At 42.9% G+C, this 122,589-nt stretch overlaps 5 protein-coding genes across 21 annotated transcripts; 3 read left to right on the forward strand and 2 right to left on the reverse strand.

The window, feature by feature from the left end:
- Window positions 1-4,063: 4,063 nt before the first annotated feature.
- On the reverse strand, window positions 4,064-16,208 carry cchcr1 (coiled-coil alpha-helical rod protein 1). 5 transcript variants are annotated; one of them, XM_024431554.2, is made up of 20 exons: window positions 16,015-16,208; window positions 15,235-15,526; window positions 14,960-15,127; window positions 14,634-14,751; window positions 12,937-13,206; window positions 12,648-12,811; window positions 12,442-12,556; window positions 12,092-12,202; window positions 11,795-11,938; window positions 11,531-11,641; window positions 10,982-11,088; window positions 10,613-10,725; window positions 10,399-10,471; window positions 10,094-10,218; window positions 9,042-9,230; window positions 8,707-8,808; window positions 8,394-8,545; window positions 7,735-7,879; window positions 4,742-4,883; window positions 4,064-4,327 (listed from the first exon to the last, which is right to left on the reverse strand). In XM_024431554.2, exons 1-19 carry the CDS (start codon window positions 16,079-16,081, stop codon window positions 4,744-4,746), a joined length of 2,706 nt encoding a protein of 901 aa, XP_024287322.1. In that variant the 5' UTR covers window positions 16,082-16,208; the 3' UTR covers window positions 4,064-4,327; window positions 4,742-4,743. The 5 variants fall into 5 exon arrangements, with proteins under 5 accessions (XP_024287322.1, XP_024287321.1, XP_024287323.1 ...); XM_024431553.2 differs by having other exon boundaries at window positions 4,731-4,883; XM_024431555.2 differs by having other exon boundaries at window positions 4,064-4,883; window positions 12,937-13,131.
- Window positions 16,209-18,519: 2,311 nt separating this feature from the next.
- Window positions 18,520-51,107, forward strand: LOC112257747 (neuroligin-3). 3 transcript variants are annotated; one of them, XM_024431557.2, is made up of 7 exons: window positions 18,520-18,736; window positions 21,433-22,114; window positions 23,700-23,750; window positions 25,044-25,193; window positions 25,981-26,166; window positions 46,323-47,112; window positions 48,702-51,107. In XM_024431557.2, exons 2-7 carry the CDS (start codon window positions 21,631-21,633, stop codon window positions 49,570-49,572), a joined length of 2,532 nt encoding a protein of 843 aa, XP_024287325.1. In that variant the 5' UTR covers window positions 18,520-18,736; window positions 21,433-21,630; the 3' UTR covers window positions 49,573-51,107. The 3 variants fall into 3 exon arrangements, with proteins under 3 accessions (XP_024287325.1, XP_024287326.1, XP_024287327.1); XM_024431558.2 differs by lacking the exon at window positions 23,700-23,750; XM_024431559.2 differs by lacking the exons at window positions 21,433-22,114; window positions 23,700-23,750 and having other exon boundaries at window positions 18,521-18,736.
- Window positions 51,108-52,583: 1,476 nt separating this feature from the next.
- plp1b (proteolipid protein 1b) lies at window positions 52,584-58,895 on the forward strand. 2 transcript variants are annotated; one of them, XM_024431561.2, is made up of 7 exons: window positions 52,584-52,712; window positions 55,183-55,369; window positions 55,670-55,826; window positions 56,206-56,383; window positions 56,505-56,578; window positions 56,786-56,851; window positions 57,604-58,895. In XM_024431561.2, the coding sequence occupies exons 1-7, from the start codon at window positions 52,709-52,711 to the stop codon at window positions 57,676-57,678; spliced, it is 741 nt and encodes a 246-aa protein (XP_024287329.1). In that variant the 5' UTR covers window positions 52,584-52,708; the 3' UTR covers window positions 57,679-58,895. The 2 variants fall into 2 exon arrangements, with proteins under 2 accessions (XP_024287329.1, XP_024287328.1); XM_024431560.2 differs by lacking the exon at window positions 52,584-52,712 and adding an exon at window positions 54,345-54,772.
- Window positions 58,896-60,525: 1,630 nt separating this feature from the next.
- Window positions 60,526-63,163, reverse strand: LOC112257749 (calphotin-like). The gene is made up of 3 exons (XM_024431562.2): window positions 63,156-63,163; window positions 60,859-62,556; window positions 60,526-60,592 (listed from the first exon to the last, which is right to left on the reverse strand). The coding sequence occupies exons 1-3, from the start codon at window positions 63,161-63,163 to the stop codon at window positions 60,526-60,528; spliced, it is 1,773 nt and encodes a 590-aa protein (XP_024287330.2).
- Window positions 63,164-109,292: 46,129 nt separating this feature from the next.
- Window positions 109,293-121,481, forward strand: LOC112257750 (rho-related GTP-binding protein RhoG-like). 10 transcript variants are annotated; one of them, XR_006084078.1, is made up of 7 exons: window positions 109,293-109,898; window positions 110,011-110,096; window positions 110,283-110,620; window positions 113,224-113,294; window positions 115,150-115,265; window positions 115,540-117,668; window positions 118,392-118,409. XR_006084078.1 is itself a non-coding variant. In XM_024431564.2 (6 exons), the coding sequence occupies exons 3-6, from the start codon at window positions 110,594-110,596 to the stop codon at window positions 116,313-116,315; spliced, it is 990 nt and encodes a 329-aa protein (XP_024287332.2). In that variant the 5' UTR covers window positions 109,293-109,898; window positions 110,011-110,168; window positions 110,283-110,593; the 3' UTR covers window positions 116,316-117,735. The 10 variants fall into 10 exon arrangements, 8 of the variants coding, with proteins under 8 accessions (XP_024287332.2, XP_024287333.2, XP_024287334.2 ...); XR_002954639.2 differs by lacking the exon at window positions 118,392-118,409 and having other exon boundaries at window positions 115,540-117,382; window positions 117,547-117,735; XM_024431564.2 differs by lacking the exon at window positions 118,392-118,409 and having other exon boundaries at window positions 110,011-110,168; window positions 115,540-117,735.
- Window positions 121,482-122,589: the final 1,108 nt, after the last annotated feature.

The following is a 122,589-nucleotide window of genomic DNA, read 5'->3' on the forward strand; positions in this document are numbered from 1 at the left end:
AACACCCTGGAATGAGTAGGTGTGTCCAAACTGTTGACTGGTACTGTGCATGCGTGACTATCTAAATAACTATTTGTGAAAGAGAGGCATAGCTGAACAACTGATCATGGTCAGTGAAACCAGAAATAACAAAATCATGATAAAAACATTTTTAAAGCATCAATTATAATGTAGTATTAAACTGTAGTGTAGCAGGATTCTTCTGCCAGATTAGAGTCTAATGATATATTCAGTGAACTGATTCAACCCCCTTGGGGACTGCAGGTTCCTAGTTGACCTTCAGGACCTTTAGGTTGGACGCCCTTGATGTTCTCTCAATCTGGGGTCCACATAGACTGACATGATAAGAATCATTTGGCTGAGGTCAACGTGACTTGACTGACAAGTCTGACAACACAAAGGCCATGAGAACCAACCTCAATACTGCTTCTCTACCTACAGTGCTGTGTACAATACTGCAGACCGGGGTCATTACTGCTTCTCTAACTACAGTGCTGTGTACAATACTGCAGACCTGGGTCATTACTGCTTCTCTAACTACAGTGCTGTGTAGAATACTGCAGACCTGGGTCATTACTGCTTCTCTAACTACAGTGCTGTGTACAATACTGCAGACCTGGGTCATTACTGCTTCTCTAACTACAGTGCTGTGTACAATACTGCAGACCTGGGTCATTACTGCTTCTCTAACTACAGTGCTGTGTACAATACTGCAGACCTGGGTCATTACTGCTTCTCTAACTACAGTGCTGTGTACAATACTGCAGACCTGGGTCATTACTGCTTCTCTAACTACAGTGCTGTGTACAATACTGCAGACCTGGGTCATTACTGCTTCTCTAACTACAGTGCTGTGTAGGATACTGCAGACCGGGGTCAATACTGCTTCTCTAACTACAGTGCTGTGTAGGATACTGCAGACCGGGGTCAATACTGCTTCTCTACCTACAGTGCTGTGCGGGTTATACATGTTTATCCATTTCAACTAACCTTGAATTCTGTCCTTGTAGAATTCTAAACTTATTAATAATAACATCCTTCATTTCCATTATTAGTATTGTGGAGCCTTGCTTGAAAATAAAGTACAGAGCTGTACATTGTACTGTGTAAGTTTATTTCTTATCCATGCAAAAGTTAGAGTTCATTTTGAAGATAGGACAGTTCAGTACACTGCTGCCATTCCCTGAGGTAATGCCCCAGACTTACTGTATCTATAAATAGGGTTACTGGGCTGCATCCTCCCAGCCACACAGCTCCTTATGCATGCTGCTGTCCCCTTTAGCATGGCCTGCCACAGCACTGAGCCATCCACCATGTCCTGGTCCAGCATGGAGCGCTGGTGGTGGTGAGCACTGCACTGACTGACTGAATTACATCAGCCTTAGCTTCCGCCTCAGCTAGCTAAACCACCATGCCTGTTATGTCCTCAGGTCAGCCTGAACATCCTTGGCCAACACAGACCGAACAGTGTTTTCTAGAGTTATTATTAGAACTAGGGCCTGGAATTTTTCCTGGTCAGGTTATGTGGTAAATATAACACAAACTAACGAGCCTACTCCAAATATATAGATCAGTGTTGAAAGTCTGCAGATGCCTGAAGGCAAAACTTAATCAGAATGATGTTATATAAGTATATGATGAGTCATATGGTCCAAAGACAAGATAGTTTTTGGTTTAAGATGTTTGTTTACTCCATTATGTCATCTTCCTAACCACAAAACAGCACAGTGCCATAGTGGACACGGTTTCCCCTCGGATCGATCTGTACCTCCTCTCCAACACATCAACAGCTGCTCACAGGGAGGCTGCCAAGCGTCATTAAGTAAGGAAGATGACTGAGCCAAAGGAGGTCAGCACCTTCCTGCTCGTCGGAATTTCTTATTTAACATATCATTCATTCTGAATTTCTAATAAAAAGGGCTGGGAGCTTATTGAAAGCTTTTTATCACCTCGCTTATTTCATGACGTCTAGCTCTATTCAATCATTCGTAAGTTAGCTACTACTATGATACCTTGCTACCATACCACACCATTCTTTGCGAAGCTGCTAAAGCAACTGAAATATACTGCTAAGTTTCAGCTGGTAGGTTATGCATTATAAAATCCATTTACCAGTTTGGTTATGACGAGAGAGAAAATGTGGTGGCTTCTGTAGGTTTTTCATCAGAACCTTGTTATCACTGTGCTGACATGAAGATTGCACACTTTGCTATTTGTGGATAAGTGAAACATGGAGATTGAAGGGTTTTAAGTGCTGGTGGGCGAGTCTCCTCTCCTGCCTAAGTGCTGCATGTTATTGCTGTTTCACCAGGAGAAAGACTTCACTTTGCTCAGACAGGACATTGTATTAAGCCTAATAAAGTAATGGGAATTGTCACTTCCTGTGTGCAGTATTAACATGGTACAAGCTGTAGAAGCTGACATAAAAATAAATGAATTTTAGAAGTACTTGCTGACATCGGTGCAGAACGCAGCCAACTCCAACAGCCAATAGTAATAGGGGGTTTCTGTGTCTTGGTTTGTTAGTGTGAAATTGTGTCCGTGCTTCTATAGTGTAATAACAAATCAAGACATTATGCAACGAACCAATCTAAGCCCACTGAAAGATACACATGACGTCATCTGCCGTGTCAGTCATCTTTATGGGACAGCAATGCCCTCTGCTGTTTGAAAATGTTTCTGCAGGTGGTAATGTGCATGTGAAATAGAAGAGTTGAATCTAGAGTACTTGTGTTTATCAATTAAACTATACTATGGATCAGTAGATACAGTTTAGTGTTAGTATTTGCTTCCATCCAAAGATATTTATTGGCATCTCACTAAATTAGATGGATTGAGTAGTCCTCTAGAGATATAGGCCTTATCAGACGATCCCACATTGATCATGACAGAAATGTTCATCATTATAGTGCTAACATGTAGAGAAAGACAATATTCATGTCAATCTGTGAATGAACACGACATCACCAATACATGAATCAAAGTAATTAGTGTCAGTGAGCCGTAGTTAAACATACTCTGTGATCACATTAACCTGACAGAGAGGACATTGGAATGGGAAATGGCACCCCTAACTGCATAGGATAAACATCACGTCAGGGGTCCTCTCTGCACCAAACCAAACAATACAATGCCTTAGAGCTGCTGGGGTCTGATGAGGACACTGCTGGGGACAGATAAAGCAGACATCCATCAGACGGTCCTGCTGCTGCTTCACAGCCTTCTGGGAAACAAATCACCCTGCATCATGCACTCTCACTTGCACAGCCAGCACATTCACAATCTCAGTCTGCCTTTACACTAGCATCTAGCATGTCGCCCACATACAGCTAGTCAATACTGTACAGACAGCTTGGTTATCTTAGCACTTCCAACACCAGGGTTTGTATTGTGCCCCTGATGGATATGCCTGATTGAGTTTGTTGTTGGCATGGACAGCCTCAGTCCCAATTAGTGCTGCATAAATTGCATGAAACTGTAATGGTGTTCTGTAAAAGGAAAAGCAACAAGAGGCTGATGGCAAGGGACACAAACAGGAACCAGGGCTACAGTTAAATTCATTTATCATTATTATAGCTAATCATAATCATGAATGCTTATATATATATATATATATATATATATATACACACACACACACACACACACACACACACACACCTGTGTATTTTTCTCTGCTGCAGTCCAGATTGTTTTTCTGGAGCCAATTGATCACTCCTTTACCCAGCTAGTGCTTCATAATAGAAATATATATAATTAAAACATAAAAAGGGGACATACTTTTACAACACTAAATATAGTGACTAAATTGAACAACTCTTCCAGTTAGGCCTGACTTCGACTTATAGTCATAACCAGGCGATGACAGCTTCTGATAGACTGTGAATCACCAGGTCACTTTAAGTAAGAGCCATCTGAGCATCTCACAATCTGCTCCTGATTCTCTGGAATTAGTTTTCATATCCTGTCACGATCTCTCCATTCCTTAATGGAGGACAGGCGGTCCAAATGTTCATGAAATGCGTTCTAAGTTCCATCAAAACTGCACTTCTCAGACACAATGAAAGTTTTAAATATCAACATAATTTATTACATCACAAACAAATACACAACTTTGTCAAAGATGGTGATCCATGTCTTCATAAACACGACCATTAGCAAGACTATAGAAACATCAGCAGAGGTCAATCTTGTGTCTCCAGTGCTACAGTTCAGAGCACTCAGGGTCACAACAAGCCTGTTTTTTTAGTCTTCTCCAGCGGAAGGCAGCACGCTGTTTTGAACGAAGCTATCCATTCATTTGATTTTCCTGTCACGCTGTGAGGCCCTGGGAGAAAGCACATTGACTTATTGATTAGACTGGGCGCACAGGCCACACGTCCACCTACCTTATATTAACTCATCACAGTCAGTGAGCTTCTCCTCTGGCCGGAGCCTGTCAGCCAAAGGTCAATTAACATTAAGTAGATCCATGAAATCTTAAAACATCCCATGCATTTTTAAACTGGGAACATTGCTGTTGTGTCGACAGTTCCATTTTATAGACATTAAGAAAGCACTAAATCATCCACCAACATGGAGTCTGAGTTACATACGTAATGAAATGTCAATTAGTCATGAAGAGTGTATAAAAAAAAACGAAAATTTGAGACTTGAAAAGTTCAAATCTCAAAACAGAAATGGATCGCAATTTTTTTTAAATAGAAATGCAGAAAAAAAGTTCCTAGTACTTATTGCGGACCGTCACTTTAGTGAGTCGTCCCCTCTGGTTCTGGAATGCTGTACCCTGTCCCCATAGCCCTCCTCCTCTGCATCGTCTTCTGAGCTGTGGACCACTGCAGCACTCAGAGTCCGAAGGTCCCCAAGCACTGAGAGTAGCGAGTCTAACAGGGAACACACAGAACAGTTCACTGGTTACTACTGTGTGTTTGTAGACATGATAACTATAGTCAAATTACAATTTCATTCTATGTTTTATAAATTTGCTATAAACATGTTATAGATAATAGTATACATGGAGTATACTTAAGGACACCTGCTCTTTCCATGACAGACTGACCAGGTGAATCCAGGTTGAAACTATGATCCTTTATTAATGTCACTTGTTAAATCCACTTCAATCAGTGTAGATGAAGGGGAGGAGACGGGTAAAAGAAGGATTTTTAAGCCATGAGACAATTGAGACATGGATTGTACAGTACCAGTCAAACATTTGGACACACCTACACATTCCAGGGGGTTCTCTTTATTTTTACTATTTTCTACACTGTAGAATAACAGTGAAGACATCAAGACCATGAAATAGCACATATGGAATTATGTAGTAACCAAAAAAAAAAGTGTTAAACAAATCCAAATATATTTGATATGAGATTCTTCAAAGTAGCCACCCTTAGCCTTGATGACAGCTTTGCACACTATTGGCATTCTCTCAACCAGCTTCATGAGGTAGTCAGCTGGAATGCATTTCAATTAACAGGTGTGCCTTGTTAAAAGTTAATTTGTGGAATTTCTTTCCTTCTTAATGCGTTTGAGCCAATCAGTTGTGTTGTGACAAGTTAGGGGTGGTATACAGAAGACGGCCTTTACCAAATAGGGCTAAGTCCATATTATGGCAAGAACCGTTCAAATAAGCAATGAGAAACGACAGTCCATCATTACTTTAAGACATGAAGGTCAGTCAACAAGGAACATTTCAAGTGCAGTCGCAAAAACCATCAAGCGGTATGATGAAACTGGCTCTCATGAGGACCACCACAGGAAAAGAATACCCAGAGTTACCTCTGCTAGAGAGGATAAATTCATTAGAGTTACCAGCCTCAGAAAATGCAGCCCAAATAACTGCTTCAGAGTTCAAGTAACAGACATCTCAACATCAACTTTTCAAAGGAGACTGCGTGAATCAGGCCTTCATGGTCAATTTGCTGCAAAGAAACCACAACTAAAGGACAACAATAAGAAGAGGAGACTTGCTTGGGCCAAGAAACACAAGTAATGGACATTAGACCGGTAGAAATCTGTCCTTTGGACTAATGAGTCCAAATTGGAAATTTTGTTTCCAACCGCCGTGTCTTTGTGAGACGCAGAGTAGTTGAACGGATGATCTCTGCATATGTGGTTCCCACCATGAAGCATGGAGGAGGTGTGATGGTGCCCTGCTGGTGACACTGTCAGTGTTTTATTTAGAAATCAAGGCACACTTAACCAGCATGTCTACCACAGCATTCTGCAGCGATACGCCATCCCATATGGTTTGCGCTTAGTGGGACTATCATTTGTTTTTCAACAGGACAATGACACAAAACACACCTCCAGGCTGTGTAAGGGCTATTTGACCAAGGAGAGTGATGCAATGCTGCATCAGATGAGCTGGCCTCCACAATCACCCGATCTCAACCAAACTGAGATGGTTTGGGATGAGTTGGACCACAGAGTGAAGGAAAAGCACCATGCTTCAGGACTACCTGGCCTGATGACTCCTTGCTGTCCCCAGTCCACCTGGTCGTGCTGCTGCTCCAGTTCCAACTGTTCTGCCTGCGTCTATGGAACCCTGATCTGTTCACCAGACGTGCTACCTGTCCCAGATCTGCTGTTTTCAACTCTCTAGAGACAGCAGAAGAGGTAGAGATACTCTGAATGAGCGGCTATGAAAAGCCAACTGACATTTACTCCTGAGGTGCTGACCTGTTGCACCCTCGAGAACCACTGTGATTATTGTTATTTGACCCTACTGGTCATCTATGAACATCTTGGCCATGTTATGTTATAATCTCCACCTGGCACAGACAGAAGAGGACTGGCCACCCCTCATAGCCTGGTTCCTCTCTAGGTTTCTTCCTTGGTTCTGGCCATTCTAGGGAGTTTTTCCTAGCCACCGTGCTTCTACACCTGCATTGCTTGCTGTTTGGGGTTTTAGGCTGGGTTTCTGTACAGCACTTTGTGACATCAGCTGATGTAAGAAGGGCTTTATAAATACATTTGATTGATTGATTGAAAAGCAGCCAACAAGTGCTCAGCATATGTGGGAACTCCTTCAAGACTGTTGGAAAAGCATTCCTCATGAAGCTGGTTGAGAAAATGCCAAGAGTGCAAAGCTGTCATCAAGGCAAAAGGGGGCTACTTTGGAGAATCTAAAATATATTTTTATTTGTTTAACAAATTTTTGGTTACTACGATTCCATATGTGTTATTTCATAGTTTTGATGTCTTCACTAATATTCTACAACATAGAAAATAGTTTAAAAAAAAAGGAAAACCCTTGAATGAGTAGGTGTCCAAACTTGACTGGTACTGTATATGTGTGCCATTCAGATGGTGAATGGGCAAGACAAAATTTAAGAGCCTTTGAGTGGGGTATGGCAGTAGGTGCCAGGTGCACCAGTTTGTGTCAAGAACTGCAACATTGCTGTTTTTTTTAATGCTCAACAGCTTCCTGTGTGTATCAAGAATGGTCTACCACCCAAAGGCCATCCAGCCAACTTGACACAACTGTGTGAAGCATTGGAATCATGGGCCAGCATCCCTGTGGAACACTTTCGACACCTTGTAGAGTCCATGCCCTGGCGAATTGAGGCTGTTCTGAGGGCAAAAGGGGGTGCAACTCAATATTAGAAAGGTGTAGCTAATTTTTGGTATACTCAGTGTATAAAGTGTTATACATACACTTGTATTATATTACAAGAGGTCTTCATAGGACGAGACAATGTGACAACATGGTGTGTTGGTGGAAGTTACCTCTGGTCTGTGGCTGGTCTTTGGCTCTCAGAGTGTTGCTCTTCCTTGAGGGTCTCTGCTGCTGCTCCAAAGCCACAGAAGTCTGCAGGGCTGCGGTCCGGGCTGCCTTATACTCACTCATCAGACCCCTCTCACGTACAGTCGCCTGTGGGAGGCAAAATATACAAATACTGAAAATGGATCTATGTAAGAAAGTGTCTTGACAGTTGTCAGTTTCACAAAAAAGAAAAAAAAGTCTCTCAACATGGTAAACAATAAGTCTCGCAGAGGCCATCCTTCCAAAACTCGTCTTGTTGACTGTTGATGGAGGCGCTGGCATTCAACGCTCACATTTGATTGGCTCAGAGTAGAAATGACATTCCCCGCTAGGAGAGGCATTTTTTTGTTTGTCATTTTCATATTTTTCTACCATGTCGGACAAAGTTTAAGTATGTAGCGTTGTTTTTTGGAAGTCAGAAAAATGTTCAGGAACACAACCTCTGTTCAGAGCTTGAACCATGTCAAATACTCGTTTCCATCTAGACTAACCCCTTTTAAGCATCTTTCTGCCGACAAGTTCACCAGGCTTTCAGAATGTACAGTACGTGAACGAAACCTGAGGTTCGTGGCTAACTTACAATAAACCAAGGCATGGGGAAAAAAAAAAAGAATGAACTCACCAAAAGTAGATTTCTGTCCTTGTCCTTTTCTTGCAGTAGTTTCTGTAGATCCTGGATTTCTCTCTTGGTGTGTTCACTCTGAAGGCATTGTGCTTCCCTCTCCTGCTCCCTCTCTCTCTTAGCCTGTCTCTCAAACTGACGCAGGGCTACCACTATAACATACAGACAGGAGTCCTATCAGTCTTAGCCATATATATTTACACTACAGTACATTTCTGTAGACGCATATATGAATCCTCTCAACTCTACATGACCCTTTCACATTTTGTGTTGAGATGGACATGATGTGATGAATGAGTCAAGTGTCCGCTACCTGCTTTGGTGTGTTCTCTTCTGGCCGTGTTGAGTTGAGATTCCATCACTCTAAGCTGCTGAGCACAGTGATCCTCTGTCTCAGACACTCTCTCCTGCAGAGCTGAGGGGACAGTCAAACAGAGATGGTGTAAGGAGAAATTCAGGTACAGAACATTCTGTGACATGTCAACAATTCGGTCACATCGATTTCAAGAGAAATTGAAATTTGATGAATAGATTGAAAAATCCTTGCAGAACACAAGATATTTTAAATTCAGACAGTAAACTTAATTGACTGAATTACAATGGAATCCTGGCATTGTGCACTTAAGTCCACCCTGATCCCTCTCTAACCTCTGTCACTGTCCTCCTGTTGGCTGATCAGCTGTGCATGGAGCTGCTCTAGGTTGAGTTTGCTCTCCTCTAGCTGTGTGTGGGCCTCCTGCAGCCTCTGCTGGGCCTCCTCTCTGGCTGCCTGGGCCTCCTGGGCTTCCCCCCTGCTTCGCTCTGCAGCCTGCCTCAGCTGCCTCACCTCACTGTCAACTGGAGAGGAGGGGGAACACAGATGGTGTACTGCAGGGGTGTCAAACTCATTTGCCCAGGCCGCAGTCAGTCTTCAACGAGGTCCAAAGGGCCGCATGGAAAACTGGTTCTTTTTCCACGCCGTGAAAATGCCCAAATATAGTCTTCAATCCATAATTCTGGGAATCCCGGACTCTCCATCTTTCATTACGGTGATTATTAGCAAGCTGGACACAGCCAATGAACCGTATGAATTTAGGTTCATTATCATTACCACACTGTTCTCATTTGGTTTTGGTTATTTTAAAAAGTATATTGACTTTGTTCCCACCACGGGTCGGATTCAAACCACCTGAAGTCCGGCTTGGACCCCTAGCCAGCCGTATGTTTGACACCCCTGGTGTACTGTATTCTGAGTATTTCTACTACCACATAGTCAGGATATACAAGAGGAGGAAGGCGCTAAAAATGGTCAAAGAGTACAGCCACCCTAGTCATAGACTGTTCTCTCTGCTACCGCATGGCAAGCGGTACCAGAGCGCCACGTCTAGGTCCAAACAGCTTTTACCCCCCAAGCCTTACGACTACGGAACAGCTAATCAAATGGCTAACCAGACTATTTGTATTGTCGCCCCCCCACCCCTCTTTTATGCCGCTGCTACTGTTTATTATCTCTGCATAGTCACTTTAATAACTCTACCTACATGTACATATTACCTCAATTACCTCGACTAACCTGTGCCCCCGCACATTGACTGTGTACCGGTACCCCTTGTATATAGCCTTCGCCACTGTTATTTTACTGCTGCTCTTTAATTATATTGTATTTTTAACTTAATACATGTAAGTCTGAATCTCTCTGAACAGATGACTAAACAGCGTACACTGTTCACGGACATCAGCCAGAGCACTCTCAATGAGCTCGGGGGTTCTCTTGAGCTCCTGCCTGAGCTTGTCTCTCTCCTCACACGCCGAGGACAGCTCTGCCTGGAGCTCTGTGACAGCGGCACTGTGAATAGAGAAAGAGGACAGCACAACTAGTGAGGCAATGGGAGATGTAGTGGTAGAGAGACAAACTGAGGCAATGGTCTACAAGTCAAGGCCTTTTCCTGATTAATAACTGGCCATTGCCAGCTCGGATTCAGGGAGACCCAGGGCCAAGGTGGTCCAGTGTGGTCAGTTATCATACAGCTCAGAGACCGGGTTGGCTGCTTTAGTGGCCTGCTGCACTCTCCATAGGGCTTCCTTCCTCATCATTAGACCTGCGAGACAACAGTGAATATGTGGTCAAACTGAGCCAGAATAAAACAGTGCAAAGAATTATCCAGGGGCACATGCAATTTAAACTGACTGTAGATTTCCTGTAGTTAAGCGGGAAGAAATAATTTCAGATGTATACAGACCTTGAATTGTGTCCACTCTTCTTTTGGCAAAGGTCAGCCTCTGGCCAAAGCTGTTCAGACGTGTTTGGACAGTCTCCACCTCTGACATCTTAGCCTCAAATGCCTGACTGAATCTGTAGAAAGAAGAACTGGTACTATAACAAATGATTTGACATCAAATGAGGATTGTAGGATCGAGTAGCACACAAATTCACCCTGTGTCATTGGACATTTTGTAACAGATGGTATGAGTGATATGGACTGTGAAAGAGTCTGGAAAAGATTAGGTGCCCAGTGTACAAAATTACAGTTAGTACAACTTAAATATCTCAGGCGACGCTTGACTTGTATAGTGGTTGTCAAGGGGACCTGTCTATGTCAGCTCTTTACCGCTGGGTATCCTCTGTCATTGTCCTCAGTCCAGCCTCTGCCTCCTGACTCCAGCTCTTCAGCTCTGTGTTCTCCCTCTTAGTCGTAGTCATGTCCTGCTCCACGGCCTGACAGGACCAGACAAACATAAAAACCGACCCGCCACCAGACAACTACTAGGGTCTCCTTTCGGATGAGGTCATAGTGACCTTTTGATTACATATACAGTTAAATGTCAAACTTCTGAAAAAAGTTTAATGTCATCGCACACTGACTTCAGAGTTCAATGGTGTCTTTTGAGGATTGTTTGAGAGTATTTAATCTGGAAATGTTAATCTTGCTATAACATTTTTAAAGGAAGCATTTTTTGTATTCTCTTAATACTAATGGGAGGTGCGTAAGAGGTTTTTCATGAGAAGTGGCGCCCTCTGCTGTGCTAACACAGAGGTAATTGGCAACTCCCCCTGGCAACAGCAGATGCATCATGTCTCAACAAAATGGAGGAAAGACATCCTATGAAGAGATGCATTGAGACACTCCCACAGAGGCTGACCCCCTGCTCCTCCTCACCTCCCTAGCCACCCTCTCCAGCTCCAGCTCAGCTGTTCTGTCCTGCAGGCTGTGCTGGAACACATTGGACTGGTACTTCTCCTTCTTCACCTCCTGCTCCAGAGACGAGATCTGAAGCAACAGGACACACAATAGAGTAATGGATGTTTCTGCACGTTTCGATTATGTCCCTTATCACGATTTGCCTATTTATACACTGAACATTATTTCACAGTGGTTCGAGTTCGTCAAGTTTTTAAGTCATAAGCCTCCTAAATCACATACGGTTGAGTGAAGTTTATCCTTTTCTCCCCTCAGTACAATATCCTTTGAGTGAAGCTGGACCAACAACATGAAGACCTTCTCTCTCCAGCAACGCAGAACCCGAGTGCCTTTGGGCCCAGCTTTCAGGAGAGGGTCTGACAGAGTCTGTGGACGTGACAAAGCCTTTACTTAACCCACAAACCACACAGATATAGTCACCCACACATGGGGGAATGAATGTTAATCAAATATCTGAAAGAAATAAGAGGATTTTGCATCAGCTGTGGGGCTGTGAACACACAAGCATGGTTCAAACACCTTCTCTACCATCTTCTCCTCTTGTAGGGCCAATATGTGGTTCACAGAGTTGAGTCTGACCGTCAGAAGCTCTGTAGTCACCTGCAGAGCCTCCTTCTCCCTATTCAGTGTCTATAGAGGAAGTCAGATTAGAATATTGACTACTTATTACATGGTAATATGAAAATATGCTCATACCATACATTGAGATTAAATGAGCCAAGATTCACCTTGTTCTACAGGCAAGACTTTGCTGGAAGAACAATCCATTTCTCTGCTTGGTTAAGCACCAACTGTATTTTTCCTTGTGTGTTTCCTTAGAGCACACAAGTAACTTGATCTAAATCAATGTTATCAATGAATCTCCTCACCTGAATGGTTTCAGTTAGTTTCTCTTCCAACCCTCTCTCAGGGGTAAGTTGTCCAATGTAGTTTCTAAGACTCTGCAACGTTGCTGACTGGGTCTCAAAAGCATTGCCCATTTGGCTGAAAAATAAAAACCAAAAAATGAGATACTATCCATCCATTGAACAAAGCAGTATATTTAAGAAGCTTTGGGATCAAATATAACACCTACCTTAGTTGTTCTTTCAGTCCATCTCTCTCTGCAGACACTTCCAGTAGACAGCACTTCAGATGAGTCACCTCCTTTGACAGATGACATAACCTCTCCTGTACCTCAGAGCTCATCTGTCTGACTGTGGACAATTCAGTGTCATGGGTGGCAGTCAACTGCTGCAACTAGAGGGAACAAATAAAGAGAACCACAATAAAACTTACACATCTGTAAAAAAATGTATTATTTGCGCCATGTTTGTTAAATTGTTCAGAAAGAAATGTAAACAATCTGAAAAAAATACTCTTACTTGTGTTTCATGTCTCCTGTGGGATTCCTCCAGTTGCTTATTTAGTTTCTGCAACTCCTGCTTGGCCTCTTCCCCAGCCTGCAGCCTGGCTGTATCAGCCTCCCTGGTCAGCCTATGGGTTTCCTGTCTGCTCCTCTCCACCTCCCTCCTCAGCCTCTCAGCCTCCTCCCCAGACTTCCTCTCCAGCATCTCCAGCTGCATACCACAGAGAGCAGGCATTGTCCAATACAGGGTCAATGTAGTAAATAAAGAAGAGGTTTGAGTGGAAGCCTGGGAGCAGGAAATTGATTTAAACCAATAGCTGTTTTGAAGCAGTGATTCAAAATTACAGTCCTTGGGGGCTGCAAGCATACCTGACTTGGCTTCTATACCATTTCTTGGACCATCAATATACAATGTATTCAGAAATATTCAGACCCCGTCCCCACATTTTGTTACGTTACAGCCTTATTCTAAATTTGATTCAATTATTATTTTTCTTCAATCTACACACAATACCCCATAATGACAAAGCAAAAACTGTTTTTTAGACATTTTTGCAAATGTATTAAAAAATTACAATAATAATAGCTTATTTACATTCAGACTCTTTGCTATGAAAATCGAAATTGAGCTCAGGTGCATCCTGTTTCCATTGATCATCTTTGAGATGTTTCTACAATTTGATTGGAGTCCACCTGTGGTGAATTCAATTGATTGGACATTTTTGGAAAGGCACACACCTGTCTACACAAGGTCCCACAGTTGACAGTGCATTGTCAGAGCAAAAACCAATTCATGAGGTCGAAGGAATTGTCCATAGAGCTCCAAGACAGGATTGTGTCGAGGCACAGACCTGGGGCAGGGTACCAAAACATTTCTGCAGCATTGACGGTCCCCAAGAATACACTGGCCTCCATTATTCTTCAAATGGAAGAAGTTTGGAACCACCAAGACTCTTCCTAGTGCTGGCCGCCCAGCCAAACTGAGAAATCGGGGGAGAAGGGCCTTGGTCAGGGAGGTGACCAAGAACTCGATGGTCACTCTGACAGAGCTCCTATGTGGAGATGGGAGAACCTTCCAGAAGGACAACCATCTCTGCAGCACTCCACAAATCAGGCCTTTATGATAGAGCGTCTAGACAGAAGCCGCTCCTCAGTAAAAGGCATCACCGGAGAGAACATCACCGGAGAGACCTGAAAATAGCTGTGCAGCAACGCTCCCCATCCAACCTGACAGATCTTGAGAGAATCTGCAGAGAAGAATGGGAGAAACTCCCCAAATGCAGTTGTGCCAAGCTTGTAGCATCATACCCAAGAAGAATCTAGAGTGTAATCGCTGCCAAAGGTGCTTCAACAAAGTACTGAGTGAAGGGTCTGAATACTTATGTAAATGTGATATTTCTAAAGACCTGTTTTTGCTTTGTCATTATGGGGTATTGTGTGTAGATTCATGAGGAAAAAAATATTGAACTAATCTTAGAATAAGGCTGTAACATAACAAAACGTGGAAAAGGTCAAGGGGTCTGAATACTTTCCAAATGCACTGTATAGTTTTGCAATCATGCCATTGTTGCTGATGATGCTGCAATCATGGCACAGCTGCTGCAAGCTAGATGCAAATAACTGAACTTTCCCTTAGTTACCACCACACATAAAACAGAGGTGAGCTGGGATGACAACCTACACAAATGTAGAGTTATTGTGAATAACTGTTACCTGGGTGCTGAGTCTCTCTTTATCCTCTCTCTTTTGGACCAGCTCCACACTGACTTGGTTGAGCTCAGTCTTAGTCTTATATAACTCCTCCCGCATCACCTCCATTTCATGACTCTGCCTGCAATATAGGGTGTAAGGAGAGGGGAGGTAATATCACTGGTAACTTTAAAAAATTTTTTTTTTTTTAAATTAAGTAGGTCCACTTAGAATAGAAGCAGGATACACATTTCTCCATAAAATGTGAATTATTGAATGAGGAATGTAAGATCTAGATAACTAATATGCCATAATGACAACTCAGTGTCTATACACCCACACTATAATACCTGTTCAGATAAGTTTCTTTGTCCCTCATCTCCTCTCTCTGTCTCCCTCCAACTTCCTTCAGTGCTTCTACCTGGCCTTTCAGCCTCTCTGACTCTGCCCTGAAACGCTCTGTGTCCAGTCTCCATTCTGTCTCCCACCTGGAGGCCTGCTCACCTCTCGCTCCAGACCTGTGTGTGGGGGGTGGGAGGAGCAGGTTAGGTGTTATGTTAATAGACATGGGTGAGAAGTGAAAGAAGTGGATTTCATAAGCAAGGCATATAGAGCAGCACCTGACCTTGCTATGGAGTGGGCAGAATCCTCTGTTGACTCCGTTCCTCTGGAGCAGTCTCCCTGTAACATCAGAATCCTCTGGTTTTCTCTGTGTAGTTCTAGAATTTCCTGTTTGGCCTGAGCCATGGTGAGCCATGGGTTGGCAGGGCCAGAGTCCGATGGGGGTGTTGCGGCATGGGTGACCCATTTTATTGGTGTTGTCCCTCGTCCCGTAACAGTCCCTGGTACTATGATGGAGGCAGACTGGGTGCTTGCGGTGAAATGGGATGGGGGCATCAGGGTCCTCTGACTACCCTCTGAAAAACAATATGCAGTATTCCGTATGTGAGAATGTACTAGCAACAAGCATGTGACAGAACACCTGCGAGTAAAGGTAGTCGCACATGCTGTCCCAAATATAGAAATAGAATGAATAGAATGGACATCCCCATTCAAGTCAATGGTGGCATAATGGGTGGACTGGCGGCCATTGCGACTGAACCCATGGAGGAAGTCAAAACAGCAAGTGTACCCATCAATATAAATTAAATTGTATTTGTCAAATGTTCCATATGGTCCCAATGCCATCCAAGAGGACAGGTTCGGCGCATACGCGACTAGGTACGTTTGGTGCAACAGCTCACAAGACACAACTTACGCTGCTGTATAACTTAGAAAATTATATAACTTAAGTAATTGGTTAGCAATGCTACTTATGTTCTATGTAACGCTAGGCGCAGCTGGCGTTAGCTTCCGGGTAGCTAGCCAACTAACTAACTTAGCTAGCTATCTTTTTAGGACTTACTTGAGACACTTGATGCCACAAAATCGGACGGGGCATTCAGCTTCTCATCCTCATTGCATCTTTCCATCAGAGAATCGTAAAATGACCACGGTTCTAAAACAAGTTACAAAAGAGTACACTTTGTATTGTGCGCGGGATCATTTTGAACAACACTTTCATGGCGACGCGTCGCTGCAACGACTCTTCCTGTTTACGTAGTTACGTGTATGGAGTAGTTGCGTGGGCGTTGCATTCTCAATCGTTTTGGTAAACGGCAATAGATTTTAAAAAACATTGATGTATATCGATCAAATCAAGTCAAATTGTATTTGTCACATGCGCCGAATACAACAGGTGAAGACCTTACAGTGAAATGCTTACTTACAAGCCCTTAACAAACAATGCAGTTTTAAGAAAATACCCCAAAAAGTAAGAGATAAGAATAACAAATAATTAAATAACAGCATTAAAATAACAATAGCGGGGCACCAGTACAGAGTCAATGTGCGAGGGCACCGGTGTCGAGGTAATTGAGATAATATGTACATGTAGGTAAAGTTATTAAAGTGACTATGTATAGATAATAACAGAGAGTAGCAGCAGTGTAGAAGGGGGGCAATGCAAATAGTCAGGGTAGCACTAGATGTTCAGGAGTCTTATGGCTTGGGGGTAGAAGCTGTTTAGAAGCCTCTTGGACCTAGACTTGGCGCTGCGGTACCGCTTGCCGTGTGGTAGCAGAGAGAACAGTCTATGACTAGGGTGGGTGGAGTCTTTGACAATATTTTAGGGCCTGACACCGCCTGGTATAGAGGTCCTGTATGGCAGGAAGCTTGGCCCCGGTGATGTACTGGGAGAGGATAGAGCAGTGGGAGAGGATGGAACGAGATGGATTTTGGCCGACATTCTGCAAATGTTCTCATCGACGAAACATTTGATCTCAATACCGTTTTCTGATGAATGGCGTTATTGCATACGCGCAATTCACAAAGTAGGGGTTAGCTAACGGAAATATGCAGATGATGCTCGTGCTTGGCTCTGCCCACCTCCTTGCTTGTTCTGCCCACTATGACGAATTTGTTCCCATTGGAAACGACATGCTGTGGTCTATCTTGGTTTAGTTCTAAAAAAATATTTGGTTTAGTTTTCGTGATGTTGTCAACACATCTATAGAGAATGATATAGTGGCCTCTAGTGGCCAAACTGCCATTTTAGCATGGGCAGCGCCATTGAAGGCTTTCAACATTTTCATGTCGTCAACTAGGTGGGACTTACAACTTCATTGGCTGATCCAGCCTTTAGTGACCCTGTTGGAGTCATGTCCAACCGGATCATCAGGAGGGATCAGCCAATCGTGAAGAAGAAAATTGACCACTTCAAAATAGAGAGAGCCTCATTGGCGCTGCCCATGCTGTCACAGACGCTATAATGGCACAGATAGAAGATGAGTCCTCTATCTCTATGGAGTACCCCAACAACAAAATGATGAGGGCGTATACCGGTCAATAAAAACATGAATGACAAGTAAAAGAGCTGATTGGCCAGCTCAGACGGTGAGCCAATTAGAAGTCTCAGTCAAAAACAGGAAGGCATCCTCTATGAGGAAATAGCAATTATTTTTTAAACGGTTTGAGGTGGGGTTTTGGAAGCATTTTTTTCTCTAATTTGTGCTTAGGCCAGAAATATAAGTATAGGACGAGTCAACAACATTATTTGGGTACGCGTTAACAGATTATGAGCTTTTTAAAGTGAGATTTTCACTGGACAGTTACTTTAAAACATCGTTTCCCACTGAAGTTGCCCACGATGGCTGTGATTTTTAAACTTACCACAAGGGGGAGCTGTCCAACGCAGCATCAGCACCAGATACTGCATGTGTTTGGGTGGGTGATGCTGAGCGCCTCTTTATAATTGAAACTTCTTTTACAACTATAAACCATTCACATTTGAATGTTTTAGTAAAGACATCTAATCAAAGGGTAATTACTAGCACCATTTTCCCATTCAAACGTTGACATGGTTTTAGCAGAATTTGCTGAATCTTATCGAATGATTCCCATTGAATTGTCAGGAAGACAATGCAGATTATAGGCCTATCCTTGGTTATGCTTAGGCTATCACACACACAGCCTACATTTAGACCCTTATATTTGAATTTTAAATTAGATGAGACCTGAATCTGCATCACTCTGTCTTTCATTAGACCGTTTTTCCTAGCCACCGTGCTTTTACATCTGCATTGCTTGCTGTTTGGGGTTTTAGGCTGGGTTTCTGTATAGCATTTTGTGACACCTTCTGATGTAAAAGGCCTTTAGAAATACATTTGATTGATTACACAAGGGACCCGGGGAAAGGCTACCTGATGCGTTAGATTCCATATAGCCTAATTATTATAATGAAATATACATCATTTTGATTAGACCATGATACAGATACATTCCCTTTACTTCTTTACTGCCTGTCTGTCAGCTCACGCGTATCCCCATGGTTGCCTAGAAACGCGAAGACAGTGGGCGCTCCTGACCTTGCCGTCGTGAACGAGCTGCGCGCGCACAAACCGAAAGGGCTAATATATTAATGTTAATCAGGAAGACAAAATAGAACATGTGAATTGAAAGCAAAATATTTGCATGCGATTTAAAAAATAATAATAATGAAATGTGATCATCAATGCAGTGCCATGAAAACGAAATGATATGGAGAAGAGCAAACCGGGAATGAAGAGTAGGAGCCTCCGTTAGAGCAGGTGAGTCGAAAATTCCCTTTCCATGAGATGAAGGTTTGGCAAGATTTTACTACACACCACGATCCCACATAGCAGGATCATGGGTATTCTTTTCATAATATGATGTATTTTAATTGTAGCACATTTAAACATAATTGTATAATATGTTGATGATATTTAGATGTTTTGCATGTGATAATTAGGGTCAACATTTGCAACGTTTTATTCATCAACCGCATCCTTGGTGTGTATTTATTTGGGAATTTGGAGGAGCAGGGCTGTCTGTGGCTTGGTCTTTTGTGTGAACGTCTGGTTTTCAGTCTCTTTTTCACTCTGACATTTTAACGCATCGTTGCCTATTACTGGTGAATCAGTGCCACCAGCTCACCTTCAACGAGGTGTTCTGTGACATTATCATCCTTTTACCCTGTAACCGTGCATGTTTTAGTTTTACACTAAAACGAGTTGGACTAATTGAACGATTTGGAAGGATTAACACTGATTAAATTGCAAGGGCACTGGATTTGGCTATAGCACCTTGCGTGCCTTACATAGAGATGAGAAATAAACTGCTTTATTTGCGCTGCACTCCGGTTATCTTTTAGCCATAACCATTCTGCCAATGGTCACAGGCTGCTACCTTGGAGTCGGTATAATGCAATTGGGATTCATTAACACAAATTTATAGGCGAAATGTCAAAGCATGCCATGTGTGTCCAATTAGACTCCCCGTGTAGAGTAATTCACTACAAGTTGTCATTGGGGATGTGGTTGTAATTGTGCTTATGACTGGCATAGCCAATAGAGCCACTGATATCATTACATTATTGTGGGCCTGTAGCCGCCATAACGGACCTCAACAATGTTGTTTTTTCAAATGCATCTTTAAATGCATGAATTAATTTTTTGCCCAGCTTTGGCCCATAAATGCAACATTTGTAGACTATATTCATGATGTTAACACACCTGTTTTGAGTGTGGTATAACTTATGGTTAATTATCTGTATTTGACATATTGAGTATATTTGAAAGCATTAGGCTAATGGCCTACACTCAAAGTGACCATTGTTGTTCTCTATGTATTTTCTTAATCAACAGCCTTTTCACTGAAAATTACACACAGCTCAGGAAAATAGGACAGGTTGCGGCATTTAGTTGCAGACTTAGACACAGGGCCTGTCAGTATTTTGAAGTGGTGATTTTAATATAAGGATATTGAGAACTCTGGATCATTTATTTATTTTCGATGTAGGCTACACACACTGCATGGGCATCAGATAGCTCCCACAGCATTGCAAGTATAAGAGACCGTGGGTTGTAATCTATTCGTATTCATGTCTTGTCGGGAAGTCTCTTCCATCTCCCCTGCTAGTCTAAACGCAATCCTATGTGTTTAGGGAATATACCTCGGCAGCTTTGCCTGGCCTCCTGATTAACCTAAGCTGAGGCTTACTTTGTCAACCTTTAGCCTGTTTCTGTATCCATACATCAGCCAATAAATTGCAATCATTGCACAAGTTGAAAATAAACAAATAAAAACAGCGTTTATCTAGCTACATTTACTACTTTTTTCTGATATATTTTCACAACCCAGATTGTACACTTTTGAAGAGGTAGAGGACTCAGAGATATTTCTGTTTTTTCACAGAATCATTATCTGTTCATTCCAGAAAAGAGTAGGTTCACTTTCAGGTGCCTCTACCATGGTCTATCAATAAATGCTAAAGAAATTCATTTAGGGAAACAAACTTATGCTTGCATGTTCTTGGAGTCATCCATACCGACAAGCAAGTACCCAGCCAGGTGACCCAGGATGCTGGTTACACTGTTTCTATTGCCTGTAGCTCTGCAACACTGTTGTTTCACTGTTTTCATTAGGATTTAGTCTAGTGTTTAGCTGTTTTCATTAGGAATTAGTCTAGTGTTTAGCTGTTTTACTGGAGGGTTGTTGTTGCCATGCTGCTGTGGCTCTATACTATGCACATGCAGGCATCATGGGTAAGAACATGATTATATGGCACTGTACTTCCTTCCATCACAGCTTTTCATCCTTCCACTCAAAGGTTACGTCAGTGTTGTTTTTCTGATATTTCTGTCCCGTTCATTACTGTCTTTTAAATGAGAGAAAGTGAATGTGCAGTATATTACTAAATGCCTTACTTCCAGATGCATTGCAGTATACAACATTCTGCCTTCATCGATGCAGATGCTTTTTCAGATAGTTCAAATCTTCTCCCCATGGTAATGTCAGCTCACACTAGAACCATGAAAGGGTGTTTATAACAAACATGACGCTGGAAATTATATCGCCTGTTTGTAGAGTAATATTTGTCCCAGGTGAAATCATTAAAAAAAAGAAGACAATTGAGGCCAATGAGCATATCCTCTGCGATATATATTTACATATACAGTATTTACTTTCACATTCTGCTGGATTACAGACAATACTAGCACTCACTCACCAAAGTAGTGTGTTCAAATGGTCCCTTGAGTTCTACCAAGTGATTAGTTTGCTTTGAAATGATTGTGTGGGTTGTCTACAGGGAGCCTATCTTCTGTGAAAGCATACGGATGATGAGCAACTCCCGCTCTATATATTTAGAAGCCCCAGTTTTCAAGTAATCTGGCAACATAGTCCCGTCAGTATACTCAGGGGCATTGCAGTTAGCAACCCACCGATGTTTGCTCACCTAACCATTTGTCTCTCTTGTTTGCAGCTCGGTTTCAGAACAGCAATGAGAATTGGAGCTGGAGATGAGTGAATACCTGGGCTTTGTTAATTTGTTTTTAGTAACCATTGGCGCCCAGGGCAGGTTGAGCGATGCCTGGTTAAGTGGAATATAGTAGGTCATAGGGGTTGAGAGGACACTCGAGTGTACATTGGCGTGGTGCAAGGGCACTCACTTGCCCAGACCATGTGTTTGGCAGAGTTTACGCACCATGTGTTGCCTGCACACCTATCAAAGCAGCGAGGAACCGCAACCATCACCACCCGCCGTGGTCTTTTAATGTGGATGTTATGTTCCTACTGGCCATTTACAGTGGTGACCAGCCAGAACTTCAACCCGACTGTGAACACCCAGTTTGGGAAGCTGAGGGGCCTCCGGGTTGCGGTGCCAGGTGAGGTCCTTAAGCCCGTTGATCAGTACCTTGGGGTGCCGTACGCTGCCCCTCCCATCGGGGAGAAGCGCTTCATGCCCCCAGAGCAGCCCTCTTCCTGGTCAGGGATCAAGAATGCTACCCACTTCATGCCTGTGTGCCCTCAGAACATCCGCAACACAGTGCCTGAAATCATGATGCCCATATGGTTCACCTATAACCTGGACACAGTGGCCAACCTCATTCAGGACCAGAACGAGGACTGTTTGTATTTAAACATCTATATTCCAACAGAGGATGGTGAGTGGAATGGGTAAAATGGACCAAAGGGACAATCCATGTTGTTTACTGTATTGGCCTTGCTGTCACCTTGCAATCATCATGTTTACTGTATTGGCCTTGCTGTCACCTTGCAATCATCATGTTTACTGTATTGGCCTTGCTGTCACCTTGCAATCATCATGTTTACTGTATTGGCCTTGCTGTCACCTTGCAATCATCATGTTTTGCGTATGCAGCAGTTGTCCTTGTGCATCTCATTTGTGCCACCCCAAGTTGTTTTCTCATCCAAAGTCATGTCACCAACTCTTCTTCATCCTGTTACACTGTTGACTCCGTTCATTGTGTTCTCTACGGGAAAATCACACACTGATATAAAACCTATTATTGTGTCAGACAACTAATAATTTAAAGTCAGAATATAGCCTACAGCATGGCATAACCTAACTACTGGGAATGGCTCAATAGTTATGATAAATCAGACTCAGACATTTGTTAGGCCGGTGAAATGTTTGTTATTGTGCACTAGAGGCCTGTTGTTTACAATGAAACGCCTTAACCGTGTAAGAATCTGAGGTGCAATACATTTATATATTTCTATGCTATGGATCTGTAGATCAATATTTACTTGACAAATTCGGAGGTGTTTAGTCTCAAGTAAACACTATTGTGATTGATAAACACATTTCCTTTCCTTCATTTATTTTGTAGAGTATTAGGGCTCATACAATATACAGACAGAGTGCATGTGAAAATGGACTGTGTGCAGCATTGTGAAATCATTATGATTATTATTTAATTTGATGTATATCTTTAACCCCCTATCCCACTACCTCCCTTGTATAGTTCCTGAGGTGATGAAAAGTGAACCGGGTTGGGAATTGGGTGCCTGAATGCTTCTTCAATTTTTCAGAGCCCTCTGTTATTTCGTAGTCTTTCATTCATTTTTCAGTCAAAAGAGTATCCAAGGAATGTGCCAGAAAACCCAACAAGAAAGTATGTAGAGAAGAAGGTATGTAAGCTAACAAAGAAGTAAAAAGGAGCAAAGTGACTTCAGAGTTGGCTCAAAACCAAGATCACATCGTCATCGTATTTGAAAATCAAACACAGTAGAGACCGATAAATGTCGGTCAGAGATGTGTGCGTCCATCCATGCCTGAGAGTGTGTGTGTCTCTCTGCTGTGCGAAATTAAAAGCAATCCAGAGTAAGATCATTCCACACAATAACATCCACCCATGACATGTTTATTCGAAAAACACATTGATTTCTATACATTTTTTATTTGTTATTATTGGAAAGCCATTAATGAAAGAAATCAACATTCTGATGTCAAAAGTTACTGTTTGTACAATATGTAAATCTAATTTGTTCTGATTGAGTCATGGCAATGAAAAGGAGAGTACATCATATCTTACATCAAATTCTGCACAGCCTATGTTTACTGCAATCAAACATTCTTTTGTTTTTACAGTAACGCCATTTTTGACAGATTCGCCGAGACACAGATTGGGATATCACTATCTTCCTTCCTTGGTGGTCAATCATGCTATTTTTTGAATTCTCTTGTACTTTTTTGTTTTTTTCCCTCCTTGATGTGATTCCTAGGGTCCCACAGCAAGAGTCAAGGAGTGGATTTCTCTCATGGTGACAGTGAAGGTATTTTTGGTGCTCAAAGTTTAATGCATGACGTTTTTTCTTTTTTTAGACACTTTTTGACTTTTGATATTTTCATAGACTTTCGTCTTCGATCTTACCTTTGACAACTCAGAAGTGGTTAAACCTTAGTTTATCAGTGGGCATGCCAAGTCAATTATAAGTCACTTGATTCTCTCAGCGTCTTAGCTATTTCACTCTCAATTGTTTTGATTTGGACATCCATATCATATCTGCAGTATTTTTTGTGTCATGGATTTTTTGGGACACTGAATACTTATTTTGTCCCCCTTGAAAACAAATGCTGGTCAATTTGCCATTGATCCTAAATTTACTCAATTTGAACAATGACTCACATGGGTTATTTATTGTATCTTTGTGGCTATACCAATCAACAAAGATATTATTTTGTAGCACCATAAATAGAATGGGAAGTGAAGATTTTCCTGTGTCTTCTAGGGATCACAGACTGGGCTATCTATAACCAACTACATCTTATCTCAAAGTCTCCTCCACTACCTCTCTGTGGATCTCATGAGAGGACCGTATGAGTGACTCATGAGGATGAAGCTATTACTATTCACTACATGTCGTACTGTTCAAGAGATTGAGTGTGATGTAGGAAATGGGTGTGCTTATGTTATTTTATGGCAACTCATGCCTTTCTCACATTGACACTGAACTTACAGTTCAGGTCATATGCCTTATTCTTTTTGTCACCAAATTGTTTTTTACTTTGTCATTTTTTCATTGGGGCGGGGAGGGCAGTTATATTGTGGGGAGGGTTTATATGCCTTATTCTGACGAAAAAACTATATTTAGTAGTTGTTGTTTTAGATGCAGAGAAAAGCACAGAAACGACCACCTTGCCTGAAGACGCATGCTCTGTTGAACATAGTGAACACATAGTATAAACTAGATACACTTTAGAGATACTAGATGTGAAAACGGTATATTGCTAACAATAGAATATTAGAATATGGCTCAGGCTCTAGTATAAACACAGTTTTGTGTGAGAAAAACATTGAGATTGACATAATATAGATCCCTGTTAGGCCTGTATGAGTAGTGTCCTTGCTTTGCATTCTTGTCTCCATTGGTGCGTCACAACCAAGACCGTAATCACCGAAGCACATCTGCTAAAATCAATACCATTACCTTGAGCTTACCTTCAGCTTTAGTGGTGTAAATGTTGCTGAGTCTACCGTCTGGTAGGGGTTACAGTATTCTGATGTTGCATTACCTTGCCTGTAACTCTTTACAGTACAAATAGTAAATGGCTGATTCTCTCTGCAGACATTCGGAACACTGAGGCTAGGCCTGTGATGGTCTACATCCATGGAGGATCCTACATGGAGGGGACAGGAAATATGATCGATGGGAGTGTGCTGGCCAGCTATGGGAATGTCATCGTCATCACTCTCAACTACAGGGTCGGAGTACTAGGTGATGGGATTCTCTTACTATCTCTGAATGGTGTCTGTGGAATTTCTTTTCAGTCTAGAAGATACATTTTCTTCTTCTCATAACGTTGATCTCCACACAGAGATCCAATTCATATGTACACTTATGCCAGTTATTCAAACTTCTATTCATTTGTTACATTTCTATCATTTGCTATGGAAGTCATTTTCTCCTGGTGCGTAATGTATAATCCCAGGTTATGAAGGCAAAGTCTTTTTCAGTATGTTATTGTCTTGAGGAGGGAGTAAGATTAGAACTCCTCAGTCAGAGGACAACGGTTAGGACTATTAATCGCCTACTTGGTGTATACAAGCTACAATATTCCAAAACACTGTTAATCTTTTTTGAACTAACCTGCAGAGAAATTGACCGCTTTTGTCAAGCCTGGAAGACTGATTTAAATAGGAAGGGATGCAGGAATCTCAGCCAAGGTCTGGAGTCTTTCTTGTAGGAGCGACATCACAGCTGTAACACTTCATGTATCTCTGTGCGAGGGGCGGAAAGGGCCTGCCCCTCTCTCTGTGATTGATACTGCATAGTGGAGAATGCATAGTGGAGAATGCATAGTGGAGAATGCATAGTGGAGAAAAAGACTGGTTGTAACTCAAGGAACCATGCAGTGAGAGTATCCTTATGAAAAAGTGGAGGAGGAGGAGGAGAATGATGTACTGAGCTAGGTATTTAACCTGCTCTGGTATGGTAAATCACAGATAAAAGTGTGACAAGAAAGAAGTTAAATAACACTAATATCCTCTGCTGTACACTTCAGGGTTCCTCAGTACAGGTGACCAGGCAGCTAAAGGAAATTATGGACTCCTGGACCAGATCCAAGCCCTGCGTTGGATCAGCAAGAACATTGGCTATTTTGGAGGAGACCCTGGTCGCATCACTGTCTTTGGATCTGGGATCGGAGCATCCTGCGTCAGCCTGCTCACACTGTCCCATCACTCTGAGGGTAAGACTAAAACTCAACCTAGATAGACAGGGCAGGGGGGGTGGGATGGGATGGGTATAGTCACCAGTGAATCTCATGCCCAATGCCTTTATATTTATGATAAACACACACAGACCCAGTGATTCCTCAGCCTGCAGTTTTCACAGACACATACTAGGTACTACATTATCTGGTACTTCATCTCAATGTATAGCTTTATGTGGAGCATTAACATTAATTTGTTGTGCTCTGTAGTATTGCTTCAGGGAAGTGACTTTATTCACTGTGTTGAAACAGATCTACTGTTATCTGCTTTTATTTGTAATTTGATGTTTTTAATGCAAAATGCTAAATATTTATATTTCTGTATTATGCCATTATTTAGTTTTACATTTACATTATAAAGTGTGTTCGCACAATACCCCATAATGACAAAGTGAAAACAGGTTTTTAGATATGTTTGCAAAGTTATAAAAAATGTAAAATATAAATATCTTATTTACATAAGTATTCTGACCCTTTGCTATGAGACTCAAAACTGAGCTCAGGTGCATCCTGTTTCCATTGATCATCCTTGAGATGTTTCTACAACTTGATTGGAGTCCAGCTGTGGTAAATTCAATTGATTGGACATGATTTGGAAAGGCATACATCTGTCTATATAAGGTTCCACAGCTGACAGTGCATGTCAGAGTAAAAACCAAGCCATCAGGTTGACGGAATTGTCCGTAGAGCTCCGAGACAGGAGCACCTAAACAACTCTGAGACCATGAGAAATAAGATTCTCTGGTCTGATGAAACCAAGATTGAACTCTCAGTGGCAGGGACTGAGCTAAAGAGGATCTGCAAAAAAGAATGGGAGAAACTCATCAAATACAGGTGTGCCAAGCTTGTAGTGTCATATCCAAGAAAACTTGAGGCTGTAATCGCTGCCAAAGGTCCTTAAACAAAGTACTGAGTAAAGGGTCTGAATACTTATGTAAATGTGATATTTATTATGATTATATTTTATGAATGTGCAAACATTTCTAAGCCTGTTTTTGCTTTGTCATTGTGGGTTATTGTGTGTAAATTGATGAGAAAAAAAAACAATTGAATACATTTTAGAATAAGGCATTAACGTAGCAAAATGTGGAAAAAGTCAAGGGGTCTGAGTACTTTCTGAATGCGCAGTATATAACCCTTATCCTCAACTAAAAAAGGAATAGTTTCACCAAAATGGCGCCAGAGAAGAAGGCTGACGTTTTACGTGGCCCCAACCGATTGTGTTTTTTTGTTCGTATATTTGCGTTGTTTGTAACTTATTTTTGAACTTATTTTGTACATAATGTTGCCGCTACCGTCTCTTATGACTGAAAAGAAGTAATGGACATCAGGATTGCGATTACTCACCACGGACTGGCAGAATCCTTTTTTTCCTTTAACGAGTCTGACGAGCCCTACGCAAAGTATTTACTGCTTTCTTGGGAACAGGCCCAGATCCCCTTGATTTGCGTGAAGAGGAGGTGGAGAAAAATGGGCCAGAGGGCGTGCTGCCTTCTGAGAATTCGTAAGCGATTGAATAAACCCCCACTTCCTTCCATTCTGCTAGCAAACGTGAAATCTTTGAAGAATACATTCAACACTGTACATTCAACACTGTAATATCTTATGCTTCACGGAGTCGTGGCTGAACGACAACATTATCAACATACAGCTGGCTGGTTATACGCTGTACCGGCAGGATAGAACATCGGTGTCTGGTAAGACAAGGCTCGGCGGACTATGAATTTTTGTAAATAACAGCTGGTGCACGATATCTAAGGAAGTCTCGAACTATTGCTCGCCTGAAGTAGAGTATCTCATGATAAGCTGTAGACCACACTATCTACCAAGAGAGTTTTCATCTGTATTTTTCGTAGCTGTTTACATACCACCACAGACTGAGGTTGGCACTAAGACAGCATTGAATGAACTGTATTCCGCCATAAGCAAACAAGAAAACGGTGTTCCTAGTAGCCGGGGACTTTAATGCAGGGAAACTTAAATCCGTTTTACCAAATTTTTGTCAGCAACCAGAGGGAAAAAAACTCTTTACTCCACACACAGAGACAAATACAAAGTTCTCCCTCGCCCTCCATTTGGCAAATCTGACCATAATTCTATCCTCCTGATTCCTGCTTACAAGCAAACATTAAAGCAGGTGCACCAGTGACTAGATCAATAAAAAAGTGATCAGATGAAGCAGATGCTAAACTACAGGACTGTTTTGCTAGCACAGACTGGAATATGTTCCGGGATTCCTCCAATGGCATTGAGGAGTACACCACATCAGTCATTGGCTTCATTAATAAGTGCATTGATGACGTCGTCCCCACAGTGACCGTACGTACATACCCCAACCAGAAGCCAGTCAACATCCGCATTGAGCTAAAGGCTAGAGCTGCCGCTTTCAAGGAGCGGGACTCTAATCCAGAAGCTTATAAGAAATCCCGCTATGCCCTCCGACGAACCATCAAACAGGCAAAGCGTCAATACAGGACTAAGATCAAATTGTACTACACCGGCCCTGACACCTGTCGGATGTGGCTTGCAAACCATTACAGACTACAAAGGGAAACACAGCCGAGAGCTGCCCAGTGACACGAGCTAAACTACTTCTATGCACGCTTCGAGGCAAATAACACTGAAACATGCACAAGAGCACCAGCTGTTATGGAAGACTGTATGATCGCGCTCTCCGCAGGTCAACATTCATAAGGCCGCAGGGCCAGACAGATTACCAGGATGTGTACTGTGAGCATGCGCTGACCAACTGGCAAGTGTCTACACTGACAATTATAACCTCTCCCTGACCGAGTCTGTAATACCAACATGTTTTAAACAGACCACCATAGTGCCTGTGCCCAAGAGCACTAAGGTAATGTGCCTAAATGACTACCGACCCGGATCACTCACAGAGTGCTTTGAAAGGCTGGTCATGGCTCACATCAACACCATTATCCCAGAAACCCGAGACCCACTCCAATTTGCCTACCGCCCCAACAGATCCACAAATGATGCATTCTCTATTGCACTCCACACTGCCCTTTCCCACCTGGACAAAAGGAACACTTATGTGAGAATGCTATTTATTGACTACACGTCAGCGTTCAACACCATAGTGCCCTCCAAGCTTATCAATAAGCTAAGGACCCTGGGACTAAATACCTCCTTATGCAACTGGATCCTGGACTTCCTGATGGGCCGCCCCAGGTGGTAAGGGTAGATAACAACACATCTGCCATGCTGATCCCCACCACAGGGGCCCCTCAGGGGTGCTCAGTCCCCTCCTGTACTCCCTGTTCACTCATGACTGCACGGCCAGGCACGACTCCAACACCATCATTAAGTTTGCCGATGACACAACAGTGGTAGGCCTGATCACCGACAACGATGAGACAGCCTATAGAGAGGAGGTCAGAGACCTGGCCGTGTGGTGACAGGACAAAAACTTCTGCCTCAACGTGATCAAGACAAAGGAGATGATTGTGGACTACAGGAAAAGAGGACCGAGCACGCCCCCATTCTCATCAATGGGGCTGCAGTGGAGCAGGTTGAAGGCTTCAAGTTCCTTGGTGTCCATGTCACCAACAAACTAACATGGTCCAAGCACACCAAGAGAGTTGTGAAGAGGGCACGACAAAATCTATTCTCCCTCAGGAGACTGAAAAGATCTGGCATGGGTCCTCAGATCCTCAAAAGGTTCTACAGCTGCACAATCGAGAGCATGTTGACTGGTTGCATCACTGCCTGGTATGGCAACTGCTCGGGGTCCAATCACAAGGCACTACAGAGGGTAGTGCGATCTGCCCAGTACATCATTGGGGTCAAGCTTCCTGCCATCCAGTACCTCTATACCAGGAGGTGTCAGAGGAAGGCCCTAAAAATTGTCAAAGACTCCAGCCACCCAAGTCATAGACTGTTCTCTCTGCTACCGCATGGCAAGCGGTACCGGAGCGCCAAGTCTAGGCCCAAGAGACTTAACAGCTTCTACCCCCAAGCCATAAGACCCCTGAACATCTAATCAAATGGCTACCCAGACTATTTGCACCCCCCCCCCTCTTTTACACCGCTGCTACTCTCTGTTGTTATCATCTATGCATAGTCACTTTAATAACTCTACCTACATGTACATATTACCTCAACTAACCGGTGCCGCCTGTTACCTAACTAGGAGTGGTGGGTGCGGAGTCAGGCGCAGAGAGCAGAGGTTTAAGGAAAACCGTATTTATTCCGGTGAGAAAAGGTCATGCCAAAACAACAGGCGAATAAATCACCGGCCCAAAACAGGACACAAACAGTCCGGAAAAATACAAACAATACCATCCACAAAACAGAACAGAGAAACAAGCCCGCACAAAAGAAGGCGGGCATAACACAAACGAGAAACACGTGAAACCAATAAAGCATAACCAACAGAAAAGGAAAAGGGAATTGGTGGCTGCTAGTAGACCGGTGAGCGCCGCCCAAACAGGAAGGGGAGCCACCTTCGGTGGAAGTCGTGACAGTACCCCGCCTCCCCTAACGCACGGCTCCTGCAGCGCACCGACACCGGCCTCGAGGACGACCCAGAGGGTGAGGCGCAGGGCGATCCGGATGGAGGCGATGGAATTCCCTCAGCAGTGATGGATCCAAGATATCCCCCACCGGTTCCCAGCACCTCTTCTCCAGACCGTACCCCTCCCAGTCCACGAGGTACTGTAGGCCCCTCACCCGGTGTCTAGAGTCCAGAAAAGAATGTACTCTGTATGCCGGGGACCCCTCGATGTCCAGAGGAGGCAGAGGGACCTCTGGCACATCACCATCCTGCAGGGGACCAGCTACCACCGGCCCGAGGAGAGACACATGAAACGAGGGGTTAATACGATAGTAAGAAGGGAGCTGTAACCTATAACACACCTCGTTCATCCTCCTCAGGACTTTAAATGGCCCCACACACTGCGGCCCCAGATTCCGTCAGGGCAGGTGGAGGGGCAGGTGGAGGGTCGAGAGCCAGACGCTGTCTCCCGGTGCGAACACGAGGGCCTCACTGAGGTGGCGGTCAGCGCTCCTCTTCTGCCGCCCACCAGCTTGTTTGAGTGATTCCTTGCCGGCCCTCCAGGTCTCCTTTGAGCGCTGTACCCACTCCTCCACCGCAGGAGCTTCGGTGTGGCTCGGATGCCACGGTGCCAGGACCGGCTGGTAGCCCAACACGCACTGAAAAGGCGACATGTTCGTGGAGGAGTGGTGGAGTGAGTTCTGAGCCACCTCCGCCCATGGGACGTACCTCGCCCATTCTCCTGGCCGGTCCTGGCAATACGAACGCAGAAACCTACCCACATCCTAGTTCACTCTCTCCACCTGCCCATTACTCTCGGGGTGATAACCCGAGATCAGGCTGACCGAGACCCCCAGACGCTCCATAAACGCCCTCCAAACTTGGGACGTGAACTGGGGACCCCGATCAGAAAAGATGCTCTCAGGCACACCGTAGTGCCGGAAGACGTGGGTAAACAGGGCTTCCGCAGTCTGTAGGGCCGTAGGGAGACCGGGCAACAGGAGGAGACGGCAGGACTTAAGAAACCAATCCACAACAACCAGGATCGTAGTGTTCCCCTGTGATGGGGGAAGATCGGTGAGAAAATCCACCGACAGATGGAACCACGGCCATTGTGGAACGGGGAGGGGCTGTAACTTCCCTCTGGGCAGGTGTCTAGGAGCCTTACTCTGAGCGCACACCAAACAGGAGGAGACATAAAAACCTCATGTCCTTAGCTAAGGTGGGCCACCAGTACTTTCCCGTAAGACCTCGCACTGTCCTCTCAACACCCGGATGGCCTGAAGAGGGTAGCGTATAAGCCCACCGAATCAATTGATCACAAACACCAAACAGCACGTACTGAAGACCCGCTGGACACTGTGGAGGTGCAGGTTCCAATCGTAATGCCCGCTTGATGTCCACGTCCACCTCCCATACCACCGGTGCCACCAGACATGAAGCTGGAAGGATGGGAATAGGATCGATGGACTGATCCTCGGTGTCATAGAGATGGGACAGCTCGTCGGCCTTCGTGTTAAGGGAACCTGGTCTATAGGAGTTAGTGAACCTAAATCTGGTGAAAAACATGGCCCACCTTGCCTGACGAGGATTCAGTCTCCTCGCTGCCCGGATATACTCCAGATTACGGTGGTCAGTCCAGATGAGGAAAGGGTGCTTAGCCCCCTCAAGCCAATGTCTCCACACCTTCAGAGCTTTTACCACAGCTAACAACTCCCGGTCCCCAACATAATAGTTTCGCTCCGCCGGACCGAGCTTCTTCGAAAAGAAAGCGCAGGGGCGGAGCTTCGGTGGCGTGCCCGAGCGCTGTGATAGCACGGCTCTAACCCCAGCCTCGGACGCATCCACCTCCACTATGAACGTCAAAGATGGGTCCGGATGGGCCAACACGGGAGTGTCGGTAAACAGCGCTTTCAGACGATTGAAAGCTCTGTCTGCCTCTGCTGACCACCGTAAACGCGCCGGCCCCCCCTTCAGCAGTGAGGTAATGGGAGCTGCCACCTAGCCAAAACCCCAGATAAACCTCCGGTGGTATTTGGCAAACCCTAAAAACCGCTGCACCTCCTTCACCGTGGTCGGAGTCGGCCAATTACGCACTGCCTTGACGCGGTCACACTCCATCACCACCCCCGAGGTGGAAATGATATAACCCAGGAAGGAAACGGCTTGTTTGGAGAACACACATTTCTCCACCTTGAAGTACAGGTCATGCTCCAGCAGTCGCCCAAGTATCTTGCGCACCAGAGACACATACGCGGCGCGTGTGGTGGAATAGATCAGGATATCATCGATATACACCACCACACCCTGCCCATGCAGGTCCCTGAGAATCTCGTCTACAAAGGATTGAAAGACGTCTGGAGCATTCTTTAACCCATACGGAATGACAAGGTACTCATAATGGCCAGATGTGGTACTAAACGAAGTTTTCCACTCATCTCCCTCCCGGATACGCACCAGATTATACGCGCTCCTGAGGTTCAGTTTAGTGAAAAACCGCGCTCTGTGAAAAGATTCTACTGCCATGGCGATGAGAAGTAGCAGGTAACTAAAACCCACTGTGATGGCATTTAGACCTCTATAATCAATGCACGGACGCAGACCTCCCTCCTTTTTTCACAAAAAAGAAACTCGAGGAGACAGGTGACTTGGAGGGCCGAATGTACCCCTGCCCCAGAGATTCAGTGACATATGTCTCCATAGCCACTGTCTCCTCCTGTGACAATGGGTACACGTGACTCCTGTGAAGTGCTGCTTTTACCTGGAGGTTTATCGCGCAATCCCCTCGTCGATGAGGTGGTAATTTTGTCGCCCTCTTCTTACAGAAGGCGATAGCCAAATTGGCATATTCTGAGGGAATGCGCACAGTGGAAACCTGGTCTGGACTCTCCACCATCGTGGCACCAATGGAAACTCCTATACACCTACCTGAACACTGCTCTGACCACCCCTGGTGAGCCCCCTGTTTCCAAGAAATCCTAGGATTGTGACTAGCCAGCCAGGGAACCCCGAGCACCACTGGAATCGCAGGTGGATCCATAAGGAAGAGACTAATCCACTCCCCATGATCCCCCTGCGTTACCATGTCCAGTGGAACCGTGGCCTCCCTGACCAGCCCTGACCCTAACGGTCAGCTATCTAAGGAGTGCACGGGGAAGGGTGGATCTATCGGCACCAGTGGAATCCCTAACCTACAAGCGAGTCTGCGAACCATAAAGTTCCCAGCTGCGCCTGAATTGACTAGTGCCTTATGCTGGAGAGAGGGAGAAAACTCAGGGGAAGAGATTAGTAAAAACATGTGACCAACAGGGAGCTCTGGGTGAGTTTGGTGCTGACTCACCTGGGGTGACCGAGAAGTGCTCTGCCTGCCCTCTCAACTCCCAGACGAGCTCCTCCAGCACCGGTCGGCAGTGTGTCCTCTCTGACCACAGCGGGTGCAGGAGGAGCCTCCTCCTCCGATCCCCCTCGATGCGTCCCCCCCTAACTCCATGGGGATTGGAGCGGGAGGGCCGGGAGGTGGAACTAACAGGGCCCGTTCTGAACGCCCGCGGGCAGCTAGCAGGTTGTCCAGTCGGATAGACATGTCTATGAGCTCGTCGAGGGAGAGGGTGGCGTCCCAACAAGCTAGCTTCCTGCGGACATCCTCTCGGAGGCTACACCGGTAGTGGTCCATCAGGGCCCTGTCATTCCACCCCGCTCCAGCGGCCAAGGTCCGAAACTCCAGCGCGAAGTCCTGCGCACTCCTCGTCTCCTACCTAATGTGGAACAGCCGTTAGTAGTGGTTCCTTGCGGAGTCTGGGCTGTTCCAAACCGCGTTGGCCCACTCCAGGGATCTGCCCGGCAGGCAGGAGACGAGGACACTCACGCTCTCCTCACCAGAGGGAGTCGGGCGAATGGTAGCCAGGTATAGATCGAGCTGGAGCAAGAATCCCTTGCACCCAGCCACCGCTCCATCATACTCCCTTGGGGGCGCAAGACAAAGAGCGATGGATCCGGACGCCGCCGGGGGAGTCTGTTGAGGAGTCGAAGGAGGAGCTGGAGGCGAGGTACGGAGACCACTCCTCTCCCATCGGTCCATTCTCTCCATCATCTGGTCCATCGCTGACCCGAATCTATGGAGGATGGCCGTGTGATGGAGGACATGCCCGAGCGCTGTGATAGCACGGCTCTAACCCCAGCCTTGGACTCCTGCTGACTCCATACTTGGTGCGGGCTTCAGTTACGTAACTAGGAGTGGTGGGTGCGGAGTCAGGCGCAGAGAGCAGAGGTTTAAGGAAAACCATATTTATTCCGGTGAGAAAAGGTCATGCAAAAACAACAGGTGAATAAATGACAGGACACAAACAGTTCGGAAAAATACAAACAATACCATCCACAAAATAGAGCAGAGAAACAAGCCGACGCAAAAGCAGGTGGGCATAACAGGCTTAAATAGCCCTAAACCAAACCCCAAATGAGAAACAGGTGAAACCAATAAGACATAACCAACAGAAAAGGAAAAGGGAATTGGTGGCAGCTAGTAGACCGGTGACGACGACCTCTGAGGAAGGGGAGCCACCTTCGGTGGAAGTCGTGACACCCCCGCACATTGACTCTGTACCGGTACCCCCATGTATACAGTCTCCCTATTGTTATTTTACTGCTGCTCTTTAATTACTTGTTACTTTTATTTCTTATTCTTATCCTTATTTTTTAAAACTGCATTGTTGGTTAGGGGTTCGTAAGTAAGCATTTCACTGTAACCTGTTGTTTTCAGCCCATGTGACTAATAAAATTTGATTTGATTTTATATTCAAACGAGTTCAGTTCACATAACTGGGTTGACTTTAAAATGAGGGACAAACGTAAATGAATCACTAATCACATTAAATAAATACAAATCTTCAGAAAGGTCTTTGTCAATGCAAAAACATAGCTAGAGCTTTACAGTGATAGTGAAACCTTCAATACATTTGGGGTTAAGCGGGTTAAAATCTTCATGTCAAAATGCCGAATTTTCCATGTGGTCTATAATAAAGGGCACTTCATTTAATTTAGCAGGCTTTTGAAATTCACTATTGGTAAACAATTTCTACTTAAAATATCAAAGGGATGCAAAATGTACTCCTTTTGTGATCCAAACCCCAAACTCCAAATGGATCCAATCGAGTCCTTCAGAGGAAGTGAATTGTTTGGATATGTGGCTAGGGTGGTAGGGTAGTGGTACAGTTAAGTGATGGCTATTGTTCTCCTCTCCTAAATATAATCAGACTAAAAGCTTTGCCTCTTAAAGAGTGAACCCCTTTAACAGATCCACCTATAAATTCAAGGTAGTGTATGGATGGAGTCTAACTATCTAGCTATCTATCATTTTAACTTTATATATTTACATTGTATTCATCAAGACATGTGTACACAGCACATACTGTGCAGCATCTATTAATCAATATAATAATCTTTAAACCTCACTCTGTTTTACACTCACTAATTTATCCCCAGCGTTTCAGAAAGATTTGCTCGTATTTCTTTCTTACCCTCACGAGAGTAAATGGAAGGAGGGTTGTGAATGAATTGAGGAATGTCACTCAATCTGAAACAAAGATAGTGGCATCTGTGCCTTTACATCTCCCACAACCGCACACACACACACACACACACACACACACACACACACACACACACACACACACACACACACACACACACACACACACACACACCACCTCTTCTCCTCTAATCAATCAGCCCTTTATTACATCAGGCCACAGCTCTAACGGCACCAGAGCCAGCTTAGGCCCCTCTCACTGAGATTGTGTGAGCCAGCGTGATACTGTGGTATACAGACAGACTACCCAAGTCTTTATATCATATATTTTTCAAGCATTTAATCAAGAACCACGATCACCGTTGGCGATATAATAAAAAAATATTATATCGCCATGTTTTCCAGATGTTTTTCCACTGCCTGGCTGTGTAAAATGAGCTTGTTTCACTACAGGCCAAATTTGGTTTGATGGGATCATAACAAAGTAAAAAACAGGAAGGTCAGTTAAGTGAATAATTAAGGGGAAGCATACAGTATAATCAAAGTGGATAATTTAAGGGCAGTGGGATTTGTCCTTTGTTTTCCAGACAGGTATGCTTTGGTCAATGGATGTGATATATGTCCTGGTAGCTTGAAGCTACCCTTCAGCTCAATGCTCAGGGTCTTGCACTAACTGTAATCTATGGCCCTCTGAATATACTGTCTTTACAGTGCCTTGCGAAAGTATTCGGCCCCCTTGAACTTTGCGACCTTTTGCCACATTTCAGGCTTCAAACATAAAGATATAAAACTGTATTTTTTTGTGAAGAATCAACAACAAGTGGGACACAATCATGAAGTGGAACGACATTTATTGGATATTTCAAACTTATTTAACAAATCAAAAACTGAAAAATTGGGCGTGCAAAATTATTCAGCCCCTTTACTTTCAGTGCAGCAAACTCTCTCCAGAAGTTCAGTGAGGATCTCTGAATGATCCAATGTTGACCTAAATGACTAATGATGATAAATACAATCCACCTGTGTGTAATCAAGTCTCTGTATAAATGCACCTGCACTGTGATAGTCTCAGAGGTCCGTTAAAAGCGCAGAGAGCATCATGAAGAACAAGGAACACACCAGGCAGGTCCGACATACATTTCGCTACACTCGCATTAACATCTGCTAACCATGTGTATGTGACAAATAAAATTTGATTTGATTTGAGATACTATTGTGAAGAAGTTTAAAGCCGGATTTGGATACAAAAGATTTCCCAAGCTTTAAACATCCCAAGGAGCACTGTGCAAGCGATAATATTGAAATGGAAGGAGTATCAGACCACTGCAAATCTACCAAGACCTGGCCGTCCCTCTAAACTTTCAGCTCATACAAGGAGAAGACTGATCAGAGATGCAGCCAAGAGGCCCATGATCACTCTGGATGAACTGCAGAGATCTACAGCTGAGGTGGGAGACTCTGTCCATAGGACAACAATCAGTCGTTTATTGCACAAATCTGGCCTTTATGGAAGAGTGGCAAGAAGAAAGCCATTTCTTAAAGATATCCATAAAAAGTGTCGTTTAAAGTTTGCCACAAGCCACCTGGGAGACACACCAAACATGTGGAAGAAGGTGCTCTGGTCAGATGAAACCAAAATTGAACCTTTTGGCAACAATGCAAAACATTATGTTTGGCGTAAAAGCAACACAGCTCATCACCCTGAATACACCATCCCCACTGTCAAACATGGTGGTGGCAGCATCATGGTTTGGGCCTGCTTTTCTTCAGCAGGGACAGGGAAGATGGTTAAAATTGATGGGAAGATGGATGGAGCCAAATACAGGACCATTCTGGAAGAAAACCTGATGGAGTCTGCAAAAGACCTGAGACTGGGACGGAGATTTGTCTTCCAACAAGACAATGATCCAAAACATAAAGCAAAATCTACAATGGAATGGTTCAAAAATAAACATATCCAGGTGTTAGAATGGCCAAGTCAAGTCCAGACCTGAATCCAATCGAGAATCTGTGGAAAGAACTGAAAACTGCTGTTCACAAATGCTCTCCATCCAACCTCACTGAGCTGTTTTTCAAGGAGGAATGGAAAAAATTTCAGTCTCTCGATGTGCAAAACTGATAGAGACATACCCCAAGCGACTTACAGCTGTAATCGCAGCAAAAGGTGGCGCTACAAAGTATTAACTTAAGGGGGCTGAATAATTTTGCATGCCCAATTTTTCAGTTTTTGATTTGTTAAAAAAGTTTGAAATATCCAATAAATGTCGTTCCACTTCATGATTGTGTCCCACTTGTTGTTGATTCTTCACAAAAAAATACAGTTTTATATCTTTATGTTTGAAGCCTGAAATGTGGCAAAAGGTCGCAAAGTTCAAGGGGGCCGAATACTTTCGCAAGGCACTGTATCTGACAGTATGCATTATGTGGGTTGAATGCTGTAACAACACAGAATAAAAACATTGAAAGTCCCATTTGGGCTCCCGAGTGGGGCAGCGGTCTAAGGCACTGCATCTAGTTCTAGGGGCTGTATCACAACAGGCCGTGATTGGGAGTCCCATAGGGCTGCGCACAATTGTCCCAGCGTTGTCTGGGTTAGTGTTTGGCCGAGGTAGGCCGCCATTGTAAATAAGAATTTGTTCTTAACTGACTTGCCTAGTTAAATAAAGTTTAAATAAAAAATAAAAATAAATGAAAAAACGGTAGTGAATGCCCATTTCCATCATTTATACACATTACTTTACTTTAATACATTTTTTATTTTATGACTTTATTATTATAATAAAATGCTAAAAAATGTTACCTACTTTTTCTCCCAAATTTCATGATATCCAATTGTGATCTTGTCTCATCGCTGCAACTCCCAAACGGGCTTGGGAGAGGCGAAGGTTGAGTCATGCATCCTCCAAAACATGACCAGAGTATCCTCGCTTCTTAACACACGCCCGCTTAACCCGAAAGCCAGCCGCACAAATGTGCCGAAGGAAACACCATCCAACTGACAACCGAAGTCAACCTGCAGGCGTCTGGCCTTCCACAAGGAGTTGCTAGAGTGTGATGAGCCAAGTAAAGCCCCCCCGGCCAAGCCCTCCCCTAACTTGGGCGATGCTGGGCCAATTGTGCACCGCCCTATGGTACTCCCGGTCGGTTGTGACACAGCCTGGGATCGAACCCGGGTCTGTAGTGACACCTTAGACCGCTGTGCCACTTTGGGAGGCCCCATGACTTTATTATTTAATTCAAAGTAATCATCTCATATAGGGCTGCTGCTGCCTATGCTGTCTGACAAAATCACTATTTTACTAGTTCTTCAGTAAATAAGGCATACTTTTATGACCCTGAAAACCAACTGTCAATCACTTAGATCATGTATTTAAGTGAACCCAGCCTAAAACCCCAAACAGCAAGCAATGCAGGTGTAGAAGCACGGTGGCTTGGAAAAACTCCCTAGAAAGGCCAAAACCTAGGAAGAAACCTAGAGAGGAACCAGGCTATGAAGGGTGGCCAGTACTCTTCTGGCTGTGCCGGGTGGAGATTATAACAGAACATGGCCAAGATGTTCAAATGTTCATAAATGACCAGCATGGTCAAATAATAATAATCACAGTAGTTGTCGAGGGTGCAGCAAGTCAGCACATCAGGAGTAAATATCAGTTGGCTTTTCATAGCCAATCATTATGAGTATCTCTACCACTCCTGATGTCTCTAGATAGTTGAAAACAGCAGGTCTGGGACAGGTAGCACGTCCAGTGAACAGGTCAGGATTGCATAGCCGCAGGCAGAACAGTTGAAACTGGAGCAGCAGCACGGCCAGGTGGACTAGGGACAGCAAGGAGTCATCATGCCAGGTAGTCCCGAGGCATGGTCCTAGGGCTCAGGTCCTCCGAGAGAAAGAGAGAAAGAGAGAAAGAGAGAATTAGAGAGAGCATACTTAAATTCACACAGGAAACCGGATAAGACAGAAGAAGTACTCCAGATATAACAAACTGACCCTAGCCCCCCGACACATAAACTACTGCAGCATAAATACTGGAGGCTGAGACAGGAGGGGTCAGGAGACACTGTGGCCCCATCCGATGATACCCCCGGACAGGGCCAAACAGGCAGGATATAACCCCAACCACTTTGCCAAAGCACAGCCCCCACACCACTAGAGGCATATCTTCAACCACCAACTTATCATCCTGAGACAAGGCTGAGTATAGCCCACAAAGATCTCCGCCACATGACGCACCCCACCTAGGGACGGCATGAAAGAGCACCAGTAAGCCAGTGACCAGTAAGCCAGCCCCTGTAATAGGGTTAGAGGCAGAGAATCCCAGTGGAGAGAGGGGAACCGGCCAGGCAGAGACAGCAAGGGCGGTTCGTTGCTCCAGAGCCATTCCGTTCACCTTCACACTCCTGGGCCAGACTACACTCAATCATATGACCCACTGAAGAGATGAGTCTTCAGTAAAGACTTAAAGGTTGAGACCAAGTCTGCGTCTCTCACATTCTCGCAGACCATTCCATAAAAATTGAGCTCTGTAGGAAAAAGCCCTGCCTCCAGCTGTTTGCTTAGAAATTCTAGGGACAATTAGGAGGCCTGCGTCTTGTGACCGTACCGTACGTGTAGGTATGTACGGCAGGACCAAATCAGAAAGATAGGTAGGAGCAAGCCCATGTAATGCTTTGTAGGTTAGCAGTAAAACCTTGAAATCAGCCCTTGCCTTAACAGGAAGCCAGTGTAGAGAGGCTAGCACTGGAGTAATTGTTAGGAATTTTATGAATAAATGACTAAACAATATCCCCATTTTAAATAGAAATGTAACTAAGTAAACTTATACTCTGTTTTATTATATCTGATTAACAATATGAGTTCATAAGTGAGGGATTGTGGAGCCTGAAACAGGGGGTAATTACATTTAAATAAATACCATTCCAGCCAGGTTGGAGGAGATTAGGAGTGTTTTTTTTAAGTAAGCAGAAAAGGTCTTTAACCTATGGTTGAACCGACGAAACTTAACTCTGGGATGTTTTAGATAAGGTAGTGAGTGCATTCCCAGGTTTCCTTTAACTAGAACTGTCAGCTAAGTGGTGATCGATAATTGTGAGGGGTCAAGAGTTAATTCAGCTATGTTGTGTGTCCTGTGTGTGCGTTAGTGAGTCGGAATGAACTTTTAAACTTGCTTTGTCTCAGTCGGGAGGAGGAGATTCATTCTAGAAGCAATGAAATGACGTCATCTTTGTATATAAACTGTTGTTCGTGGATACATGAGAGCGCGCTCCGAGAATAAATGCTAATATCCATTATTGATAAGACTGGTCTCCGTCTATTTTATGCAAATAAGAATCTTACAAATTCTCATAAAATAGACTAAGTGAATTCAATTAATGAAAACATATTGGAAATAATGAAATGACAGTAACAGTAATATGATCAAATTTTTTGGTTCTAGTCAGGATTCTAGCAGCCGTATTTAGCACCAAAAGAATGTGGTGATCAATGGTATCAAAAGCAGCACTAAGGTCTAGGAGCACGAGGACAGATGCAGAGCCTTGGTCTGATGCCATTAAAAGGTCATTCACCACCTTCACAAGTGCAGTCTCAGTGCTATGATGGGGTCTAAAACCAGACTGAAGCATTTTGTATACATTGTTTGTCTTCAGGAAGGCAGTGAGTTGCTGCGCAACAGCTTTTTCTAAATTTTTTGAGAGGAATGGAAGATTCGATATTGGCCGATCGTTTTTTATATTTTCTGGGTCAAGGTTTGGCTTTTTCAAGAGAGGCTTTATTACTGCCACTTTTAGTGAGTTTGGTACACATCCGGTGGATAGAGAGCCTTTTATTATGTTCAACATAGGGGGGCCAAGCACAGGAAGCAGCTCTTTCAGTAGTTTAATTGGAATAGTATGCAGCTTGAAAGTTTAGAGGCCATGATTATTTTCATCATTGTGTCAAGAGATATAGTACTAAAACACTTGAGTGTCTCTCTTGATCCTAGGTCCTGGCAGAGTTGTGCAGACTCAGGACAACTGAGCTTTGAAGGAATACGTAGATTTAAAGAGGAGTCCGTAATTTGCTTTCTAATGATCATGATCTTTTCCTCAAAGAAGTTCTTGAATTTATTACTGCTGAAGTGAAAGCCATCTTCACTTGGGGAATGCTGCTTTTTAGTTAGCTTTGCGACAGTATCAAAAATACATTTTGGATTGTTCTTATTTTCCTCAATTAAGTTGGAAAAATAGGATGATCGAGCAGCAGTGAGGGCTCTTCGATACTGCATGGTACTGTCTTTCCAAGCTAGTCGGAAGACTTCCAGTTTGCTGTGGCGCCATTTCCATTCCAATTTTCTGGAAGCTTTGCTTCAGAGCTTGGGTATTTTCTGTATACCAGGGAGCTAGTTTCTTATGACAAATGTTTTTAGTTTTTAGGGGTGCAACTGTATCTATGGTATTGCGCAAGGTTAAATTGAGTTCCTCAGTTAGGTGTTTAACTGATTTTTGTCCTCTGACATCCTTGGGTAGGCAGAGGGAGTCTGGAAGGGCATCAAGGAATCTTTGTGTTGTCTGTGAATTAATAGCACAACTTTTGATGCTCCTTGGTTGGGGTCTGAGCAGATTATTTGTTGCAATTGCAAACGTAATAAAATGGTGGTCCGATAGTCCATGATTATGAGGAAAAACATTAAGATCCACAATATTTATTCCATGGGACAAAACTAGGTCCAGAGTATGACTGTGACAGTGAGTAGGTCCAGAGTCATGTTGGACAAAACCCACTGAGTCGATGATGGCTCCGAAAGCCTTTTTGAGTGGGTCTGTGGACTTTTCCATGTGAATATTAAAGTCACCAAAAATTGGAATATTATCTGCTATGACTACAAGGTCCTATAGGAATTCAGGGAACTCAATGAGGAACGCTGTATATGGCCCAGGAGGCCTGTAAACAGTAGCTATAAAAAGTGATTGAGTAGGCTGCATAGATTTCATGACTAGAAGCTCAAAAGACGAAAATGTATTTTTTTTGTTGTAAATTTACATTTTCTATCGTAAATGTTAGCAACACCTCCGCCTTTGCGGGATGCACGGGGGATATGGTCACTAGTGTAACCATTTTCAGGCTTGCGAAGCAACTGCTTTCTATCCCTCTCAATTGGCCTTCTCTCTTCTCTCAGACTCCATGTCTTGCTCCGCACAGACCGGACAAGTTTATGCGGGCGTGCAATAGATTATGGTCATTGTAGTTAATTACCACATTTTCTGCGCTAAACTGTGTAGAATATTGGCCTGTTGGAAACGTCAACTCCCTACTATGTTGCACAGTTCATGCTTGATCTGATTTATCTCTACATAAACTGCATATCGAGCTCACAGAAAAAAACAGAACGAAATGGAACAAATTATATTTTAAAGTATTTTGAATGTCTCTCATAAAAACCTAATATTTGAGGTATTTGAAAATATGCAAGTTTAAAAAAAAAATATATATATATATATATATTGATGGCAGCCAAATATTTGATAAAGAACAAAACAACTTCTACAGTTAGTTCAGTTAATCTAAATATATGATCATAAATACATGGTTTGGAGAGCTCTTAGATATGAACCTCAATATAGCCTATATTCTTGAATGAAATACACGAGGGACATGGAATCACCTCAACATTAGAGTAGACCACTTTTGCTGCTTCAGAATGACTAACAAATATATGTTCATAATGAGACAAGGTAATACTAACACTTGACATAGTTGTTATACATGTGTAGTAACTTTGATTATTACAATAGAAACATTGGTGTTACATAGGACTTTGGAAATGGCTTTATAATTTCATATTAATGGAGTTATTACATAAATGGAATAAGAAACAGTCACTATTCCTCTTGTGTACAGTAGTTAAAAGGGTTAGGGTTAGCTAATAAAATGTTACTCCAAAAGTAATGACAGTTGTATTACACAGACACAAGAACAGTTGAATGTTAAGTGTTACTGAGAATGCTAATAGTAACAAAATATGGCTATTAAGTGTTGAAAGGAAATCAACTACAGCTGAGGTAGGTGGAAAATCAAAAAAATGATCCCTTTACAGATGGTATAGTGTGTGTTTGAAATAAGAACACTTACCCTCAGATGGACAGATGTTCCAAGTAGTTTTTTTGTAAGTATCCAAATTGATGTTTGTAGTGTTTGCAAATGGCTTTTAATTACTCTGCAGTATTTTCAGGTATCATAAAATTAATTGCAGCTTTTGACCTTTTCAGTGGCATGTTGAAAGAGCCATACAAAAGTTGAGTGTCGCAACTTATTTATACTTATCTGTACAAAATGTCATTGGTTAATTGGTTTGACTTGATTATGTACACCTGGGGCAATTGACATTCAGGAGAATGGACATTTACAAAATGTTCAGATATAAATGTATTGTATAGATCAAATATGACTGCCAGATAGATTGGAATAGTATAGGAGATTGTGTGTGCTCTATTCATTCTATCTTCAGCATGCAGTTCCGATACAGTCCTGCCATTAGTTGAAGGCAGCCAATCCAATAGTTTCAGAAAAGTAGTCCCTTACTGTATTCAAATATTTTTTTTAAGTACTTGTTTTCTCAGATCTGTATTCAAATTGTTTTAATAAGTAGTTACTTTCTGAGATCTGTATTTGAATAGCTTTAAAAAGTAGTTATTTCCACAAACTATATTTGTGGGAAGAGTTACTTTCCACAAACATAGTTTAAACTACAGGTATCCCAGGTCTGAATTATACCCATTTTGCCATGACTTGTTAATATGATTTCTGAGTGAGTGCCTAACAATATCCCCCTGGAAGTCAGGGCCACTGGGCACGTTCCCTGCATGCACGGTCGGTAATTCGATCATGATTCATACAAGTTTAGATATTTTGCTAGACTAATTTACCAATCTGAAAGATGTTTTGACATGGGCTAATTGATAAATAGAGAGAAACTTCTGATGCACAATCAAATTTCGAAATTACTGTACACGTCCGTCAAATAAAATGGTGGCCCTGCCACATAGCCAAGTAGTCTTTGGTTAGAGAGTTCCCTGAGGACGCAGCTATTGAGGCACGATGCGATGACTGACTTTGTGTGTGCTACTGTGGTGTGTGTAGTTCCCTGCATGAGGGCTGCCTGTTATCGCATACACACCTGCTCACACACCCCCTGATGTGGTATTGATTTTGGAGCATGGTTTCTGTCAATGTTTATTATTTGGTTTGCCTGGCTGTCCATGGACCTCCATTACACTTGGTTCTGATGGACATGCTGTGAGTGTCAGCAGAGAGAGAGAGAGAGAGTGAGAGAGCTGTGAGTGTCAGCAGAGAGAGAGAGAGAGAGAGAGTGAGAGAGAGAGAGTGAGAGAGCTGTGAGTGTCAGCAGAGAGCGAGAGATATTCCACATCAAAATCACTGGACCAATTCTTGCACAGTTAGGTTGAATTAATAGTGTTTCTTAAAATGTAATCTTAAAGGTTCATTTAACAGTGATGTTTTCAACAAGGCTACTGTGTGTATTCACGAAAATGTCATTTTTTTTGTGTGTAAATTGACATTTTCTATCGTGACTCATTCCCAAAATCAGTACTCTTCAAGATGAGTGCCACAAATATGATGCCTTTGTGTTGAGTGAGAGTTTAATGAATTCAAATCCCTTTTTAATGTGGCCAATGTTGTGAGACCTTGCATATGCACCACTTACTAAGCTTTATTTTTAATTGTGAAATATACACTCTCAATTAGAATTCATATCATTTTTAGAGTTCCATCCTTTCCCTCGATATTATTTAGTGATTTATCTTTCGTTAAAGGAACATGAAAGTTAACTGAGACTGCAGATACACAGATTGAAAAAGCAATGTTGATGAGGTTTTTCTATCACCATCTCAGATGAAATTGTGCGGTGAGCACAAATTATCATAAAAAGTCTGGTCAAAACTGACCTCTCATCATCAGAACCTAGATAGAGATCCTATGAAGCTACCAATATGTTATACTGCAGGGTAGGCCTAAGAATTTACTGTCTCAGATGGTTGTTGACCAAACAGCCCTCCTCTGATCTATGTTTGTGCCTGACTGTGCTGTGATCTCCTCAGGCCTGTTCCACAGAGCCATCATCCAGAGTGGCTCAGCCCTGTCCAGCTGGGCCGTCAACTATCAGCCTGTCAAGTACACCCGCATGCTGGCCGAGAGGGTGGGCTGCAACGTGCTGGACACCCTGGACATGGTGTCCTGCCTGCAGAAGAAGAGTGCCAGAGAGCTGGTGGAGCAGGACATCCAGCCAGCCCGCTACCACGTAGCCTTTGGCCCCGTCATCGATGGTGATGTCATCCCTGATGATCCCGAGATCCTGATGGAGCAGGGCGAGTTCCTCAACTATGACATCATGCTGGGTGTCAACCAGGGGGAAGGGCTGCGCTTTGTGGAGACTGTTGTGGACCTGGAGGACGGCGTATCTGGCAGCGACTTTGATTTTGCTGTGTCGGACTTTGTGGACAGCCTGTATGGCTACCCGGAGGGGAAGGACACTCTGAGGGAGACCATCAAGTTCATGTACACGGACTGGGCCGACAGGGACAACCCGGAGACCAGGAGGAAGACATTAGTTGCCCTGTTCACTGACCACCAGTGGGTGGAGCCCTCAGTGGTGACAGCTGACCTGCACGCCCGCTACGGCTCGCCCACATACTTCTACGCCTTCTACCACCACTGCCAGAGCCTGATGAAGCCTGTGTGGTCGGACTCGGCCCACGGGGACGAGGTGCCCTATGTGTTTGGCATCCCCATGGTGGGAGCCACTGACCTGTTCCCGTGCAACTTCTCCAGGAATGACATCATGCTCAGCGCTGTGGTCATGACCTACTGGACTAACTTCGCTAAGAGTGGGTGAGTACAGTACACTGAGATCTGGTCAGCCTTGATTGTATAGTAAAATAATGGGGTCATTCTTTCACTTCTTTCAGAATATTTCCCATTTGTGTCCATGTATTTTCCCCAAAAGTTTTCCTAATCATATTTAGATGCGCATTGAAGCCTGTGCAGAAGAACCAATATTTATAGACATACAGTATAGATGCACTTCACATGTACAGTGCCTTCAGAAAGTATTCACACCCCTTGACTTATTCCACATTTTGTGTTACAGCCTGAATTTAAAAATTATTACATTTACATTTTTTTGTCAGTGGACTACACACAGTTTGTGATGTCAATGTGGAATTAGGATTATTTTTAGTTTTTACAAATGAAAAGTTGAAATATCGAGTCAATAAGTATTCAATCCCTTTGTTATGTCAAGCCTAAATAAGTACAGGAGTAAACATTTGCTTGACAAGTTGCATGGACTCACTCTTTGTGCAATAATAGTGTTTAATATGATTTTTGAATGACTACCTCATCTCTGTACTCCACACATACAGTACAATTATCTGTAAGGTCCCTCAGTCAAGCAGTGAATTTCAAACACAAATTCAACCACAAAGACCAGGGCGGTTTTCCAATGCCTCACAAAGAAGGGCACCTATTAGTAGATAAAATCAAAAGAAGACATTGTATATCCCTTTGAGCATGGTGAAGTTATTCATTACACTTTGGATGGTGTATCAATACACCCGGTCACTACAAAGACACAGGCATCCTTCCTAACTCAGTTGCCGGAGAGGAAGGAAACCGCTCGGGGATTTCACCATGAGGCCAATGGTGACTTTAAAACAGTTTCAGAATTTAATGGCTGTGATAGGAGAAAACTGAGGATGGATAAACAACATCGTAGTTACTCAACAATACCAACCTAATTGACAGAGTGAAAAAAAGGAAGCCAGTACATAATACAAATATTCCAACAAGGCACTTAAGTAATACTACAAAATGTTACGCTTGAGGCAAATCCAATACAACACATTACTTATTTTCAAGCGTAGTGGTGGCTGCATCATGTTATGGGTATGCTTGTAATCGTTAAGGACTGGGGAGTTTTTCAGGATAAAAAAGAAATGGAATGGAGCTAAGCACAGGCAAAATCCTAGAGGAAAACCTGGTTCAGTCTGCTTTCCAACAGACACTGGGAGATAAATTCACTTTTCAGCAGGACATTAACCTAAAACACAAGGCCTAATCTACATTGGAGTTGCTTACCAAGAAGACAGTGAATGTTCCTGAGTGGTCGAGTTACAGTTTTAACTTAAATCTACATGAAAATCTATGGCAAGACCTGGAAATGGTTGTCTAGCAATGATCAACAACCTATTTGACAGAGCTTGAATAATTGTTTTAAGAATAATGGACAAACGTTGCACAATCCAGGTGTGGGACGCTCTTAGAGACTTACCAAGAAAGACATTTCTGTGACATTACATCAACCAGTCTCACAGCTCACAACTTGCCTGTTGACATCCCCCATAATGAAACAAATTAAAGTTTAATGTCTTCTATGTGGTACTCAATCTCTGATCCCTGTCTTCACTGTTTGTTTGCAGGGATCCCAACAAGCCAGTTCCTCAGGACACCAAGTTCATCCACACCAAGGCCAACCGCTTTGAGGAAGTGGCCTGGTCCAAGTACAACCCCCATGACCAGCTGTACCTTCACATCGGCCTGAAGCCTCGCATCCGTGACCACTACCGCGCCACCAAGGTAGCTTTCTGGAAGCACCTGGTGCCCCACCTGTATAACCTCCATGACATGTTCCAATACACCTCCACCACCACTAAGGTCCCTCCCCAGGACACCACCAACTCCAACGGTAAGAGGACTGGCACCACCAAGCGTCCGCCTGTCTCCACGGCCCACAGCAGTAACGGGGAAGAGGAGGAAACGGGTCCTCTGATTGTGGCTAACCCGAGAGATTACTCCACTGAGCTGAGTGTCACCATCGCTGTGGGCGCTTCACTGCTGTTCCTCAATGTGCTGGCCTTTGCCGCGCTCTATTACCGTAAGGACAAGCGCAGCCGGCAGGATGGCCACGGCAGCCCCCATCAAGCCAGTCCCCAGCGACAGAGCAACGGCAATGAAGTGAGCCACACCACCACCACCATCGACGAGAGCCTGTCCCATCAGATGACCCAGAGCAGCCAGATGAACCAGTGTGACACCCTGCATGACCTCCATGATCTCCACGACCTCCATGACCTTCATGACCTTCACGATCCCCTGCACCTCTCCACCAACATGGACTACACCATGACCCTGCGCCGCTCACCAGACGACATCCCCCTGATGACACCCAACAATATCACCATGATCCCCAACTCCTTGATGGGCCTTCCCAATATGCACCCCTACAGTACCTTCCCATCCGGGTACAACTCCACAGGCCTGCCCCACTCCCACTCCACCACCCGGGTATAGACCCAGCCTGGGACAGATGACATACAGACCACAGGGGACAGAGATTGTAGAGGTGAGTTGAGGTGTGTGCTGTGCTGTACAGTAGTTTAGGAATGAATACAAAACAGAAGTTGGTATGGGATGCGTGGGTAAGATAAGTTTGAATTTATGTTCATACTGCAAGAGCCATACAAAGCTTTTTCTGCTCAAAGGGTGCAGAATCGCCGCCAATATAATACTACTGCCTCCTCTTCCTCACAGAAGGAGGTCTATAAGCAGTGTCATTTTCTTATAATCATTTTCAAAAGCCTTTGTGTGCTGGTTAAAACATGGGGAAAAAAAGCTTTTTATTTCCCATTCTTGTCTTTTGAGGGTAACATTTATTTGTTTCTTTCTTGTACAACCTCAGTATAGTGTTTGTACAGTTGGATTTGTACGGGAAGCTTTTTTCTTACTATGATATCTGTTTTGATTTTCAACAATTCTTTGTGGAACAATTAACATCTGGACTCATCCGTGACTGAAGGACATTTGTAAAAAGCAGAAAATCTGTGTTATGAAGCTATTTTATACATATTCCTCATGTTACTCACAACTTAAAAGGGTATTTTTTACTTCCTGACTAAAGAATGGCTTGTTACTGTAACATTCTCTGCTTAGAGAAATACTGTTACGGTGACTGTGATGAATTGAACCTTCACTACAACATTGATTACAATTTGTAGTAAAAGTATCACATTTATCCAAACAATATTTCTATTTGAATATGCACAACGTGTGTGCGTTCGTGTGTGTGTGTGTGTGTGTGACTGTGTGTGTGTGTGTGTGCGTGTGTTTGTGTCTGTTTGCGTGCGCGTATGTTTGTGAGCGTGCGCGTGTCTGTGCACACGCAAAGTGCAATGTACAAGTGTAAATTGGTAAGACATTTGTTTGACATTTGTTTGAAGTATTGGCTTTCATCATATTAGTGTTGTACTCCGATCTATGGTCGTCTGTTTAAGTACCTTTGTTATTTTTCAGTTGACTGTGTCTTCTTTTGCTAAACACGTTCTGCGAATGCGACTTCTGCTTTGTTATAAACAGAGAATAGCTTAAGATGGCACCTACTCTAACCAACTGATATGATTCCATAGGCTTGGCTTGTTTGTACAGAATAAACTTAGACCAGCAGTTTTTTTATTGTTATTTGTTTATATGAATATAAAGGTATTCAGTAAGATAATTAAGTATATCACAATTGTATGTATAAACTACCTGAATCAATCAGATTTTAAAGAGTTTTGCTTAAAATATTGCAGATTGAGCAAGCTGAGATTCACCCATAGGCTTCATCCCATTTACACAAAAGCCAGATTTTGCAGCATAACACGTTTTGAAGCATTACTATGAAAGTGTCTTTTGAATTCAATGTGAACACTTCACAGTATTATTCTGGGAGAATGCACATCGCTCTGAGAATTATTGTCATCTTGCTTTCTTTGATACGATCATAGAACACAATTGACTAATACTACTGTTCAATATCAATGGGCTGATTAAAGATTTTTTGGAACTGAGTTGTCTTCTTGTCAAAATCCATCAACTTTAAAAAATGTATCAGCTTTACTATGAGTCAGATGGCCAATCTAATTCAATTGTATCACATATCAAGATTATTTTTCAACGGAAGACAAACAGCACAATTTCAGCTTGGATTTTGAGGCATCAGGGCAATGCCCCTTATATGACTGGGACCAGTTGAGATTACATAGACACAGCTTTGGCACATTATCATAATCTATGGTACATTTGTAACTGTATGTTGATATTTTGGTCAAGGGCTAAGACTGGGGAAAGTCAAAGAGGATAAGAGGTTACAGGCACACTCCAAAAAGACAGTGTGGTGTTTGCTCCAGCTGCACACTGGGACCATTGTAAGGAGTGGGCTTTGACATCAACTGGGTCAGGGATGAGGGAGGGGAGGGAGGGCAGCAGCTGGATCCAGCCCTCAATGTCCCCTTGTTAGTCTACTTAATCAATGTCAGTCCAGTGGCATTTCCATGGTCTGCCTTTTGTTTTATACCTTTGTCTGCACATTCTTCATATCTCTCTGTTTCCTGAAGATGCTTCTCTGAAGAGCCGAACACACCCACCAGCCAGAGCTTGCTCTCATTGACCATGTGGTGTCCTTTACGTACCTCAGATAGGCAGCACACATACTATGCAGACTATGAATAGCCTGGCTACTGAGAGAGAATAAACTGTCCATGCAGCAGCCCACACATGATCACACATGATGATCACACCTACAGTAAAAAGGCCTACAGATCTGCTATCTTAATTTCACCCTGTTTCTCACAGCAGGAAAGTAATTATTCAGCAACAGGAAATCTGAATTATTATGTGGATTATAATTAATGGACTTTTTTTTGTAGGGGTTGATACATTTTTTGTTAGGGCAAATCAAGTTTGACATTTCAGTGGAAATTACAAACTTTAGAAGCCTTTTAAAACTTCAAATACACTATAATTTGAATTTCTTCCTGCACAGGAAAAATCTCAGCAAAAACAGTGTTCAAATTAAGATAGTCGATCTGTATGCATAGGAATAGGATTGTATTTAGGGAAATTGTTATAAGGTTTCTGCTCTGGATTGGTGAATACAGGATGTCATACTCAGTCTAGGAGAAATTTTGAAAAATATGGCATATCTTTTGAAATGTGAAAGGATATGAAGTGCTGCTCATTGAGTTGTATCTGATTGCTAACATTTAAAATATGTAATAACTTACTCCTAAAATCCATAGCCAATTTATAGGGAGACATGCCACAGCAATGTTTATGAGGAAGTATGCTGCAAGTGTACTACACAGAAAAGGCTATGTGTTTGTGTGAATTTGTTATGCATGAGAGTGACTGAAAAGCAAGGGTCTACGGGTCTTTGACCCCTGCACTGTCCTTAATGTTGAACCCAGGGCTGCATTAGTGATGGACAGTGGCTGAAAAGGGACTTTGTGTCTTTAAGATCTGCTGGTATCTGGGAGCTGAGGGTCTGTCTATTGTTGGTCAGACAAAAGCGTGAGTCAGATTCATATAGGAGTGGTGGGGAATAACTTCTCAAATCACAGTCACAAAGCCGCCAAGCTAAACCTCAATAACCCCATACCTCTTTCTGAACATGGGTAAGTGGTTATCTAATGAGTTTTTAATATTTTCTATGACTATCTTAATAGTAAAAGTCTGTGGAATATAATTAATCTACTTTTGAAATATATATATATATATATTTTAGAAAATATAATTGTTGCTTCACTTGAGAACAAGATGAAGGCTTGATTAATATTGTGATAATTGCTGGTTTTATTGCAAGTTGATTGTATGATTGTCTGATAAGATTATAATGTCCACTTGTGGGTACCTCATGGGTTATTCATAACACAACATTGGTAATATTGCAACATTAGAAACATAGGCAGGATTGCTCAAATATTATTCCAGGTTGCACGTAGGTAATATTGTAGACTAAATAGTCCATTTGGAACATTTGAGATAAGCTAAGCTTATTGATACTCATTACTCAAAACATTGATTGCAATTCCTTGAAAACAAAACATGAAATTCAAATACATTCAGGATCATCATCTAATCAATGAGATTAAACTTCAAATACATTCAGGATCATCATCTAATCAGTGAGATTAAAATTCAAATACATTCAGGATCATCATCTAATCAGTGAGATTAAAATTCAAATCGAACCAGCTCTCACACAGCTAATATCTGTAAAATATTTTCTAAAAGGTGGATTGAACTCATTGGGTTCAGAGAGACAGAGGACCAGAGACAGGCTGCTGTCAGGGAGAGGTCATGCAAGGTTGATCATGTCAAAGGCTCTCACACTTCCAGTCTTGTCCAGGGCATAATTAGCAAATTTGCATGGAGTCCTTTGATTCACGTGGTAGATCTGACTCTGGAGTCAGTTTAAGTCGACCAACTATTCCTCCTTCACTACTATTTCTTCAAACAAAATAGTTACTCTGCACTACAGTTGATTCAGATTTAGCATGATTTAAGGACTTAGTTTGGTATGATCCTTCAGTGGTATCTGTGCTGTGATTTTATTAATAGGTTATCGTGGCGTTTCAAAGCACAGCTGAAGAGGGGGCGTCTGCAGCTGATGTAATTTCCAGGGACGCAAACAACTTTCCAGCTGTTGCTGTTTTTATTTAAATGGCAGTATATTTCATTAATATACTTTGTTCCTTCCTACCAACTAAAATCACAGAAACCATAATATTACAGGAACATTTAGTCAGTGTGCAACAGTTGCTCAGTCATCTATTATGTATGATCATGACAGTGTTTGCCATTCCCGAATGGGGTTTGTAGATCATACAACTTTGATGAGCCACTTGGTTGTTGTTGTGAAGATATTTTCCCCCACCCATTCATTGTGCTTCCTCCCACCCTTGAACACTTGAACCGCAGTCCCCACCCCCTGCTGACATAGACACTTATTCGCTGCCATAGTACCAGTCCCAGCCAGCTGTAGCTGTGGGCTGGACTGGGTGAGTAGCACTGACGTTGCCATCGGTACTGTGAGAATCCTGGTGGTGGAGATACTCCCCTGACCTCCGCCCCACCTGCCCAGGCACCCGATGGCTTGTTTATTAGATGTGTGTGTGTTTGTGTGTGTGTGTGTGTGTGTGTGTGTGTGTGTGTGTGTGTGTGTGTGTGTGTGTGTGTGTGTGTGTGTGTGTGTGTGTGTGTGTGTGTGTGTGTGTGTGCGTGCGTGCGCGCTTGTTTTGTGTGTGTGAGGTGGTGCTAGTGTGGTCTTTGTTTGTTTGACATCGCTGGCCTTTGTTCTCCTCCACTCCTAGCTAAGACAAAGGGCACTGTGTATCCCGCCACAAAGACAGGCTCTCTCTCTAAGCCCCTGGAGCCCATCCCTCAGTGCCCTCTTCTCTCTCTCCTCTCTTGGTGACGCCTGTGGTGGCGGGTGGTGGTGAAAGAGGGTTGGACTCTGGAGAGAAGAGGGGCTGAACTGTAAGCTGTTGGCAGGAGCTGAGGAGCTTTTACACACGGATGAAACCAGTGCAGAGAGCTGTTCTTTAGTTGCAATATCCTGCAGAAGAGCCTTTAGCATCACTGGTTCATAAACTCTTTGCTTGTTGTTGAGGAGCACAAGATCGAAAGCAGCAAATGTTTCCGGTCAGACAGCCTTGGCTTTGCAAAGCCCTAGGTGCATCTCTCTCTCTGATTCCTATACCAATACAGCCATTAACAGTCTGGATGTTTCCTATCTGCTTCCCCAGCACAGCTTACATTGGAGGAAGTGTATGAGAGTGCTGTGAAGTCATTGGTGGCTGGTTTTGTATGGGCGCTTTAACGTTACTTGGTTGGATACGCTGCTCTGCTGCACTTGGTTTCGCTGTTGTGTTTCGCTAAAATGTTTCTGTTGCTTTCATGCCTGTTGATGGAAGTTGTTGGTGGATGTTGATGGATTTTCAGCAGAAACAGTGGGGTCTTTTTATTCAACAGCTCCCCAAGTAGGGTGACTGACAGGTGTCTGGACTGTGGCGTAGATGTGCTGTGTGTTGGTGTGTGCGGTGTGTGCCGCCTGTGTGTTGATGTATTATGCCCCCTCACCAGGTTGTTATGATTGCTGTATCCGCTGCCTGGGGGCAGTGCCCTACCCGTCCCTGGTGGCCACTCTGCTCTGCTTCACCGGCATGGCACTGTTCTGTGGCTGTGGGCACGAGGCACTGGCCAACACAGAGGTTCTCGCCGAGACTTACTTCGCTCGTAACATACAAGACTATGTTGTCCTGGCCTCGTTGTGAGTTGAGGGGTCCTTTTAATTGATGAGTAGAATTTTCTTCCTAGTAAGTGTTTGTATTTGTAGATAGGTTGTGGAAATCAAGCAACATAAATGTAAAGACTCTTACAGTAGTAGTAGTAGTAGTAGTAGTAGTAGTAGTAGTAGTAGTAGTAGTAGTAGTAGTAGTAGTAGTAGTAGTAGTAGTAGAAGAAGTTAGTAGTAGTACCCCTTCCTTTAGGTAGGTTGAGAGCAGCCACCTCTCAACAGCAAATGTTTATATCTGACCTCTCCTTATTATGACCTGTCCTTGTCTCCCAGTATCAAGTATTTCCAGTACGTGATCTATGGCCTGGCCTCTTTCTTCTTCCTTTACTGCATCCTGCTGCTGGCTGAGGGATTCTACACCACCAGTGCCGTCAAGCAGACCTTCGGAGAGTTCCGGAGCACCAGATGTGGCCGCTGCCTTAGTCTGACGGTGAGTAGGGGAGTGGGAGAGAGAGAGGTGAGGGGGCAGGGGGGAGGAGGGAATGACGCCACCTCGCTGTTAGGTTGCTAAAATAATATTGACACTATAGCCTACTGTACTCTAGCTTGTAACCCACCCACTGCAATAGAGGTTGAAAAACAATCCATAAACAATTCATAGAGTAGTTAATTAATCATCAGTTAATTATCCATGAATCCCTCATATATTATGCTCTGGGGATATTAGGCTCATGTTAGAATATTTACCCTCTGTGGTGGGGTATTACTGCAGTAATAAGGCCTCATGGGACATGTTGTGTCACATCCTGATTCCCTGGAATTTGACCAATAACTTCCTGTGACCTCCTACTCTGTTTCCTGCTACACAGTTCATCATTGTGACATACGTCCTGGCAGTGATCTGGCTGGCGGTGTTTGCCTTTACAGCCATACCCGTCTTCTTCTTCTTCAACATGGCACAGACCTGCCACACCATCAACATCCTGGCTGAGACGACACCCAGCATCAACCAGCATGGCTGGATCTGCATGGATGCCCGGCAGTATGGTACGTTTAGCTTATGATGGGCCCAGCCGGGCCACCTTATGTTATTTTCTGTTTAATAAATGTTTTACATTTGAAATGTAATGTACTTCATTTCACATTAATGAGACAAGCTTCGCTTTAGGACTGCTGCCCTGGAATGCAATGCCAGGGAAGGCTTGTGGAATGACCTTGGCATCCATTTGCAAAACAAAAGAGGTGAGTTGGTGGTAGCTCTGTCTGACAATAAAACTACTTTGAAAGAATGAATGTTCCTGGATTATGTAACCTTTAAACCACAAAACACATAGCTAAATGATCATTCTGCATAGCAATTCAATGTACGGTACATGCACTCTATGAAGCCCCTTTTTATAATGTGTACTAAAATGCATTTAATCATATTTGCATGTTTTGTCTCTGCAGTTCTTCATCACCTATGACCTATATATCGCTGCCTTTGCTGGTGCAGGGATCGCTCTCTTGGCTCTGGTGAGTAAGAACGTCCACCCAGAGACTGATGAGTCTATGGGGCCTGTCAACCTCTTGGTTTAAGTTCAGAGTATGATTTGATGGTAACAGTTTATAATAGCTATCCTTTATAAACCATTTATAAATTAGTAAATAAATAAACTATTCGCAGATTATTAATAGTGAAATATCAGTACATTACTAGTAACTATATTAGTTAAAAATTACAAAAATTATGTTTAACTAATGCAGTTACTAATAATGTACTAATCATTTACAAAGATTTATACATCATTTGGTAATATTTAGTTCATTTATAAATGGCTTATAAAGGATAGTTATTATAAAGTATTACCGACTTGAATTTGCAGCTCCATTTGGCTTAGTTTAAGGCATACCACCAAAGAGGCATGGGGTTCGTTTAAGCCTCTTTGGCAGAGAAGAATAATAACAGAGAAATAGAAAAATGTATCATACTGTCCATCAGCACAGTAGCTAAGTCTTTATTGATTTTCAACAATTATTAAGATGACAAGACCAGCCAGGTCATAAGAGAAAAGCTCACCAATAGAGAACAGACTTAGTGTTATATAGGTGTAACTGTAGGGGCATATGGAAGTGATCAACGTGTGCACGAAGAGAGATCAGCTTGTGAGGCTACTGAATAATTGTGTCATCTAAATGAAGCTGCACTTTTGCAAAAACATATTTAGGAATTGTTTCATTTTTAAAAATAGTTTCTCTTTTGTCCCACTCTTCATCTTTATCTCTAGTTTATGTATGTGGTAGCCACCACATATAACTATGCAGTCCTGCGGTTCCTGGGCAGGAAAGGGCTGCGCTGTTAAAAACTATGCCCTTTCACGTCTCCATCACCCCATAGACTGGGCCTGAGGGGCGCAGTTACACATCACACCACTGAACTCCATCCATCCCCTGTGAGACACACCTGCAACCTGGATCCCCTACCTACTGCTGGCTGCTTCCCTGGAGGGCTCCAATTACTGACACATGGTTCCTCTGACCATCTGGTTTATCACCTCAGCCTAGCCTCAGAGCCATACTTTATGTATTTCTGAGCACCTCCAAAGACGTATGATACCTACTAATGGTCTAGTTACTTTGGACAGAAACTAAAGTAGGGAGGTTGGTCAAAGAAGAGGGGTGGGCTCAATCCATGACTGTATGATATTGTACGACCGCTATTCCATTCATAACATAACCTAATGTAACGTAATATATCATGCTAAATGGAGTGTCAAAGATTTACGTTGAGAATAATACAGATTGCCCTGAGACCACGTTGGGTCGTTATAACTTTAATCCCCTCCCCTGCTCACCAGTCTTATACCCGTGGTTCTCAGTCCAGGAGGATGAGTCTCTGATGTCTGTTGCTCATTTTCACATTGGATGGAGTGTCTCTGATTTTGGTTCACACATTTAAAAAAAAAGCTTTTAAAAAGTGTCACTGATGCTATTGTCAGATTGTGGACTCTTTTTAGCTCTCTAAATCTGAGTGACTTGGAGAGATGGCTGCTCTCCATGGTAATCAGAACTAAGAAACCGACCCGTCGCCTTGCTTACTGATATGTATATAGATTGTGAACATGATCTAGCTCCTGTTGCTTTAGATTGTGTTAGTAAATGAGCTGTCCATTACTGTAACTAGAGAAAACAGCAGAATGTGCCAAAGTTCTCTACAACACTCAAGTGAAATGTGGGAGTGTAATGTGGGAGTCGCTCTTTTCTAAGTGTGTCAAAGCACTTACGGCAGCTTTTTTGCATTCACTCTTGATGTAGTACCTATTGTTTGTCCTTTTGACTGATTACTGTGTGTGGGGTGCAAGGAAACCCAATTCTATGGATGTGCTAAAGGTATAAGCTAAATAAGATACTCCGTTTTCATTCTCCATATGTATTAATGCTCTCTGCTTTTAAACTGTAGTGTTTGATTTTCAGGGGATTTCTGGCTGGTGAGTGGCCTGCTATGCTATTTACTGAATTGGGTGTGTATATAATGCTGTGTTGAATTGATTAGCCATTAAAATGTATCAAAGCCTTTGAACCCAAGGTATTCAAATATTGTGCTTCATTTCATTTCATTGTCATGCAAATGTCAAATGGTAAAACAAAACTTCCAGTGAGGTTGTCCACATGGGTAATATAATGCACAACAACAAGACAAATGTTATTAGATGTTAATTATTGACAAATTATGGACACGGTCATAAATCATTTATATATATTTTTCTCATTAAAGATATACATCCCTCCACATGGTGAAAACACAATAAATGGGCAAAAAATAATTATTTGTTTACAGAAAAAAAGTCTTACATTCACAAAAGAATGGCATTCAGTGTCAGGGAAGGAAAATTGATGATAACTCTGGAATTATAACATCTTACAAAAAAAAAATGTAACAGTGTTAGCAAGTAATCTGTCAAAATGGTTGTGTTGGTGACAGGGATGTTCCAGGGATGACACTGTTGTGCCCTCTGTGTCAAGGTGATGAGAAGCCCTGGGGCCTACATGGTTTTAATAAAGCAGCCATCACAGTGGATCACTCTCCCATGCACAAACATGGAGGTCGTCATGTCCCCCAAGGCCTTACTGCACAATCCGCACTGAAAAAAGGAAATATTCCCCTCAGTATGGAGAGAGAGAAAGAGGACTAACATATCACCAAAAAACAAGTGTCATAATGTTCAGTTCACTGACAGATTTTTTTGAACAATGAGGTGTCTGGACAAAGGTCGGGGTGCTGTACCTTAAAACAGTCTGGGTGGCTGTAGATTTGTGGGTAATTGATTGTGATCTTGACATTTCCATCAATTGACTTGTCACAGTATGAACAAATGGCTTTGCCATCCCTGCAGGGGAGAGGGGAAGTTCATCAATATTGAATACGGTCAAAACATCTCTTTAATTATAGAAAATACACTATAACCTTTATAATGGCTAAAACAGACTCGATTGTTAATAATTGGCAAAAAATACGTTTACTTTTACAGTGGTGGAAAAAGTTCCCAACTGTCATACTTGAGTAAAAGTAAAAATACCTTAATAGAAAATGACTCACGTAAAAGTCACCCAGTAAAGTTCTACTTGAGTAAAGGTATAAAACGTTTCAAAATCCTTTTATTAAACAACCAGATGTCCAACAACCAACAACCATTGTCTTGTTTTTTTTTATTTACAGAAAGCCACGAGCACACTCCAATACTCAGACATTTTTTACAATTTAAGCATTTGTGTTTAGTGAGTCTGCCATATCAGAGGCAGTAGGGATGACCAGGGATGTTCGGTTGATAAGTGCTTGAATTGGACTATTATCCTGTCCTGCTAAGCATTGAAAATGTAACGAGTACTTTTTGGTGTCAGGGAAAATGTATGGAGTAAAAAGTAAAATATTTTCTTAACGAATGTAGTGAGGTAAAAGTAAAAGTAGTCAAAAATATAAAAAGTTAAGTACAGATTCCCCAAAAACACTTAAGTAGTACTTTAAAGTATTTTTACTTAAGTACTTTACACCACTGTACTTTTATGAGGAGAAATGTGCATCCTGCAATGTGTAGTATTATGCTGGTGTAATTATTGGTGTAATATTAAAAAAACTGTCTTCCCCTTACTCATAGTAAAGGTGTGTTCCTTTTAGGCCTACTATAGTCTGAACATGGACAGAATGACAACACTTACTTGGTGTGACGAAAGTCATGGACTATCTGATGCTGTGGTTCAGCATCCTCCTGTTGCTGAGTGCTGAAACAGTACAGAAACAAATAGACACTGAAATTGCACTGCCCAAATGTAGAAAATGTACATACCATGCGGGTGTCTTACAGCATTACTACTGCATGTATTGAATGTATGTATGTATGTGTCGAATAACTTAAAGGGTAAATGTACATTTGAAATGTGTGCTTGTTTACTGTACTGATTAACCTATCTGCTCAAATTACTTTAAAATATTTGTATTGTCTCTAGTAGGAAAAGATTAGGACAACTTAATATGAGGGCAGACTCACAGTGATGGAACCTGACCCCCACAAGGGGATGGTGTAGGTTCTGATGCAGGTGCTATTATATCATCTGCCACGACTTCAGCAGCAGGTAGCTCCACGTCTAATGCCTCCTCAAGTTCAATAGCAGCTGATAATTCCTGAACAACTTCAACAGCTGCTTCAGACACAGCTTCAGCTTCAGCTTCAATGATGGGTTCAGATGTTGACTCCTCAACTACAGGTTTAACTGCAGCCACAGGCTCAACTACAGGTTTAGCTGCAGCCACGGGCTCAACTACAGGTTTAGCTGCAGCCATGGGCTCAATTACAGGTTTAGCTGCAGCCACGGGCTCAACTACAGGTTTAGCTGCAGCCACGGGCTCAACTACAGGTTTGGCTGCAGCCACGGGCTCAACTACAGGTTTGGCTGCAGCCACGGGCTCAACTACAGGTTTGGCTGCAGCCACGGGCTCAACTACAGGTTTGGCTGCAGCCACGGGCTCAACTACAGGTTTAGCTGCAGCCACGGGCTCAACTACAGGTTTAGCTGCAGCCACGGGCTCAACTACAGGTTTAGCTGCAGCCACGGGCTCAACTACAGGTTTAGCTGCAGCCACGGGCTCAACTACAGGTTTAGCTGCAGCCACGGGCTCAACTACAGGTTTAGCTGCAGCCACGGGCTCAACTACAGGTTTAGCTGCAGCCACGGGCTCAACCACAGGTTTAACTGCAGCCACGGGCTCAACCACAGGTTGAACTGCAGCCACGGGCTCAACCACAGGTTTAACTGCAGCCACGGGCTCAACTACAGGTTGAACTGCAGCCACGGGCTCAACTACAGGTTTAGCTGCAGCCACGGGCTCAACTACAGGTTTAACTGCAGCCACGGGCTCAACTACAGGTTTAACTGCAGCCACGGGCTCAACTACAGGTTTAACTGAAGCCACGGGCTCAACTACAGGTTTAACTGCAGCCACAGGCTCAACTACAGGTTTAGCTGCAGCCACAGGCTCAACTACAGGTTTAGCTGCAGCCACAGGCTCAACTACAGGTTTAACTGCAGCCACAGGCTCAACTACAGGTTTAACTGCAGCCACAGGCTCAACTACAGGTTTAACTGCAGCCACAGGCTCAACTACAGGTTTAACTGCAGCCACAGGCTCAACTACAGGTTTAACTGCAGCCACAGGCTCAACTACAGGTTTAACTGCGGCCACAGGCTCAACTACAGGCTTAACTGCAGCCACAGGCTCAACTACAGGTTTAACTGCAGCCACAGGCTCAACTACAGGTTTAACTGCAGCCACAGGCTCAACTACAGGTTTAACTGCAGCCACAGGCTCAACTACAAGTTCAATTGCCTCCACAGCCGCTGGCCTAACTGCAGGTTCTTCAGAAACACTGTCAACAGGTTTCACTACAGGTTCTAAGACTGATTCTACAGCAGCCTCTTCTGATTGAATTTCACTTGCTGGTTCCACTGTGGGTCCCACGGTGGGTTCTGCAGTGAGTTTTGCGATGAGTTCTCCATCAGCTTCTTCCACAGATGCAGGTTCCTCAGTCGTTGTCTCAGAGGGCTCTGCTGCCTCTGGTTGGTCAGCAGGTGCATCTACAGATTCCTCCACTGCAGGTTGTTCCACAGGTTTCCCAAGAGATTTGTCTTTTGATTCTGCTGTTGGTGGGTCCGACTCCTCCACAGCTTCTGACAACTCTTCAGGCCTACTGTAAATCAGTCACACAGAATTAGCACTTAAATACGCTTTATGGCAGTAACTGATTCAAGCACCCATTATACTACTTCTGTCAGGGTGAACAACAGCACCTGCTATCTATTTTTCTCCTCAATTATATTCTAAATGTGCACAAAATCTATTCTTGCATAAAACAAAGGTAACGTTCATTTTAATGGAGCTAGGGATGTGCTTGGCTACTTCATAGTGAATACATTAACCCCTTTCCCCCCTGGGAAATGGCCTATATGGATAGTGCTAGATTGAAAAAAATAATACAGGAAAAATATGGAAATTATATACATAACCATGGTAGCAATTCAAAGGGAGATTATGGCAAGATTATTAGGCTAAAGGTGAGGACACAACAGTTAACCTGACACAAGACTGAATCCAAACATTACACTGTTGATTTTATGTGCATTTTACATTTACTGTATTTTTAGCTGCATTTGATGATAACGAAATCTGAAAATACTCTGGATACATTCAGTAACATGATAAGAATAATATTGGGAAATTTAGGGTAGGTGCAACATAAGACAAAACAATTACAAGAGTTTGAGTGAGAGGTCTAATTGGTGGCCACACCTCTCCATAGTGTGCACAGTTCATAAGTCATTTCAATGCACTTTCATGACTCAAAGAAGAGTCTTCAACTAAACTCAGCAAAAAAAGAAACATCCTCTCACTGTCAACTGGGTTTATTTTCAGCAAACTTAACATGCGTAAATATTTTTATGAACATAAGATTCAGCAACTGAGACAAAAACTGAACAAGTTCCACAGACATGTGACTAACAGAAATTGAATAATGTTTCCCTAAACAACGGGGGGCTCAAAATCAAAAGTAACAGTCAGTATCTGGTATGGCCAACAGCTGAATTAAGTACTGCAGTGCATCTCCTCCTCATGGACTGCACCAGATTTGCCCGTTCTTGCTGTGAGATTTTACCCCACTCTTCCACCAAGGCGCCTGCAAGTTCCCGGACATTTCTGGGGAGGGGGGGAATGGCCCTAGCCCTCACCCTCCGATTCAACAGGTCCCAGACGCGCTCAATGGGATTGAGATCCAGGCTCTTCGCTGGCCTTTGCAGAACACTGACATTCCTGTCTTGCAGGACATCATGCACAGAACGAGCAGTATGGCTGATGGCATTGTCATGCTAGAGGGTAATGTCAGGATGAGCTTGCAGGAAGGGTACCACATGAGGGAGGAGGATGTCTTCCCTGTAATGCACAGCATTGAGACTGCATGCAATGACAACAAGCTCAGTCCAATGATGCTGAGACACACCGCCCCAGACCATGACGGACCCTCCACCTCCAAATCGATCCCGCTCTAGAGTACAGGCCTCGGTGTAATGCTCATTCCTTCAAAGATAAATGCGAATCCAACCATCACCCCTGGTGAGACAAAACCGCGACTCGTCAGTGAAGAGCACTTTTTGCCAGTACTGTCTGGTCCAGCGACGGTGGGTTTGTGCCCATAGGTGACGTTGTTGGTGGTGATGTCTGGTGAGGACCTGCCTTAACAACAGGCCTACAAGCCCTCAGTCCAGCATCTCTCAGCCTATTGCGGACAGTCTGAGCACTGATGGAGGGATTGTGCGTTCCTGGTGTAACTCGGGCAGTTGTTGTTGCCATCCTGTACCTGTCCCGCAGGTGTGATGTTCGGATGTACCGATCCTGTGCAGGTGTTGTTACAAGTGGTCTGCCACTGCGAGGACGATCAGCTGTCCGTCCTGTCTCCTGGGCATAATTTTAAAGCACGTTATATTATCCAACATGACTAGCTAAATGATAAAATACAATCTTACAGTGCTAGGCTTTCACTAGGAAATTCAGAGAAGCAGATCATAATTTTGGTGTGCATAGAATGGAGTCATGACTCGTGTGCATTTAGATGTGTGGTCCGCTTAACATTTTCTTCACAATACAATAAACATAGGCTCAATCTGTTAAGGACAAACCAGGGTATAATGCCATGTCACCTTGTAACTATACGTCAAAACATAGTGATCATATATCATATGGAAATGTGAAGTGCACATTTGGACTCACGGGTGTTTGGCTTGCTTGTATAATATCAAAGCAGTATTTATTATCTCAACGTCTCATCTTTCAAAATACATTGAGTCCTCGTAAATTAAAGAATTTTCCCCACTCAGACAACAAAACATTTGCAAAAGTTGCCCAATTAGCGGGAGGGATGAGAGACCCTGGGCTCCGATGTCATGAATAGTATGTTACTGTACAGCCACTGCTTTCCAATTTAGGAACTTATCCATGTCCAAATCTACCATTTTCGACCTCTATACAGGTACGAGTGTAAAGTGCTAGAGATAAGTTGATGTTATGTCCCAGGGTGATGGAAGGATACTCAGTCGGAGTGGATGCAATTTCAGAGAGAGAGAGCGAGAGAGAGTATATTTTCTATCAGGAAAACATTACCTTATAGGGAAATGCGACTGGCTGATTTTGAATGGTGGGGGGCTCGTTGGGGAATCCAGAGATCTAAAAGGTAAGAGAAAAGACATACCCTAAGATAACTTGCATGTCGGAACTAAACTACCGGTCAAACGTTTTAGAACACCTACTCATGCAAGTTTTTTCTTTATTTTTTACTATTTTCTACATTGTAGAATAATATTGAAGACATCAAAAAAAGTGTTAAACAAATCAAAATATATTTTATATTTGATTCTTCAAATAGCCTCCCGTTGCCTTGACAGCCTTAAACACTCTTCGCATTCTCTCAACCAGCTTCACGAGGTAGTCACCTGGAATGCATTTCAATTAACAGGTGTGCCTTCTTTAAAGGTAATTTGTGCAATTTCTTTCCTTCTTAATGCGTTTGAGCCAATCCGTTGTGTTGTGACAAGGTAGGGGGGTATACAGAAGATAGCCCTATTTGGTAAAAGACCAAGTCCATATTATGGCAAGAACAGCTCAAACAAGCAAAGATAAACGACAATCCATCATTACTTTAAGACATGAAGGTCAGTCAATACGCAAAATTTCAAGAACTTTGAAAGTTTCTTCAAGTGCAGTCGCAAAACCCATCAAGCGCTATGATGCAACTGGCTATCATGAGGGCTGCCACAGGAATAGAAGACCCAGAGTTACCTCTGCTGCAGAGAATAAGTTCATTAGAGTTACCAGCCTCAGACATTGCAGCCCAAATAAATGCTTCACATCTCAACATCAACTCTTCAGAGGAGACTGTGTGAATCAGGCCTTCATGGTCGAATTGCTGCAAAGAAACCACTACTAAAGGACACCAATAAGAAGAACAGACTTGCTTAGATAAAGAAACACGAGCAATGGACATTAGACCGGTAGAATTTTGTCCTTTGGTCTGGAGTCCAAATTTGAGAGTTTTGGTTCTAACCACCGTGTCTTTGTGAGATGCGGTGTGGGTGAATGGATGATCTCTGCATGTGTATTTCCCACCGGAAAGCATGGAGGAGGTGTTATGGTGTGGCGGTGCTTTGCTGGTGACACTGTCTGTGATTTATTAACCTCTCTTGGGTAGGGGGCAGTATTTTCACATCCGGATGAAAAGCGTGTCCAAAGTAAACTTCGTTAATCAGGCCCAGAAGCTAGGATATGCATATAATTGGTAGATTTGGATAGAAAACACTCTAATGTTTCTAAAACTTTAAATGATATCTGTGAGTATAACAGAACTGATATGGCAGGCAAAACCCAAAGGACAAACCATCCCAAAAACAAACAACAAAAAAAATCACCCTACCAATGGCTGTCACTTTTATTATAAGGCGAAATTCTCCCAGATTGCAGTTCCTAGGGCTTCCACTAGATGTCAACAGTCTAAAGAAAGAGTTTCATGCTGGTTTTTGGAAAAATTAGCCAGAATTTTCTAGGTGGATCTGCATTTCGCCTGTACAGTTTCCAAGCGCATGGAAGAGAGAGCGTTCTTTGGTATTTTTCTCCGGTAAAGACAATAACGATTCTCCGTCTTAAATTGTATAGTTTTGTTACGTATTAGGGTGCCTAAGGTTTGATTATGAATGTTGTTTGACTTGTTTGGAAAAGTTTATTAGTAGCGTTTGGGATTCATTTTGTATGCATTTTGATGGAGGGAAACTGGGTGGATTATTGACTGAAGCATGCCAGCTAAACTGAGTTTTTATGGATATAAAGAAGGACATTATCAAACAAAATGACCATTTGTGATGTATCTGGGACCTTTTGGAGTGCCAACAGAAGAAGATCAAAGGTAAGTTATTTATTATATCACTATTTCTGACTTTCGTGGCGCACCTGCCTGGTTGAAATATGTTTTTCATGCTTTTGTATGCGGGGCACTGTCCTCAGATAATCGCATGGTGTGCTTTCGCCATAAAGCCTTTTTGAAATCTGACACAGCGGCTGGATTAACAAGAAGTTAAGCTTTATTTTGATGTATTACACTTGTGATTTTATGAAAGTTAAATATTTATAATTCTGTAGTTCGAATTTAGCGCTCTGCAATTTCACCGGATGTTGGCCAGGTGGGATGCTACCGTCCCACCTGCCCATAAGAAGTTATAAGAATTCAAGGCACACTTAACCAGCATTGCTACCACAGCATTCTGCAGCGATACGCCATCCCATCTGGTTTGATTTGTTGAACACTTTTTGGGTTACTACATGATTCCACAATGATACTGGGAAGAGATAAACAACATGCTATTCATATTTTACAACTAAAAAGACTCAGCTACTGAGTTTTATGGGTAGATCTAAAAAACATATATATTGTGTAAATATACATACAAATAAAAATTAAACACTACACTAAAACACAAACACCCACTCAAATTTCTTAGCTGCTGAGAGGACATAGGACTTTGCCAGGGGTCTGACCCTGCTCGATGTCAATGACCTACAGAAGAGAAGAAAGAGGTAATTAAGTTATGACATGTTATTACACTTTAATAACTGTCCAATACTGATTCATCGCATGCACAGTCAAAGGTAATTGCCCTCTTACCATTTGGTGATTTCCTCAGGGGTCAGTGGGTCAACATCTGGTGTCACTGTAGGACTGTAGGGGTTGCATGGAGCAAGAGAGGTAACAGGGCTGGATTCAGCTGAAAAGAGACCAGTGGGTTTCTTTGGAAGTTCTGGCTTACTTGAGAGAAGAAAATAGTGGGGTTGTGGAATGTTAGTTCCAAATAGACTAGCGCCATAAATATAAAATCTGACTCAATTGTTAATTGCAATTAACGCTTTAGATAAATCATTAATGTCTTAGACAAAGATAAATGTGGCTCCATTGTCTCCTAAAACATCAAGTGGGTGGATTTTGGTTTGGAATGGGTTACCGTGGTTTTCCCTCTTCTTCATCTGGGTCTGTCACTCTACGGATCCAGCTGCCGTCTCCCTTGAGGGAAGTACGCACCTTCATGGTTCTAACCACCTGTGCTCTGTTAACTTCAACACACACACACATTACACATACACTTTATATTATTCTGTGTTTTGATATACCACAATTGCTCATGATGGATCAGTGATGTTTTATATAGTGTTTAGTTACAGAGTTATATAGGTCAACACACCCTTGGTGGCCATGGTCCAGTCCAAGTCTCTGCTTCCTATTGAAACAAAGAACACGGTTGTTGGGTAATTTGATTTGAAATTTGATTTAATTGTGTGGGGATCATAGTATGTACAGAACAGAAGTCTGTATGTACTAAATATATATTGCATTAGAAAAAGGTATAACCAAAGGCACTTCAGCCCAGCTTAAACAAAAAAGGGGAATTAGTTGCTAGACTGAAGGACTTGAAAATCCAAAAAACATTCCTTCCCCCAGGATACTTCAACTGGTGACTATTCGGGAGAACAAAGAAAAAGGAGCACACTGGTACTGCGTAAATCTAATAGATTTATTGACTGGACAAACAAACAATATGCTTGAGTTTCGGCCTTAATCACCTTCATCAGAGCCTTGAGAAGGAAAATAGTGGGAGGCACCTACAGTTGAAGTCGGAAGTTTACATACACCTTAGCCAAATACATTTAAACTCAGTTTCACAATTCCTGACATTTAATCCCAGTAAAAATGCTCTGTCTTAGGTCAGTTAGGATCACCACTTTATTTTAAGAATCTGAAATGTCAGAATAATAGAATTAATTATTTATTTAAGCTTTTATTTCTTTCATCACATTCCCAGTGGGTCAGAAGTTTACATACAACTCAATTTGGTAGCATTGCTTTTAAATTGTTTAACTTGGGTCAAACGTTTCAGGTTGCCTTTCACAAGCTTCCCACAAAAAGTTGGGTGAATTTTGGCCCATTCCTCCTGACAGAGCTGGTGTAACTGAGTCAGGTTTGTCTTGAGATGTTGCTTCAATATGTTCACATAACTGTCCTCCCTCATGATGCCATCTATTTTGTGAAGTGCACCAGTCTCTCCTGCAGCAAAGCACCCCCACAACATGATGCTGCCACCCCCGTGCTTCACAGTTGGGATGGTGTTCTTCGGCTTGTAAGCCTCCCCTTTTTCCTCCTAACATAACGATGGTCATTATGGGCAAACAGTTCTATTTTTGTTTCATCAGACCAGAGGACATTTCTCAAAAAAGTACGATCTTTATCCCCATGTGCAGTTGCAAACCGTAGTCTGGCTTTTTTTATGGTGGATTTGGAGCAGTGGCTTCTGCCTTGCTGAGCGGCCTTTCAGGTTATGTCGATATAGGACTTGTTTTACTGTGGATATAGATTTATTTTGGTACTGTCCATATAAGTTAACCAATGTAAAACATACAAGATCTGTAAAATGTATATAGGTTCAGAAATGGCACAGTTACAAATAGAACAAACTGGATGGACATCAGAAATAGAGGAAGGACTAAAAACAGAATATAACTATTTTAAAATAGATTGTCTGTAAAATGTGTATAAATATAGGGGATTGGAAATGATCATACAATTACATTGATGGAAGCAACAATCTGAAATATTAAAGATGATCCACCCCATTAAAAAAAAGTAACAAGAACATTTCCCAGGACATAGACATATCTGATATGGGCAGAAAGCTTAAATTCGTGATAATCTAACTGCACCGTCAAATTTACAGTAGCTATAGTGAAATAATACCATGCTATTGTTTGAGGAGTGCACAGTTAACTTGAAAATGTATTAATAAACCAATTAGGCACATTTGGCCAGTTTTGAACAGTTCATTGAATCAGTCTAAAACTTTGCACATACACTGCCTCCATCTAGTGGCCAAAATCTAAATTGTGCCTAACCTGGAATAGTACATTATGGCCTTTCTCTGGCATTTCAAAGATGGAACAAAAAAACATGTTTTTTTTCTTTGCATTATTTTTTACCAGAACAAATGTGTTATATTCTCCTACATTAATTTCACATTTCCACAAACTTAAAAGCGTTTCCTTTCAAATGGTATCAATAATATACATATCCTTGCTTCAGGTTCTTAGCTACAGGCAGTTAGATTTGGGTATGACATTTTAGGCAAAAATGGAAAAAAAGGGTCCGATCCTTACGTGTCACGTATCAGTTTGCAATTTAAAAAATAATAATAATAGAGTTAATAAAGCCGCATACACACTTGGTCTCTTTTTTGCTTTCTTGACCAAGGCAGCTCCAGCCTAGCTCAGTGCTTTCTGTGGTGATGGGCAGCCAGCGTAAAATACGGAGCGTAGGAGTTGGTAATGTTCTCTAGTTGTGCCGTGACTAGCTCAGTGTTCTGTCCCACTACGACACCACCAAATCTAAGGGTAGAGCAAAACAATTCAAGCCCCTTGGGTGCTGCCATAGAGTTACATTAGAAGTGCCCATCCAAAAAGGCACAAGGTCATTGAGCACAGGTAAAATGTCAAATCACGTTATATCTACAGCAGCTTTGATTGGACAACATCATACTTTCAAAATCTTAGCTTGCATGCTAGCAGTCATCATCATGAATGAAGTCGACAATTTACTGGCAAATACGTTTTAATCCTTGTCATACAAAGATAACTAATGAAGAGAAATGATAGATGTAAAGTATTGGTGCTCATAGGCCATTGGACATAAACAAGTTGGAAATCGCAAATTCAACAATGAGTGGTTTGGAAGGAATCAGTGGCTAACTGCAAGCATTGCAAAGCAATCACTAGCCTGCTATTCAGTGGAGTGGATGTGTGGTCCCAAGTCTGTGTGGTCCCAAGTCTGTGTTTAAGGGTCTATTTTCCAAGCTTAAAAGGATACACATTCAACATTTGCCATGGTGTCTATCCAGCAGGACTTCTGCCTTGCTCAAACAACAGGAAACTCAAAACTGGGAAATATGATTTTGGTGAGTTCAAGATAACTGGGAACTCTGATAAAAACAAGCTCAGACTGGTAAAATACATTTTGAACGGTCATCCAACTCGGAATTGCAAGACGGGAACGCCGGCCTCTTTCTAAAGCTCCGATCTGAAGATCACTGACGTCATGATGCAACCTTGTTTTTTTTCTCCAGAGTTCCCAGTTGTCTTGAAAGCACCATAAATCTAGAGAATGCCAGACTTTGATGACAAAATTTGCCCATGAAGGATCGCTGCGCCACCTTCCTGTTCATGTGAGCACAGCACAACAAGGTATGCTTGTTGTCTTGTATGCCTCTGTATAAATTATGTAATATGCCAGGGAGATCTGTATACTGGGGTTATATCCTGCCTGGTTGGCCCTGTCCGGGGGTATCGTCAGACAGGGCCACAGTGTCTCCCAACCCCTCCTGTCTCAGCCTCCAGTATTTATGCTGCAGTAGTTTATGTGTCGGGGAGCTAGGGTCAGTCTGTTATATCTAGAGTATTTCTCCTTTCTTACCCGGTGCCCTGTGTGAATTTAAGTATTCTCCCTCTAATTCTCTCTCTCACCCTCTCCTTCCCCTCCCGGAGGACCTGAGCCCTGGGATCATGCCTCAGGACTACCTGGCCTGATGACTCATGACTAAGTTTGTCCTAGCTCGCTCATTAATGTCTTAATGGAAATTAAGGATTGCCTCACATCTGCTCGTCGTCCCCTTATAACAAATTTTGCCATATCAGCTATGTTTTTTTTAAAGGCAGTAAATGAGGCTGGATGAACTATTTCCCTGCCAGACAAGGCTCTGCTGATAGCCAGGTGTAGCAGTGTTAAGGTGTTGGGACTGCTGTTGGAACACAGCTTATCCTCTTTGGGCTGCAATCCCGTTAACGGGTTGATATGACAACAGCCAGTGAAAGTGCAGGGCTCCAACTTCAAAACAACAGAAATCTCATAATTAAAATTCCTCAAACATACATGTATCTTATACCGTTTTAAAGGTAGTCTTGTTGTTAATCCCACCAGTGTCTGATTTCAAATAGGCTTTACGGCGAAAGCACCACAAACGATTATGTTAGGTAAGAGCCAAGACATAGAAAAACACAGCCATTTTTCCAGCCAAAGAGAGGAGTCACAAAAAAAAGCACAAAGAGATAAAATTAATCACTAACCTTTGATGATCTTCATCAGATGACACTCATAGGACTTCATGTTACACAATACATGTATGTTTTGTTTGATAAAGTTCATATTTATATCAAAATCTGAGTTTACATAGGTGCGTTACATTCACTAGTTCCAAAAACATCCAGTGATTTTGCATAGCTACCGATTCAACAGAAATGCTCATCATAAATGTAGATGATAATACAAGTTATACACATGGAATTATAGATCTACCTCTCCTTAATGCCACCCCTGTGTCAGATTTCAAAAAAACTTTATGGAAAAAGCAAACCATGCAGTAATCTGAGATGGCGCTCAGAACAATAGTCAAATTAGCCGCCATGTTGGAGTCAACAGAAACCAGAAATTACATGATAAATGTTCCCTTACCTTTGATGATCTTCATCAGAATGCACTCCCAGGAATCCCAGGTCCACAATAAATGTTTGTTTTGTTCGATAATGTCAGTTATTTATGTCCAAATACCTCCTTTTGTTAGCGCGTTTGGTATACATATCCAAACGCTCGTTCTGGTCGAGCGTTACTTCAGACAAAAACTTAAAAAAGTTATATTACAGGTCGAAGAAACATTTCAAACTAAGTACAGAATCAATCATTAGGATGTTTTTATCATATATCTTCAATAAAGTTCCAACCGGAGAATTCCTTTGGGTCTTGAGGAGCAACGGAACGCAGGTCGCTATCATGTGGAATGCGCGTGACCAGAAAATGGCTGACTGACAGATACCTGTTCATTCTGTTCTTATTCAGTCCCACAACACAGTAGAAGCATTCAAATTTCTATAGACGGTTGACATCTAGTGGAAGCCCTAGGAAGTGCAACTTCATTCATATCTCAAGGGGATTTCAATGGGAACTGTGTTAAAAACCTACCAACCTCAGATTTCTCACTTCCTGTTTGGATTTCTCCTCAGGTTTTTGCCTGCCTTATGAGTTCTGTTATACTCACAGACATCATTCAAACAGTTGTAGAAACTGAAAGAGTGTTTTCTGTCCAATACTAATAATAATATGCATATATTAGTAACTGGGACTGAGGAGCAGGCTGTTTACTCTGGGCACCTTTCATCCAAGCTACTCAATACTGCCCCTGCAGCCATAAGAAGTTATGTATGCTCTAACAGTTTGTGGGCACCGTTTGCCACTGATATAGTTCAATTAATGTATGGTTTGGTGTTGTGTAATGGGTTTGCTGGCATGCATCTAAAACAAAATGTGTTTTTGTTTGCCCCACCAAGATTTACATGCTAAATTTGCCACTGAATGTGTACAAAAACTTAACCAACAATCAATGTGTCAGGTGTGTTAGTGAGGAAGAATGTGTTGATAAAAAAATTGGTTCAATGGATATAATGTCATCATTGTGGGCGTGGCATCCCGTGTAATGACCAGCAGTGTTTCTAAACTGCACTGCGGCCACCATGGCATTTCTATATATATATGCACTACCGGTCAAAAGTTATAGAACACCTACTCATTCCAGTTTTTTTCTTTATTTTTTACTATTTTCTACATAATAATGAAGACATCAAAACTGTTAAACACATAAGGAATCATATAGTAACCAAAACAATCTGTTGTGTTGTGACAAGGTAGGGGGAGTATACAGAAGACAGCGCTATTTGGTACAAGACCAAGGCTATATTATGGCAAGAACAGCTCAAATAAGCCAAGAGAAATGACAGTCCGTCATTACTTTAAGACATGAAGGACAGTCAATACAGAAAATTTCAAGAACTTTGAAAGTTTCTTCAGGTGCAGTCGCAAAACCCATCATGCGCTATGATGAAACTGGCTATCATGAGGACCACCACAGGAATGGAAGACCCATAGTTACCTCTGAGGATAAGTTCTTAAAATTTACCAGCCCAAATAAATGCATCACAGAGTTCAAGTAACAAACACATCAACATGAACTGTTCAGAGGAGACTTGCTTGAGCCAAGAAACACGAGCAATGGATATTAGACTGGTAGAAATTTGTCTTTTGGTCTGGAGTCTAAATTTGAGATTTTTGGTTCAAAACACCAAGTCTTTGTGAGAAGCAGTGTAGGTGAACGGATGATCTCTGCAAGTGTAGTTCCCACCGTGAAGCATTGAGGAGGATGTGTGATGGTGCTTTGCTGGTGACACTGTCAGTGATTTATTTTGAATTCAAGGCACACTTAACCAGCATGGCTACCACAGCATTCTGCAACGATACACCATCCCATCTGGTTTGCGCTTAGTGGGACTATCATTTGTTTTCAACAGGACAATGACCCAACACACCTCCAGGCTGTGTAAGGGCTATTTGACCAAGAAGGAGAGTGATGCAGTGCTGCATCAGATGAACTGGCCTCCACAATCCCCCGACCTCAACCAAATTGAGATGGTTTGGGATGAGTCACACCACAGAGTGAAGGAAAATCAGTCAACAAGTGCTCAGCATATGCGGGAACTCTTTCAAGACTGTTGGAAAAGCATTCCAGGGGAAGCTGGTTGAGAGAATGCCAAGAGTGTGCAGAGCTGTCATCAAAGCAAATGGTGGTTATTTGAAGAATCTCAAATATATTTTGATTTGTTGAACACTTTATTGGCTAATTCATGATATGGCAACTTCGAGCGCAAGGCACTACAGAGGGTAGTGCGAATGCCCCAGAACATCAATGGGGCCAAGCTTCCTGCCATCCAGGACCTCTTTACCAGGCGGTGTCAGAGGAAGGCCCTTAGACTCCAGCCACCCTAGTCATAGACACCCACACATAACGACAAGAGAGACAACACTACATAAAGAGAGACATAAAGACAACATAGCAAGGCAGCAATACATGACAACACAGCATGGTAGCAACACAACATGGTAGCAGCACAAAACATGGTACAAACAACATAGCAGGGCAGCAATACATGACAACACAGCATGGTGGCAACACAACATGGTAGCAGCACAAAACATGGTACAAACATTATTGGGCACAGACAACAGCACAAAGGGCAAGAAGGTAGAGACAACAATACATTACACAAAGCAGCCACAACTGTCAGTAAGAGTGTCCATGATTGAGTCTTTGAATGAAGAGATAAAACTGTCCAGTTTCAGGGTTTGTTGCAGCTCGTTCCAGTCGCTAGCTCCAGCGAACTGAAAAGACGAGCGACCCAGGGATGTGTGTGCTTTGGGGACCTTTAACAGAATGTGACTGGCAGAACGGGTGTTGTATGTAAAGGATGAGGGCGGCAGTAGATAGGGGGGAGTGAGGCCTAAGAGGGTCTTATAAATAAGCATCAACCAGTAGGTCTTGCGACGGGTATACAGAGATGACCAGTTTACAGAGGAGTATAGAGTGCAGTGATGTGTCCTATAAGGAGCATTGGTGGCAAACCTGATGTCTGAATGGTAAAGAACATCTAGCCAGTCGAGAGCACCCTTACCTGCTGATCTATAAATTATGTCACAATTATGTCACGGGATCTTGGCCAACAACCTCCTTCCCTCAGTAAGAGCATTGAAGATGGGTTGTGGCTGGGTCTTCAAGCATGACAATGACCCGAAACACACAACCAGGGCAACTAAGGAGTGGCTCCGTAAGAAGCATCTCAAGGTCCTGTAGTGGCCTAGCCAGTCTCCAGACCTGAACCCAATAGAAAATCTTTGGAGGGAGCTGAAAGTCCGTATTGCCCAGCGACAGCCCCGAAACCTGAAGGATCTGGAGAAGGTCTGTATGGAGGAGTGGGCCAAAATCCCTGCTGCAGTGTGTGCAAACCTGGTCAAGAACAACAGGAAATGTATGATCTCTGTAATTGAAAACAAAGGTTTCTGTATCAAATATTAAGTTATGCTTTTCTGATGTATCAAATACTTATGTCATGCAGTAAAATGCTAATTAATTACTTAAATCATACAATGTGATTTTCTGGATTTTTGTTTTAGATTCCATCTCTCACAGTTGAAGTGTACCTATGATAAAAATTACAGACCTCTACATGCTTTGTAAGTAGGAAAACCTGCAAAATCGGCAGTGTATCAAATACTTGTTCTCCCCACTGTATATATAAACTCAGAAAAAAAAGAAACGTCCCTTTTTCAGAACCCTGTCTTTCAAAGATAATTCGTAAAAATCCAAATAACTTCACAGATCTTAAATTGTAAAAGGTTTAAACACAGTTTCCCATGCTTGTTCAATCAACCATAAACAATTAATGAACATGCACCAGTGGAACAGTCGTTAAGACACTAACAGCTAACAGACGGTAGGCAATTAAGATCACAGTTCTGAAAACTTAGGACACTAAAGAGGCCTTTCTACTGACTCTGACAAACACCAAAAGCAAGATGCCCAGGGTCCCTGCTCATCTGAGTGAACGTGCCTTAGGCATGCTGCAAAGGAGGCATGAGGATTGCAGATGTGGCCAGGGCAATAAATTGCAATGTCGATGGACATTGACCTCGCAGTGGCAGACCACTTGTAACAACACCTGCACAGGATCAGTACATCCAAACATCACACCTGCGGGACAGGTACAGGATGGCAACAACAACTGCCCGAGTTACACCAGGAACGCACAATCCCTCCATCTGTGCTCAGACTGTCCGCAACAGGCTGAGAGAGGCTGGACTGAGGGCTTGTAGGCCTGTTGTAATGCAGGTCCTCACCAGACATCACCAGCAACAACGTCGCCTATGGGCACAAACCCACCGCCGCTGGACCAGACAGGACTGGCAAAAAGTGCTCTTCACTGACGAGTCGCGGTTTTGTCTCACCAGGGGTGATGGTCGGATTTGAGTTTATCATCAAAGGAATGAGCGTTACACCGAGGCCTGTACTCCGGAGCAGGATAAATTTGGAGGTGGAGGGTCCGTCATGGTCTGGGACGGTGTGTCACAGCATCATTGGACTGAGCTTGTTATTGCAGGCAATCTCAACGCTGTGTGTTACAGGGAAGACATCCTCCTCCAGCATGTGGTACCCTTCCTGCAGGCTCATCCTGACATGATCCTCCAGCATGACAATGCCACCAACCATACTGCTCGTTCTGTGCATGATTTCCTACAAGACAGGAATGTCAGTGTTCTGCCATGGCCAGCGAAGAGCCCAGATCTCAATCCCATTGAGCATGTCTGAGACCTGTTTGGGTCAGAGAGTGAGGGCTAGGGCCATTCCCCCCAGAAATGTCCGGGAACTTGCAGGTGCCTTGGTGGAAGAGTGGGGTAATATCTCACAGCAAGAACTGGCAAATCTGGTGCAGTCCATGAGGAGGAGACGGACTGCAGTACTTAATGCACATCTATCAGTGTTAATGCAAAACGTTAATTATTTCACCTCTATGGCCTATTTATTGCCTAATCTTACTACATTTGCACACACTGTACATATATTTGTCTATTGTGTTATTGACTGTATGTTTGTTTATCCCATGTGTAACTCTGTGTTGTTGTTTTTGTTGCACTGCTTTGCTTTATCTTGGCCAGGTCACAGTTGTAAATGAGAACTTGTTCTCAACTGGCCTACCTGGAAAAAATAAAGTTGAAATATATAAAAATAAATCAAATGCAGCTAGTGGCCACACCAGATACTGGCTGTTACTTTTGATTTTGAGCCCCCCTTTGTTCAGGGACACATTGTTCCATTTCTGTTAGTCACATGTCTGTGGAACTTGTTCAGTTTGTCTCAGTTGTTGAATCTTATGTTAATACAAATATTTACACGTTAAGTTTGCTGAAAATAAACACAGTTGACAGTGAGAGGACGTTTCATTTTTTGATGAGTTTATGAAATAACACATATGGAATCATGTAGTCACCAAATAAGTGTTAAATCAAAATATATTTTATATTTGAGATTCTTCAAAGTAGCCACCCTTTGCCTTGATGACAGCTTTGCACACTCTTGGGATTCTCTCAACCAGCTTCACCTGGAATGCTTTTCCAAAAGACTTAAAGGACTTCCCACATATGCTGAGCACTTGTTGGCTGCTTTTCCTTCACTCTGCAGTCCAACTCATACCAACCCATCTCAATTGGGTTGAGGTTGGGTGATTGTGGAGGCCAGGTCATCTGATGCAGCACTCCATCACTCTCCTTCTTGGTCAAATAGCCCTTACACAGCCTGGAGGTGACGGGTCATTGTCCCGTTGAAAAACAAATGATAGTGGGACTAAGCACAAACCAGATGGCATGACGTATTGCTGCAGAATGTTGTGGTAGCCATGCTGGTTAAGTGTACCTTGAATTCTAAATACATCACTGATAGTGACATCAGCAAAGTCCCCCACCCCCCAGCATCATACCTCCTGCATGCTTCACGGTGGTAACCACACATGCAGAGATAATCTGTTCACCTACTCTGTGTCTCACAAAGAGACGGCGGTTGGAACCAAAAATCTCAAATTTGGACTCATCAGACCGAAAGGACAGATTTCCACTGGTCTAATGTCCATTGCTGGTGTTTCTTGGCCAAAGCAAGTAACTTCTTCGTATTTGTGTCCTTTAGTAGTGGTTTCTTTGCAGCAATTCGACCATGAAGGCCTGATTCACAGTCTCCTCTGAGATGTGTCTGTTTCTTGAACTCTGTGAAGCATTTATTTAGGCTTCAATTTGAGGCTAGTAACTCTAATGAACTTATCCTCTGCATGTCTTAAAGTAATGATGGACTGTCGTTTCTTTTTGCTTATTTGAGCCGTTCTTGCCATAATAGAGACTTGGTCTTTTACCAAATAGGGCCATCTTCTGTATACCAACCCGACCTTGTTACAACACAACTGACTGGCTCAATCGCATTAAGGAAAGACATTCCACAAATTAACTTAAAGCACACCTGTTAATTGAAATGCATTCCAGGTGACTACCTCGTGAAGCTGGTTAAGAGAATGCCAAGAATGTGCAAAGCTGTCATCAAGGCAAAGGGTGGCTACTTTGAAGAATCTTAGGTATGTGGTGCCAAACTGGAAAATAATATCTACTGCCTTCTCACTCAGGCAGGGGACCACTTCCTGCTGTAGATGAGCACCCCAAAGCTGTGTGTGTGTTTGTCTCAAAAAGGATCTTGTTTCAGTTTGTCCAGAATAAAAAATATTACTTGTACTTTAACAGTAACAGTTCCAATCTGGAATTGTTTAACAATAATTTATACAGTAAGATGTACAGTAGTTCAGATAATTATTTATCTTCATCTGTACTGTTACTTAGGTAGGGTTGCACTAAGTACAGTAGCTACTTTAACAAACTTGGTTTGGCTAACGTTAGCTATCTATTAGCTGTGTACATGGGGATTGTTCGATAGAGAAACTCACATCTACTTTAGTACTATGAGCGATACTAACGTTACTCCCTTATTTCTGCTGATCATCACCTGTTAGAAAATGACAACAATGCCTTGCTAGCTGAATTACTTTTCCACTGTCGATGCACTGTTTCCTGAAGCATTGTGCCCTGTTCTGAAATAACTCCCTCGGTTTACCTTCATGCTGTGGACGTTTGGTCAGGACGTGTATGAAACCAAGATAGATAAATGTATCGCTGTATGAGCTCAGTCAGAACATGTGGCTAGCTTGATTCCATTTGATGACAGAGGTGAGTGAGAACGACAAGACAGTGGCTGTCATCTGCTGCTGAACGACGCTGCAGCTTGTGTGTCGCAGAGTGATCTTCAATAAAACTGCAGAAAAAAGATCCGGCGAACCGCCCCTCCCACAGCTGCTAAACTGATCAGAGACACTGCTGCTAAACAGAGAGCACAGTTGCACTTGGCAAAATCAGTTCCAGTAATGAATGAAATAATTACACATTTACCCCCAACATTGTTATTACAATCTGCAATGACTGCAACAAAGCAAGGATGCTGGAAGAGTCATGTGATCTACTCCAAAGAATGGAAATTTGCCAAATTTTACATGAATCTATAACCAGTTGTAAAATATCTTCTCCATTTGCCGCTCCAATCATTGTGGGCAACTATGTCTGCATCCACACACTCACATTATACACACTCTCCACTGTGTAATGGATTATTCACACTCTACAGATGGTCAAGACTAGCAGCACCAAAACAAAGGTAAGTCTAAGGACCTGTAGTGAAACCTGTTGAAAGTGTTTCTCAAGGAATGCAAATGCAACAACATAAATATCAGTTTAAAGATCATGTGTATGCATATGTAAATCATTTAAATGTTCTGCAGTGAGAGCAGTCTGAATTAGCAGCATAATCTCTCCCTCCCAGTATTTTATAAAGTCTTCAGATTGTTGTCTAAAAGATCAAAGGCAGGTAGAACTCACCTGTTGGAATCAGTACTGTGGATGATAGCAGTGCCGCAGTACCTGGTCTGGGTTTGTAGCAAGTCAGGTCCTCCTTTCACACAGCATAGATGCCTCTCACTGTGGGATGGTTGAGACCGCAAGCTTAAGATTCAACACAAATAGCTTTTGCCCCCCCATCTCTTACACCGCAGGTACCACCCCTGGATGCTAATATGCCATGCAGGGATCTCAGAGTGGGGCAGAGGGGAGCATTGTGACTGTCATTTTTTACTTCCTTTGTATGTTTGAAAGACATTCCTAGAGAGGCAAAGAGATACCAGATAAAACCGGATCATAACATGAGGCAACACGTTTTCTTACTAATTCCTGCTTTCACAGCCTGGTCTCATAGATTAAATGTAACATAGTAAACAGAATTCCGGGACACTCAAATTAGTATGATATGTTAAGTTTGGTTACATGAGACAGATGTTAACTTTAATTTTTTGTTAAGGCAAAAAACAGACGTCTAGCAACCCAAAGGTTGCGACTTCGAATCTCATTACTGACAACTTTGGCATTTTAGCTAATTAGCAACTTTTCAACAACTTACTACTTTTGTAGCTACTTTTCATGTTAGCTAACCCTTCTCCTAACCTAACTACTAAACTTAACCCTAACCCCTAGCCTAGCTAACATTACTCACCTAGCTAATGTTAGCCACCTAGCAAGAATTCGCAACATATCATGCGTTTTACAAATTCGTAACATATAGTAGGATTTGCAAATTCGTGACATATAATACAAATTGTAATTTGTTACATATCATACGAAATGAGTGATGGACATGAACAAATGAATGCGTACCATACGAAACATAACATATCATACTAAATTGAGAGTCTCTGTCACGATCGTCGTAAAGGGGAGACCAAAGCGCAGCGTGATTAGAATACATTCTTCTTTTATTGAAGGAAGAACACGAAGAACAGTTAAACAAAAATGACAAAATGAACGTGACGCTATGACCAACGAGTGCAGACACAGGCAACTTCACATAGACAATAACACATAGACAATAACCCACGAGCCACAATACAAAACAGGCTACCTAAATATGGTTCCCAATCAGAGACAACGACAAACACCTGCCCCTGATTGAGAACCAAATCAGGCCAAAACACATAGAAACAGACAAACTAGACATACAAAATAGAATGCCCACTCATATCACACCCTGACCAAACAAAACATAGAAACAATCAACGCAAATAATGGTCAGAGTGTGACAGTACCCCCCCCCCCTAAGGTGCGGACTCCGGCCGCAAAACCTAAACCTATAGGGGAGGTTCTGGGTGGGCATCTAACCGCGGTGGTGCCTCCGGCGCAGGACGTGGACCCCACCTCACCATAGTCATTTCCCTCTTCAAGGGCCTCTTTAGAGTGGCGACCCTCGCCTCCCACCTTGGACCTAAGACCCTAATCAAAGGCCCCACTGGACTGAGGGGCAGCTCTGGACTGAGGGGCAGCTCCGGACTGGCTGACGGCTCTGGCGGCTCCTGGCTGGCTGACGGCTCTGGCGGCTCCTGGCTGGCAGACGGGAGACTCTGGCGGCTCCTGGCTGACAGACGGGAGACTCTGGCGGCTCCTGGCTGACAGACGGGAGACTCTGGCGGCTCCTGGCGGACAGACGGGAGACTCTGGCGGCTCCTGGCGGACAGACGGGAGACTCTGGCGGCTCCTGGCGGACAGACGGGAGACTCTGGCGGCTCAGGACAGACGGGAGACTCTGGCGGCTCCTGGCGGACAGACGGGAGACTCTGGCGGCTCCTGGCGGACAGACGGGAGACTCTGGCGGCTCAGGACAGACGGGAGACTCTGGCGGCTCCTGGCGGACAGACGGGAGACTCTGGCGGCTCCTGGCGGACAGACGGGAGACTCTGGCGGCTCAGGACAGACGGGAGACTCTGGCGGCTCCTGGCGGACAGACGGGAGACTCTGGCGGCTCAGGACAGACGGGAGACTCTGGCGGCTCCTGGCGGACAGACGGGAGACTCTGGCGGCTCCTGGCGGACAGGCGGGAGACTCTGGCGGCTCCTGGCGGACAGGCGGGAGACTCTGGCGGCTCAGGACAGGCGGGAGACTCTGGCGGCTCAGGACAGGCGGGAGACTCTGGCGGCTCAGGACAGGCGGGAGACTCTGGCGGCTCAGGACAGGCGGGAGACTCTGGCGGCTCAGGACAGGCGGGAGACTCTGGCGGCTCAGGACAGGCGGGAGACTCTGGCGGCTCAGGACAGGCGGGAGACTCTGGCGGCTCAGGACAGGCGGGAGACTCTGGCGGCTCAGGACAGGTGGGAGACTCTGGCGGCTCAGGACAGGCGGGAGACTCTGGCGGCTCAGGACAGACAGGAGACTCTGGCGGCGCTGGAGAGGAGGAAGGCCAGGCCAGTGCGGCGAGGTGGAATAGCCCGCACTGGGCTGTGCTGGCAAACCGGGGACACCCTGCGTAAGGCTGATGCCATGTACGCCGGCCCGAGGAGACGCACTGGAGACCAGATGCGAAGAGCCGGCTTTATGGCACCTGGCTCGATGCCCACTCTAGCCCGGCCGATACGAGGTGCTGCACTGTACCGCACCGGGCTATGCACGCGCTCCACCACATAACACGGTGCCTGCCCGGTCCCTCTCTCTCTCCAGTAAGCACGGGAAGTTGGCGCAGGTCTCCTACCTGGCTTCGCCACACTCCCCGTGTGCCCCCCCAATACATTTTTGGGGCTGCCTCTCGGGCTTCCAGCCGCACTGTCGTGCTGCCTCCTCATACCGCCGCCTCTCTGCTTTCGCTGCCTCCAGCTCAGCCTTGGGGCGGAGATATTCTCCAGCCTGTGCCCATGGTCCCTTGCCATCCAGAATCTCCTCCCATGTCCAGGAGTCCTGTGTTTTTAGCCGCTGCTGCTGCTGCTGCTGCTGCTGCTGCCGCCCATTACCACGCTGCTTGGTCCTTGGTTGGTGGGTTATTCTGTCACGATCGTCGTAAAGGGGAGACCAAAGCGCGGCGTGATTAGAATACATTATTTTATTGAAGGAAGAACACGAAGAACAGTGAAACAAAAAAATGAACGTGACGCTATGACCAACAAGTGCAGACACAGGCAACTTGACATAGACAATAACCCACGAACCACAATACAAAACAGGCTACCTAAACATGGTTCCCAATCAGAGACAACGACAAACACCTGCCCCTGATTGAGAACCATATCAGGCCAAAACACATAGAAACAGACAAACTAGACATGCAACATAGAATGCCCACTCATATCACACCCTGACCAAACAAACATAGAAACAAACAACGCAAATAATGGTCAGAGTGTGACAGTCCCGGATTTACATACAGAATAATACAAAATGCTCTGAGACCAGGTTGGCTTTCAAAAACGTTTATAGTGAAACCCAGATGCAAAGCTCAACTAGCAGTCACTAAGACACTAACCCATCTGGTGTGCTATCTGTGTCAACACATAACTTTTTATCATTAGAAAGTAAATTGCTAAAGGCTCAGGTGAATAAATTAAGCAAATCAGGCTAGCTTTTCGACACCAGTAAGTATTAGTGTCTTGATGAGGAGCTATCAGAATGTTAGTCTGACTTGTCCTTGTTGAATTAAACTACTCATGTATAGCCATTCAACTGCCCCAGAGTAAATTGAGCATTAGTCTTGTCTTTGGTGATGTTATGTGGTGAGATTAAGTCCCTCTAACTGATCACAGTCATTCCTGTTTTGACTAACCACTCTCTCCCCCTTATACATAAGGAACTTGGCCAAGGGGTGTATTCTTTTCCTCTTTGTATGCACCACACAGTCACACTCACGTAAAAATAGACCAGACCCATACACCATGAATAAGTAGATTTACTGGGAGGTTTCTGGCCATGCCCTCATAGCTAAGCTTTAATATTAGGCCAATCAACATGAGTCAGTTAACACTCTAGTGAATACACTTTGTGAGTTATTTAATTAAATGTCTGTTTTCCTGCTTGCTTGAAACCCTCATCCACCCACACCCCCATCATTCCTACCCACCATCTAGCAAACCGGGGACACCCTGCGTAAGGCTGATGCCATGTACGCCGGCCCGAGGAGACGCACTGGAGACCAGATGCGAAGAGCCGGCTTTATGGCACCTGGCTCGATGCCCACTCTAGCCCGGCCGATACGAGGTGCTGCACTGTACCGCACCGGGCTATGCACGCGCACCGGGGACACCGTGCGCTCCACCGCATAACACGGTGCCTGCCCGGTCCCTCTCTCTCCACAGTAAGCACGGGAAGTTGGCGCAGGTCTCCTACCTGGCTTCGCCACACTCCCCGTGTGCACCCCCCAAGACATTTTTGGGGCTGCCTCTCGGGCTTCCAGCCGCACTGCCATGCTGCCTCCTCATACCGCCGCCTCTCTGCTTTCGCTGCCTCCAGCTCAGCGTTGGGGTAGCGATATTCTCCAACCTGTGCCCATTGTCCCTTGCCGTCCAGAATCTCCTCCCATGTCCAGGAGTCCTGTGTTTTTAGCCGCTGCTGCTGCTGCCCGTTACCACGCTGCTTGGTCCTTGGTTGGTGGGTTATTCTGTCACGATCGTCGTAAAGGGGAGACCAAAGCGCGGCGTGATTAGAATACATTATTTTATTGAAGGAAGAACACGAAGAACAGTGAAACAAAAAAATGAACGTGACGCTATGACCAACAAGTGCAGACACAGGCAACTTCACATAGACACTAACCCACGAACCACAATACAAAACAGGCTACCTAAATATGGTTCCCAATCAGAGACAACGACAAACACCTGCCCCTGATTGAGAACCATATCAGGCCAAAACACATAGAAACAGACAAACTAGACATGCAACATAGAATGCCCACTCATATCACACCCTGACCAAACAAACATAGAAACAAACAACGCAAATAATGGTCAGAGTGTGACAGTCCCGGATTTACATACAGAATAATACAAAATGCTCTGAGACCAGGTTGGCTTTCAAAAACGTTTATAGTGAAACCCAGATGCAAAGCTCAACTAGCAGTCACTAAGACACTAACCCATCTGGTGTGCTATCTGTGTCAACACATAACTTTTTATCATTAGAAAGTAAATTGCTAAAGGCTCAGGTGAATAAATTAAGCAAATCAGGCTAGCTTTTCGACACCAGTAAGTATTAGTGTCTTGATGAGGAGCTATCAGAATGTTAGTCTGACTTGTCCTTGTTGAATTAAACTACTCATGTATAGCCATTCAACTGCCCCAGAGTAAATTGAGCATTAGTCTTGTCTTTGGTGATGTTATGTGGTGAGATTAAGTCCCTCTAACTGATCACAGTCATTCCTGTTTTGACTAACCACTCTCTCCCCCTTATACATAAGGAACTTGGCCAAGGGGTGTATTCTTTTCCTCTTTGTATGCACCACACAGTCACACTCACGTAAAAATAGACCAGACCCATACACCATGAATAAGTAGATTTACTGGGAGGTTTCTGGCCATGCCCTCATAGCTAAGCTTTAATATTAGGCCAATCAACATGAGTCAGTTAACACTCTAGTGAATACACTTTGTGAGTTATTTAATTAAATGTCTGTTTTCCTGCTTGCTTGAAACCCTCATCCACCCACACCCCATCATTCCTACCCACCATCTAGCAAACCGGGGACACCCTGCGTAAGGCTGATGCCATGTACGCCGGCCCGAGGAGACGCACTGGAGACCAGATGCGAAGAGCCGGCTTTATGGCACCTGGCTCGATGCCCAGTCTAGCCCGGCCATGAGGTGCTGCACTGTACCGCACCGGGCTATGCACGCGCACCGGGGACACCATGCGCTCCACCGCATAACACGGGGCACCGGTCCCTCTCTCTCTCCAGTAAGCACGGGAAGTTGGCGCAGGTCTCCTACCTGGCTTCGCCACACTCCCCGTGTGCCCCCCAATACATTTTTGGGGCTGCCTCTCGGGCTTCCAGCCGCACTGTCGTGCTGCCTCCTCATACCGCCGCCTCTCTGCTTTCGCTGCCTCCAGCTCAGCCTTGGGGCGGAGATATTCTCCAGCCTGTGCCCATGGTCCCTTGCCATCCAGAATCTCCTCCCATGTCCAGGAGTCCTGTGTTTTTAGCCGCTGCTGCTGCTGCTGCTGCTGCCGCCCATTACCACGCTGCTTGGTCCTTGGTTGGTGGGTTATTCTGTCACGATCGTCGTAAAGGGGAGACCAAAGCGCGGCGTGATTAGAATACATTATTTTATTGAAGGAAGAACACGAAGAACAGTGAAACAAAAAAATGAACGTGACGCTATGACCAACAAGTGCAGACACAGGCAACTTCACATAGACACTAACCCACGAACCACAATACAAAACAGGCTACCTAAATATGGTTCCCAATCAGAGACAACGACAAACACCTGCCCCTGATTGAGAACCATATCAGGCCAAAACACATAGAAACAGACAAACTAGACATGCAACATAGAATGCCCACTCATATCACACCCTGACCAAACAAACATAGAAACAAACAACGCAAATAATGGTCAGAGTGTGACAGTCCCGGATTTACATACAGAATAATACAAAATGCTCTGAGACCAGGTTGGCTTTCAAAAACGTTTATAGTGAAACCCAGATGCAAAGCTCAACTAGCAGTCACTAAGACACTAACCCATCTGGTGTGCTCTCTGTGTCAACACATAACTTTTTATCATTAGAAAGTAAATTGCTAAAGGCTCAGGTGAATAAATTAAGCAAATCAGGCTAGCTTTTCGACACCAGTAAGTATTAGTGTCTTGATGAGGAGCTATCAGAATGTTAGTCTGACTTGTCCTTGTTGAATTAAACTACTCATGTATAGCCATTCAACTGCCCCAGAGTAAATTGAGCATTAGTCTTGTCTTTGGTGATGTTATGTGGTGAGATTAAGTCCCTCTAACTGATCACAGTCATTCCTGTTTTGACTAACCACTCTCTCCCCCTTATACATAAGGAACTTGGCCAAGGGGTGTATTCTTTTCCTCTTTGTATGCACCACACAGTCACACTCACGTAAAAATAGACCAGACCCATACACCATGAATAAGTAGATTTACTGGGAGGTTTCTGGCCATGCCCTCATAGCTAAGCTTTAATATTAGGCCAATCAACATGAGTCAGTTAACACTCTAGTGAATACACTTTGTGAGTTATTTAATTAAATGTCTGTTTTCCTGCTTGCTTGAAACCCTCATCCACCCACACCCCATCATTCCTACCCACCATCTAGCACAATATGGAACCAGTAGAACCTCCCCTCTCAGTCTACCTCCCTCTACCTCCCTCTGCCCTGGGGCCTTCGATGGGAATTTGCGGCATTTGAATCCACCTCACCGTATCCAAAAAAAGAGAAGGAAAAAACATAACTATATGAAGACAATGTTTGGCATCTGTGGACTGATGATTCATGTCAGTGGCCAATCATTCTCAGACAGAGCACAATGAAGATTGTTTATGACACATGAGAAGACAGGGACATTCTGATCTGTTCTCTGTTATTTTCAAGTTTGAATGTCACGTGCATAAGTACAGTGAAATATCTTTCTAGGCCCAACAATGCAATAATCAATATCAATGTAGCACTAAAATACCATAAATACCATAAGATGAAGAGGAGTGCTTCTGCCTCGTCTGTGTGGAGCCATTTTCAAACAGCTTTCTAAAGGAGACTTGGGTGAAGTGTGTGAGATGCAACAAATGGGCCCATGATGCTTGCACCTCAGGCCAGGCAATTTGTGTGCCAGAACTGACTCTGAAGATGAGTCTGATACGAATGTATGTCGTATAGGCTGTTACAAAACTGTGTATTAGTGTTTTGTTAAGACTTTCGACATTTAAGCAAGTTATCTGTAGCATTACATTACATTCAGATTAAAACAACTATCGTGCATCTATGTGCACACCAGAGAACTTTCGATTTCAAAGTAAAAGTGGTCGTGCAACTTATTGTTTTGATTGAAAGACATGATTTGCCAGATTCTCTAGGCATGATTGTTTTGATTTTAAGGTCTTTAATAAAGTTGAGCTTGGTTTTGAATTTGAAATTAAAATCAATATTCACAATGAATTAGTTGTGTTCTTATTTGTTGATAATCCAATGTGACAACTTACACGATGTAGTGTGACAATTTACCCGCTGATGGGGCAAATTGTCAGAAGTGCACACTATTTAACAATCTACAACTCCGTACTGAAATAAGATAGGAAGCTGTAATGAATACAAAATATGTGCCCAAGACTTCCTTCTTTCATTTGGTATGACATTTATACCATTGTGATGTATTGTGCCCAGTAAAATGTTAGACAGTGTGAAAAGTGTGACAACATACCTCGCTCTCCCCTACTTTGTTGAAGCACCTTTGGCAGCGATTACAGCCTCAAGTCTTGGGTATGACACTACAAGCTTGGCACACCTGTATTTGTGGATTTTGTCCCATTCTTCTCTGCAGATCCTCTCAAGCTCTGTCAGGTTGGATGGGGAGCATCACTGCACAGCTATTTTCTGGTCTCTCCAGAGATGTTAGATCGGGTTCAGGTCCAGGCTCTGGCAGGGCCACTCAAGGACATTCAGAGACTTGTCCCGAAGCCACTCCTGCATTGTCTTGGCTGTGTGCTTAGGGTCATTGTCCTGTTGGAAGGTGAACCTTCGCCCCAGTCTGAGGTCAAAATCAAATAGTATTTGTCACATGCTCCAAATACAACATGTGTAGACATTACCGTGAAATGCTTAAATCCTGAGCACACTGGAGCAGGTTTTCCTAAAGGATCTCTCTCTTTGCTCCCTTCATCTTTCCCTCAATCCTGACGAGTCTCCCAGTCCCTGCTGCTGAAAAACATCCCCACAGCATGATGCTGCAACCACCATGCTTCACCGTAGGAATGGTGCCAGTTTCCTCCAAACGTTACGCTTGGCATTCAGGCCAAAGAGTTCAATCTTGGTATCATCAGACCAGAGAACCTTGTTTCTCATGGCCTGAGAGTCCTTAAGGTACCTTTTGGCAAACTCCAAGCAGGCTGTCATGTGCCTTTTCCTGAGGAGTGGCTTCCGTCTGGCCACTATACCATAAAGGCCTGATGGGTGGAGTGATGCAGAGATGGGGTTCCTTCTGGAAGGTTCTCCCATCTCCTCAGAGGAACAGCTCTTGGTCACCTCCCTGACCAAGGACCTTCTCCCCTGATTGCTCAGTTTGGCCGGTCCGCCAGCTTTAGGAAGAGTCTTGGTGGTTTCAAAAATGTTCCATTTTAAAATTATGGAGGCCACTGTGTTCTTGGGGGCCTTCAACGCTGCAGAAATGTTTTGGTACCCTTCCCCAGATCTGTGCCTCGACACAATCCTGTCTCGGAGCTCTACGGACAATTCCTTCGACCACATGGCTTGGTGTTTGCTCTGACATGCACTGTCAGCTGTGGAACCTTATATAGACAGGTGTGTGCCTTTCCAAATCCGAATCTTGTCCAATCAATTGAATTTACCACAGGTGGACTCCCATCAAGTTGTAGAAACATCTCAAGGATGATCAATGGAAACATGATGCACCTGAGCTCAATTTCGGGTCTCACAGCAAAGGGTCTGAAAACGTAAATAAGGTATTTCTGTTGTTTATTTTTAATACAATTGCAAACATTTCTAAAAACCTGTTTTCGCTTTGTCATTATGGAGTATTGTGTGTCGATTGTTGAGGATTTTTATTTATTTGATCCATTTTAGAATAAGTCTGTAACGCAAAAAAAATGTGGAAAAAGTCAAAGGGTCTGAATATTTTCCGAATGCACTGTATGTACCCATGTCAGACCTTTTGAACCACCTGAGGGGGAAGAGGCGCGGTCGCGCCCTCTTCATATCTATGCTTGGACCATTTTAAGTCCTTAGTGATTTGGACACTGAGGAACTTGAAGCCTTCGACCTGCTCCACTGCAGCCCCCGTCAATGTGGATGGGGGTGTTTTGTTGTAGTCCACAATCAGCTCCTTGGTCTTATTGATGTTGAGGGAGAGGTTGTTGTCCCAGCACCACATTGCCAGGTCTGGCCTATCACCATCTTGTCGTGAGCAAACTTGATGATGGTGTTGGAGTCATGCGTGGCCACGCAGTCGTGGGTGAACAGGGAGTACAAGAGGGAACTAAGCACACACCCATGCGGGTCCCCCTGTGTTGAGGGTCAGTGTGGCGGAGGTGATGTTGCCTACCCTCACTGCCTGGGGTCAGCCCGTCAGGAAGTCCAGGATCCAGTTTCAGAGGCATGTGTTCAGGCCCAGGTTCTTAAACTTGGTGACGAGCTTGGAGAGGACAATGGTGTTGAACACTGAGCTGTAATCAATGAACAACATTCTCACACAGGTACTCCTCTTATCTAGGTGGGTGAGGGCAATTGAGATTGCGTCGTCTATGGATCTGTTGGGGTGGTATGCACATTGGAGTGGGTCTAGGGTGTCTGGGATGATGGAGTTGATTTGTGCCATAACCAGCCTTTCAAAGCACTTCATGATTACAGATGTGAGTGCTACATGGAACAGGAATGATGACTGTCATCTTAAAACATGTGGGGATTACAGACTGGGTCAAGGAGAGTTTGAAAATGGCCATGAATATGCCTGCCAGCTGTTCTGTGCATGCTCTGAGAATGCGCCCAGGAATACATCAGCCCTTGACCTTGCAAGTGTTGAACTGATTAAAGACCTAACTCACATCTGCGAGATCATACAGTCATCTGGGTTGGTGAGGGTCCTCACACCCGGAAGGGTGTTGCTATTGTCGAAGAATGTATAAAATGCATCGATTTCGTTTGGTAGAGAGGCATCGTTGGGCAGATCACAGCTGGGTCTTCCTTTATAATCTGTAATGGACTTTAGCCCCTGCCACATGCGGCGGTCAGCGGAGCCTGTGTAATATGATTCCACCTTGTTACTATATTGGCCTTTTGCTCATTTGATGACTCTGCAGTGGTCATAACGGGACTTCTTGTTTTTGTTCCTGTCTTCAGCCATAGCCTCAGGGTTGTCTGGGATAGCCCTGTGTGTGGTGACCATGTTCTTTAGCTTAGAGCCAACCTTTGTGTTAATCTAATTGGAACATACATAGGCATGCAAAAGAACAGGTTAAGGAGGGAGGGTACATAGTTTGCATGATACAGGAGGGTATAGGTGCAAATTTCTCAGAACGACAATGCTTTGCATGTAAAATAATGAGGTTAACACTAGTAGCACCAGACAGTGAAAGCCCTTTAGAGATAATAATAAAAGCAGAAAGATAAACGTTCATACCATAATGTGAGAACCAGTTGTTTCCGCCCGGCTTTGAGAGTCTCTACACACTAAATATTGTCAAGTGACTTGTGTGACACAGATACTAAAGCCACAATTATTAAAAGGATAGTTCACCCAAATTACACATTGGTTTCCTTAACCCAGCCTGTTCTCATAGACTAGACATAACATATTATCCCGAAAATCCGGGACACTAAATTATTAAGATATGTTACATTTGGTATGGTTAAATAAGACAGAAGGTTACTTAAATCAAAAATGAAAAGAGGGTGGTTGGTCAGGGTGAATTGGTGGCCGTATAAAGTAAACATCTAGCAACATCTAGCATCTAACCCAAAGATTGCGTGTTTGAATCTCATCACAGACAGCCTTACAATTTTAGCTAATTTGCAACTACTTGTTACTTTTTTTGGCTACTTTTGGCTACTCGTAACTTAGCATTTTAGCTAACACTTCCCCTAACCTGAACCTGAACCTTAACCCTTTAACTCAACTCCTAACCCTTAGCCTAGCTAACGTTAGCCACCTAGTGTTAGCCACCTAGCCACTTAGCTAACGTTAGCCACAACAAATTGGAAATCATAATATATCATGTGAATTGCAATTTGCAACATATCATATGAATTGTTATCCGTAACATATCATAACAAAATTGATGATGGACATCCACAAATGAATACATACCACACCAAATGTAACATATCATACAAATTTGAGTCCAGGTTGCTTACCCTGTAAGCAGTCTATGGACAAGGTATGACAGTAATCCATGCTTTGGTTTTGTTTACCTTGCCACTGTTTAAAGCTGGAACGTTTTAGCATTTGTGGCACAAATCCAATACAAGTCAATGGTACCTACAGTATATTAGCATTTCCGCACGTCATGTCCAAATCATTAATAAGTCACTTCATTGAGCTACACAATCAATTTTAGCTACTTTAATTTTAATTTAGTTCAACTACTACCAAGTTACTGCAAAATGTAGTTAAATTACTATTTGAACTACATATAATACACTACACCCCAACACTGAAGCATAATGGCCATGCATTCCACCTGGCTACCCCAACCCCGGCCAACAGCTCTGCACCCCCCAGCAGCAACTGGCCCAAGCCCGCTTCTCCTTCACCCAAATCCAGACAGCTGACGTTCTGAAAGAGCTGCAAAATCTGGATCCCCACAAATCAGCTGGGCTAGACATTCTGGACTCTCTCTTCCTAACATTATCCACCGCAATTGTTGCAACCCCTATTACTAGTCTGTTCAATCTCTCTTTCATATCGTCTGAGATTCCTAAAGATTCGAATCCCACCGTACCTTCTCTGCTATACAATCTGGTTTCCGAGCTGGTCATGGGTGCACCTCAGCCACGCTCAAGGTCCTAAACGATATCATAACCACCATCGATAAAAGACAGTACTGTGCAGCCGTATTCATCGACCTGGCCAAGGCTTTAGACTCTGTCAATCACCGTATTCTTATCGGCAGACTCAACAGCCTTGGTTTCTCTAATGACTGCCTCGCCTGGTTCACAAACTACTTATCAAATAGAGTTCAGTGTGTCAAATCGGAGGGCCTGTTGTCCGGACCTCTGGCCGTCTCTATGGGGGTGCCACATGGTTCAATTCTCAGGCTGACTCTTTTCTCTGTATATATCAATGATGTCGCTCTTGCTGTGGGTGATTCTTTGATCCATCTCTACGCAGACGACACCATTCTGTATATATATAGCCCTTCTTTGGACACTGTGTAACAAACCTCCAAACAAGCTTCAATGCCATACAACATGCCTTCTGTGGCCTCCAACTGCTCTTAAATGCTAGTAAAACTAAATGCATGCTCTTCAAGCAATCACTGCCCGCCCGACTAGCATCACTACTCTGGACGGTTCCAACTTAGAATATGTGAACAACCATAAATACCTCGCTGTCTGGCTAAACTCTCCTTCCAGACTCACATTAAGCATCTCCTTCGGCGATGTCATCTACAAAATAGCCTCCAACACTCTACTCAACAAATTGGATGCAGTCTATCACAGTGCCATCCGTCTTGTCACCAAAGCCCCATATACTACCCACCAATGCGACCTGTATGCTCTCGTTGGCTGGTCCTCGCTACATATTCTTCGCCAAATCCACTGGCTCCAGGTCATCTATAAGTCTTGCTATATAAAGCCCCGCCTTATTTCAGCTCACTGGTCACCATAGCAACACCCACCCGTAGTACACGTTCCAGCAGGTATATTTCACTGGTCATCCCAAAAGCCAACACCTATTTTGGCCGCCTTTCCTTCCAGTTCTCTGCTGCCAATGACTGGAACGAATTGCAAAAATCACTGAAGTTGGAGACATATCTCCCTCACTAACTTCAAGCGTCAGCTGTCAGAGCAGCTTACCGATCGCTGCAGCTGTACACAGCCCATCTGTAAATAGCCCATCCAACCAACCAACTACCTATGTCATCCCCATATTTGTTTTTCTGCTCTTTTGCACACCAGTATTTATACTTGCGCATCCTCATCTGCACATATATCACTCCAGTGTAAATTTCTCAATTGTAATTACTTTGCCACTATTGGCCTATTTATTGCCTTACTTCCTGACTTACTTTGCAATCACTGTTAACAGATTTTGCTATTGTGTTATTGATTGTACGATTGTTTATCCCACGTGTAACTCTGTGTTTTGGTCGCACTGCTTTGCGTTATCTTGGCCAGGTCACAGTTGTAAATGGGAACTGGTTCTCAAGTGGCCTACCTGGTTAACTAAAGGTGAAATAACACATTTTTTAAAAATGTAAGTGCACACATGGCAGTTTTATTACTCAAAACGAATATTTACACAAATAATTCCAAAGAGTGTAATTCATAAAGGGACAAATAACAATCTAAAACATAATGATAAATAAAATTCTAGGGTTTTATTTCCAATGCCAGCCAGTGGCCATAAATGTGGCACCACTTGACCTGAAAGAGACACTCCTCATACAACAATGTTGGCATCCATGCTTGTAGGGGCTAAGGTAGACAAGAGCAATGTATAATTGATACACTGTATTTACACATGCATGTTCCTTCTTTGATCTGCTTTGGTAAGTCTGAGGTGCCTAAGGAATGCGTCTGAGGTGCCTAAGGAATGCAGCTGAGATACCAGGCAGAGGAAGCTCTCTCCTGTGGCATCTCAACAGATAAAAAGTGTTACTCCTCCCGCCATTTAGAGATGATACATAACAGTGGATATGTGTGCTGGTGTGTATAATGCTTACGATTAAAATGTAACGGATAACATGATACATGTGGAGGTGTCCTCCTAGCGGTCAGTGGGAACGTCCATCAACACCAGGTGACATATTGTGCAGCTTGTGCTCTCTACACCACTAGATGGTGGTGGTGTTGTAGCCTGCATGAGAGAGACTAGGGTGTCTGGCTCCCACTTGAGCCCATCAGTAGAACTGTAGCTCACAGCTCTGAGTGGATGTTCCAGTCAAAGCCCTATTTAAAACCAAACTTATTTTCTGTTTATTCACTGTACCTTGAACTCAAAAGAGACAACCATGCATGATAAGGTCATGGTATCTGACAGGGAAAAGAATTTTCCTCGGTACAACAAAGGTTGACGTAGTTCTCCTGGCCCAGTCACATTGTTTGCTGGAAGACCGGCCCAGCAACAAAGAAATGTATTTATACAGTAAGATCAGGATTTATGTTCAGTGTTCCTCAGAGTCCATCTGGACAACAATAGCTACCTTAAGTAAACAATTCAATCTGATAATGTTAAAGTGACCACAGAACAGTATAATGCAGCTCTACTTGAGCAGGGATTGTGTGAGTAGTGGTTTTGGTGCAAAACTAAGACGGTTCTGCCGAGTTATTTGAATAATGCTCCACACCACTCTCTCACTTGAGTATCTTACCTAGTTATTTTCAGATCTCATTTTTCTTCTGTTGTAGCTTTGGCAACTATGTGTGTGTTTTCACACCTGTCCCCTTGGCTGCAAACCTTCTAATTTAGTGTACCCTGTGTGCACAACCCATGTGGAATTCCGGGTCTCTGGCAGCATTTGGAACTGCCAAACTGCGGTCAAGAAAGCCAAATTCATCTCAGCCTACAGTGCATTTGTAAAGTAATCGGACCCTTTGACTTTTTCCACATTTTGTTATGTTGCAGCCTTATTCTAAAGTGTATTAAATATTTTATTTTCCTCATCTACACACACTACCCCATAATGGCAAATTGAAAACATGTTTTTAGAAATGCTTGCATGTTTATTAAAAAAAAGAAAAAAAAGATCATATTTACTTAAGTATTCAGACCCTTTGCTATGAATCTTGAAATTGAGCTCTGGTGCATCCTATTCCCATTGATCATCATTGAGATGTTTCTACAACTTGATTGGAGTCCACCTTTGGTAAATTCAATTGATTGAACATGATTTGAAAAAAGGCCCGCTTGGAGTTTGCCAAAACACACTTAAAGAACTCTCAGACCATGAGAAACAAGATTGAATGCCAAGTGTCACGTCTGGAGGAAACCTGGCACCATCCATACGGTGAAGCATGGTGGTGGCAGGATCATGATGTTGTGGTGTTTTTCAGTGGCAGGGACTTGGAGAGTAGTCAGGATTGAGGGAAAGATGAACGGAGCAAAGTACAGAGTTCCTTGATGAAAACCAACTCCAGAGCGCTCAGGACCTCAGACTGGTTCACCTTCCAACAGCACAACGATCCTAAGCACACAGCCAAGACAACGCAGGAGTGGGTTCGGGGACAAGTCTCTGACTGTCTTTGAATGGCCCAGCCAGAACCCGGACTTGAACCTGATTGAATATCCATGGAGGGACCTGAAAATAGCTGTGCAGCGACACTCCCCATCCAACCTCCCATTCTACAGAGAAGAATGGGAGAAACTCCCCAAATACAGGTGTGTTAAGCTTGTAGCGTCATACCCAAGAATAATCAAGGCTGTAATCGCTGCAAACGGTTCTTCTTCAAAGTACTAAGTAAAGGGTCTGAATACTTATGTATTGTTAGATTCTGGGTGAAACTTGAAACATTGTTATACGCAGAAGCATAGTATTTAAAGGAGTGACAGAGACTGGTTTTTACATCAGAAGTTAATGGTTATCTGTAGGAGACAGATGGCTTTGGAATGTGTTGGGTGGAGAGGAGGAAGTCACAGGATTGCTATTTTTTATTTATTTTTTATTTCACCTTTATTTAACCAGCTAGGCTAGTTGAGAACAAGTTCTCATTTACAACTGCGACCTGGCCAAGATAAAGCATAGCAGTGTGAACAGACAACAACACAGAGTTTTACATGGACTAAACAATAAACAAGTCAATAACACAGTAGAAAAAAGAGTCTATATACATTGTGTGCAAAAGGCATGAGGAGGTAAGGCAATAAATAGGCCATAGGAGCAAATAATTACAATTTAGCAGATTAACACTGGAGTGATAAATGATCAGATGATCATGTGCAAGTAGAGATACTGGTGTGCAAAAGAGCAGAAAAGTACATGAATAAAAACAGTATGGGGATGAGGTAGGTAAATTGGGTGGGCTATTTACAGATGGAATATGTACAGCTGCAGCGATCGGTTAACTGCTCAGATAGCAAATGTTTAAAGTTGTTGAGGGAATTAAAAGTCTCCAACTTCAGCGATTTTTGCAATTTTGGAAAGGCGGCCAAATGTGGTGTTGGCTTTAGGGATGATCAGTGAGATACACCTGCTGGAGCGCGTGCTATAGGGGAAGCGAATGGACATCTGTGGATTAGGCGAAGGAGGGGTTGAGGTCAGATCCCCTGAAGGGAGAAATGGTTTATTACACTCTTCCTGTCAAACCATAAGATGTAAGGATTGGAGCGAAGGAGTGCCTAAAGTGGAGTGTGTGTGTGTGTGTGTATGTGTATGTGTATGTATATATATATAAAGTGGGGAGAACAAGTATTTGATACACTGCCGATTTTGCAGGTTTTCCTACTTACAAAGCATGTAGAGGTCTGTCATTTTTATCATTGGTACACTTCAACTGTGAGAGACGGAATCTAAAACAAAAATCCAGAAAATCACATTGTATGATTTTTAAGTAATTAATTTGCATTTTATTGCAGGACATAAGTATTTGATACATCAGAAAAGCAGAACTTAATGTGTGATTTTGTTGTCAGCACATTCAACTATGTAAAGAAAAATGTATTTAATAAGAATATTTCATTCATTCAGATCTAGGATGTGTTATTGTAGTGTTCCCTTAATTTCTTTGAGCAATATATATATATATATATTTATATAATGACTTGTGGTGGTGGAAACATGTTTTTGTCTGAATACAGCTGTGTTGAACCTTTGGGAAGAATTACAATTGGTTAAGCTTCTCTAGTGTAATTGAGTTATTTACTGAAAATTAGAACGTAACTATGTGATTGTTTTCTTTCTTTTTTTTGCAAAAGATTTCTAAACCTGTTTTTTTCTTTGTCATAATGGGGTATTGTGTATAGATTGAGGGGGGGGGGGGTTATTTAATCAATTTTAGATTAAGGCTGTAATGGAACAAAATGTTACGGGGTCTGAAAACTTTCGGAATGCACTGTATAGGTGATACTAGGATGCATTCTTCAAATCTATTAAACTATAATTATGATAATTAACCTATTCAGAGAAACCCTATTTACAACCCAAAACAGTGGTATGAAGTTGTCATGATGTTGCCCTCTTTGGGTGTGGCGAGCCCCATCCCCCTCTCCCTGCCTCCCCCTTTCCTCCTTCAACGAGGCTGCTGTGGTCAGAGAGACATCGTAAATTCCTGAGGATCTCCTCATGGACACACAGTATAGAGAGAGTGCATTTTCATAGAGAACAGGGGAATTTCTTCCACCTCACAGAACTTGAGGTCCGAACAAATTTCATGTTCCGGAGAAAGTATTGAAGATCGGTGAAGAATCCAGCTACTAACTGGTCCGTTTGTTACAACTTGGGGAAGCTCATGGGAGACGGTGTGGCCACATTGCCATAACGCTGTTTATATAATAGCCTCATATGAGGTTTACATCTAATTGTTGAATAAGATGAATGAGTGAGTATGATACTGTTTACACAATTTTACAATGTGATTTTGGACTGTTTAATGAAGGAAAACTCTAAAAGGGAATTGGAGTTAACTAAATCAGAGGACCGCCCCTGAGCCCAGTTAGGGTCAGGCGTCCTGCGACAGCCCTTTTCTGCAATTCCGAATAAAACCCAACATTGAGAAATTATCACCAGACCATGTTTTTCTCCATTAGGAGGGGACAAAGGTTGTAGACCATTGCTGAATCCTTTAACCATACCACGTGGTTAAACTCTTAGACTATCGATACAGACAGAATAAGAACAAGTCTTTGATATTAACTACTAGTCTGCAGCTAGGAATTCGGTATCGTTGAACGAGAACGACAACCGCCGAAACATCCATTCTATTACAAAACGAATGAATTTCACTCTGAACTACCCACTATAACCAACAACAGAGACAGAGAGGGAGAGAGACGGACACTTCTACAAAAGAATCAAACTTTTCACCAGCGATCAAGACGACACACGTAAATATATATGTTGATTGCAATTGTTCCCTAATGAGTGAGCGTTCATGTGCAAAGGATTAGCATTTTAATTGTTATAATTATCACTATGTAGTGACTTCTTAGTCGACCCCCACTTCCACTTTTGTCTAACAAGCCGCCATGCCGGTTTAGCCCACTAGGGCACATTCTCCTATCATTTCTTGTAACCATATTTACTGTTTCTGTGAATTACTTAGTTAGTAATAAATAAATGATTTAAGACAATTGATGTATGGATGACTCATAGTGAAGACTGGGTTCGTGCAGATAACCAACTATTTACGATGTTTGGAACGAGACTAACGTGAGGTAAAGTAAATAATTCATTAATTCGAAGACTAATTGATCAGATAAAATATCTGAAAAGTTATTTTAGGAAATGATAACTTTGTAATCTGAATATTTTTCCTTGGTGCCCCGACTTCCTAGTTAATTACAGTTACATGATTAATCAGTTGATCGAGTAATACTAATTACAAAGAATCTTTGATTAAAAACTACAAGTCTTCAATTTAATGATAGTAAAGACACGACAAAGTATTGAAACTGGTAACCTAATGTTGGAGAGTAGGACATTATTCCAAGGTGGATGACACAAGGACAGCCAGAGATGAATTGCTGAATCCCCCAGTACTGTGGATGTTTCGATTTTAACTCTCATCAGGCTTTGTTTCACACACGTGCGCACACACCAGACCACCGGAAACATACAAAGGCAGGTTTCACTTGCTACCACTGCAACATTGTAGTCATATCCCTCAAAGATATTGGGTTTAATTCTCTACAGTTGTTTTAATCATTCATCTAAATAGGATGTTTACAAGTACATGCGGTTGCTATTCGTTTTTTCTCCACAATAGTTATTGAATCAATCATCTCATGACTATGAAAATGGTATATTCTCAATCTGGGTTTGAGAAGTCAATGAGAAATCTAAAGTCACAACCTAGATTCGAGCAAATGTCTTAAGTAGTTGAACATGTTAATAAGCCAACTTTGTGACAAACTGACACGTTTACATTTTTGTAAAAAATAACATATCATAGGAGTGCCTTTGATTAGCCAACCAGCATATGCGCAGTTTGACGCGAGACGGTCGTTAGACCCGATGACGTTTCTACGCATGGGCGTTTCTAGCCAACGTCGCCATGACATAACCTACAAGTGTGATCAGGGATTTTTATTCAATTTCTACTGTACTGTCTTTGGTATTATTGTGTGTGTAGCTCCGTTTTCTAGCTAGCTAGTGTAACACACGGGATATTAACCTGGGTCACCCATGGAGGCAAATAACGTCTTAGACCAAGAGGAAATTCCTTCTTGGGCCGAGGGCAGACATTGGTTTGGAAGTTTGCAGGCGGGGCTACCTCATCACGTAACCATGGCCGCTACATTTACCCCCTTTGATCTCCCCCGCATAAGAGACCGCCCACGTTGGGATATGAATCTGGGTCCCGCATGGGAGCGACCAATGTCTTAGACAATCAAATCAATAGGACATTTTCTCATGTTGCTTCCTAAACTTAATATAAAGACGAAATGCAAATTTTTATCACACCAGTAGTGGTGTAGTCAATACTATGTAGTATTGATATCTACATAGTGCATTGATGTGAATCACACTGCTCCTCTCTCATTTAGCTCTTTGCACTTTACAGATTGTGGATGGCTGTTCACAAATCTAAATGTGTATTTGAACCCAATAATGGTTGAATTCCAGAAGTTTAAGCTGCCAATCAATCATTGCTTTTGAAACCAGCGGACATCCAGTTGCATAGTTCGGATCCAAGCCTATGGAATAAAAGTGAGCAATAAAAGCCCCAATCTAATTCATACTGATAAAATAAAAAATAAAAAAGATCCATAGGCCGAATGAACACATGCTCAAACTTGCACACTTTTGATAGACTTAGAGGGGAAATCTGTATTTGCTACATGTATTTTTGGACTTATAAATGATACAGTTGAAGTCTGAAGTTTACATACACTTAGGTTGGAGTCATTAAAACCCGTTTTTTAACCCACTCCACAAACTTCTTAAGGTATAGTTTTGGCAGGTCGGTTAGGACATCTACTTTGTGCATGACACAAGTAATTTTTCCAACAATTGTTTACAGACCGATTATTCCACGTGTAATTCACTGTCTCACAATTCCAGTGGGTCAGAAGTTTACATACACTAAGTTGACTGTGCCTTTAAGCAGCTTGGAAAATTCCAGAAAATTATGTCATGGCTTTAGAAGCTTCTGATAGGCTAATTGACATCATTTGAGTCAATTGGAGGTGTACCTGTGGATGTATTTCAAGGCCTACCTTCAAACTCAGTGCCTCTTTGCTTGTCATCATGGGAAAATCAAAAGAAATCAGCCCCCAAAAAATGGAAAAAAATGGTATACAAGTCTGGTTCATCCTTGGGAGCAATTTCCAAATGCCTGAAGGTACCAACAATAGCACGCAAGTATAAACACCTTGGGACCACGCAGCCGTCATACCTCTTAGGAAGGAGACTCATTCTGTCTCCTAGAGATGAATGTACATTGGTGTGAAATTTGCGAATGAATCCCAGAACAACAGCAAAGGACCTTGTGAAGATGCTGGAGGAAACGGGTACAAAAGTATCTATATCCACAGTAAAACGAGTCCTATATCGACACAACCTGAAACGCCGCTCTGCAAGGAAGAAGCCACTGCTCTAAAAGCGACATAAAAAAGCCAGACTACGGTTTGCAACTACACATGGGGACAAAGATCGTACTTTTTGGAGAAATGTCCTCTGGTCACTGTTTGACCATAATGACCATCGTTATGTTTGGAGGGAAAAGGGGCAGGCTTGCAAACTGAAGAACACCATCCCAACTGTGAAGCACGGGGTGGCAGCATCATGTTGTGGGGGTGCTTTGCTGCAGGAGGGACTGGTGCACTTCAAAATAGATGGCATCATGAGGAAATAAAATTATGTGGATATATTGAAGTAACAATTTAAGACATCAGTCAGGAAGTTAAAGCTTAGTCGCAAATGGGTCTTCCAAATGGACAATCACCCCAAGCATGCTTCCAAAGTTGTGGCAAATGGCTTAAGGAAAACAAAGTCAAGGTATTGGCATGGCCATCACAAAGCCCTGACCTCAATCCCATAGAACGTTTGTGGGCAGAACTTAAAAAGCGTGTGTGAGCAAGGAGGCCTACAAACCTGACTCCGTTACACCAGCTCTGTCAGGAGGAATGGGCCAAAGTTCACCCAACTTATTTTGGGAAGCTTGTGGAAGGCTACCCAAAACGTTTGACCCAAGTTAAACAATTTAAAGGCAATGCTACCAAATACTAATTGAGTGCATGTAAACTTCTGATCCACCGGGAATGTGATAAAAGAAATAAAAGCTGAAATAAATCACTCTACTATTATTCTGACATTTCACATTCTTAAAATAAAGTGGTGGTCCTAACTGAGCTAAGAGAGGTTTTTTTTACTAGGATTAAATGTCAGGAATTGTGAAAACTGAGTTTAAATGTATTTGGCTAAGGTGTATGTAAACTTCCGACTTCAACTCTATATACAGTACCAGTTAAAAGTTTGGACACCTACTCATTCAAGGGTTTTTCTTTATTTTTACTATTTTCTATATTGTAGAATAATAGTGAAGACGTCAAAACTATGAAATAACACAAAAGGAATGATTTTAGTAACCAAAAAAAGTGTTAAACCAATCAAAATATATTTTAGATTCTTCAAAGTAGCCACCCGTTTCCTTGACAGCTTTGCACACTCTTGAAAAATGTTCTTGTTACTTACAACCTTATCCTAATTGCATTAGCCTACGTTAGCTCAACCTTCCCGATGAAGGGACACCTATCCTGAAGAAGTTGAACCCTTTACACTCACGGGAATTGGCTAATTTGGATAGGGCTACATGTAAATGTTTCTTACAGAATAAATATGAAAAGCATAAACCATGATAGCAATTTAAAAGGAACAATTGAGAAAATTGAACAATTATTAGACCAAAGATGAGTACACAACACCTGACAAGACTAAATCCAAACATTACACAGTTTGTGCATTATACATTTACTGTACTTTTTTTGCAGTATTTGTTGATAATGAAATCTGAAAATACTCTGGATACATTCAGTATCATAAGACTATTCCTGGAAAATGTGGGGGTGGGTGCAACATGAGACAAATAAATTAGGGTTTAAGTGAGAGAACTAACTGGTGTCTCGGAGTGGCCACCACCTCTCCAAAGTGTGCAGAGGTCCTAATCAATTTCATTGCACTTTTATGACTCAAAGAAGAGTCTTCAACTATAAGCTACTTTTTGGAGCTCTCACAAGCTGTGCCATTGAAGAACTAGAGCAAGCACACTTGTAGAACCCTGCATCCCCACAATTACTGTTTACACAATCAAAAAATGGCTCAGGTGGGCATGATTTGAGAGCTTGTTCTATTGTCAACATGACTACCTAAGTTATAAAATACAATCGTACAGTGTTAGGCTTTCACAAGGCAATTCAGAGAAACAGATCATAGTTTGTGTGTATAGAAAGGAGTCATGAGTACATTCAGGTGCGTGCGCCCAGGCAAATTTTCTTCACAATAAACAAACACGGGCTCATTCTGTTCAGAACAACCCAGAGTATGACCACATATCATCTTGTAACTGTACTTCAAACATAGCGATCATCAGGGTTGGGTAGGTTACTTTCAAAATGTAAATCAGTTACAAGTGACCTGTCCAAAAATGTAATCAGTAACGTATCTTTTGGATTACCCAAACTCTGTAACTTAATCTGATTACATTCCGTTACTTTTAGATGACTTTCCCCTTAATTTAAACAAAGCCTGCCATAACTATGAAAATGATATATTCTGAATCAGGGGAGAATGGAGAAAAATTCCACCTTTTTGTGTTGTTGAGATTTGGTTATAGAATAATCTAAATTTCAACAAAACATGTGGATTGTTTTCCTTCCACCCCTAATTCAGAATATACAATTTTCATAGTCATGGCATTCTTGGTTCAATAGCTATTGAAGAGAGAGAACCCAATATTCAATATTAAACAAATTTGACCTTGGTGCCAAACCATACATTTAATTGCTCTATTATAAATTAGGCTATAGATTTGAACAATGTTAGTTAATTAAATGGGGATTGTGATATCAGGTGCTTAGCGATATATTGACAATATATTTGTTATGGTGAGTGTCATGAGAATGCACTGCATTACCAAAAGTATGTGGACACCTGCTTGTCGAACATCTCATTCTAAAATCATGGGCATTAAAATGGAGTTGGCATTCTCCTGGCATCCACCAAACCCAAATTCGTCCTGCAGACTGCCAGATGGTGAAGGGTGATTCATTACTCAAGAGATCGCATTTCTTCTGCTCCAGAGTCCAATGGTGGCGAGCTTTACACCACTCCAGCTGACGAATGGCTTGTGTGCGGCTGCTCGGCCATGGAAACCCATTTCATGAAGCTCCTGACAAACAGTTATTGTTCTGACGTTGCTTCCAGAGGCAGTTTGGAACTCGGTAGTGAGTTTTGCAATCGAGGACAGATTCATCACATTCATTTTTATGCTCTACATGCTTCAGCACTCGGTGGTCCCATTCTGTGAGCTTGTGTGGCCTACCACATGTGGGCTACCACGTCGTGCTAAGTTGTAGCACCTAGATGTTTCCACTTGACTATAACAGCACTTACAATTGACCGGGGCAGCGAACTGACTTTGACAAACTGACCTTTTGGAAAGGTGGCATCCTATGATTGTGCCACGTTGAAAGTCACTGATCTCTTCAGTAAGGCCATTCTATTGCCAATGTTTGTCTCTAGAGATTGCATGGCTATGTGCTCGATTTTATACACATTTCAGCAACGGGGAATGCTGAAATAACATAATCCACTCATTTGAAGGAGTGCCCGCATAGTTTTGTATATGTAGTATATATTGGAATGGCATTTAGGGTAAAGTCAGCATTAGTGGAACATCAGATGTTGTTGAACATTTTGTGCTTGAGGGTAGGCTACTGTACTATGGTAATTTGGCAACCTAATCACTACAGATGTTTTTGGGTTGTTGCTGAATGTGTTCTTTGAATGACAATAATTGTTTTGGATAGTGTAACATCATTTTAGTTTGTGTGGTCAGGTTTCTTAGATGAGGTGACCCATTGAAAACCATGAGAAACTGTCATACTATGAAATCTTGCTCTAGAATGATAAGGCTGTCATTCTGCCAATTATAATTCAACAATCTAGCTTTTGGTGTTAAAACTAATATTTATTGGTATTGCTTTGAAATATAATAATCATTCATGTAAACAGATTTGATATTTTATGAAAATCTGATTGATAGTGCTGTCACACTTGGGACAGGGTGGGACAGGGTCCTGCCCAGCTGTAAAATTGCACAAAATAGACCTTTAATCAATTTAAATGTAATTATCGTCATTAGATATGCTAAAAATACATTGCAATATGTTGTTTTAGTTGTTCATACCATCTCTGAATCTATTCAAGACGCTATATAGCACATTTTATTTTTATTTTTTATTTCACCTTTATTTAACCAGGTAGGCTAGTTGAGAACAAGTTCTCATTTGCAACTGCGACCAGGCCAAGATAAAGCATAGCAATATCGACACATAGAACAACACAGAGTTACACATGGAATAAACAAAACATAGTCAACAATACAGTAGAACAAAAGAGAACAAAAAGTCTATCTACAGTGAGTGCAAATGAGGTAAGTTAAGGGAGGTAAGGCAATAAATAGGCCATGGTGGCGAAGTAATTAAAATATAGAAATTAAACACTGGAATGGTAGATGCGCAGAAGATGAATGTGCAAGTAGAGATACTGGGGTGCAAAGGAGCAATATAAATAAATAAATAAATACTGTATGGGGATGAGGTAAGTAGATTGCCCATCTGTAAACAGCCCATCTACAGTGGGGCAAAAAAGTATTTAGTCAGCCACCAATTGTGCAAATTCTCCCACTTAAAAAGATGAGAGAGGCCTGTAATTTTCATCATAGGTACACTTCAACTATGACAGACAAAATGAGAAAAAAATCCAGAAAATCACATTGTAGGATTTTTAATGCATTTATTTGTAAATTATGGTGGAAAATAAGTATTTGGTCACCTACAAACAAGCAACATTTCTGGCTCTCACAGACCTGTAACTTCTTATTTAAGAGGCTCCTCTGTCCTCCACTCGTTACCTGTATTAATGGCACCTGTTTGAACTTGTTATCAGAATAAAAGACACCTGTCCATAACCTCAAACAGTCACACTCCAAACTCCACTATGGCCAAGACCAAAGAGCTGTCAAAGGACACCAAAAACAAAATTGTAGACCTGCACCAGGCTGGGAAGACTGAATCTGCAATAGGTAAGCAGCGTAGTTTGAAGAAATCAACTGTGGGAGCAATTATTAGGAAATGGAAGACATACAAGACCACTGATAATCTCCCTCGATCTGGGGCTCCACGCAAGATCTCAACCCATGGGGTCAAAATGATCACAAGAACGGTGGGCAAAAATCCCAGAACCACACGGGGGGACCTAGTGAATGACCTGCAGAGAGCTGGGACCAAAGTAACAAAGCCTACCATCAGTAACACACTACGCCGCCAGGGACTCAAATCCTGCAGTGCCAGACGTGTCTCCCTGCTTAAGCCAGTACATGTCCAGGCCCGTCTGAAGTTTGCTAGAGAGCATTTGGATGATCCAGAAGAAGATTGGGAGAATGTCATATGGTCAGATGAAACCAAAATATAACTTTTTGGTAAAAACTCGTCGTGTTTGGAGGACAAAGAATGCTGAGTTGCAACACCAGAACTTGCACAATTGGGGGCTGACTAAATAATTTTTTGCCCCACTGTATGTACAGGTGCAGTGATCTGTGAGCTGCTCTGACAGCTGGTGCTTAAAGCTAGTGAGGGAGATATGAGTCTCCAGCTTCAGAGATTTTTGAGGTTCGTTCCAGTCATTGGCAGCAGAAAACTGGAAGGGAAGACGACCAAAGGAGGAATTGGCTTTGGGGGTGACGAGTGAGATATACCTGCTGGAGCGTGTGCTACGAGTGGGTGCTGCTATGGTGACCAGTGAGCTGAGATAAGGCGGGGCTTTACCTAGCAGAGACTTGTAGATAACCTATAGCCAATGGGTTTGGCGACGAGTACGAAGCGAGGGCCAACCAACGAGAGCGTACATGTCGCAATGGTGGGTAGTGTACGGGGCTTTGGTGACAAAATGGATGGCACTGTGATAGACTGCATCCAATTTGTTGAGTAGAGTGTTGGAGGCTATTTTATAGATGACATCACTGAAGTCGAGGATCGGTAGGATGGTCAGTTTTATGAGGGTATGTTTGGCAGCATGAGTGAAGGATGCTTTGTTGCAATATAGGAAGCCAATTCTAGATTTAATTTTGGATTGGAGATGCTTAATGTGAGTCTGGAAGGAGAGTTTACAGCCTAACCAGACACCTAGGTATTTGTAGTTGTCCACGTATTCTAAATCAGAGCCGTCCAGAGTAGTGATGCTGGACGGACGAGCTGGTGCGGGCAGTGATCGGTTGAATAGCATGTATTTAGTTTTACTTGCGTTTAAGAGCAGTTGGAGGCCATGGAAGGAGAGTAGTATGGCATTGAAGCTCGTCTGGCAGTCGTCTTAGTTGACACAGTGTCCAAAGTGGGGCCAGAAGGATACAGAATGGTGTCGTCTACGTAGAGGTGTACCAGAGAATCACCAGCAGCAAGAGCAACATCATTGATGTATACAGAGAAGAGAGTTGGCCTGAGGATTGAACCCTGTGGCACCACCATAGAGACTGCCAGAGGCCCGGACAACAGGCCCTCTGATTTGATACACTGAACTCTATCAGAGAAGTAGTTGGTAAACCAGGCGAGGCAATCATTTGAGAAACCAAGGCTGTCGAGTCTGCCAATAAGAATGTGGTGATTGACAGAGTCGAAAGCCTTGGCCAGGTCGATGAATACGGCTCCACAGTAATGTCTCTTATTGATTATGATCAATTTATGATGTCGTTTAGGACCTTGAGCGTGGCTGAGGTGCACCCATGACCAGCTCTGAAACCAGATTGCATAGCGGAGAAGGTACGGTGGGATTCGAAATGGTCGGTAATCTATTTGTTAACTTGGCTTTCGAAGACCTTAGAAAGACAGGGTAGGACAGATATAGGTCTGTAGCAGTTTAGGTATAGAGTGTCACCCCCTTTGAAGAGGGGGATGACTGCGGCAGCTTTCCAATCTTTGGGAATCTCAGACGATACGAAGGAGAGGTTGAACGGGCTAGTAATAGGGGGTTTCAACAATTTCGGCAGATCATTTTAGAAATAGAGGGTCCAGATTGTCTAGCCCGGCTGATTTATTGGGGTCCAGATTTTGCAGCTCTTTCAGAACATCAGCTATCTGGATTTGGGTAAAGGAGAAATGGTGGGGGCTTTGGCGGGTTGCTGTGGAGGGTGCCGGGCAGTTGACCGTGGTAGGGGTGTAACCGATGTGAAATGGCTAGCTAGTTAGCGGTGGTGCGCGCTAATAGCGGTTCAATCGGTGACGTCACTTTCTCTGAGACCTTGAAGTAGTGGTTCGCCTTGCTCTGCAAGTGCGTCGGCTTTTGTGAAGCGATGCTTCGTGGGTGTCAGTTGTTGATGTGTGCAGAGGGTCCCTGGTTCGAGCCCAGGTTGGGGCGAGGAGAGGGACGGAAGCTATACTGTTAAATTGATGCTGTTGACCCGGATCACTGGTTGCTGCGGAAAAGGAGGAGGTCAAAAAGGGGGGTGAGTGTAACCGATGTGAAATGGCTAGCTAGTTAGCGGTGGTGCGCGCTAATAGCGTTTCAATCGGTGATGTCACTTGCTCTGAGACCTTGAAGTAGTGGTTCCCAAGGGCCGCAGCTTTTGTGGAGCGATGGGTAACGATGCTTCATGGATGTCAGTTGTTGATGTGTGCAGAGGTTCCCTGGTTCGAGCCCAGGCTGGGGCGAGGAGAGGGACGGAAGCTATACTGTTACAGGGGCAGCCAGGTGGAAAGCATGGCCAGCCGTAGAGATATGCTTATTGAAATTCTCAATTGTAGTGGATTTATCGGTGGTGACAGTGTTTCCACATAAACAGCCATAGGATGACATCTTTAGGAATTAGAGTGAAATAACAAGGGTAGGAAAGTGAAGAAAGGAAGGACTGTGACATGTAAGAAAGGGAGGATAAAAAAAGAGGCTCAATTTATGAAAAGGGACAGCATTTGGGGAATAATAGAGGTGTTTCAGGATCAAGCAACAATGTTGATTGTTGTTCTGACTGTTATTATCTGTTTCTGTATGTCTGACTTCTGGTGATGCCTCCAAGTAAGCACAGTATGAAACTAGGGATTTTCCTCCAGCAGTTCAAGAGGTGGGAAGCATAATTTAAGGCCACTTTCATCAGGCTTGCAAAATAATGTCACTATCAGACATTTTTAAAATGTAATCCCTGCCATGTAACATGTCCCTGGCCAAACAAATATTAGAGACAGAGGTATGACCCATGTTATAACTGTTGTCTCATGTCTTCACAATGCAGTGAGGGAGATGGTGGAAGATAGGGGGCTGGGCAGCATTATGGGAGTGACATGCTCAGTGAACTGTGCAAAATGCTGCCTGAGGTACAGTGGAGTTATGTCTATCTCTCCATATCATCTGTCTGTATTTAGAGGTCTTTATGTCTACATGGTTTTCTGTCCTACAGAGTACTGAGTCATGTGTCCTGTTCTGTAGGAGAGACGTCTGAGGGCATACCAGGCGGAGCATAACCATCTTGAAGACTCTGACCTCTTCATGCTCCTAGTAGTGGAGGTGCCCAGGTGATTACATTTTTTTTGGTGGCTGGTCTTCACTGTGTATTTCAGCATGCTGCATGGTGTCTGCAGCCACAGGTGAGCAAGAGCCAGAGTGATTGCCATTGTTTTTCTCAGATCCCTGAACTTTCTTAGAAGATTTATTTGACTTGCCTGTTGATTTGATCTTAGTGATATTACTCTCTTTCTTAGAGCTTTTGAGCTTCCAAGAGTTGCACTCCATCCTACGGCTGGTCCCGAGAGCAGGAAACTACATGAATGCCGCAAGTAGCAGTCATCTGGCACCTAGACAGCCAATGGAGACACATATTGAAAACCATTATTCTCTCTTCTTTCCAAATGTATTGAGTGCATGTGTATGAATGAGTGGAAGTGGGAGGGAATGATCTGATCGTGTCACACCTTATGACTTTCATCAACAGGGAGGTTACACAGGTAATGCTGCTGGGTTCCGCGTCGCCTCTCTGCTCAAACTCGCTGACACCAAAGCCAACCAGCCAGACATGAACCTGTTGCATTATGTGGTAATGGTAAAACTCTGCTAAATACTTCACAAATGGATGTTAAAACACTCCTTTCAGGCATATGTGTCACGCCCTGACCTTAGTATTCTTTGTTTTCTTTATTGTTTTGGTTAGGTCAGGGTGCGACATGGGTGATGTATGTGTTTTTGTACTGTCTAGGGGTTTTGTAGGTTTATGGGGTTGTTTGCTCTCTAGGTGTTTATGTATGTGTATGGTTGCCTAGATTGGTTCTCAATTAGAGGCAGCTATTTATCGTTGTCTAATTGGGAACCATATTTAGGCAGCCATCTTCTTTGGGTATTTCGTGGGCTATTATCTTTGTCTAGTTGCCTGTATTTGCACTTTTGTATCATAGCGTCATGTTCGTTTTGTTATTTTGTATAGTTTGTTTAGTGTCTAACTTTATTAAAAGTATCATGTATTCACATTACGCTGCGCCTTGGTCTCCTCACTACGACGATCGTGACAATATGCGACATAAGCAGTCGGTTAGGCCCCCAACCCTCCCCAAACTCAGTCGGGGTCTCAACTTATTATTGAGAGTAAGAAAAGTAAAAAACACCAGGTGCAATTTCAAAATTTGGTTGTGCATCAGCAATTTCTCTCATTATGTCAGTCACTCAATTAGCTGAAAATTAGCCATGTCAAATCTTTGATTGGTAGTTAGTCTAGCCAGCTATCTAAGTAATCATGGCCGCATGCTGACTGGGCACGCAGGGGATGCGCCCAGGAGCCCTGACCTCCAGCGGGCCCCCATTGATTTTGTTAGTCATTCTCACTCCGATGTCATTTTAACATGGCATAAGTCATGAATTGTTTTTTGAGTTGTCGGGAATTTAGCTTCAGAGGCCCACACCAGAGTGCAATGCCGGCCCTAGTTTGGCGTAATTCCTGTCCTATAGCGTAATTTCTTGTTTAGGTTCCACGTCCAAAGAATGATGCAGGCTGCTAATACATATTCACGAATTGGGGGTTGGAATGTTGTGGATTTCCACGTGGAGTGGAGAAATAACAAGAAATAGGGCACTGACAGCTGTCAGTGTAGCTAGCTAGCATGCTAACCTTATCTATCTAGCTAATGTTATGTTGTTGCTACACTGTATTCAAAAGATTAGCCAGCTGGCTAGGCTGTGGCTGGTTCTGGAGATGGATTTGTCATAAGTATTTAGGGAAATCTTCACCACAGATGGATATGGAAAATATTTTATTTTGCCATCTATTGTTATCTCCAAAGTTTTGGCATTTTCTATATATTGCGGCCTCACATCAAAATAATAAAATTAAGCTCCGGTAATATGGATAGCTTATCTATTGAACGGTTTGGACTAGATTCTACATTGTAATGGACACAGTGCAACCTTTGGTAGGCTTCTGGCAGGCTGCGCTACAGCAATGCCACGTCAGCCTGTGCTCATGCCATGGTTCTCACAGCTAGGGGAAGTGATGGCGTCAATGACTTTGCTCTTGATGTACGCCGCAAATTATACTATATGTAACAACACCCTCAGCGCATTGGACACGAAACACCAACACAAATGTAACAACCGCACAAAATAGATAAACACATTTTCTATTGCAGGTGCCATCATTATAGGATAGACACTTGTGATTTCTAGCTGCACCGATCAAAGCAGTGGAGTGTGTTCAAAACCATCTTGGGGAGCTGGGTTCCAAAATGCAATGATATCACTCACAATTTTACCATTTATAAATTGGTCATATATATTATTTAATACAGACTAGCTCAAAAATAAGTGAAACTTGACAAATTATCCAATGGATTATGATAATTTGCTAGGGGGGGAACAACAACAAAAAAGCATAATTTTGCACCCCCTGTTTTAATTTGTTCCATGACTCAGGTGACCAAGTGTACGTTACGACAAAAAGCTGTTTGGCTCAGCTGAAGATTATTATATAGCTCGGTCGAGATTCGCGAAGGGGAAAAACTTTGCAGGTGTTTCTGATTAATAAACAATGCCATGCTGGTGGGTGGTAACATTCAAATTAAACTGTCCTGAAAAGAAACGTAGACTGAAAAGTATTAGCAGGTCATAGCATAGGTGAAACACACAACATTGGCACGGATAATATCCAAAGTTACCACTTCAATTTCCCACTTCCATCCCAAATATATCATACTTTGACTAAAACAATGACTTATTTTAAATAATTTTGCAACATCATGGGCAAACTATGGACATTGTCTTTCAGCTGAAGAAAAAAAGTGAATTCTCTCTTGTAGGCATTTAAAACTGCAAAGAAATGTCTCCACCCCATGGCAAAATGTGTAGAATTGCAGGAAATAAGCTGTAAAACTGCAAATGTTTTCTCTCTGCTCCATCACAAAATGAGTAGAATTGCATTCAAATTGTTGTAAAATCTGCCCCATGGCAAAATATGTAGAATTTCAGGAAATTTACTTTAAAAAGTAAATGTTTATCTCCGCTGACAAGAGAGGGGCCACTTAAATAATTTACCGCGAGATGGGGGGGCCCCCCAACAAAATCTCGCTTAGGGCCCCCGAAAGGTTAGAGCCAGCCTCGACTCTTACAGCCATCCTGCTTGGGTCTCTCAGAAAGGAAATAATAATGTCTGTCCCCTCTAAGGAAGCCATTAGGAAAGACATAACACTGCTGTCCTTTGCCCTCAAGCTGAGCCATGTGGGTCCAGCCTCCAGGTCAGTGACCTACTTAGGATGTTATGAGTGCTTCATGACCAGTTGCTGACATAGTTCTCACATGCTTAAAACAGAAAATAATTAGCATTATACAGTTGTGGTCAAAAATATTGGCACCCTTGCAGTTTTCAAGTAACTCACAATTTTCCCCAAATATAAGTTGAAATTGACCAAAGTATTTGGTCTCCACTATTCTTTATTTCACTGTTAATATTACAGAACCTTTGTTTTTGATTCAGAACTTAATATATCCATTTAATTGAGAAAATAAACAGAAATTGCATTGACAAAATGATTGACACCCTAGACTAAATTTGGTAGCACAGCCTTTAGTCAAAATAACTGCAATCAAGCCCTTCCTACAGCCATCGATGAGCTTCCTTTACTGTACTGGAAGTTTGGCCCACTCCTCTTGTCCAAACTGCTCCAGTTCTCCCAGATTTTAAGGGTGCCTTCTCCCAATTGCTGTTTTCAGAAGTTTTCAATGTGATTTAGTGCTGGCCACTTCAGAACAGTCCAGAATTTTGTCTTGAAACATTCCTGAGTCCTTTTTGAAGTGTGTTTGGGGTCATTATCCTGCTGGAAGACCCATGACCTTTGACGGAGACCCAGCGTTCTGACACTGGGTCCGACATTGCGCTCCAAAATGCCTTTGTATTCTCCTGGTTTCATGATGCCATACACACGTTCAAGGCACCCAGTACCAGAGGCAGCAAAGCAACCCTAAAAAACATCCCCAAACTTCCATGTTAGACTGTAGGGAAGGTGTTCTTTTCATTGAAAGCTTCATTTTGTTTTCTGTAAACATGGAGATGGTGTGCTTTACCAAAAATCTCTAATTTGGTCTCACCTGTCCACATGACATTCTCCCAGAAGGATTTTGGCATGTTCAGATGTGTTTTTTTTGCAGTCGGGCTTTCTTAAGTCTCTCTCTCAGCAGTGGGGTCCTCCTGGGTGTCCTACCATATAACCCCCATTCATTGAGTTGGTGATGGATGGTGTGAGTTAATTGTCGTAACTTGTGTCTGAAGGTCTGTGTGGCAGTTGATCGAGGTGCTTTCTCCACCATTCAAACAATCCTTTGCTGCAATCTTCCATCAAGTTTTCTATTGCTGCCACGTCCAAGGAGGTTGGCTACAGTGCCATGGGCCTTAAACTTCTTGATAACATTACGTACAGTGGAAACAGGAACAACTCTATAGATGGACTTGTAGCCTTGAGATTGTCCATGCTTGGCTACAATCTTGTGTCTGACCTCATAATTATTTTCTCCATGCTCATTGCAGCATACATTGTGCCGCAAAACAGTAGAATGAGTCCTTTCCTCTGTTAAAGCTGGTTGAATTAGTTATTTATAAATTGTAGGCACCTGCAACTCACCATATGTGAGTTCAATTCCAAAGTAAAAGAGCATCACCTGCTTGAAATCTAATTATTTCAAACTACTTCTAGAAGGTGCCAATAACATTGTCCGTGCCGTTTTAGAATTTCTTTGTGTAATATGCTAACATTTGGTATGTTATTACGATTTGTTTTGTTTTGTTCAAATGCAAACCAAAGCCATACGTGGATACCAAATTGTTTATTTTTTTTCAACAGTTTTCTAGAAGAAAATGTGCATTATTTGAAAAAAGTGCAAGGGTGCCAATGTTTTTGGCCACGACTAACAGTTTTCGCATGTTTGATGGGTTTACCCAGCTCAAAAACAGATGTAAAGTAATCAGTTATGTGGGTGGGTTGGTTTATTGAGCCATTCCTTCATCCATTAATTCACTCATTCAGTCCATTGTTAATAACAATGTTAGGTCCCTTTACAGACTAATCTCACCTCTTGCGGTTCTCTCTCACCCATCAGACTGTCTGTGGATGTGGTGCATGGGCATCTGTCTCAGCTGCACAGCAGACTAACTGCACTAGAGATGAGAATTCAGACAATCTGCTCTCCAACAGAAAATCAAATCCTTTCTGTAGGTAAGTGCTTCCTGAAAAATAATTCACGTTCAAGCTGGAGGAGGCCTGCAGCATCTTTTACTCCTTCAACATTCGCTTTCAGACATCTTTAGAAGTCAGCAACTAAGCAGCATCTGTTTGAGTTCAACCATATTTTCACTTCTCCCATTGATATGAATGAATATTATTTTGCTACAATAATGCATGTGTGCTGGTTGGCAAGACCTCCATCGATGTACTTTTATTTGCCCTAAATGATTATTCTAATTTGATTACACTTCTGATTGTGTTTCAGTAGAATGCAAAGAGGGAGCTTCAGGAACAGAAGCGAGCAGAGGGGGGAGGATGGAAAGGGACTGGGACAGGACAGGGAGATGTTGCTCCATAGCCACCTGTTCATCACTGGAGATGGGACCACCACCCCAGACAAAGCCTCAGCAGACTGTGGCTGCTCCCCCCTCTGACCCCATCAACAGTATGCCTGCCCAGGAGACCACACCTCCGGTGGACAGCCCACAGTCATCTCTGGAGAGTGCCCACTGCTACTCACAGTTGAGGGACAAGCAGGAGCAGGACAGCGGCAGGTACCCCAGGTCCACAGAGCGGCAGCACCCCAGGTCCACAGAGCGGCAGCACCCCAGGTCCACAGAGCGGCAGCACCCCAGGTCCACAGAGCGGCAGCACCCCAGGTCCACAGAGCTGCAGCACCCCAGGTCCACAGAGCAGCAGCACCCCAGGTCCACAGAGCGGCAGCACCCCAGGTCCAGGGGGATAACATGCAAACAAAAAGTTATGTACACCAGCTTCTGGGCTGCAGAGAAAAACTCTGCCCAGGAGCAGGGCGTCCACACCCTGCTAGCCCCACTTCCACCCTTTCTTCTACTGCCTCTGCCATCCCCACTTCCACAGCCTCTGCCATCCCCAAAATGCAGGGCAGGTCAGAGGCAGCCTCCACATGGTCCTCACTTCTCCCTCTCAGAGACTCAATGCGTTCCCCAATTCTATCCACCTCCAGAGATTATACTGAGGTCAGACAGGAAGCGATTGTTGGGGAGAAAATTATTTATCTGAATGAGCAGACAAAAAAATAATCCACTTTGTCGACTACTAGAAAAAGACAAACCGAAGGAGAAGATAAAGGAGCAGGAAAGAGAGATGGCTGGAGAGGGAGAGATCATGGGAGGGAATGAGAGGGAAATAGAGAAGGTAAAGCATAAGGAAGAGAGGGGAAAAGGTAGGTCAATGAGAAAGAGAAGGAAATGGAGAGGAAGATGGCAAATTATAATGAGAGGGAAAAGTCAGAGGAGAAGAAGCAGATAAAAACGAAGCTAAAGTGGTGGGAGATGGAAGTCAAAGTGTAGCCAGTGATGGAGTCAGCTCTGTGTGTGTCCAAGCGGCTGCCCCTGCACCCTGACTGTCATACCTCTATACCCTGCCGTGACCTCCAGTGCCAAGGTCATACACTGTGCTGTCATTGCTGCTACGGCTGTGAATAAGGACAGGAGCAGCCGGTCCACAGTAACAAAAACCCCAGTTAAAAAGTTGCCTGGCCACAGGTCGAAGCTCCCAACTCCACTATCCATGTGGAAGTGAGGCCGCCCACACCCACTCGGTCTATGACCCAGACATACACAAAAACCCTCAGATCTAATATGAACAGATTCCAATTGGGATTCAAGAAAATTACAAGTATTAGTAATATCACACTTCCTTGGCTTTAGCTGAGTAGGCTACCCTGAATTATGTTGAACTGAGAACTGTGGTGAAAGTTTGAAAGTAGAATATTCTATTACTATGCTAGACATATTATTCAAGGTAATGAAATAATTGGAAATGTTTGCTCATCACTCTGTATGCTGTTTTTTTATTCAGCTAATTTAATAGATGCATCTATTTTTTATAATGATTTACTACTGAAAGTGTGATTAATATTATGAGGTAGGTAATAAAAGAACACCCAATGGGTCTGGTGAATTTACCTGTAATAATAAAATGTTGCAAAATAAAGGAAAAATTATGTATGGATGAGGTGGTATATTCAACAAGATGCTTGAATATGGCGTGAATGGATGAGGTGGGGATGAACAGAGAAGGATCTGGTCAGGAATAAAACCCACTTTGATGGGGTTTGTGTGCTTGTAGGTGACTTGATTAATTGAAAATGCATTGAAAGTTTCTATATTTCGTACCTTGTATTCATGATAGTTCCAACTCTACACAAAACAATACAACCACGAAAATGTAATTTGGTCTGTTATCTGTGTGGCTTTTGTTAAATAACTGACTCCTCCACTGTACACAGACTGTAGTGTAGAAGCTAGCTACTACAACAACCAGAACACAATACAATTTGGGCAAGAATCCCCGGATGAAATACTTGCTACAACAACGAAAGGAGGAGGGCGCGAGACAAGAAGTGGTGGGGTAATTTATCAAATAACCTGACTTTCAGCTCAGTTAATGGAACATTTCAACTTCCCTACTAAATTCATCGTGAGTTGTGTTCTTAATTTAGCCTGGTTACAGATGATTTCCAACAAGTTATTCTTATTCTCGGACAATTTTACAACCTAGCGTTTAGTTTAGCGTGTAGCTGTGGCTAACGCTAGCTAAAGTTCATAGCTAGCTAACGTTATCTAGCTACGGAAACAAGCGCGTGCTAGGTGGCTAGTTAGATAACTTTGAGCCAACTAGCTTGCTATCTGGTTTTCCTGCCGGATAGCTAGCTAAAACAGTCGGCTGTCCTTCCTGTACATAACCATTTTAATTTCATTCAATTATACTACTGTGTTTGTCTACTTAACTCGCAAAGTAAATAGTATAACTTTCTTCTAGCTAACGATAAATAAAGTGAACTAGCTATCTTGTTTGCTAACGAAGTAGCTAGCTGAGCAAGTAACTTTATCTAGGTAACGTTAATATTTGGCTATCATTTGTTGTATGCATTTAGCTATATTCTTGCGAATGTTCTAGTTATGTGTTTTTATCTTACTGTGTGTTGGTAAACCATCTCTGCCTCTTTACATTGAGGACCACATTGAAAATAAGTGTTGAAAAACACTTTGTTTTATCCTCTGAGTTCACTGTCAGAACTTATGGTCATATTTCTTCCCTTTCTTGACTCACTCTCATTGCCCCTTGTTTCAGGCACCCTAGTCGCCAGTGTGGCTGAGGGAAGCATGCAGACCATAAAGTGTGTGGTGGTGGGTGATGGCGCTGTGGGTAAGACTTGCCTGCTCATCTCCTACACCACCAACGCCTTCCCAGAGGAGTACATTCCCACCGTGTTCGACAACTACAGCGCCCAGATAAGTGTGGACGGCCGCGCCATCAGCCTCAACCTGTGGGACACGGCAGGCCAGGAGGAATACGACCGCCTGCGCACCCTCTCCTACCCCCAGACCAACGTCTTCATCATCTGCTTCTCCATCGGCAGCCCCTCCTCTCATGCCAACGTACGGCACAAGTGGCACCCAGAGGTATCCCACCACTGCCCCGGAGTTCCAGTGCTGCTGGTGGGCACCAAGCAGGATCTGCGTGGAGATACGGAGGCGGTAAAGAAGTTGAAGGAGCACGGCCTGACCCCCACCACCCAACAGCAGGGCAATGCCTTAGCCAAGCAGATTGGTGCTGTCAAATACCTGGAGTGCTCAGCTCTGATGCAGGAAGGCGTGAGGGAGGTGTTTGCAGAGGCTGTGCGAGCTGTGCTCTACCCCGTTACCAAGAAGAATGACAAGAAGTGTGTTCTGTTATAACTTTGCGCCTAGACTGCAGGGGGACTGGGGGAAGAGACTCAAATGATTGGCTAGGCCATTTTGGCTCCCAATAGGCCTTCCACGTTCTAACCCTCGCCAATGTTAGCTTTGCCTGGCTTCTATATTAATTGATTGTCAAGAGGTCCTCTCAACTAAGATATGGTTTTAATTGATGCCATCAACCTTCCTATGGATTTTTTTTGTACCTCTGAAATCAAGAACCAAAATGAAGATGCCAAGGGATTTCGATGGTCTTCTCAGCTGCCTTAAGTGTCATGTTACAGCTACATGTTTAAGAAGATTACATCTGCTTTGCATTTCTCCTTCATCAGGCCAGTCTTGTGTGTTGAATGTTTTCTGTTAACTTTGCCCTTGTTTTCATCTGTGAATCACAGGAATTTTATGTCAATCAATATCTACCGTGTTAAACATTTTGTTCATCCCCTGTGCCATTATAGTTATTGTCTTATTGCATTAGAGCTGTCAATAAGATATACAGTTTGCATCTAACGTGGCTCATAACCTGGGGTCGCAGGACATCAGCTGAACTAGCCTTACTGGAATGAGAGAAGCAAGGGTGGGTGTATGTATGACACTGTTACCCCAAACACAGGCACACTGATTAGATCAGTCTCTCCTATTGCTCTTTCAGTTACTCACACTCCTCTCTCTCTTACTCTGTAAAGCCATGAGCTTGCCATTGCACACAATGCTTTCTTGTTAAAACAAAGTCCTGATTGTCTCAGATTGAATACAGATTTGGATGTCTGTGTCTGCTAGGTAAACAGATCCCAAAGATGAATCTTCCATTTGTATTGCTGTTGTTGGAAGAAGTTGGGAAGCAATATTTTTATGAGTGATTATTGAGACCCCTCCCCCCAAAAGTCAAACTTCTGTCTGCTTACCTGCTTATGTGTAATAAACTCTCTTTTTTTTTGTCTGAAGTCAAACAGAAACCACAAGGAAAATGCATTCCATGTTATATTGTCACAGAAATCTATGTGCTGATTAATGCTACACATTAGGATGTCATAAAAATCCTCTACTGTTTAGCGTTACCTCCCTCATGTAGGTACGTATGTGTTTTGAAGGTACCAGATGTCAGCAGTGATGCTACTCATTTGAGGCTAACTGTGTTAACTTATCTAGGTGTAATGGAAAGTATGTATGACTAATAGCTGCAACCCTAACAGTTACTAATGTTGCATGGGCTGTATGAACATGCTTGTGGGGTAGTGTTGTGGAAAGGTATATGCCTCTGCTGCAGGGCAGATGCCTACCTGAGGAGAGTGCCTACATATTTTATCCAAACCACTCTAGCAGGATTCTTTCAGTGCCTGGTGGTTATTGGAATGACTAGTTCTGTCGTTTGCCTCGTGCCTTTGGTGACATCATATGGGGTCTGTGCACCTTATGTCCTTAAGGGCTACAGGGTCAGCTGGTTGAATTTAATATAAAATATTGCATTTGATGGACACCTGTTTTATAAGTCATAGTTAATCTGCTGACTGGATGACACATGTGGTGGAAACCTACAGAGTCTAGCACTTGAGAACTAAAGTTGCACTTCCTCTGTGTGGAAGTCTTTGTCTTCTCAAACAGATGGATTGCCCCCCCTCCACCACTACCCGATAATAAATGGGTTCTGGTGGAATGTCATAGGTTTCTTAACAGGTAATCTGCCATGACATGTATAACAGGTGATAAAGGTTAAATTAAGAAGTGCAATTTTGTTAACTTTTTAAAATGTTATACACCATACATATTCCCTTGTATCTTTGCAGCTCAATGCCATTCTGTACTGCAGACTAAAGATGCTTGGTTTGGTATTTATGATCCAAAAGAGACATTTGGCATTGGATATTTTATAATCCATTTAATTCCAGATGCAAGTGGTCTTTACCTATTATATGTAAACACTCGACTTGATTATATATTTTGATTTAATCCTTTTTTACAATGAGAAGTCTGTGTGTACTTTAAAATACATAATATTTTAGATAAATGATTATGTAGTAACACATGCATTACCTTTTCAAATTACTTGATAACAATTTCTTAAAATTAGATTTTTACGCTTATATAATTACGGCACTGTAAAAGAATGGGCAACTAATTTCTTCAATCTATTGTGTCGTCAGAGCAGGCATCAAGGAAACATCACCAAAGTAAACATTTTTTGGGGAGTTTCTCTGCTATACTTATAAATTAATGAAAGGCTGGGTCCTGTGTGGTACAGTGACCCAAACCATATATTTGGTATTCCCCAGACTTGCCCTGCTGCACACAGCCTTAAATTGCTGAAAACTCAAGTTCGGCCTTTTTTAATCTCCTTTAGCTGAAAGAGATGACTTGGCCTTGAAGGAGTGTATGGTGGTATGCGGTTTTTGATTTGTGTGTTAAAAAGTCATTTTAACTGCAACCCACTTGAATAACAATTCTGTTGAAAATATCAGTCATGCCAAATAAATTCAAAAGTTTACATTTGTGTTTCTCAACTTTGTACATGTCTTCCGTTGTATATTTGAGGCATTATTGAATGATGAAGACCTCAGCACAAAAACTGATTAAATATTAGACTGTATGCTTGTATAAACACGAGGAATATTCAACACCTCCATTGACAGAGCCAGCGAGGGGAAGTCACCCCCCCCCCCCAAAAAAAACCAACACTTTCAATATACTCTTGAGACAAGCGCCTAGATTTGGTTTTACAGTTTGCTCACATACCACAACAAAGGACAGAGAGCAGCTGCAGCATTCACATTGAACACTCTTACATCATACTTTGCTGTGACACCACTGTACACAAACATTTCATTGTCACTGTGCTTGGTGTAGCTCCTGTGTAGTTCAGTTGGTAGTGCATGGTGCTTGCGAAGCCTCGGTTGTGGGTTTGATTCCCATGAGGGACCAGTATGAAAATATATGCACTCACTACTGTAAGTCGCTCTACTGATAAGAGCGTCTGCTAAAATGTAAATGCATGGCCTGTGCTGAAGCATGGATGACTGGGGCTCTTGACCTGGTGGTGGGCACATAGATGTGTAGTGGGAACCATATCATTAATTATATTTCAATGGGTGGGAACATAGAGATCCTATTAAATGACTATATTCTAATTTCCAGTGTTGGTGGAGCTACTATGAAAATGTAGTTTACCAAGCTACCAATTACTTCACTCTGAAAGAAGTTAATCTACCCTTAAGGAAAATATGGTTTAATTAACTAAATGTACTTTGAAAAAGGAGTTCACTACATTCAAACTACTTCTTCAAAAATTATCAGATTTAAATCTGAAATGTCATAGATGACAAATTGCAAGAAAAGATCACTTTGGTGTAATATGTTAACAGAATTAGTCATTTAGCTTATTAAACACAAAATCAATGTTTCAAGTGAGAATTAGGCAGGTCTGATGCCAAAAAATAAAGGTAATTATTGCCTACTTCACCTTTATTTTATTTTTGCAAAACGAGTAGTGTGTAGTTCTACTAGTTAGCTATACCACTGCATGGCAAAAAAAAAAGTAATTAACCTACTGAAAACACTTACCAAGATTTGAATTTAGTTCAACTATAACCAAGCTA

Source organism: Oncorhynchus tshawytscha, linkage group LG09 (genome assembly GCF_018296145.1).
Source record: "Oncorhynchus tshawytscha isolate Ot180627B linkage group LG09, Otsh_v2.0, whole genome shotgun sequence".
NCBI lineage: Eukaryota > Metazoa > Chordata > Actinopteri > Salmoniformes > Salmonidae > Oncorhynchus > Oncorhynchus tshawytscha.

Excerpts from the sequence above, each read along its gene's own strand:
- cchcr1 (XM_024431554.2), bottom strand. The coding sequence starts at position 16,081 with ATGGAAAGATGCAATGAGGATGAGAAGCTGAATGCCCCGTCCGATTTT. Across the intron at positions 14,752-14,959 it reads AAAGAAACTTATCTGAACAG|GCAGAGTCATGAAATGGAGG; the intron begins GTATTATAGTGT and ends CCTATATTGCAG. Across the intron at positions 10,219-10,398 it reads GCCAACCCGGTCTCTGAGCT|TGCCGCTGTCACAGAGCTCC; the intron begins GTATGATAACTG and ends CTCTATTCACAG.
- LOC112257747 (XM_024431557.2), top strand. The coding sequence starts at position 21,631 with ATGTGTTTGGCAGAGTTTACGCACCATGTGTTGCCTGCACACCTATCA. Across the intron at positions 23,751-25,043 it reads CTCTCATGGTGACAGTGAAG|ACATTCGGAACACTGAGGCT; the intron begins GTATTTTTGGTG and ends TTCTCTCTGCAG. Across the intron at positions 26,167-46,322 it reads ACTGTCCCATCACTCTGAGG|GCCTGTTCCACAGAGCCATC; the intron begins GTAAGACTAAAA and ends TGATCTCCTCAG.
- plp1b (XM_024431560.2), top strand. The coding sequence starts at position 54,733 with ATGTTTCCGGTCAGACAGCCTTGGCTTTGCAAAGCCCTAG. Across the intron at positions 54,773-55,182 it reads TTGGCTTTGCAAAGCCCTAG|GTTGTTATGATTGCTGTATC; the intron begins GTGCATCTCTCT and ends CCCCCTCACCAG. Across the intron at positions 55,370-55,669 it reads TATGTTGTCCTGGCCTCGTT|TATCAAGTATTTCCAGTACG; the intron begins GTGAGTTGAGGG and ends CTTGTCTCCCAG.
- LOC112257749 (XM_024431562.2), bottom strand. Across the intron at positions 60,593-60,858 it reads GGGGGTCAGGTTCCATCACT|CACTCAGCAACAGGAGGATG; the intron begins GTGAGTCTGCCC and ends GTACTGTTTCAG.
- LOC112257750 (XM_024431564.2), top strand. The coding sequence starts at position 110,594 with ATGAACCTGTTGCATTATGTGGTAATG. Across the intron at positions 110,621-113,223 it reads TGTTGCATTATGTGGTAATG|GAAGCCATTAGGAAAGACAT; the intron begins GTAAAACTCTGC and ends GTCCCCTCTAAG. Across the intron at positions 115,266-115,539 it reads AAATCAAATCCTTTCTGTAG|TAGAATGCAAAGAGGGAGCT; the intron begins GTAAGTGCTTCC and ends ATTGTGTTTCAG.